The sequence below is a fragment of the Eptesicus fuscus genome, chromosome 8, assembly GCF_027574615.1.
Source record: "Eptesicus fuscus isolate TK198812 chromosome 8, DD_ASM_mEF_20220401, whole genome shotgun sequence".
Taxonomy (NCBI): Eukaryota; Metazoa; Chordata; class Mammalia; order Chiroptera; family Vespertilionidae; genus Eptesicus; species Eptesicus fuscus.
Genome location: NC_072480.1, coordinates 70,384,653 through 70,528,831, shown reverse-complemented (window position 1 = coordinate 70,528,831; position 144,179 = coordinate 70,384,653). Strand labels below are relative to the sequence as shown.

Here is a 144,179-nt window from a genome sequence, read left to right as displayed (position 1 = left end):
TCCAGGACTTGTAATCCTGGAGATAGAATATGACCAACACATGGCATGTGATATGTATATGTTTTAAAATGCTACTAATGATAAGGTGGAACTGTGTGGATTTAACCAAAGTCTCCACTGAGAGGTTTGTGAAAGGTGGTATAGACAAAAGTGGTTAGGTCCCCCCAAGTGGATGCAATAGCAACCTAAGTAGGAATGGTTATTATACAATTACAAGAAGAGTCGTGTGTTGCCTGCTTGAAGCCTCCAATTTTTAAAGGAATTTTGGATTTTTTTAGCCTCCAGAATAATCCTTTCCTTGGAAACTTCACACAAATTTGTGCAGGAGATGTGGCTGGAGGGTAGCCACCCTCCAAGACCTGGGTACTCTCCATCACTGGCAACTCTTGTGGGGGTCAATTAACAACTGCGTCTGTGTTATCTAAGATCATTCATTAAAACTGGTCATAACTGAGACCCTATAATGGCTCCCACACCTTCCCCATAACTAACTAACTTCATCCTGACCTCAAACCCACTCTCAATTCTTTGCCATCTCCTGTACCACTAAACTGCCCTGTGTTCCTTCTCACCATTTCTCCACCAGTGTTTGCTTACTACGATGTGATCAAGCCCTCTCTCCAGTTCCCAGCGATGCTGACCCAAGACAACCTTTGGTTTTGGGTGCAGTTGGTGACTGGTACTCAATGATGAAGGTACATTTTAGTTTAGATTTGAAAATTTGGTCTGATGGGTATGACAAAAGGGGAAATGATTTTTGTTATTTTTATTTTATTTTTTGTCCCATGAAAGACTAGGAACAAAATTTGGGAGGCAAAAATGCCAAGGCATTTCTAGCAAATCATTTGTCCAGAACACCACAGGAAGTAAGCTGGAAGCAAAGATCAGTACCACCCTGAATGCAAAGCTTAAAAAGTTTTGTTTTGTTCAACAGGCCAGAGAAGTTATTAAGATTTTGAGGTCAGTGTGGTTACATGATCAAAGTGATTCAGGAAAATTAATTAGATGGTGTTATGGGTTGGGGCTGAATGTGGGTGGAAAAAAAGTCCAAAAAAGAAAAATCAGTTAGGAGCTATTAGGGTGATGAGGAATGAGGTGATGAAGGCCTGAGCTTGGGTGGTAAGAGGATAGAAAAAAATATTAAATAACAATCAGCCACAAGCAGAACTGAACATGGTTCTTCACATATCTGGGCAGTGGGAAAGGGAAAATCAGAGGTGACCAGGAAGGCTTTGAGTCTTTATTCCATCACCTGCCTTGTCCAGAATGTGAGACGTCTCTGTTCTGCTTGCATCGCAGAAAATGGGACTGTATGGTGGTACCCAGTAACTAAGGAGAGGGTGTCTGAGGAGCTGATGCTTTTCTGATTCTCAACACCCTCCAACCCTGGCCTGAGGCTGCTCCTCTATGCAGCTCCTGTTGAGTCTGATCAAAATAAATGCAGCCTTTTAGAATTGATCTTCCCTCTGTGTTTTGTTTTGTTTTGTTTGTTTGTTTATTGATTTCAGAGAGGAAGGGAGAGGGAGAGAGAGATAGAAACATCAATGATGAGAGAGAATCATTGATCGGTTGCCTCCTGCACACCCCCTACTGGGGATTGAGCCCACAACCCAGGCATGTGCCCTTGGCCGGAATTGGATCTGGGACCCTTCAGCCCACATGCTGACACTCTATCCATTGAGCCAAACCAGCTAGGACTTCCCTCTGTTTTTGAAGCACACAGTCTTATTTTCTGCAGCAGTCCTAAGACACTATCCTTCCCCAACACTTTATTTTGAGCCTTTCATGCCAGCTTAATGGGCATGGTAAAAACCTGATTTTGTGGAGTCGGGTGGACCAAAACTGAATCCCAACCTTTTCACTTTCTGTTCAGATGATTTGGGACAAGTTATTTAAACTTGCTGAGCCTCAGCTTTCCCGTTTTAAAATGGGGCTGATAATAGCCATCAGGATGTTATAAAAATTAAGTAGCCTGTGAAAGCAACTGGCACACTGTAAAATGGTTAGACATTTGTTTATAAAGATAATAATTAAATGGAAGTTTTGTTGTTATTGTGTCACATACAGAACACTCTGAAGTAAATATTCTCAACTTGACTACAACTAAGGAGCCCTATAACCACAATTAAATCACCCTGCTTTTTAATCTATTCCATAAAGACCCAAACACATAGGGCTCAGTTAATTCAAGCATCACTCTCACTATTAAGGTCCCAAACTCCTCCAGTCATGAACATGCTCATGAAATTTAGAGGGGTTTTTTTTAAGTTAATTTATCCTAATACCAGTTTAATAAAAATGAATTTTAAAATGGCGATGTACCATAACTCTTTTTAAACAATTAAGCTAGTAAGTAAAATTTTTAAAAAATGAAAAATTTGAATTTACTATTTCAAAATAATGAAAGTTTGTTTTTGTTTTTAAATTAACTCCCTTCTTCACAAACCCTCGATTAACTTCTCCTTGCATGTGAGAGAGTCCTATATATCATTTTGCAGCACAACCAGCCCATTTACAAATGGGCCCATTTCTGAAAATAGGCCTTAACATAAACACAAATCCTTCCCAGAAATCAGAACTTAAATTAAAAAAAAAAAAAAAAAGTGTGTTTGGTAGAATTTCTTGGGCTACTCAGCTATTCCTTCTCCTTTCTGTTCATTTGAGGAAATGAGTTGACTAGAAGGAAACCACAATAGCCCAGTGTTCATTCACCAAGGAAAAATGAAGAAAACTCAAGGTGGTGACTTTTTATCATTTGTTTACATAAAAAGTGCAAGTGGGGGTGTGGGGAGAGAGGTATGTGTGTAATGTTCCTGATTGTTTTGTATATCCCTGGTAAACTGGATTTGTGCTCGCTCTATACTCGTAAAACCCCTTTCACACGCAGTCTTACTGGATCTCACTTTTTACCCTGGGTTAAACAGAAAGCTTTCTTCCTCATCAAAGTGTGAAGCTCTTGATCTCCTTAATCTCCTGCTTCTTCATAGTCTATGCATACACAAGTAAGTGATGTTCTCTTCAGTGTCTATTGAATCTCTTAAGACTCCGGGAAATGTGCTTTTTTATTTCATTCTCCAACCCTAAGGACCGCTGATAGTGATTGAATTCTGAAGAGACGAAGGTGATGTAGGCCATTCGTGCCCATTTTTATTACTGGTTAAGTTTTGAATTAGATTCAGCATTTCAGAAAAACAGCTTGATCTATTATCATCTGACCTGAATTCTTATGGTGTCATTTAACTGCTTTATACTCAGGAACTCAATTCACCTCTTCAAGCCCAGCCCAGCCTTGGCAACAAGCTTCCGAGGAACTTTCTTCAGCCCTGATCTTTGGAAATTTTTCGCCATGATTATTGGTAGTCAGTTCTGCAAAAAAAAAAAAAAAAAAAAAAAATGTTGTTGTGAGAGCAATCTTTTTTAAGTTATGTGTTGACTTGAATTAAATATCGATATTGAATATTAATCCATTTGATATGGTAGAAAAATTGGATAATGCATCATCCCACTTCTCACAAATAACTACTCTTAACATAGGAGCATAGTTTATTCTGGTCTTATTTGTCTGTGTTTTCTAAATGCTCGACATCATTCTTTTAATATGCAATTTTATGTCCTATTTTTGTTTTGCTTAAAAGTCATATTAGACACTGGGGGGAGGGGGGAAGGGTATGTGCTGGGGGATAGGGGAGGCAGGAGGAAGGTCAATGGGGGGAAAAAAGGAGACATATGTACTACTATTTGTAATACTTTAAACAATAAATAAAATTTTAAAATAATAATAATAAAATAAAAAATAAAATAAATCATATTAGGTAATCATTAAATATCCTTCAAGTATTTTAATGGTTACCTATGGATATACCTTACACTAATGATCCAAGGTGAACATTTGGGTGAATTTCCTACTTATATTAACACTGTCATAAATACCATTATTTATAACTCTCTGTCTGCACTTCTAAACATACCCCAGGATAGCAACCTAGAAACATAACTGCAGAATCAAAGGATCTTGGATTTTAAGAGTATTTCCCTCCACAGTTTAAAATCTGAATGACTTTTAAGTTTTGATAAAATATGGCATTTCCCAATTGTGAAGGAGACTATACAAACTGGGCAGTTTGATCAGGAAAACAGTTAGACTCCATTGCAAAATATTATTAAGTTCTTTCTAGGGAGTCTCAGGTCTCTCTGTGTATGTTTCTCTCTTACCTCACATTTCTGGAGGCTTATTAAATACCCACAGTAATTTTGTGTTACTTCCCTGTAAAAGCCAACAATTTATACTGAAAACGGATGACATAGAAGAAAAAGGAAAATGAGGGCAACTTATTCCTTTCAGTCCTTCCCCGCTCATCAGTGGCTGAAGGTGGAATGTGTTGGTAGAAAGTACACATATCAAGCAGTGAAATAAACATAGTTGGGTTGGTGTGTGTAGCATTTCTACTGCTCTGGCAGGAACAAAAATCAACATGGATGTACGAGCTGTGAAACACAGTGAGTCTCACTGGGTTAAAATCCAGGTGTTGGCTCGGCCGGGTTCCTTGCCGGACGCTGGCCTGGAATTGTTCTCTTGTCTTTTCCAGCATCCAGAGGCTGCTGCCATTCTTAGCTCATGGCATCTTTCTCATCTCCAAAGCCAGCAACGGCAGGGTAAATCCCTCTCATGCTTTAATTCACTCCTCCTCCCTGGTCTGTCTCATCTTGCTAACCCTGCTAAGAAAGTCTCTCCAACTTGAAGGATTCACGTGACCGGACTGAGCCAACCCAGATAGTTCAGGATAATCACGGCTTCCTGGTATCCACAGATCTGAACTCCCTTGGCAAGTCCACCTCCGGGTCTCACAGCAGGGCAGCCACTGGCTGTGCTTAGAGGGCAGGCGGAACCCTTGCAGCAGCAGGTTAAGGAACATGGTCTTTAGCTTTCCCGGCTGGGGCACATAGGAAGGCACAGCAGATGCCGAGTGAGACATGTAGACGTGTCTGCAACGGCCTGGTAGTTGGTGCAGGGAGAACTACACGTGATGCTGGTTCTGCAGCAACATCATGTAACGCAGCAGGAGCCTAGGTTGACAAGGCATGCCACACCATCACCATCGCCCTCACATCGATGTTAACAGCACTGGATTCGCACTCTCTCGCCACACTCTACATGGCGTAATTAACCTTCGTGTCTGACTTTCTCAATTTTCTGTTGTCAGATATATCTTTTTCTTTTGCTTTATTAAATAGCCACAACAATCATTTCAGAGAGAGATTAGGAAACTATAGAAAACAGGAAATTCACATATAGCTTTTGATTAAAGTCAAAATGGAATTTTAAAATCTGGCTATTATTTCCGGTGATATTAAATTTGGTGATTGTTTTCCATGCAGTTTAAATTGCGAAGAGGCATAAAACGACAACAACAAAAAACGATTTTAGTAACACCTAACAAGCAGGCATTGTGATTTAGGCTAAAAGCCTAAAACTTAATTAACTTTACTATAATCTAGCAAAGGCCATGCACCATGTGTTCAATGACTCAAAATGAAGGGGGTGGTGGTGGAATTTATGCCTACATCGATAGCAACAACACTTTTATACCGCTGATTTCCAAGTAAGCAAAGCATTAGTGTCAGAGAGTATATTCCTTTTTAATTTGCATATATTTTTGAAGAAAGAATATTTTCTGCTAGAGAAAAGCATGCAACGATTTAAAAAGAAAATGACTCTAAATGCATTCATACGAAACTCTAATTTTCACACAACCCAGATGGGCTACACACACTAGAAAAAGTTACAATAACAAAGCCTTTTATTAGGGAAGCTGGTGCAGAGAGAAAATTGGACAGCATGGTAAAATTGATTAGCAGACATGGGAAGTAAAATGTCAGGATTAAGAAAGAAAAGAATGGAAGATGGTCTCACAATACCCCTGGGCCACGGGGAATTCACGAAAGTGAGTTATTTTTACAGGTAAAGACAAATTCTGTCCTGGACTCCAATGAGGAAGTCAACATAAATCCTTGCATTAAGCTGAGGAGAGAATAAAGGTATTTTCTTATCCTGGTTTGGATGAAAGAACCTTGGTTGGGCTCTCAGCTTCTGATCGCCTGGAGCAGCCTCCTCCGGACAAGGTCAGTGTGTGAGGCTGGAGGAACTCGGACACAGCCATCAGTCTAGGCTGTTTGCAGCACCATAAGGTTTTCCCAGCTGAGCTTTGATCAGATGTTAAATTTTCAACTTACATAAAAGCTCTTGATTGCCAATGGCACCATTAGGACCAAAATTGTCATAGTAACAAGGCAGCTCCATGGGGATCCCGAAGAAGGGTCGAGAGATGATAGAAAAAAATGGGGTTCATGGAGGTCAATCATTTTCTCTTTGTGTATGCCATAGTGTTTTGATAGAGCACACACATGAGTGATATCCAGAAGTAACTACAGACTCTAGGTGCTCCCAACCAGAATGAATGCCTGCACAATCACAGTGTCCCCATGGGGCCCTGAGACCCCCCTTTACTTGGGATACTTTCTGATTTATTCCTTCTTTCAAAATTGACTTTGTTTACCACATTCTCTCAGAGACCTGCCCTCTGCTGTCCTTCCCAGGAAATGTGACGGCAATCCATGTAGAAGATGAGTGTCTAGAAAGCTGTCAGAGATGCGCCTGTAGCAGAATTCCAGGGCATTGGGGCAAACCAGAAACATATCATTTTCAACAGGTGGTCTTTTCAGAGCCCCCTCAAATTATACTGTCTAGTAATAATCATCATCATTTTTGTCTTCTGCTTTGCTGCTTACGATGCAATTATACACACACAATTTTGTTTGACTGGTTGTTAATCCAGCAGGTCTATATCAAGCAACTACGGGGGATGGGAGGAAACAGACACTATTCTCTCCTTTGTGGATCTGACTGTCCTGCAGGGGAAACAAATAGATGGTTGTGAATGAAAATATGCAGTTGTTGCTGAGGAAGCAATTATTTCAGACTGGGGCAAGTATAGGGGAGATAAGAGAAAGCCTGATGGGAAGAAAGCATGATGCCAACTGTGTTAATAGCTTAAGAAACTGCAGTAGCCAAGGAGTGGCGATGTCAGTCACATGGTGTATTTGAGGAAGGGCAAACAGCCCTTTGTGCCCACATCATAAATAGATCTGGCATCAAAGGTGACATGATAAAGGTGGTCTGGACCTTTCAAAGACTTGACTATGATAAAAAAAATAATGTGATTTGACCCACATAACAAATAACTTCTCTAACTGGGAGAGACCCTATCACTCCCTTTCATAGAAAAGGGACCTAATAGACCAAACCACACAGCTACTGAGCAACAGATGTGGTCCTCAAATCCAGGTTTCCTACCTCCTACAACTCCCCTCTTCACATGGCCTAGCTATGCCTGTGACCTTCTGTGCCTCTAACTCTCAGGGCTGGTAAACTCAATGCTGTACATGCCTGTTGTGGGGTGAACTGAGTCCCCCAAAAAACCTGTTGAAGTCCTAGGCCCTGGGTCCCTGTGAATGTGACCTTATTTGGTAATATAGATTTGCTGGTGTAATTAATATGAGGTCACACTGGATTAGGATGGGCCATTAATCCTATATGACTGGTGACCTTATAAGAAGAGAAAAGATACACAAACACAGAGAGAGCACCATGTGAGGCAGAGGGTGGGGTGATCAGCTGCAAGGCAAGGAACACTCAAGATTCCCAGCAACCACCAGAAGCTGGGACATATATATCTTCTCTATTTATTCCAGAGAAAGGAAGTGAGAGGGAGAGAAAGATAGAAACAAATGATGAGAGAGAATTATCCATTGGCTGCCTCCTGCATGCCCCCTACTGAGGATCGAGCCATAATCTGGGCATGTGCCCTGACCAGGAATCAACCCATGACCTCCCGGTTCATAGGTCGATGATCAACCACTGAGCAACACTGGCCAGGCTAGCACTGCTGTTTTTAAGCCATCCGGTGTGTGGTAGTTTGTTACAGCACCCCTAGGAAACAAATACCATGTCCAAAGCAGGTCTGAAGCACACAACAGCTCTCTGAGTGCCTGCTTTAGTTCAATCATAAAATTTATAGAGACTCTGTAAGGATGGATGGGCTTTTCACTTTCAGGCAATTCAACTCTGGATGTCACCTCACCTTCCAAAAGGGCCAGAGCTTAACACTCTCCCTTCACCCAGTCCAGTGACCTGGTCCCTGTTGGAAGAAGACAGAGTCGTCCTGCCCAGAGAGGGAAACAATGTGCTTTCCTTCCCCAGCTGTTCCCATCCAAAGTGGGGTAAAGGTAAGCTAAACATTCTCTAAAATGGTAAATTGGGCCGATCCCAGGCTCATATAATTTGTAAGAGCATTTGAAATGAGAGACGTTTGCCTCGAACATTTACAAAGAGACTAAAAGACGTTCACCCTCCTCTGCCCTCTCCCCTTCTCCAGGGAAACAGAGACTCGGTGATTAAACCTGCCTGGTGTTTACACACAAACTTTATCCCAGAAACACATTGTGAAGTTAGCACAACTATAAAGAGGGCAGGACAGAAAATTTAGACGCAGAAAGTCAAAAGAAAAGGGCTGACTTTTCTAAAAAATACAGAAACCAAGACCAAATAACAAAAATTGTTCTAGAATTCAAAACAGCTTGGGAGAAAGCTTCTTTGCCAACAGTGGAAAATGCAGTAACGAGACAGAACAGAAGCAAACTCTAACCAAATGAAGAAAAGAAGGAAGAATGGGAGGGAGAAAGGTATATGAATTACACATGTACTATGCCCAGCAACATCCAAGCTTATCTAAATGTGGTATCTGATTTCACTCTCAGGAGAAGCCCAGGAGATAAATATTATAAACTTCATTTAACAGATGAGAAAACAGAGACACAGGTGTTAGACTTATTTGTCCGAGTCACAGAGCTAATAGGTGGAAGAGCTGTATTTCAAGCTCCTGATTGAGAATCTCGTAGATTAGTTTTTGTTTTTTGTTTTTTATTGCCCAGCCGAGGCAAGAAGAGTGGATTTGATATCCTGATTGAAACATCAGTCCATGAGATGAAAACTTAAAAGAATTAAACTGAAGACTATATACATTGGTATTTCTTTAATATGGATGATGAAAAATGAGGGCTACCCAGGTACCAAAAAAAAAAATTAGTTTTGTTCAAATATCTTAGTTCTAAGGCAAGTGTGAATAAAACAGGCAATAATGCAAGAGGGGAAAATCTGAGGAGGAAAATGGCAATTTTTTATGTGCCTTTGAATCTTAAAATATTTGGCACAAACCTTGAGAATAGTTCAAAGATTTTTTTCTACCAGCTGTAAGTTAAATATTAGAAGTGAATGTCCTCATTTTGAATACAAACATAAATGCAAGAACATAAAACTGTCAGTTTCAAAGAAGATTATATTTCTTGTGCAGCTGGTATCTTACAAAGGAAGCATGAGCCCCCTTCCTCTCTTCATTCTCATATGTGACCCTTGTGTTGGGGTGCCCTTGGCCTAAAGCAAGATGATGTACTCTGGAAGGTTTTTAAACAGTTTGCTTAACTCAAAGCATGGGGGGAGGGCAGGACCTGAGCCGGCAGGTCATAAATACCAATATTTGAATCCTAAATCTGCCACCCTCTAAGGTAAGGTAGTCAACCTCTTTTTTAAGTATCCTTATCCATGAAATGAAGTTATTGCAGAGCTGTTGTAAAGACTAAATTAGATATTTTGTGTAAAATACTTGCTGTCCTGGATTGAATGGTAGCCCCCTCCTACCCCCAGAAAGATATGTCTACTTCTGAACTCCCAGGCTCTGTGAGTGGGACTGATTTGAAAAAGGATCTTTACAGATGTAATTAAGTTAAAGATCTTGAGATGAGATCATCCTAGATTACCTGGACAGGCCCTAAATCCAATGACAAATGTCCGTACAAGAGAGGTCAGAAGAGGAGAAGAAAGGGATGTGGGGAGGAGGTGGCATGTAAAGATGGAGGCAGAGATTGGGGTGATGCAATCACAAGGATCCCCTGGATGAGGCAAGGAATGGATTGTCCCCTGGAGCCTTCAGAGGAGCTGATGCCTTGATTTCAGACTTCTAGCCCCCAGAGCTATGAGAGCATAAATTTCTTTTGTTTTATGTCACCCTGTTTACATTAGTTTGTATGGCAACCCTAAGAAACTGATACACCTGGTAAATCCTCGAAAGAAGTTTACTCTCCCCCAGCCGGCATGGCTCAGTGGTTGAGCGTTGACTTTTGAACCAGGAGATTATGATTCCATTCCCATTCAGGGCACATGCCCGGGTCATGGGCTTGATCCCCAGTGTGAGACATGCAGGAGGCAGCCAATCAATGATTCTCTCTCATCATTGATATATCCATCGCACTCTCTCCCCCTCTCCCTTCCTCTCTAAAATAAATATATATATATTTAAAAAGGGGTTTATTCTCTTCTCCCCTTCTTCTCCTTACCCAGCTTGAGTGATGCTCCCAAAGGTGGGACTGGGGTACAGTACCCAGTGGACATCATGCCATGCTCCCCTCCTGTGAAAGGGGAGAAATGAAGAGTGCTCCCCATTGTACCATGGCATCACCACAGTGAGAAACACCATGGTGCCTTCGTATGTATTTCCACAGTGACGCGTGGTCCTGTGAGGGAGGAGAGGCAGGCTGTGATGCAAATAGGAGATCATCTGTGAAAACAGCCAACATGGGGAGAGCTCTCTATGCTGAGCACTATCTATATGCTCTCCATGCACCAATACATTTCATCATTGCAATGAGTTTATAAGGCACGTCGAGCCCCATCTTATGGAGAAGAAAATGGATGCACAGAGAAATTAAATAACAATTACGTGCTTATGGTCACAAAGCTAGTGAATGCCAAAGCTGGGGAATTCATGGCCAGCCATTCTAATTCCAGAAGTCATACTTTTAACCACTGTATTAGCTTCTTGTGGCTGCTGTAACAAATTAGGTGGATTACACAACAGAAATTTATTGCCTCACAGTCTAAAGACAGAAATGACAGTCTGAAATAGAGGTTTCAGCAGAGTTGGTTCCTTTTGAGGGCCGTGTCTCCCTGTATCTTCACATTGTCTTCCCTATGTGCATGTCTTTGTGTCCAAATGTCCCTCTTTGAAAGGACACCACTCATTTTGGATTAGAGCTCACCCTAATTACCTCATTGTACCGCATTTATCTCCATAAAGACCCTATCTCTAAATAAGATCATACCCTGAGGTATTAGAAGCTAGAACTGCAACATATGAGTTTTGGGGGAACATAATCCAATTCAAAACAGCCACTACACCATACTTGCTCTAATAAATGAAAAACGAATGAGAAGGTGAATGACTCTCTTTCCTGCCAGAAGTCACCAGCTGTGAAGCACACCTCCATTGCTAGTCCTACTCTTATTTCATTGCAACCTAAGCTATTGCATAACCAACAGATCTGTCAATAGCATTCCGTGGATGCAAATACAGACGTTTGGAATCAAATTCTGGCTCTGACATTTCTTAACTGTGTGACTTTGGGGAAATTTTCTACTTCTGAGTGGAGCCTCTGTTTTCTCTTCGGATGAGAAAATAATTTATAGTCCCCACCTAGAGGACAGTGGAAGAATGAAATGAGAGCACCCAAGTAAAGCAAAGAGTCCTATGGGCTTCATGAGGGCTAGCCTGCCCTCAGCCACTGCTGCCTTCCTCTTTTTTCCATGTTGAGTGCTCTTTTGCTGACCTCTTCCCTAGGTGGTGCTAGAGCCGGCTACCAGACAGGAGCCCTCCCAATATCTCACATCTTGATTTCCTACAGCATTTTCTGATCATCCTATTCTTTTCTTTCTTTCTTTCTTTTTTTTTTTTTTTTTTTTTTTTTTACCATAAATGGAATTAGGACTTTCCCAGAAACTGGTCTTGGTGGAGCAGGGTGACAGCAGGTCTGGGCATGGCCAGGGCTGAGCAACCGAAGGCTGGCTGTCAGGTTGCAAGTTATTCAAATTACAGGGTCCCAGAAAGGCGGAGAAAACTCAGGCTTGACTCAAGCCAGTGTCTGTACCAAAGGGATAAAATCCAGCTGAACTTTCTGGGCTCCTCACTTAATCCTCAAAAACCCTATGAGACTGACAAACTAGATGGTGTCTTTTATAACCTAGAGAGAATATATGAATGACTTGTTCTGAGCTGAACCAAATGTAATAGCCAAAGTCAATGACAGTACAAATGCCAGAGAAGTGGGGCGCCATTTAGCTCAGTTCAATTGGTTCCACAAACATTTACTAGGAATCAAGTGATCGTTAGACCCAGAGCCAAGAAACAAGGGCATGAAAGTAGAAACAGAGATGTGCCTTTCCCATCTCTCCAAACACTCACAGGCAGAAGGGAACGTGGGTGGATATTACAGGAGAGAAGTGAGCACATGGTTCAATGGAAGGCTTGTAAAGGGAGTGACCACCAAATCCAGAGCTTCAGAGGAAATTGCATGGAATAATTGGCAAGGTGGCAAAATGGAAGCGTTTCCAGGTAGAAAGTGAAAGAGGGAAATGGAGATAATGGTGTGGTCAGCCTTTGTAGGTAGAGAAAAAAGCCACAGAAACTTGGAAAGACGTGTGTGCAGGAAAACCATTCCTTTCTACTTATCGGAGGACAAATCTGGGCCAGGCGAGTGTGGCTTTAAAATCCAAGCTGTATATGGAGGCAGGGGCCAGGTGACAAAGGGCTTGGAACTGTTATATTGTGAGTCACAGTAAGGCTTTTAAGTGTTTAAAACAGAGAAGAGACAAAAAATCAGCATTGGATTTGAAGAACAACTCACAGCAGAGGGTGGACCAGAGCAGTGGTTCTCAATCTCTACTATTACCAGAATTACCTAGAGAACTTCTTCTAACACAGGCCCAATCCCAAAGTTTCTGATTCTGTAGGTTTGGTATGGGGCCCAAGAATTTGCATTTCTCACTAGTTTCCAGCTACTGCTCTTGGTCCACCAATCTGTTTTTTGAAAGTCACTGCATGAACGGTGGTCATTTTGAAGGTAGGAAGGCCAGGTGAGACTCCTGCCAGGTGAGACTCCTGCTAGAGATAGGGCACTAAGCTAAGGTAGGGTCTGTGGGGTGCAGAGGCAAGGCTGAGCAATCTCAAAAAGTAGAGTCTGGTGACCAGTAGAATATGATGGGACAGTGAAGGAGTGTGAGGTGCCTCCCAGGTTTCTGGCTTGTGCGATTGGGTAGATTGGGGCAAACACATGAGCCGGATGATGGTGGGTGGTGGGGGAGAAGGTTCTGAAAAGCCAAAAGGGTGAAACCATGGGAGACTCCAAATATCTTGAGCTAGAAATATCTTTCATAGAAATGGCGAAGCTCTCTCATTTGGAGCTCAAGGAAGGGGTCTGCACTGGAGAGTAGCTTCCTTTTATAACCATCTTAGTGATGCATTTTGTAGCATTTATTTGATCAGTCAGGCAACTGATGGAAAATTTCAATGTATGTTATTGTTTTAGAATCACATGCTAAAGTAACAATATCTTGTAGTGTGTGTTTAAATACCAACTGTTCATAAAGACTCCACAACAGTGCAAAATAAGATAGTCTAAATTTTGCATCAATTTGATAATTACCTTCTTAAAATACTATTTAATAATGAATTTTAAATACCTACAACGTGGTCTGTTCTATCCCTTCAGGCTTTATCTTAAGAGATAAACTAGATCATCTACGTTAAGCACCACAGTGGGAAATGTATAATTTGTATTTTATTGCTTTATTAATAATTTTTCTCTAATAAACTAATTAAAAAGGGATATCAGTAAGCATATTATGATTTCTGTTATGGATTGAATGTTTATGTCCTCCCAAATTTAAGATGTTGAAGCTCAAACTCCCAATATAATGGTATGTGGAGTATTCAGGTGAGGACTTTGGGTGGTAATTAAGTTTAGATGAGGTCATGAGGGTGGGCCCCCTGATGGGATTAGTGTCCTTGTGAAAAGAGGAAGAGACAATATATTCATCTCTCTCCCTTTTTTTCCCTTCTTTCTCCCCTACCTCACCCCTTCCTCCACTTGTACCAAAAATGGCTAAGGGAGGATATAACCAGGACAAGAGCTCTCACCAGACCCCAGCCATGCTGGCACCCTGATCTTGAACCTCCAGCCTCCAGAACTATGAGAAATAGATCTGTTGTTTAAGCCACCCGTCTATGGTTTTCCATTATAGCATCCCAAAGGGACTAAGACAGCTCCTCCTGAGTGGCCTCAAAATTCATCTCATCTTCACCATGGTCTGAAGCTCTTACTGCCCAGTCCTGCTTGCTCCCCTTTCCTGCACAGGCAACTGCAATCTAGAGGTTTCCCTGTCCAATACTGCGCAATAAACCTAACCATACTTCTCACACCACCCCTTAATACATCTCAGCAGTTTTCACTTGGGATGATGATCAAAGTCCTTAATGTGTGCCCTAAAGCATGGCAGGGTCTGGCATTCCTTCCCTTCCAGCCTCATTGCTCATCACACTGGCCCTTCCTCTCCCTTTGTCCCCATCTCTGTCTCTCTGCTCCAACCACACCAGCCCTTGGTGATGTTATATGCACCACTCAGTGTCTGCACAGGTGGCTCTCTCGCCTCAAACCCTCTGCTTCCTGTCATTCCCTGTTCACCAAGTGAACCTTCACTCTTCCTTCAGAGCTCAGCTTGAATTCTCCTCCCTGACTTCCCTAATAAAGCAATTTCTCCTGTTATTGACTCTTACAATACCATTCACTGCTTCTAAGAAACACCCCAGTTGTTACTTTTACACTTTTCATGACAATGAATTTTATTAATATGTGTCTCTTCCACTAAATCCTAAGCTCCGCAAGGGCCAGAGCCACGACTTCATGTTATTGTTATTGCCATTTTGCTTACTGTATTCTCTCCAACAGGAAGTGCAATACCTGGCACAAAGTAGACTCTCAAAAAGCATTTGTTGACTAAATGAATGAATAAACCTTTTTATGATAATAATGAAAAAAACCAAGGTTCTTCCATGCCAGGTTCTATGATTCAAAGATGAGAAAATGCTGGTTTCCTTGATTTGCTTTTTCCAAGTCTTCTTCCCAGTTTCTCCTCCTGGAATCAGTTAATACTAAAGCATATGAGAGCAGAACTCTGAGATCCAGCCCTAAACAAAGGGCAGTATTTGTAAACATTTAACCCAGGACACTCTGCCAAAAAGCCTGTGTTGGAGCAAATTGTAGCCATGTGGCATGGAGCTGTGGGGAGCTTCTTTGTGGGTTTTAATTGAATTGGGGGTTGTAGGTCCTTGCTGGGAGGCCCTCCTCCCCCAAAATAAAAATGTTTCTTAAACCTCTAGAAAGCTTCCATGTTTGAACCAACTCTCAACTTTCACCCCTTTTTCTACTGCAAAGTTCAAAAGTTGGAGTTCCTCTTGCTTCACTCCCAAAACTCAATTCCATTGTAAGCTGGGCTTTTCTTTCCAGTACGGTGGCTAAATATGTCAGCCATTGAGTTAAACTTCCAACCCCCAGTTCAGCACTGTTGAAACCATAAATCCTCAAGGAGCATTAGCAATACAGAAAGAATGAACAGTTTCAATAGGAATGCATTTCTTCCTTCCGTTGCAGCCAGGAATCAGAAACACCTAACATCAGCAAAGTTAGTGAGGCCCATGCAGCCTGTAACCTGCACATCTTTTCAACATATGAGAAGTGTGTGATGTGAAGAAAACGATAAAATTAAAAGAACTTCAGGGCTCTAAGCCCCTATTAATAAGCTCCATGCAGGCAGATATTTTTACCTGTGTCATCTATAGCTAAAACAGTTCACAGCACGTAACAAAACAGACATTTCTTGAATGAAGAATGAATGAGTGAGTGAATGAATTGAAAAGTTAGTAAGTTCCAGACAATTTTCTAGGTACTTCATATGTAACAATTCATTTCATCCTGACATCCACCTTATATGGTGGTAACTATCGTATGCCTGTTTTCAGATGAAGAAACTATAGAGAGATTAAATAACTTATGTACGGCCAACAAGCTTGACAGTCACCTTTCCGGGTAGTTTCATCCCCACTCTGCCCAGGCTCTCCCTGGGCAACAGCCCCATGAATACGTCAATGAGTGCCCACACTCAATGAAACGATGGCTTCAAGGAGGCCAATGGGGGGAAAAATGAGACATATGCACCACTATTTGTAATACTTCAAACAATAAAAAAATAAAATAAAATAAAATTTAAACTATCAAATTGAAAAAAAAAGAAAGAAAAAAATATAAAGTGGAGAAAAGAAGAGAGGTAATTATTTAATATACACCAGTGAATTTGTATTACTGTTATGTTTTCCTGACTCATGGCTAAAATTTTAGAATGAAAGATATAAGATCTTTGTATCTCTCTGTATATGTATGTACATATGCATGTATGTTATATATAAGTGATATTTTTCTACTTCTGGATGGTACCAAATTAATTTATAAAATCCCTTAAAGGAGTTCTATTCAAATTAGCTCACAGACAAATGAGCATGTATATAAATGAAGTATTCCTAAAACTCTCAGAAATATAGAAACTAATCTAATGTATTTTTTAAGTTCATTACTGGGAAAATATTTGGTTAAAAAAAAAAAAAAGCTTTTAAATTGTTGCTGAAATAAAAACAAGCATGTCTTCAGAGTCAAAAAAAGTATACATTGCCGCCAGAATTACCACTCAGCCCTATACATCTTCCCAGATTTCTAGGCTTGGAGTATACCAGCCTGGTACGTCCTGTGATCACCCCAACTAAATAAGATTTTTGTCTACTAATGTATTTTTAGCACTAACCTGAGTTACCCATCAGTGAAGAATATTTATTGAGTAGAGCAAGTCACTGGTAAAAGCAACAAGTCCTTGAGACTGAAGGAGAAGTTGTGCTTTGCTAATATGTTTTTTGTCTATATGGCTGGCTTCACTAGCTTCTGAATATGAAATGAGAGCACGCTTATTTTTAATACCAAAGTATTTATGGCAAAGCCCCTGGGTCTACATGCCCAAGTGGGTATGGTTTCTGCGTCTGACTTCTTCCTGCAGCCATGCGGTTGCCTCTGCTCTTTTGGATGTAGCATCTCCCAAAGATGACTGATAATCTGCTCCTTCTTGAATAAGGAGTTCTGCTCCCCTAATCTCCCTGCTCTCATTGTCTCCCTCAAATGACAGCAACTGTGACCTTTCACAAGAATGCATGGAGCAGAAAAACAGCATCTTATCACACAGACACTCCTAGAATAGGTACGCTTTAGCCTCCCCAGCCCAGGGCTCCCACCTGGGGGAAGCCGTATCTATCACCATCAGTGGGAATCCAGACTGACCTTTCTCCTAGTCCCAGAGACAGTTCCCTCTCCCCAGTCTCAGGCTCACCTCACTGAGAGTAGCCACAGCTATTTCCTTCAGGGTGGATCCCGGGACCCACCCTCTAAAATCTAACTCAGAAGGCATGAACCAAACAATGACAATAATTCATAGAGCAATACCCAAAGTCTGGCTTATTCAGTTTTAAATAACAGCATGTGTGGGAATCCAGCAACCCAATTCCCAAAACTCTGCCCCGAGCCGTTTCATTGTCTCCCATCCCACACGAAGAAAGAACACATCAGGCCTGCTTGTCCCTCGTGTCACGGTCCAGTTTTCAAACTTGCCATCTAAAGGCTTAGGCAAGAATTCACACACACACACCCTCTAGGAACAAGCAATTTTCAGACACTGAGACCTTAAATCATGATTCAAGAAAGAGAAAGAACATTGTAAAAGAACACAATCTTGGTAAAGCCTGCAATTTACATTACCAGTACTCAACAAAACACCGATCAACCGAGCATGACACATCTGCCTTTACATTATAGCCTGGTATTCCAGGCTGTCCAATGGCTCCCTTTGCCCTTCCAAGCCCACTCCCCCTCCCCACTCACCAGGTTCTCTGTTTGGAGTACAGTGGCCTCCCTTGCCCTCTGAATTCCAGTTAGGCTTGGCCAATAAGGAGACTGAGAAGAGAGTTAGAAACTTTATTCCTCCAGCTCCTTCCCTTTGGGGTCCCTCCATCCTCCAAAGGTGGTCCTCTCTACATGATTCTCTCAGGTCCCAGTAACTACCTCCTCCCCTTGTCCCTCTGGGTCCACAGGTGGTAACAGCTCTGTTTTATTAGCACTGGTTATTGCACGATTATTTGGGGTTTCCCAACAGCCTGCCCACACCGTTGTAAATAGTCCCTTTATTCACCCTCCGGAATCATCCTAACTTGAAATGCCAGCGGTTTCCTGGTGTGATGCTGATTGATACAAGGGCTTTGCAAGGAATACAGTTGTGTGACTGAAAGAGCTGGACAATACAGGCCCGTATTTGAACACAAGAAGGTCTTCTGAAACTAAGGAATGTTTTAAGTGACTATAGGGTAGAGTTCCTACGTCCAGTTCTTTCTTCTTCTATCTCACTCCAGCACTCCCTTCTTCACGCTGTAGGTGGGCTTTTGTTCCCAAACACAATTAAAAGAAGTGTCTGAAAGTGAACAGTACAAATCTTGGCACCTATAGGAAACATATATTATTATACTTGTTTTCCTAAGACCTGGACAAGAAACAGCATAAGAAGAATTTTATTATGAGCTGAACCCCTCCATGATGGCCTTCTTAGGCTAATGTTTAGAACTTTTTGCCTTCGAGTCTGTTTTATAAGGAACATTGGCTATGGGTGTGTTTTGTTTTGTTTTTCCTTTATAACCACTTGCTTTTTATATGTTATTAAGCATTCAACCCTAGACAGAAGCTCTATTGAATTTTTAAAATTTAACATTTGTCAAATAATTTGAAAGCTCCCACTTAGAGCAATGCAAACGGTATTCCATGAAATGCCTACCAATCCCTCAACAGACATTTGCTGCTGTTTGGTCTCAAATGAAAGGTTTAGAATAGAGCGCCCTGTGTGGACACCCACACAGTTTCAATGGCCAGTGGCAGGGCTCCTGGGGAGGGTTCCACTCTGTTCTCCAGCAAGCACCATGTTCAAAAAGGATGGAAATGTACTGGGCAAAACTACAATGGCCAAGAAGATGTAGGAGCCCTAAACAACAAAATAGGAAAAAAAAATAGATGAAGAATGGAGACAAATTGGCCTTAAGAAAACTCTAGGGAAAATTAGCAGGCACCTTCAGTAGTAATTATAATGACAATCTGTTACTGAGCAGCTACTATACACCAGGAACTGCCCTAAGTGCCTTATCCACATTTTCTCGAATCTTCATAACCACCCCGTAAGTCAGGTTTCATAATCACCATTTCACCGAAGGGGAGACCTCGGGTCAGAGAGAATAGGACCTTGTCTGCCTACAAATCTCTCTCCGTCTACCCACTGCCTGGCTTCTGAGAGCTGAATGGCTGCACGGAATGGAAAACAGGCCTGTTTCTTTCTGGGTCTGAGACATAGAACTAGGAACAATGGGTGGAAATTACAGGAAGACAGATTTCAGTTCGATAGCAGGAAGAACTCTGTAACACGGGTTGTTCACAGACAGAAGGCGCTGCCTTTGGAGACTAAATTTCCCATCGCTGGAAATATTTGAGCATTGTTTGGGGGAGGGTTGAAGAGGAGAATCGAGTAGCATTAGATGATTTTTTTAAGATTTGTTATTGATTTTTAGAGAGAGAGAAAGGGAGAGGGAGAGAGAAACATCAATGTGCAGCTGCCTCAAGCCCACATCCCAGGAATGTGCCCTGACCTTGAATTAAAGCAGCAATGTTTCAGTGCACGGGACAATGCCCAACCAAGCCACACTGGCCAGGCCTGCATTAGATGATTTTTAAGATTTCTTTCCACTCTCCTAAAACTTGTTCAGACTGTGAAACAATCCCTTCCCAGATTTGGAGGAGAGAGGGACACTTTTGCTTTCCCCTTTATATTCTCTTCTAAGACTGAGCAAAAACCTCTGTAATGTTTGAGTGGTCTAGAAAAGAGCTCCCCCCATGTCCACCTCCAGCTCATCCTGTAAAGACTCTTAGCTGAGGAATTTAGAAGAAACCCTGAAACCATTCCTAGTGTCTTTGCATATGTGTGATCTTAACTTGGAAGCATCATGAGTCCTCGCCCTCAAGTGTAGTACCACGTCCCAGGCTCTTTAATCCTTATAATCATGCATTTAGGAGTAGTTATTCAATATCTCACAAAACCTTAACAAAATGAAATGAAACAGAAAATGTAAAATAACACAACTTTCTTTCATACAAAGCTTTAAAGAGAAAGCCAGAAAACGTGTTTTAGACATCTCACAAAGTTCACATTGTATTGCGAAATTATTTTTAATGAAGCTGTTATTATGTTACAAGAATGCAATAAAACATCTGAAACCTGAAATTTCCTATTTTTATCACCTCCTGTAAATTTTTCAAAAAAGCCAAATGATTTGTTTCAAAATGTGTACAGGAATAATTGGATTGAGAGTTTTCATGCCAACTTTCCATTTGGAATGAAATCTAGAGATTGTTACTTCATAAACCACTGAAAATATGAGCACAAAATGAAAAGGGTAAAATATTATGGAATATAAGTGTAATCAAACAAAACAGACCCGGGGAAGGAACCGCTGATTTACCATCTCCCAGTGTGTGGTTCAGCACAGGGACCTCTTTTATATAACAAAGCATTCACAAATAATTGGTTTTACCTGAATCCCCTAATTACTTCTGGAAAGAGAAATGCAATATACATGAAATTCTGTATGTTGAACACATAATGCAAAAATGTGAATCCTACACTGGTTAGTTGTTAAGCACAATATTATTCTGGATTGTTCACAAAGATGACATAGCAGCTCCCTTAATTTTCTCTTTGCAACACAAATCTTAGTCATTCCTTGTTACAAACTCTGGCAAAACTCTAATCCTTGAGTGCTAAGCAAATGCATTTTTGCACACAAATCGAGTAGAAGAAGCTTATTTCATATTGTCGTTTGTTTTAACAGTCCTGCCAAACGACCAGAAATGAATCATGTGCCCAAACATGTAAGTACACAGGAAGATGTTACTTATCTCGTGATTTCAGATTTAATTTCAATTCACACCTTTCTTAAAGGTATTCTGGAAGCTCAGTCTCTTAGGAAACAGACAAACCCTCCTCAATTGCAAATCAAGTTTCTGTTTTCGGTGGAAGTCTTTTCCAAACCATTCATCTCTGTCAATGTACACAGAGCACGCTCTTTCATGAACAGTTTCCAGAATTAAGTAGAGCAATTCTGTCGACCATCTGGCTCTGTGAGCAAAGAGTTTTTTCTATGTGAAAATATAAAACTGACCTGCCCTGTAGTCTAGACTTATAATCTTTCCAGGGATATTGTCCATCTCCTCACCCATTCCAAATGAATGGAATTTTAGATGGGCCAGTAAACAGAGGCACAAGGACTGGAATCTTATTTCATATGTTTACTTAAGTTGCTCTTAAAGAACACAGAAAGTAGAATCACTTTTTTAAGAGTACCACCATCCCTGGGAATCAGCCCAAAATATACTTTTTATTATGTGACAATTGAGCACATTTTCAAAAAATAAAGTAGGAAATGCTACATAACAGAAGAGACATGGGTCTTATTTAGCTGTTGCAATGTCGGTGGTTAAAACTACCCAGCTTTCACTGGTTGATCTGAAATTAGATTTCCTATCCTTGTAATAATTCTAACCACACAAGTTTATGCTAACATATTAGATAAAATCACAGTTGGGGGTTAGGGGGATAGCAAAAACAATCACTATAAGAGTGAGTTTGGTCTCTCTTTAATTGCCCTTTTAATTCTATGAGTTGCCTGCATTTGCAATGTAAGTTTAGGTTTCAGTCATGGAATTGGGGTTTTTTTCTTCCACCTTTGGGCCCACTGGAACAATATTCTGTACACTGACAAATACGGTCAAGGCCACAGAGGATGAGTTCTCCAGCATCTGTAGCTATGAGCATTTTAAATGGATCATTTTTTTAAAACACTTAAACCACCATGACGAGATTTTCTTAAAGGAAACTTACTGTATTTGTTTTACAAAAAGCAATTAACAAAAATGGTGTCCTTTGTGGGGAAAAGAGTATTCTCATCTCCACCATGCAAACCCATAGACAATGAGGCCACCTGGATTCTGACCCATCAGTGCAAAATTCAGCTGAGAATCCAGAAGAATAAGATGTAATTCTGCATCCTAAATTAAGCGTCAGTACAAGACTATCCTCCTTCAGACATAGTAGCACTGATAATCAGTCAGTGTTATCTAAAAGATCTTGGTAGATCCACTGCAACAAATCATCTGGATTAATGTCCTACAATCCGAAAAGCTCACGATCTGGAACCCTAGCCAAACCCACCCTCTGTGGGCATGGGAGCCCCAGCTTGTGTGCCGACCAGATCAGGCTGGAATCTGCCCCTCCCTTACTTGCTAAGGGACTCTAGGCATGTCACTGAACTTCTCTGTGCCCAGTTTACCTGTAACAGCACCTACCTCATCATGTTGTTGGGAGGATTTAATGAGTTAACACTTAACAGGCAAAACAAAGGATGAACGTCTTTCTTTAAGCTTCTGACCTGCACCACTGACATTCTGGGGGGAGAAATTTTCATAAGGACTCATGAATCATCCACTTTATAAAGCTGTGCCTGAGGAGAGCTGAAGGTAGAGCTATGAGCTCTGTATTCACACTCCTTTTCCACCTCCTAAAATGCTCCCCCATCCTCTCCTTTCCTGCTTCTCATTCTGTTCTTTAACTTCCCCATGGCAGGAACAGCTCCTTACAGTACCATTTTCCCCCACCTCTTTCCAGTGCCTCAGAGTTAGGCTTTTCGAGGTTTAACCATGAAAAGAAGTAAGTGTTGATAAATAATTGATTTGAATGACATCTTCCTATCAATATGAACATTTGTCTTCAGCCCAAGATATCATGTCAGGCCATGTGACACAGTGTAAAATTTTTAGCTGCAGAAGGGTCTTCTTAGCCTTCTTCATATCATACAGATCAGCCCACCCTTCTTTTTTTTTAATATTTTTTTCATTGATTTCAGAGGGGAATGAATGAAGAGAGAGAATCATTGATCGGCTGCCACCAGCATGCCCCCCACTGGGAATCAAGCCATGACCTCCTAGTTCACAGGTCAATGCTCAACCACTGAGCCACACCGGCCAGGCCAGCTCACCCTTCTTAAAACTATTATCAACCTCAGAAACGCCGGCATGACCCTAGTGTTACACAGTTTTTTTTTCAGTAAAGCATATAGATTCCTCAAAAGATCAATCAAGGTGAATAATATCAACTTTACAGAACCAATTTCATTTACATTGCAATTCAGATATAAACATGCAGACAAAAACATTTTTATTTTTCATAAATTATACTTTACTGTATAATAGAAAAATACCTAAAAGGTTTGATTGTATAAGTTATAAAGTCTGATTTATACAGTTGTAATTTGGGGTGTGTATGTTGTAATCAAGTAATGAAAGATAAATATCTCATGATTTTTTATGGGACCATCTGTTGTGCTTAAAATAAAAGTTGAAACTCCCCGGAGTGATACATATTTGTCTTCTCTTGTTTTAACCTCATTTCAGTCTGCATTAGAGCAGGTAAGCTGGAGCTGTTGTAAGCCACACTCCTACGGGTAATTTGCCATACTTGCCGCTAGGGGGAAGTGAAGCTAAGATAGTGACTCAGGGCTGCAAAGAAGGGAGACACACGGAAACAAAATAATAAAGACAAAGCCCAAACAAAAGGGAAAAAGAGGTAGGGGGAGGGAGAAGAGCTCTGGCTGGGCACCAGGGGTATTTAGGGAATCAGTCATCAATATCTTCAGATTAAAGATTAGGTGCCCTGATAAGTTAGCAAAGGTAGGGCCTGCCAAAGTAAGATTGCCAGGAGCTTCCATTTGTGAGAGAAGGGGAGTGTCTGCTCCCCTTTTATCTGTGCAGGGAAATGAAGTCATGGTTCCTGATGAGAACCAGCACTTTTGAGGAATTATCAGCCATGACACGAAGCCCACTGATAACATGCTTGGTTCTGTTTTGCTTTTGTTTACTTTTCCTACTTAACACATGCTCCTTCCATAAGCTCAGTGAGGTAGATTGTAGAGCAGGAGATGGGCTAGAGCAGATAATGCTAGTGTGGGAGCTGCAAATCAAGGCCCAGTGACAAGCTCAGTAGCAATGAGCATTGTGCTACTCAGGTTTAAAAACAATATCTCCTCCCAAAAGCCATGTTCCATTCAGCAAGTCCAAAAATAATGGCAAAAGTCACCACTGAAATGGATTGTTAATTGTCTGGTTTCAGTCACTGACAAGAATAAACCTGCTGAGGCCAGCTGGTCTTTTGTCACTGTGGCTCATAACACTATTGTTCCAGCACTGGGGATCCTGAGAGGATAAGAGAAGGAAGAGAAGAAGGGGAAGGAGGTACCCAGGGCAGACGCCTGGCCCTCTGGGAAAAGCCTACCACCCAAATGACCAAACCCAGGGGCCAGAAGAATCCTTACCCGGTTCTCTCCAGGGGCCCAGAACTCATCCCCAGGGGAGCCTTTGTGCCAAGCTAGAGTCTATACTGTACCCAGAAGGCAATGGGAAGCTTTGAGAACCATTTCGTCGCTCTATCATATTATTCTAATTCTTGGCATAGTATTTATCACTATCTACTATTTATCCATTCACTCCTTCATGTATTCATTTCTTTATTGTAATTGCCTGTCTCTCTACACTAAAATGTAAGCTACATGAGAGCAGGGACTTTTCTGTATCATTTTCGATGGCATGTCCAGAAAATAATCCAGGCAGTCATGGCGCATATTCAATAACTATTATTGCATGGCTAAAGATTTGTATTTTAGAAAGTGTCCTCCAGCAGCAGGGTGGATGATGGACTGGGGTTTGGGGGTGGAAGGAGAGAGCAAATCGTGTGCCAAGACAATAAGCAGAAAATGTGCAGTAAGCTATCCATCCCATTTCCACTTCCATCCAGGCTGTGATAGCAGTGCTGAGGACAGGAGAACCAAGGCCCAAGTCTACAGTGTGTGTGGTAGCAAGGCATTCAAGACACAAGGATAGAAGCAGTATTTAGGGGGTGAATAAGATACTTGGGCAAGCAATGAAAAAGGTGGGCAGTCAAAAGGGTGAGGTACAAATAGAAGCATGAACCAGAGAGCAGAAAACCATGATGATCCAGGTGCAGGGCATAGTTAAAGCCATGGGAGAAGATATGATACATCCCTCCATGCCCCCATTCCCTCCCCCCAAAAAAAAAAAATGCATCAAAGAAAAAGCCTGAGAATGAAGCCTGGGTAGACTCAATCCTTACTGTGGTGCAGATGAGACAAGAGAGTTTAAAAAGGGACAGTAGTAGCTTCAGTGGTTCCCAGGACCCCTACCCCATCCCCCAGCTTCTGGGAGTGGTTGGTGGCTCCTGGCTGAATCCCTCTGTGAACTGCCCTCAGTGAAGAAAGCCGCCCTGCCCAAGTTCATGGCATCTCTGCAGAGGCAGCTCACATCCAGTGACTGGTGGATGAAAGGGGGATACAGAGGCCTGGCCCTTCCCTCATGGTCAGACAATTCTAAAAGGTCATCCTAGCCGAGACTCAAAGTGGGATTGGCTGAGCCCCTTCAAACTCAACAACAAACTTCAAATCTCCCTCTGCCCAGGGTTACTTCTGCTATTTCTTTATGGGCATAGATATCAAGGTCACTCCTCAATGAATTTGTTTCACACAGATCTTTCTCCCCAGGTCTGTTTCCCAGAGAACCTTACCTAAGACAGATGATGGCCGAAGTGATCCACGGAAATAGACTCTGAAATGGAGTCATTGAGAAGGATCATCCACATGCTGGCTAGAAATGAAAACCCAACAACCCTGATGGGAGGTGAGGGCCTGACAATCCCCAGCTTGATGGAAAAGTACAATTGTTCAAACTTTTATTGGTGATGAACTGGGATGGGATATGTGTGGAAGAGACTGCCTTGGTAGGTGCAATATCCAGGCTTTTGAGAGATTCCAAAAGGTACCTCTTCTGAGAACAATGGAAACTGGTGGCTCTTGCTGAGTCACTGATCACTAAAGAAAGACAATGGGAGGCTTAGAGCTATGATTCAGTAAGAAAGCCTCATTGGTGACATCTAAGACTTTCACCTCCTATGAATGGAGAGCAGAAAAAGCTAAGGCTAATGCCCAGGACTTCATTTATGAGAATAGCAGCACTTCAAACAATCTGACTCTTCATCCCTGGCAAATCTGCTATGACAATGTCAGTGGCTTCCTTGGTGTGATTGGGACCCTACCACCTGAATGGAGACATCAGAGTTAATGCTGGTGGTGGAAATGTTAAAACTCCACTCGGAGCCTGCCAAAGGGGCCCTCTCTAACCTGTTGAAGCTGTACATGTGCCTTGTTTGAACATGAAGCAGAAATCTCTGCATTGTAAGACAATACACAACCTATCCCTACTCTCACTCCCATCAGATCAATAACTAGAGTGTGGTGCAAACAGCGCAAGGCAGGGAAGTGCTGGGCCTGCTGAGGAGTAAAAGGAACTAAACCCCCAGGGGCCTGCAGGATCCAGCCCATGTGTACTGACCAAGACAGAGATTATTTATGGGACTGGAACTTAAAGATAATGGATCAGAGGCAGCAAAAGGTAAATTTGGATAAGGGTGAGTTGACTTATATGATTGTAGTCTATTGCAATATATGATTTGAATCCTGACAAGGACTCTGGGAGATCATTTCAAAATGCTGCTGGGATGACTCTTGGAACTTGGAACAAAATTATGGCCCACATTAAGCAAAACTGAAATGCCAGAACTGATGTCACAAATGAAAGATGTGATAAAACAAAATTCAATCCCTGAGCCAGTTTTCTGACCCAGGTGCCACTAAATAGAGACCAGTTCCTCAGGAGTCCCTATGGCAAGTGAATACAGTAAGGATTCCTAGTCCTTTGCCAAAGGGGATTTATAGTCATTTATGTAGGGAACCATACACTGGAAAAGTGGAATATTAAAGAATGGAAGTATAAGGAGGTTCATTTATATTTTCTCTACTTTGTATATATTTGAAGTTTTCCATAATACAAAGTTAAATAAAAATACAGAAAAGGAGTGTGTGTCAATGAATACTGTTTAGGTGGCGAGTATAGAAAACCAGGAAACCAAAACTCACCTTCCCCTCATCTCTCAGCAGCACTGTTCTAGGCACTGGGGATGCAGCAGTGAGCAAAACAGGTGAGAAGTCTTGCCTTTATAAAGGTAAGTTTCTAGTGGGGGGAGACAGACAATAAACAAAATAATTAAGACTAGGAAAGTGTGTGTGTGTGCAGACCCTGCTTTTTCTTCCCTTCCCTGAGGGTAGAGGATATAGCCTTGAGAGCACATGACTGGTTCAGGGATGAAGGCAGTGCCATGAAAATATTCTATGAAAGCACTAGGATCACAGATTACATATACAAGTTCTCCTTGGATCCTATTTTTATGGTATAAACTATATTTCTACCATAAAAGGACTTACAGCATGGTAAGAATCACCTATAGGGAACACAGAGTCAACTATGCCCTCCACGAGGTTGATTTTTACTATGGGCATCACGAGATGCAAAATGTCTATAGCAGATCTACACCCTACAACCTCTGTCATTCAAGTTGGCTGGGAAGACCAGAGTCTCTTTCCCAAGATATTAAGCAAAAGCTCCATTATGTGTCATTGGCTCTGATTGGGTCATGAACCCTAACCCAACCATTGTCACCCGATGAATGAACTGCATTGATTGACTTAGGACTGCGTCTCCTGCGCCTTTCCTGAGCTGAGGGCGGAGTCTTGCTCAAGGACTATTCACATATTACAAATGGCAGGATTTGTTTTGACAGTAGAGTCAACAGGACTTGATGATGAAGTTTAAAGAAATAATAGAGCAGTGATTTTCAATGGGGGTACCACCACTCAGAAGGAAGTTTTAAAAATTTATGGGAGTATTTCTGATTGTCACAATCAGTGAAGGGGAACTACTGATATTTAGTAGGCAGGAGCTAGAGACACCCCGAGGCTCAGCCAAGGAAGAAAATGTATACAGAGCAGTTTGCAAAGAGCAGATAGACCTCAGTCCTGCACCATTTCCACATATCTTATCTAAAATTAATGTCTGCTCTACAACGAGGTGGGCTACAAAGAGGAGATTTGTTTTCTATGATACTATCATCACCCCTGACCCATATCATAAAAAAGAAAATTATTTTGTCCCCATATTTACAAAGAATAAATAAAGAAGAGTTCATTTATGAGTACCATACTTCCTCCTTTCTTCTTCTTTTTTTACTTTAAGAGTCTCAGTCTGTAACTTGTCTGGACACATTATCAACTTACACACTTTAATTAAGGGTAGTTTCCTAGTCCTCTTATTTTATCTCCTTGGGGGAAAAGCACCATAGATTGTGAAGCCCTTCTGATTTTCCCGATGATCCTTAGGGAGGGAGGGGCCTCACACAATCAAATAGGGAAAATGGGACAGCCTGATGCTCAGCAGAGGAGGGAAAGTGCAGCTGTAGTCAAAACTTATTACACACGACACACAATACTGCGGGGGAAGGCCTGGAGAGGGGACGGGTGAGAGAGGGAGGAGGTCAAGGGGGAGGGGACATTTGTAATACTTTCAACAATGAAGTTTTAAAAAGAAAAAAACTTAGTACACACTTAAGTGGAAAAAGCTATTCAAAAGAATATTAATAATATGCATTTTTAAAACATTATAGCATTTGTCTAGGGAAACATTTGAATCCTATAAACCAATCACAGTGCTTGTCCAATAAGTAGAGACATCAATGATTCATTGTTGGTTAAGTTTTTTAACACAGAATACCTGGTATGAAGATTACTGGGCTATAGAGGGGCTGATTTTTTTTTTTTTCAACATTGGAGTAACTGTCGTTTTTCTAAAACTAATTTCTAATCCAACATTGGTTTTCAATCAGTGTCCACGTCCACTCAGATCTCTGCTCTTTTGTGTTCCTGACCTTTCTATTCAGAATGACTTCTGATCTTCTCTTAAATCCAAATGATTCCCAGAAGTGGACACAGGAATCTCATTACTTTATTGTGGATGGTTAGTTTCCACTGCTGAGTAACTCATCACCCTAAAATTTAGTGACTTAAAACAACACCATTCATTATCTCACAGTCTATCTGGGTCAGGAATCTAGGTACAGCTCAGCTGGTTCGTTTGGCTCAGGGTCTCTGATAAGGCTGCAACCAAGATATCATCTGGAGCTGTGCTCATGTGAAGGCTGAACTAGGGATGGTCCGCTTCTAAACTGGCTCATGCTGGTGTTCCAGGATTCAGTTCCATGCAGGCTTTTGAAGTGAGGGCCTCAGTTCTTCACTGACAATGGGGCAGAGGTTGTGCATAGTTTGTTTTAACATGAGCCTCTCTATATAGTAGCTTGCTTCATCAGAGGAAGCAAGAGTGAGAGCGGGCGGGAGTGGGGTTTCGGGTGGAGGGATGATGGAAGTCATAGTTTTTATCGAGAAATCTTGGAAGTGATTTCTCATTATATTGCTGTATTCTATTCTATTCATAAAGCCACTAGGTCCACCCGCACTCAAGGAGAAGGGATGACACAAAGGTATAATTTAACTAGGAGCCTTTTAAAAAGCTACTAACCATAAAGCCCAAGCATTTGCGTATTAAAATATATTATATATTTATACAATATTGTGGGAACCCCTTTCACATCCCGCGTGGTTCGAGGTTCCGGTTCAGGGTTCGGGTTCTGGAGAAGGCCGCACACAAATGAAAAGAGACTTGAAAAGTATTAATTTGGGAATATTGGAGGCCAGGCGGGAGCCCACCTCTAGTGGGAGGACTACTCCCGCTCTGGCTTTGCTATCCCTTTTATTAAGGTTATGGGATAGACTCATATCCTTTAGGCAGGAAATTCCAATAATAGCCAATCAGCAAGAATTTACATAATACTAACAGGTGGAAGCTGCTTTGGCTACCAATGTCTCAACTAAACAATGAGTGATTAGCTCCGACCTTTCAGAGCAATTAAGGTTGACCAGCCTTCCGGATTCCCTGTCCACATCTCTCTATTAGTGACCATGATCGGTTTCCGGCAAATATAAGCTGTGTTATAAGTTGCATTTCTTATTTCTCTATTTATTATGTTTAAGGCATTTTATTAATATTTTACTAGGTTTAAGTTATATTGTCAATGAACTTTATTTTAGAAGATAAAAGAGAGTACTGCAAAAAATTTGTTATAAAAAAAAGGACATTGAGTCTGACAGAGTGGGGGAATACTATGCCAGATTATGTACAGTTCTAATAGAAATGAAGCATTAGAGAGCTTGACATGGAACACAGAAAGGGAATAGAAGTTCTTGAGAAGCCAGTGAGATGGGAATCGGGGCACATTAGAGGGACGGAATTTCAATAAGGACAAAATAAGTATTAAAGAAACTCAGAGGAAACAGGATAATGATTTTCAAATATCTGAATGGCTATCTTGTGGAAGAGGAGTTATATTATATCCAATATTGCCCCAATCAGTAGAATTAGACCAATAACTGGTATTAGAAGTCATGATGATGCATGAATAGGAAAGAATAAATTTTTACCAATCAGAGCCACACAAAGATAAACAAGGCAGCAAGGAAATGGATTTAACAAACCTTATTGCATGCCTGTATAGGCTCCATGCCTATGCTGCCTCATCAAATGATGGAAGATTAGAACAGGAAGTGACTGGAATAAATACCATTAAGATCCCTCCTAACCACAATGTTCTCTAATATTACAAACTGACAAATGAACTCACATTTGCTCAGAAGCTGTTTTATGAATACATCTATGCTAGATTTTGTTTGTATTCTTGAGGAGCTTGTCTTCTAGGAGAATAACTTTGTCTTTTTAGTTTATGTCCTGCTTGTGTGGAAGAAGTCAGCATCTTCTCAAGGTTACAGATAGTAAAGGGCAAAAGATACAAACTAGAACAAGGATAACAGAGGCAAATTGATAAAGTCCATTAGAGGGTTACATTAAATAATCTCTTCATTTAAAAATATTTATTGAACAACCTCCATGTGCCAGCTCTGTGTTAATTATTGGGAACTGTGCTAGAGGCTAGTTACAACTTTAATAGCAAGATCTCCTGAGCTGAGTGAAAGTAGGACAGGGAGAGAGAAGGACTGAGCAGCACGTAACTACCTCTGAACATTTCAGACACATGATACACTGACAACTTGGTGGAGGTTAATTATGATAGCTAAGAACATTTCATATTTGACACAGATGTGGAAAGTTTTTCTCGGAACATCCAGCGATAAGGCAGAGAGGAACTGTCTATCATTGGGCTTCGAGAGGCAGAGCATGAGAGAGAATATTTGTTCAAGAGGTTTACTTAGAGAGTAATCTTAGGAGAAGAGGAGCACAGGAAGCAGGATAGAGCAGGAGGAAAAGCCAAGCAAGAATGTAATTTCAGTCTGATCCCACAGGGAGATTTGGAATGGTGATTGTGCACAGAGTTCATCCTACCTTCAGGCAAGGGGCGGCCATTTATACCCCTGTGTCATTCAGTTATTGGCCACAGTCCATGTGGATTTAGCAACATGAGTATGATTTATGACCTTAATGGAAGCAGGTCCAGTGGTGAAGTAGGGGCACAAACCTACTTAGTATACTCAAGAGAGAATGGAAAGGGAGAAATTGCAAACAGTGGGTATAGAGAGCTCTTTTGAGAAGTACTACTGCAAATGGGAGCAAAGAAATGGCATCATAACTGGATAGATACATGGGGTCAAGTGGTGAATTTTTAAATAGAAAAAATGATACTGTCCTATGGTGAGAGGAATATTTTAATAGAGTAGACAAAATTGATGTTGCCAAGAGAAAGGCGAGATTTAAAGGAGCAAATGGAATAGAAGCCAGTGAATAAGTGGAGGGTGTGGCCTTAATGAGGATAATTCATCTCTAGGAACACAAAAAAATATAGAGAGAGAGTATAAGGGAATATATTCATATAAATAGGAGGACAGTTATGGTGATGGGAGCATGTAGAAATTCTCTTCTGATTGGTTTCATTTTTCTCTGAAATAGAAAGCACAGTCATGAGTGAAAAGTGACCAAGACAGGGCACTGAAGAAGAGAAAAAATATAGGTTTGAGGAGAGAGGAGAAAGGGTGAAATAGTCACCTAGAAAGTGAGAAAGTAAATGGAGTAGGAAAAATTAAGGTTATAAATATCTTTACTAATACAAATATCTTTTGAGTTGATGTTTTGAGATCCTCTAAGCATACAGTCTGAAAATAATGGCAACTGATATTCTTTCTATGTCATAATATGTCCTTTATTTCTGTTTCCTTCTCATCATACTAGCCAAAACTTCAAAAACACAAAGTTCTGTTGATTTTTTTGTCTCAAGTATCTCATTCTACTCTTTTCTCCTAATCTCAACTATCACCACCTTAGGACACACTAACATCTTGCCTAAATACTAAGATAACCTCTTGTCTGGCCATCTTCCAATGCATTCTCTATTCCAAAGGCCAAGTAAGTTTTTCAGTACATAAATCTGATCCTGTCACCATCACTCTAAACCCTGCAATGATTCTCACTGCTTTTTGGCTAAAGACCCTAAACAACCTGCTCCTGTGTACATCTCTGCTTCATCACATACCTCTCCCTTCTTTGTAAGTACCAGCCACACAAGCCTTCTCTCAGCTTTTCTCAAGTAACTGCAAGCTTTCCCCTCTGAAATACTCTGACACCTTCCCAGCTTTGCTCAGTTAATGCCTATTGACCTTTCATTTCTTATAAAACATTAAAGAGATGTAAAGAAAAATGGAAGGTACACTGAGAAGATTAATATATATTTAATTGGAGTTTCAGAAGTAATGAAGAGAGAAAGAATGAAGAACAAGCAATATTTGGAGATGTATTTACTGAGACATCAAGATGCTGTCAGAAATTTACCATTGCCCTAAAATTTCCAAAAAGACATCAGAATGTATACTCAAGTACTTAGTAAATACCAACCATAATAAATAAAAGGAAATCCATACCTGTACACAGTACAGAGAAACTAAAGAACTATGGGATTAAAAATAGGAACCAGAACAAAACGAAAAACATACATATTACATTTAATGGAGTGGCAATTAGAATTTCAGATTATTTCTCAATAGCAACAACGGAGGACAGTAGGCAGAAGAATGTTGCTGTCAAAAATTTACCATTGCTCTAAAATTGTAGACCAGTAAAAATATCTTTTAAGAACAAAGGCAAAGTAAAAAAAAACATTTTCTGAGACTGAGAATTTTCCCCTGGCTGTAACTCACTACAGGAAAGCCTAAAGGAAATAGAAAGTGATCCAGATGGAACATCTGAGATGGAAGAAGAAATGAAGAGCAAAATGGTAGCAGATAAGTAAATAGGGAAAATGGCAATGTAGGACAATAATAGTGACAGTTAGAAGAGTTTAAAAAATGAATTCAGCCCTAGCTGGTGTTGCTCAGTGGATAGAGTGTCAGCCTGTGGACTGAAGGGTCCCGGGTTCAATTCTGATCAAGGGTACATGCCCAGGTTGCAGGCTCGATCCCCAGTAGGAGATGTGCAGAAGGCAGCCAATCAATGATTCTCTCTCATCACTGAAGCTTCTATCTCTCTCTCCCTCCACCTTCCCCTCTGAAATCAATAAAAAATATACATTTTTTAATGAATTCATCTTCTAAGTCCTTATATTTTTCTAGATGTAGGATAAGATGATAATTTTAGACTTTGACAATTTAAGCATATAATTGGACTTCTAAAATTCCAATCTTTTTATTTTAACTGGACCATTTGCCCCATTTGCATTTGATTGATAAATTAAAGCTTAGCTGTGAAAGGCAAAATTTCGAAACATTAAGAAAGTATGGAAGATGTTTATGACCTCAAGGTAAGCAAAGATGTTTAAAAACAAGACAGAAAGATCCTTTATTAACCTTTTGCACTCGGATGTTGAGTGTGACTTGACACAGTTAGCATCGGTAGCAGGAATCGAGAAAAAAGCAAGCGAGTGCAAAGGGTTAAAAGAGAGGACTGATACATTGGACTATATTTAAATTAAGAACATTTGTTCACCAAAAGATATCTTAAAGAAGGTACAAATACAAGACATAAAGTATCTGAAGGTTTTATAATACATACTAGAGGCCTGGTGCACGAAATTCGTGCATGGGAAGGGGGGTGTCCCTCAGCCCAACCTGCACCCTCTCCAATCTGGGACCCCTCGAGGGATGTTCCACTGCCCGTTTACAGGGATCGGGCCATGGGGGTGTGGCCAGCCTGGGTGAGGGGTTGAGGGCTGTTTGCAGGCTGGCCAAAACAAAAGAAGCCCCTTACCCAGGCTGGCCACACCTCCATGGGGTGGGGGTCCCCACTGGGGTGCCTGGCCAGCCTGGGTGAGGGCTGATGGCTGTTTGCAGGCTGGCCAAGCCCCCCAGCGGGGACCCTCACCCCATGGAGGTGTGGCCAGCCTGGGTAAGGGGCTTCTTTTCTTTTTCTTTTTTTTCAGTGCCTCCTTGAGCGGAGGCCAGGGCCGGCGGAAGCAGGTATCTGGGATTTATTTATCTTCTATAATTGAAACTTTGTAGCCTTGAACAGAGGTCAGGGCCAGCCAGAGCGGGTGGGAAGCTTGGCTTCCTCCATCGCCAAGGCAACCCAAGCCGCCTGCTCGCTCCAGCTCCTTGGTAGCTGCCAGCTTAGTTGTGTTAATTTGCATACTCACTCCTGATTGGCTGGTGAGTGTAGCGTAGTGATGGTTAATTTGCATGTTTCTCTTTTATAAGTGTAGATAATATTGTGAGTACCATGGGAAATAAAGAGCTCCTGTTACTCAATAAGAAAAAACATATAATGGAAAAGATATAAACAGGAATTTTACAAAAGAGGCAACTCAAACGGTCAATAAACATTTGAAGAAATGATTAACCTTATTAGCAATATGGGAAATGCAAATTAGAACTTCAAATAACCAGCATTTTCATATCCAACAGCTGAAAAATTAAGAAGTCCAATGATACTAAGGTTATCAAGGGTATAGAATGATGGAAACTGGAATGCTTAGGGCAGTGTAAATTTGTATAACTACCTTCAAGAAAAATTGGCAATCTAGTTATTCTGAAAATGTACAATTTTATTACTTGTCAATTCAATTTCTTGAGAATTTCTTGCATGTAGCTACATAAAATAATATTCATAGAGCATTATTTGTATTAGCAAATAAAAAGGGAAAATGGGAACAATATAAATAGCCTTCAACTGTAGAAAAGAGAAAGAATCTTAACATATTCATATAATACCATACTACATTGAACATAATTCAGCTACCCACATATAACAATAAAAATTCAATAATATTATGTAAAGCAAAGACAAAAAAGCAAAAATTAGTCTCAGAAACAATAATATGGTTTATATAACAGAAAGACTACAAAAATGTGTAGTTTATGGAGACATCAAAATGGTGAACTATAAAGAAAGGTAATTATCACAAAGTTCAGGAAAGTGGTTACTTCTGTGAGGGGCAAAATATGTGATTCAGGAACATCACACAGGGGACTTGTAAGTTGCTGCTGATGTTCTATTTTAGACACAGAGATTTCTAAATATATCTTCTATTTATATAAATAACAAATTAATATATGAAAACAAATACACTTATGGTTTATACACTCTTGAGTGCATGCCATATTTCACAATTTATCTCACATTTAAAAAAATAACCTTTTGCACTTGGATGTCGAGTGTGACTCGACATGGTTAGCATTAGAATAAAGGAATCGAGAAAAAAGCAAGCGAGTGCAAAGGGTTAAAAATAAATAGTAATTGAGAAAGCTAGACAATAAATGTAAACAACTTTTTCAAGTTTTTCTGTGATACAGAGTAAAGAAATGGTCCTGTAGGCAGAGAAGTATGACAGGTCAGTGAAAGATACTTTTAAAGATGGAAAGTAAAAGTGCCCATGAGAACAAGCTAGTAGAAAAGGAGAAATAGACAAAGCAGAGAGAGAGAAAGAGAAACTTCAGAAATAAAAGCCAGGAGCAGGATCGTGAGGGAGAATGGCATAAGTCAGATGGGAAGGAGTTTGCTTTTAAAAAACAGCAGAGGTGTCTCACTCTTATAACAGAATGTAGGGGCAGGTATGTGTAGCTTTGGTGAGGAAAAATGAGGGATTTCCTATCTGCTGCTTGGAAGTTGAGTTGACAGCTAACAGAGAGGGATGTGGAGAGGAGGGGATATATCAGTTTCAAAAAGAGTAGAAAATATTTTAAAGAACACAGCAGAATGAAGAGGGAATCCTGAGAGTTCACATGGGCTTTGTGGTCATTAATTTTCATTGAAACTCTTCAACCTAGTATACAATTTTCCCAGGTAACTTGTAACTTCCAACAGGTAAAGTTACAGAAGAGCTAGAGTTGGGTCTGTGGATTAACCAGGCTTGGAGAAGGCTGTAATCGGAGCCAGAGTTTATAAATTACTAGAGGCCTGGTGCACCAAATTCATGCACTTGGGGAGGGGGTCCCTCAGTAGTCCAGGAGCCCTCAGGGGATGTCCGACTGCCACGGAGGTAGGAGAGGCTCCCGCCACCGCCGCTGTGCTTACCAGCCATGAGCCCAGCTTCTGGCTGAGTGGCACTCCCCCTGTGGAAACGCACTGACCGCCAGGGGGCAGCTCCTGCATTGAGCATCTGTCCCCTGGTGGTCAATGCACATCATAGCAACCAGACGTTCCAACATTCAGTTGATTTGCATATTAGCCTTTTATTATATAGGATAATATAGGGGAAAGAATCAAGAGGTTGATAATGTTACCAAGAGAGGAAGAAATTAAAAAGAGTGATGTTTCCAGAGTCACAGAGTGATAAGGGAGTGTTCAAATCAAACAAATGCAGTTTGTGTGTGGTTCAAAAATTGTTGGAGTAAGTGAGCTTGAAGAAGTGGCCATGAGATGACAATGAATGAATGAACTCATTGTAAACTGTTGCCTAGTTTGTACATTGCTAAGGCAAAGACCAACAGTAGTTAACATATAAATGCGAGAAAAGTCCGCTAAAGGCTAGTGGACTTTGATATTCAGCAAGGCTGAAAATCAGCATTATATTACCCTGCTGTTGGCAAGATAGCTGAAGGCAATCCCCTAACCTGATAATCCTTTTATTATTTACAAAACTTTACCATTGATATGCCTGTTTGAATTCCTAAAGGGCAAATGTGTGTTCAAGTAAATAAAAGCTGATGGGTCTGGGGTTTCAGAGAGCTTCTCCGCTAGAGGGAAGTTATCCGCCTGGCTCCCCCATGCCTTCTAAATTTATATTTCTTGTCTAGTGTATTCAGTTGTGTGTCAGCCCCTTTTCCAGATCCTGAATCCTTGCTGCAAAAGGTTGCGGGAGCTAAGTGGATGTCAAGAAGCCTCAAGACTACCAGGTAAAGATCATTTTTAGGGATTATGTATCTAAACAGCTCCTGGGAGGCCAAGGAGGTTCCGCAGGAGAGCTCCAGATGGGCTAAGTCAGACAGATAGACAGCGGAGTTATCTGGGGCTCTGAGAAGCAGAGAGAGTCAAAGAGTAAATACAGAGTCTACTGAGGTTCAGGGCAGTGATAATGCCTAGGATGGGGAATGGAAGAGGAGATGAAGCCACAAGGGCAGGAGCTGAGTACACAAAGAAAGAAGCAGACACTCTGAGGGAAGACGGCAACAGAACAAGAAATCAGTGTAAGGTTCGAGGAGCAGGAAACGGGAGTCGGAGAACAAGACATATTAAAGGGGAGGTTTATTCCGCAGTAACGAGCAAGATTCATTATGGAGGAGGTAGAGAAACCAGGAAAACCGGAGGGGGAGGAGAAGAAGGGAGGGACCCAACCTGACTGCCTCCTGCAGACTGGAAGAGACAGTAACACGTGCATGGGTGGAGACTTCTTTTAAGGGAAGGAACAGGAAGGGGTTGGGCCCAGGGCGGAAGGAGAAGGGGTGGGCCCCAGAGCACTCGGCACGCGCTGATTGGTGGTTCAATGTCTCCGGGATGTCTTGGTGGCAGACACCGGTAACGTCATAACTCCGCCCACCAGTTGGGGGGAGGGAGGACCTATCAATCAGAAACTTTTCACAAAAGTTGTCAAACACCTCTTACTGTAAATGTCATCCTAGGTTCAAGGCACAGGGTCAGCATGAGAGCTCCTTCCCACAAAGCAATCATTATTGAATTTTGAAGAGACTAAGAAGCAACCTGGAAAACTAGGTTTGGAAAAGAAAAACTGTAGTTCCAACACGGCCGGAGGGAACAATTCACATGAGCTGCTTCAGGAAGGTCAGAGAGAATGTATGGCAAAGAAGAAAATAAGTCCTAAGTTTTTCTTTTTATTTTTCAGATTAATAAAAAAATAAAGGAAGTTAATATTTAAAATGTTGTAAAGTTTTAAAGCAATGAAACCCTTTTTTTTTTTTTTTTGGCACTGAAATGGATCTACACGCGCCAAATCTAATGGAGTAAGTCAAGCAAGAAGCCAATTTAAGTGTCATTTATGCTTCAAGGCGGATTTATTTACCTTCTTGTTCACCTTCTAATGTATGAGATTTGAAGGTTTCAAAGGCTAAGTGACTCCCTTGCCTGTCTTCTTCCACTCTGCGCTTACTGTTCATCTCCTCAACCCTCTGCCCCTCCACTCCATAGCTATCGCTTGCTGGTGACCTCGAAAACTTTGATCTTTGCTAATACCTGTGTGCTAATGATTCTTAACTCCTGCCTCCAACCCCAAACTCACTCCTCAATTCCAGTCTCCTGTGTATTAAACTGCCCACTGAAAATCTCCATTTGAATGTCCATGCATACCCAAAAGAGGTTCTTCATTATGAATGTCTCCCAAAGTCTCCTCATGCAGTTTTCTATTACTGTTCCTTGAAATCACAACTACCAGAGCCCTGAATGTTCCCAAACCCCTGAAGGTCATCCCATGCTGCTTTCCACACTGAACATCCTATCACTCACCAAAGCTTAAGAATCTCACTCATTTGACATCTGATATTCAATCATTGAACATTAAAAAAAGTGTTCACTAATCAGAAAATACAAATCAAAAGAAAAGGGGGAAAATTTGTCAACCAGATGAAAACATCCTATCTAATAAAAGAGTAATATGCAAATTGACCATCACTCCAAGACACAAGATGGCTGCCCCCATGTGGACACAAGATGGCCACCACAAGAGAGGGAAGTTGTGGGCAGTTAGGGGTGACCAGGCCAGCAGAGGAAGGTAGTTGGGGGTGACCAGGCCAGCAGAGGAGGGCAGTTGGGGCAGACCAGGCCAGCAAGAGAGGGCAGTTGGGGGGGACCCAGGCTTGCAGAAGAGGGCAGTTGGGAGGAACCAGGCCAGCAGGGGAGGGCAGTTGTGGGCGATCAGGCCAGCAGGGAGGGCAGTTAGGGGTGACTGGGCCAGCAGAGGAGGGCAGTTGGGAGTGACCAGGCCAGCAGGGGAGGGCAGTTGGGGGTGGGGGGACCAGGCCTGCAGGGGAGGGCAGTTAAGAGTGACCAGGCCTGCAGGGGAGGGCAGTTAGGGGCGACCAGACTGGCAGGGGAGGGAAGTCATGGGTGACCAGGCCAACAGGGGAAGGCAGTTAGGGCAATTTGGCCGCCTCGGAGAGCAGTTAGGCGTCGATCAGGCTGGCAGGGGAGTGGTTAGGGGGTGATCAGGCTGGCAGGCAGAAGCGGTTAGGGGCAATCAGGCAAAGGCAGGTGAGCGGTTTGGAGCCAGCAGTCCTGGATTGTGAGAGAGATGTCCAACCGCCAATTTAGGCCCGATCCCACTGGGCAGTTGGACATTCCTCAAGGGGTTCCAGATTAGAGAGGGTGCAGGCTGGGATGAGGGACAATCCCACCCCCCCCCCCCCAATGCCCGAATTTCATGCACTGGGCCTCTAGTCCTATATAATAAAGAGGTAATATGCAAAATGACTGCCACCCTCACAAGATGGCTGCCTACGACCAGGTTGGCAGGGGGGTTAGTGAGGGACGACCAAATGACTGAACAAACAGGCTGCGTGGGGCGACCAGGCTGGCAGGGGGGTTAGTGAGGGATGATCAAATGAGTGAACAGCATGCTGTGTGGGGCAACCAGGCTGGCGGGGGGGCCGTGAGGGGTGACTAGGTCAGCAGGGGTGGTATATAGTTAGGGGTGACCAGGCTGGCAGGGGGGGCAGTAAGGGGTGACCAGGCTGGCGGGGGGTGGGCAGTTAGGAGCAACCAGGTTGGCAGGGAGGGGGCAGTTGGGGGTGACCAGGCTGGCAGGGGGAGAAGTTAGGGGTGACCAGGCTGGCAGGGGGAGAAGTTAGGGGTGATCAGTCTAGCACATAGAGGCAGTGAGGAGCGATCAGGCTGGCAGGGGGGAGGCAGTTAGGGGTGACCAGGCAGGCAGGCAGGTCAGTGATTAGGAGCCAGCGGTCCAGGATTGTGAGAGGGATCAGGCCTAAACCGGCAGTCGGACATCCCCCGAGGGGGTCCCAGATTAGAGAGGGTACAGGCTGGGCTGAGGGGACCCTCCACCCTGTGCATGAATTTCATGCACTGGGCCTCTAGTGAAAAAGATAATACTGAATGCTGGAATCAAATGAAAGAAAGCTTTCAGTGTGCAGTTGATAGGAGGGCAAAATCTTTGCAGGCCAATCTTGTAGTGAGCATCAGAAGTCTTTATAAATGCATTTCCTTTAACTCAGTCACTTCATATCTAGAAATCTATACCAAGAAAATAAACCAGGAAATACATAAGTATTTAAGTACATGTAACCTCACTATACTTTTTTTAAAATAGTAAAAAGTTATAAATTGCATAAGTGCATAAACAGCCTAAGTAAAGGATTTGTTAAATTATGGTACATTTTGTCATTTCTATGAAGACTTAAGAATGATTATGTAGCCCTAGTAGGTTTGGCTCAGTGGATAGAGCATTGGCCTGCAGACTGAAGGGTCCCAGCTTTGATTTCAGTCAAGGGCACATGCTCAGGTTGCGGGCTCAGTCCCCAGTGAGAGGCATGCAGGAGGCAGCTGATTAGTGGTTCTCTTTCTCATAGATGTTTCTCTTTCTCTCTCTCTCCCTCTCCCTTCCTCTCTGAAATCAATAAAAACAAAAAATAAAAAAAGAATGATTATATAGGTATGTATTTATTAACACAAATGATATCCACACATATTTTAATTTTAATTTTTAAATAAATTATTTGAGAGAGAGAGAGAGAGAGAAACATTGATTTGTTGTTCCACTTATTTATGCATTCATTTGTTGCTTCTTGTTAGTGTCCTGACAGGATTGAAGCTACAACCTTGTTGTATCGGGAAGACACTCTAACCAGTTGAGCTACCTGGTCAGGGCCTTCCATATATTTTTAGACATAAAGAACAATTTCAAAGCAATATATCTTGTTTCCATTTTTAGTTAAAAATGTATTTATGTATGTATCTAAACAGAAAAGATGTTTTAGGTACTACTACCTATATAATCCTTTTTTAAATATAACATTTTTTCAAAATAAAACAACTAAAGGAAAAACACTGAAACGCTAGTTGAGGATTTCTGTTTGCTAAAAAAAGCATATGAACTTCATTAAGTTAAATCTTAGATCAGCACATAAATATGTGGGAGTAAACTTTGAGACCATAAAAGGTAGGATGAATGTAAAACTGCAATACCTATGATCTGAGGTTAGGGACTGCCTACTAAAAAACAGAGGAAACTGCCTTCTGCTCTCTTTCTGCAGCCAAGTTGTTACTAAACCAGGTAAAATAAATGTCTCACATTTTTAAATAGAAATAAGATAAAACAAAAATTTAAAGTAAGTCACAAGTTCTAGTTGGACAGAAAATACATTTACTTAAAGTAAAACAACACCCTGAGGCAACATATGATAAGTACCAGAGAAATACAGGCTAAAGGTGTGGAAGACAAAGGACTTATAAAGTCAAACAGGACTTTAAGAAGAGGGCAGGCTTGAGCCTGACTTAAAAAACAGGTAGCATAGTTCATGTGAAGCATCCATTTTATATAAAAACTGCTGTTTGAAATTTTAACCATGCTATTTGGCTTCTGTAAATGCTTGCTTGCTTAAATAATAAGGAAAATAAAACTACTCCCACTTTAGAGAGGCCATTAAACCTTCCCCAGATGAAGTTATCAGTGCTGACACCAAGCCAGGTCTTTGGTTGAGGTCTCTAAGGCCCCAGCACATAGGGGCTCTTTAAGAACTTGCAAAGGGGGCCGGAAACACCCCATATTTGGGAGACAAAGAAGGTAAAAACATATAAATAGGGAAAGTTCCTCCATGTTGGAGTCCAGAATTTGAGAGACATTTTCCTCTGTGCCCACACGTAATAATAATGATAAATGTAACTCCATCTCTCTAAGCGTTGCTTGGTTCTTCTCCGGTTTTCTGTAACACATGGACATGGGCAACAGGGTAGTGAAGACCTGGGATGTGGGGAGGGGCTAGAATGAGGGGAATAACAGGGGGTGGAGGGAATGGGAGATATCTGTAATCCTATCAACAATAAAAAATATTTTTAAAAATATTTTTTAAATATGAGAAAGAAAAATGAAAAATTCATTTCAATTAAGATACATATTAAGGAAATGAAATTGTGGATAATGTGTTTAGGAAAAAATAGAGGACAAACTGAAATGAAAAGAATTCTCTTGTAGTAGAGCTGTGAGAGATAAAGGTAGCAAGAATTAGATGCTGTACACAACACACACACACTCCACACTCAACATATACAACACACATACACAATATACACAGCACACACTCACAGACATACACAACACACAGCCATACCCAACATATACAATACACACAAACCCATACAAACTTGCACACCCCATACCCACAACATATATAAGACATATCTCACACAACATGCACACACCACACACAGCATATGCAATCACACAAACACTACACACACACACACACAAACACAATATGCATCTAAATAAACCACAATACACAGATACAAAAAAAAAACACAGCACATACAAAACACATACACATACAATACATACACTACACAGAAAATACACAATACACACACATATACCACACATAACACACCACAACACACCCAATATACACATAAACATACCACAACACACACATACACCCTCCACATCCTCACACACAATACACACACACACACCACAGCACACACCACACATACATAAAACCCAAAAATCACAAACCACACACACAACAAACATCCGCCACACACAACACACAGCAAACACAAAACACACATCACAGATCATGTGCATAAAATGAGAATAAACATCTAATGCCTTGATCTAAAGTAAGTTGTATTATGGACAAAATTACATTTGGTTATAATATAACTGAATTTATTAATATTTTTTGCCATAAAATATCTGTCTCCACCTGTCAAGTTCCCACTCTCCATCTCCCTCCCTGGCTTTGTCTCCTGCAGACATATGGGGAACTGGTCACCTGGTGGTGGATGGGAAGCAGCGACCAGAAATGTGACTGTTCTATATTCAGGTTTTCAATCATTCCTCCTTCCCCCCAGGCCTGTCCCCTCTCTGCTTCCACACCTGCTGCTTCCATTGGCTCAGTTCTTCTTGATACCGCCTTCCAGAATGTTTAGATTCTGCCTTCTGCTCCTCTCCTAACTCAGCTAGTTATCATTTTGCTTCCACTTTCCAACTTGTAAAAATACTCTGAATTCATCTGATAGTGTCTCTTCTCCTGTTCTTTTTGTGTTTATGTTGATTGTTTATACCTTTGTATTACAATGATTTTTCTGTAATTCTGTTGGGGTTTGGGGAGGTTATACAGATTGTTAATTACATGTGCTCACTCTGTGGTTTAAACAAAAGTCATATTAAGTCCTAATTGTGGAAATGAAAAAGGGGTCTGGATAATAGCAATGGTTAAACCTATCCCCTCTCATTTGAGATAAAGTTTTTCTTGAACCCAATCTCTAAGTTTTTCAAAACAAATGCACACAAAAGCACATGCATGCATATCCACCCCCACATACTGCAGAGCATCTGAGACCAACCAAGGATCATCACATTTAAAATAAAATGATCTCAGACTCTTGGCAGTAGGAGTGCCAGCATGATATACAGCCATTTTAAGCAAAAATAATAATAATGTTCCCCACAGATATAAATTGACTCTAAGCATGCATGACTTTGCATTTTAATCCTGTCACTATCAGGTGGAACCAACTTTTATGAAACAAACTTAAACAATGGAAAGAAAAATTAGTTATTTAAAAATGAGCTGGAGTCCCTTACTCATCCAGACAACTAAGAAAATCATAAACTTAAATTTCTGGATAGTGTCTAGTTTGGCTCCAGCCTTCAGATATCATGCAGATGAATCTTCAAAACAGTATTTATTTATTTGTTTCATTCACTTTACTCATTCAGCCAATCTTTATTGAGCAAATATTAAGCACTTTTTTAAACACGGGGGATGTAGCACTGAATGAGTGGATAAGATTTCTCTTTTATAGCTTTTGTTCACGTAATAGGCAGGAACAATGAACACACTGTGATAAGAAGGAAGAAGAGAAACAATGCAAAGTAAAGCAGGCGGATGATAGTGTGGAGAGGAGTATGGAAGAACCCTATTAGTAAAAGTGGTCAGAGTAGGCCTGCCTCTTTGAGGAATGGTACTTGAGCAGACATATGAAAGAAGCAAAAGGAAGATGAATAATGCAAGGGAGTCCCAAATGTAGTGAAGAAATAAACTTCGAAAGCCTGGGGTAGAGAAACAGCTAAGTGCAAAGACCCTGGGGGAGGGATAAGTTTGGTATTTGTGGGGAAGACCAAAAAGGTCAAAGTAGCTGAGCCGAAATAAATAAGCAGAAGTTCAGAGATTTAGATAGTGCTCTTTGTAGGCCACCTAAAAAACATCTGAAGATTGTTCTAGCAAGGGAGTGTATGTGGTCTGATTTACATTGCTTAAATGAGCACATCGGTATCTTTGCTTCCAGAATACTGACAGTGAAACAGAACCAGGACTAGGGAGGTCAGTTAAGGAGAACTTGGAGTCATTTAAGAGAGACTAAAGTGGGCGAGAAGATGGTGAGAAGAGATCATACTCAAGCTATGTACCTAAGTTGGAGCTTACAGGACTTGGTGATTTATTGGGCATAGGGTAAGGATGGAATTTGGAGAAGGCCTGAAGAACTGAGTGGCAAAAACTTGGGATGCAGAAAGTTTCAGTAAGGAACAATAAAAGTTTTGTTTTAAAAATGTTAAGGTTAAAATTCTTACTGCCCATTCAAGCAGTGATAATACGTGAGTGGGTGGATATACAAGTCTGGACCTCAGGTTAAAGGACAGGGCTGGAAATACAAGTTCGGGAGGGTCATTAGCATTCAGGTGAGGTGCAGGGCCTGGAGGATTCCCTGGGGAGGGAGTGTAAATCAGGTGATCAGAGGGCCCAGGGGAAGAGAAAGAGAATGCAGAGGACTGACCGGTGAAGGAGGGAAGGGTATGATGCCCTGAGACCAAGAAAGAAGTGTTTTAAGAAGGAAGAAAGGATCTTCTCTAAGCTGCTGAGGGGTAAGCAAGATCAGGACTGCAAATGGACCACTGCTGAGCGGGAGGTCACTGGCAACAAGGACAAGAGCTGTGGTCATAGAGGAGTAGGGATCCCAACTGAAGAGAGTAGCGGGTAAGGAGAAGAGTGGTGAAGACATAGAAACAGTAAACACAGAAATAGGTGTTTGGAGAACTGATTGAAGAAGTGTACAATCAGGGACTTTTTTTTTTTTTTTTTTTTTACATGGGAGTTAATTAAGCATGTTTGCAAATTGATGAACTAACTCAAGAGAAAGAAAAAAAAAATTAACCATGCAGATGAGAGGAGAACAAGCAGGAATGGGATCTGGACCTAATTCAAGGGTTGAACTTTGGGACAAGGATAGTTCATCCATTTCTATTCTCACCCATTCATCTATGACTCTATCCTTGGCCTAAATACACTTATATCTAGAAATCTATCAAACTTAATGTCTGATAAAGCAAGGGACCTCTTGCTGACATTATTTTTCATCTTATTTTAAAAATTCATCATGAGTATTTCAGCATATATGTATTTCCAGCTGACCTAAGTTTTGTTTCAAGTTCATTTCATTTAAAGTACTCGTACTTTCATATAGTTTGAAATTAAAAAGTTACAAAAAGCATACAATAAAAAAATCTCCCTTTTGCTAGTAGCTCTCAAACATGCATTCTCCCACCTGGGGTCCAACAATGTCACCATGTCAGAAATATTTTATGCATATACAGACATTTCTATTTCTTCTTTCTTTTATACTGTTAGCGACTCTGTTGCTTTATTCACTTAAACTATATGAGATATTATTTGACATCAATAACCAAGGAACACCGTCATTCTTTTAAAAAAAAAATCTAATTAAAAAAAGTACTTATTAAGGCCCCATAAGAGAAATATGAGAACATAAGTAAGAAATGTCAAAACAAAACAAAAAGAAAAGAAAAAATCATATAGAAATGAAGATAAATTGGAAGTCAAATAAGGGATAAGAGATACTATTGAAGGCATAGTAATAAAAAAAAAATAGAAGCTAGGGATAAGAGAAGTGAACAATGTAAATTAAAAATTTAACAGTATTAAAAGGAAGATGGAAGCTGCCAAGAACTGCAAAGAAAAACAATGTATACATGATTAGAATCCCCTCACCTATAATAATAGTAATAGTAATAGCAATGATATAAAGCATATTTAAATGCATATTTAAAAATAAATTTTCCAAACATAAAAGCAAACATGTTTCTAAATAAGAAGAGCATGCACTATGTTTGAGAAACTGTATTAGTATCATCAATACAAATACATATGCTAGGAAAGTTATCCAACCTTAAAGAAAGACTCCTCTGAGGGGGTAGACAAAAAGATCAGTTTGGCTTCTGATTTCCTCAGAGAAATGGTCCACACCAGAAGACAACAGAACAGTCACTCTAAGATGTAAAACAAACAAACAGCAACAAAAACAAGCAAACCCATGACTCAAGGATTTTATATCAAACTAGAAGCCCGGTGCACGAAATTCGTGCACGGCGGGGGGTTGTCCCTCAGCCCAGCCTGTACCCTCTCCAATCTGGGACTCCTGGAGGGATGTCCGACTGCCCGTTTAGGCCCGATCCTGGTGGGATCGGGCCTAAACGGGCAGTCGGACATCCCTCTCACAATCCAGGACTGCTGGCTCCCAACTGCTTGCCTGCCTGCCTTCCTGATTGCCCCTAACCGCTTCTGCCTGCCAGCCTGATCACCCCCTAACCACTCCGCTGCCAGCCTGGTTGATGCTTAACTGCTCCCCTGCCAGCCTGTTTGCCCCCAACTTCCCTCCTCTGCCAGCCTGGTCACCCCTAACTGCCCTCTCCTGCAGGGTTGATCACCTCCAACTGCCCTCCCTTGCAAGCCTGGTCCCTCACAACTGCCCTCCCTTGCAGGCCGGGTGCCTCCCAACTGCCCTCTCCTGTTGGCCATCTTGTGGTGGCCATCTTGTGTCCACATGGGGGCAGGATCTTTGACCACATGGGGGCAGCCATATTGTGTGTTGCAGTGATGATCAATCTGTATATTACTCTTTTATTAGATAGGATAGAGGCCTGGTGCACGGGTGGGGGCCAGCTGGTTTGCCCTGAAGGGTGTCCCGGATCAGGTGGGGTTTCCCTTGGGGTGTGGGGCGGCCTGAGCGAGGGGCCTGTGGTGGTCCTGGTATCTGGAATTTATTTTCCTTCTACAATTGAAACTTTGTAGCCTTAAGTGGGTGAGCCCAGCCAGGGTGTGCGGAAAGCTTTGCTTCCCCTGTTGCCGCCGGCAACCCTGGCCTGCTCTCTCAAACTCCATTCTGCCGCCATTTGTTTGAATTTGTTTACCTTCTATAATTGAAACTTTGTAGCTTGAATGGAGGCTTAGGCCTGCAACAGCTATGGAAAGCTTGGCTTGCTCTGTTACCTGGGAAACCTTGCTCTCTGTGGCTGTAGCCATCTTGGATTGGGGTTAATTTGCATACTCACCCTGATTGGCTGGTGGGCGTGGCTTGGCTGGTGGGCGTGGCTTGTGTAGCGGAGTGATGGTTAATTTGCATATTACCATTTTATTAGAGAGGATGAAGGTATCCTTCAAATACAAAAGGGGACAGAGTTTTGAAGTTGCACGAACTCAGTGAGCACGACTCCCATTAGACATTCTTGAGGAATTCTCAGAGAATGAATTTAAGTCAACCAAAACCATCACAGAAGGGCTGGCTCCAAAGGTACTGCGGTGATGAAGGGGAAGGAGAAGAATGCATATGCCATGGTGCTGATGAGGTAGAGATGACACAATTAACAAACAGAAGCAGGGGAAGAGAATGGAAGATAGTCAATCTGCTGAGCGCTGAGAGTGGGAGGATGTGATTCAAAGCTGACACCAGGCAAGAGAAGTATAAGCAGATCACACTGTTCAAATGTAAATCCTAAGAAATATATTATTATTAATTAGAATCAAGTTAAGAAAAAGAGGAATGGGGATGATTCTAATGCTGTCTAAAAAAAATAAGTGAGTAAAAAGTATGTGTAATATCCTATATAATAAAAGGCCAATATGCAAACAGACCAAATGGCAGAACAACCGGTTGCTATGATGTGTGCTGACCACTAGGGGGCATGTGCAGAACATGGCAGGTGTCGGCCATGGAGGGATGGTGGAGCAGGTGAGCGGGGGTGCCAGACCAAGGCAGGGCACCTGTTGCTGTCATTGGAGAGAGCCTCTGGCGGTTACTGAAAATTCTTTGCTCCTGCGCACAGTGGTCACGCCGGTGCTCGCACCCACTGCCGGCGCTGGAGTCGCCGCTTGCATACGCTGTTGGCGCCCAGCGCCGGTCCCGATTGCTCAGCACTGTCAGCAGGTGCAAGTGGTGGCTGGCAGCCCTGATCACCCCAGGGCTTCTCCACCTCCCCCTGCTCCTGAGGGGCGATTGGGGCCGGCAGCTGCCTCTTGCACCCACCGCCGGGGATGGCCCCGCTTGCACCCACAGCCGTTGCTGGAGCTGCCGCTCACACTGGCTACCGGCACCCGGCGCTGGTCCCGATTGCTCAGTGTTGTCATCAGGTGCGAGCAGCAGCTGCTGGTCCTGATTGCCCCTAAGGGCTTCTCTACCTCCCCCTGCTCCTGAGGGGAGATTGGGGCAGCAGCCACCGCTCACACTGGCTGACAGCGCCGGCCCCGCTCACACCCGCTGCTGGTGCTGGCCCCAATAGCTCTGTGCCATCAGCGGGTGTGAGCGGGGCTGGCGCCATCAGCACATGGGAGTGGCGGCAGTGGGAGCAGGGCTTCAGGCAGAGAGGGGACCAGGGCCCAAGCAGGAGGGGCCGGGCAGCGGCACGGAGGATGGGCTAAAACCCACCCCTGTGCCCACTGCAGCCTCACGGCCCACAGTTCCTTTCAAGGTTCATGAATTTGTTCACTGGGTCCCTAGTTATGTATATAAAAGTAGTCAATAAAATGAGAATACATAGCTTTAATATAAGAACTCTGTACACAAAGCAAACAGATTATATCGTAAAAGACTTTTTAAAAATACCCTAAATACTGACATACAACATAAAATAATGTGACAGAGCTAATACAAAACATATCTGTTAATCATTAAATGAAAACAGGATTAAGTCACCTATTAAAAGAGAAGGATCTTTAGATTTTATCACAAAGTAAAATCCAACACTATGTCATGCACAAGAGATATGCCCTATAAAAGTGATTCAGTTCAGATGAAAATAAAAAGATGGGTAAATTACAACTAAGTGAATACAAACAAAAAGAAAGCTTTGGTCCTGATACTAAAATCAGACAGAGTAGAATTCTGGCCCCAAATCATTACAAGTGACATGAAGAGAACACTTTGTAATGCACTAACTACCCACAAACAAACTAGGATACACAAGGAGAAATAGACACAGCCCGCTCATGGGAAGAGATTTTAATTCTCCTATAAGCATATGACAAATCCATAAGCCAAAAATAAACAAATATCAATAGTGAAAAGACATGATAATATTAATAAACTGGGGAACAATATTTTCAGTCATATTCAAGACAAAGAACCTTCCTGATATAAAAGAGTTCCTAGAAATTGAGAGGGAAAATAACTTACTGGGGGGAAAAAAAGGAAGAAAACATATACAAAGAACATAAACTATTCACAGAAAAGCCAATGTAAGCCTTAAATGTATGAAAAAATACTCAATGTCCAACCATAATAAGAAAAATAGTTATAGCCCTGGCCAGTTGCTCAGTGGTTAGAGCATCAGCCTGTAGAACAAAGGGTCGCAGGTTCGATTCCCTGCAATCAATGTGTCTCTCTCATGTACATGCTTCTCTCTCTCTTTCTCTTCCCCTCCTTCCTCCCTTCTACTCTCTAAAAAATCAATGGAGCCCTAGCTGGTTTGGCTCAGTGGATAGAGCGTCAGCTTGTGGACTGAAGGGTCCTGGGTTTGATTCCGGTCAAGGGCACATGTCTGGGTTGTGGGCTCAATCCCCAGTGGAGGGGGCATGCAGGAGGCAGCCAACCAATGATTCTCTCTCTTCATTGATGTTTCTATCTCTCTCTCCCTCTTCCTTCCTCTCTGAAATCAACAAAAATGTATTTAAAAAAATAAAAATCAATAGAAAAAAATCCTCCGCTGAGGATAAAAAGAAAAATAGTGATTGAAACTATACTGGCAGGTGTAATAAGTAAGGGAACTTCTATATCAGGCTTATCACGGGTGCATAAGACAAGTAGATCTCCACACCCACCTGCTGGAATTTTATAATTTATATAGAGGCTAGAGGCCTTAACCAGGGTTCACTGACATGTTCAGTTCAGGTGATCTTAGAAACACATTACTATTTCAAGGCTGCATCACTGAAATGACTGCTAGTGTGAGAAGAGTGGGCACAACATATATTTTAAGGACAAAGGAGGGGGTGGGGGCCTCTGATTGCACTGGGTTCAATTTGAGGGTCATTGGTAGCGCATCCTCTATGACCTCTTCATATAGAGGGATTCTCTTATCTCAAAGTGCTGTACAGGCAAGAGCCCACCTTGGCAAATCTGAAGGGTTTGGAGGTTGTCCTTGAAATATATAATCAGCAGGTCTCAGTAATTTACAGGGTGCAGCAAGAATTTTCTTGACAAAAAGAAAAATGGGAAGAATATGTTGTTAATGTTGTGAGATTTAGCAAATAAAAATACAGGTCACCCAGTTAAATTTCAGATAAATAACGCATTTGGGGTATAAGTATGGCCCATGCAATAAGTATGTTCAATGTGATATACTACCAACACATCTTGTTAGAGTATGGTGGCAATATACTTCACATAAAATTTCAGTTGTTCAGTTCAGACATTCCACTCCTACCCCTACCCCTCCTACCTCCTGACCATTTTCTATTTTGATAACCACATCAACTTTGCTTTTGAAGCTCAACAGCCTTGACTCTGGGCTATTCTAATGGAAGCTGAGAAGAGATCTCCACATGAGGGAGTGGGCCTGAGCAGATCCCTCAAAAAGGTATCTAAAGAAATACCAAGATTAGGGTTGCTATGAGGATGGAGAGAAAATAAAGGCAAAGGAGGCAAAGAAACAGCACCTAGCACTTGCAATAGATGGATGCTATGTTTACCAGTAATTACAATGGGAAGAACTAGAATTGAAGGGTGCGGATATGTGTTTCTGTTTCATTCTGCCCTAGAATGGCATGCTGCTCTCAGTGGCATCATAGCTTCCTCTCAGATAAAGGTCAGATATGAAATTCAAACTAGACCCTCTAAGGTTTTGATTATAGGAAGAGCCATAAAATCATAGCTCTGCAAAGAGCTGTGGAGCCCACCTAGTGCAGACCTTCATCTTGTAGTTGAGGAAAGTGAGGGCTAGAGAGATACAATACCTTACTCAAATCAAACAGGAACTGGACATCTTCCAACTAGAATGCATTACCATTTTCATTACATGTTAAGTGAAACATTGACTTGTAAAGGGTATTGTGATGATTTTCTTTTTTTTTGGACACAGTTGCACATTCTTTGAACTCTCAAGAGGTGGTATGTAAGCATTCTCCACTTAAATTTGGGCCAACCTTAGTATCTTACTTATAACCAATTGAATGTAGCAGAAATGAGCCACACAGCTTCTGAAATAACATGAGAAAAGGCTAGATAGCTTCTGTCTCACTTGTTCTCTTAAGTCACTCACATCTGGAGCTGCCACAGGCCACCATGTTGTGAGGAAGCCCAGGCCACATGAAGAGACCACATGAAGAGGCCACATATAGGTGATATAGCTGATAGTCTCTGCTAAGGTTCCAGACAATGGCTAGCATCACCTGTCATGTGAGTGCATGTGGCCCCAGGTTATTGTGTCACGCTCCCGCTTCTGCCCTCTGCCTTAGAGTCTTCCTTCCCAGCTGAGCCCCGAAACTGTGGAGCAAAGACAAGCCTGAAGTACTATGTCTGAATTCCTGACCCACAGAATCTTGGACCATTAATGAAATGGTTTGTTTTATGCCACTGAGTTTGGGGGTGGTTAGTTATGCAGCAGTTGAAATATAAACACTATTTTTTTCCCTTCTAATGGGGCTTTTAAATGGGGAATGAAGAGAAAAAATTCATTCCTAGTCTATTTTATTTCACTTGAGGCTAACTAAAGCCAAAATACTGTATTCGATTTGAGGAGAAAAATGAATTAAAACCTAGTTTTAAAGTTTAACTTTTTGTAGCACAGATTCTTTGAGGAACAAATATAAAGCAATCCCAAGAGGTTTTTCTTTTTTAAATGTCACAAGATTTTCAGATGATAAACAATTGCTTAGCTGTGTAGTTCCCAAGCAAGTATCTAGGCAATTAATCACATATATATAATACTGTTTCCTGTGGAAAAAAATTTTTTTGTTGAAAAATACAGCTTCACTTTTAAAAGTATTTTAAAACAGCAAATGAGGGGCTTCTCTGCTGTTTTAAAATACAGCTCTATAATACAGCTCTAAAGTACTGTACTATATTGCTGATTTACTTTATAATGTAAACTAGAGGCCCAGTGCACAAATTCGTGCACAGGTGGGGTCCAGACAGATTGGGGCCAAGCCTGTCAGGGGGAGGAGGAGACAGCAGGAGGTTGGCCGGCGGCCTGCCCCAATTGGCCCCCGATCAGGGCCAGGCCAGCTGGGGGGAGGGGCTGAGGGCCGATTCAGGTGGTGGGGGCTGATCGGGGGTGGGGCCAATTGTGGGGAGGGGCTGTGGGTGGTGGGCCAGCTGGCCCCACCCCTAAATGGGGTGGGGGGGGCGATTGGGGGCCAGCAGCCTGGGAGAGGGGCCATGAGTGGTTGGCCGACCACCTCTGCCCCTGATCGGGGTGGTGGGGGCCCATCTGGGGTGGGGCCGGCTGGGGGGAGGGGCTGCAGGAAGTTGGGCAGCCAGCCCCAACCCCTATTGGGGTGGGAGGGATGATCAGGGGTGGAGCCAGCTGGGGGAGGGGCTAGGGGGCCGATCAGGGTGAGGCAGGCCCATCGGGGGTGGGGATGGCCAGGGGGAGGGGCCTCGGGAGGTTGGCTGGCCAGCACCACCCCAGATCGGGCTGGTTCGCTGGCCGCAGTGGGAGTCATAGCGACTAGTCGTTCTGGTTGCTGGCTTTTTATATATATATAGATGTTTTTCTAATTTTGTTTTACTTTCTAGCCTTGTTTACTTTCTTTCTTTCTTTCTTTCTTTCTTTCTTTCTTTCTTTCTTTCTTTCTTTCTTTTTTTTTTAAGATACTTTGAAGCTCTTTGAGTCTGTAAGGGAGGAATAATTTTCTGTGTGTAGCTGCCTATGTTATTGCAGATGTGTAAATGTGTAGTATTTTAAGTACATATTTGTAAATTGTTCAATTATTTAAATTGGCTTTTTCTTATAAGATCCGTGAATTTGATAACGAAACCATTTCATATGCACAGTTTATTACTTTAAGACTACAGTAAAAAAACAACAACAAATAAAAATAAATTTAAAAAAAGAAAACCCCTTTTTGCCTAACTCTGGAGACGCTTACAGATCTTATTGTCAGGCCATTCTCCCTATTTCCATAGGTTTCCCTCTCCCTTTGTGATAGTCTTCCAACCCCCACCCTAGCTCTTTCAATAATCCTTTTGAATAAAGTCTCTCCTTACTAAGTCAGGATTTGTTTCTTATTTGACACTAAATTTGGCCTCTCACTTTGGACTGGCTCCATGTCAGGGCCTGCCAAGTTCACACTCCCATCTCAGAGATCAGCTCTAGTCACCAGCCAGTCCCAACAAGTTCCCAGAAGGGCTTCCTTTGCCTTTTTGCTGCCTTGCTCTTCAGGCATCTGAGCAGAAAAGATAGAGATCTCTGCATTTGTTGCTGCTAGGACTATTTGTATGTGTTTTTCTCCATCTGAAAAAATTTTTTTCCTGCTTTCTGAGTAAAGCATTTCCTTTCTGTTCCTTAGGCAAACTTGGCTTTTGTCCCTTCCTTAATATTTGCATAGGTGAATACATACAATTTTACAATTAACCTTGCCTAGCATAGGGCCTCCTGACAATAGTTTTAGATGAAGAATAAGAGTAACATTTGTTTTAGGGGTGTGTGTGTGTGGGTGGGGGGGGGGGGAGCAGTATGTTTTACACAGAACCAAACATTCTGAATTGAATCAAAAGACAGCTTTTTGAAAACCAGAGTTTTACTGATTTTTATTGCCAAAGCTGTGATGGCAATCAGTTTTTCTATGTTCAAACTATGTAATATTCTGTAATCTTGAATTGTCTAAAGCAGTTTTAAAAGAAGCAATGTTTTAAGGTTTCTAAGGGAAAACAGGTAACTCATTCCATGTTTACCATTTCAAATTATGTTTTGTTGAATGCTTCCCATGTGCAAAGTTCTGGATTCAAAATGGAAATACAAGTAACAAATCAGACATGGTCCCTCCCCTTCCCTTGAGAAGCTCACTTTTTCATAAGAGAGATGAATGTTAAATAACTAATTAACATTTTCTAAAAATTACAACTATGAAAAGTGCTGCCAAGGAGAACTAACCTGCCAAGGGGCAAGGGACTGAGTCGGGTAGGGAAGGATGGAAATAAATGGGGTTTCAAATAGCTTAGGGAAATTTAGGAAGATGATCTAAGAAACAGCAAAGACTGATCAGTTGATAAGCGAGCTACCCAGAGTCTGGTACTTGGTGCCAAGGGCTCTGCCTATTTCTTAAGCATAGGTATAAATCTATTAACAACTAGCACAATATTTTGCACGAACTAGGTACTTAGTATTTATGACCTGAATAAATGAAGCTTCATTAACACATTACAAGATACATCGGCCTCCCCACCCCACTTGGGGGCGGGGCCAGCTGGCCCACTGCCCACAGCCCCTCCCCACGATCGACCCCACCCCTGATCACATTCTGAAAAGTTGACAAAAGGTGTTGAGAATTAGTAAAGAATAAGGGGGAAAAATAAATACAGGCATCTCCTTGGTAATTTCTTCATTAGAAGATTATTCTTTAGAAATATCTGTTTTTGAATAACATGGTACTTATATTTGGTTATAATTATTCAAAGATGAACGGAGGAAACATTTTTAATAGGAGGGAATGGGGGAGAGGAGGCAACAGGAAATTTAAAGAGAGTCTAAAAACAAAACAATAGAAATAGGACCATTGTCAGTGGAAGTGGAGTTCTTGCAATGTCATGAGGGAAAGAATTCCCTGAGATTTGCATGGGAGGATGGGTAATAATTCGAGTGGAACTAAACTCCTGGGTTTCCAATGTCCTTCTCGCCATGGAAACAGTCCAACCATGTCTTCAGCAGGGACAGAATAAGGGCCACTGCCCATAGTGTCTGCTCCATATTAAAGTGCAGTCCAGTTCAGCACCCTGCATGTGGAGTCCCCACAGCCAGGCACCATGTGGCTGCCAAGGCAAATGCTATGGCGAGGGAGCTGGCAAACCCACAGGTGAGTGAGTGCTGGTCAGGGAGAAAGAAAGAGAAAGTTCCTTTGTTTCCTGGGATTATAACCAGGAATTTCACCAATTAACTTTCCAAAATTTCATGTTGCTCCACCCCCTAGCCAATTATCTTTTTCCTGGGTTCGATTGATGGGCAAGCACCTCCCCTGAGCCATTTTCACTTTACTGAGTGTGTGTGTGTGTGTGTGTGTGTGTGTGTGTGTGTCTGCCTCCCCCTTTGTTCTATCCCTTCACCCCCATAAACTCTGGTACTGACTTCCCTTAGCTCTCTTCCCTTTATTAATATAAATAACTAGCTAATTATGATGATAACAGGACCAAACACATATGCAAAGTAAAAGTCACTCAACTACTATTCATTCAACATGTATTCAGCATACATTTTTCAGGTTAGCATTCTAACCCCATGGGTTTCAATGAACACAAAACTTTTTCTTCTTTAACATTTGTATTTTCAATGGTCTGCCATTCAAACAATGCTGAGATAAATATTCTTATATATTGTTAGGTCATAGATAGTGCTGTTATACCTTTGGGACAAATTCTTGAAAGTGAAAAGACTGAATCGTGGAGTATAAAAACTTAAAATGCTGATAGACATGTCCAAATTATACCCTAAAAAGGTTGTAATAAACTCCTACTAACAGCTGTATTTTCTCTGTAATGGCTTGTTTACATCCTTTGTTCATTTTTCTGTGGAGTTATATTTCTCTTATTGATTATTAGAAACTCTTTATATACTAATGATATTAATATCTTGCTTGCTAAATATTGCAAATATTTTCTCCCAAAGTTGTCTTTTATCTATGTAGATAAATATATTAACCTATTCATTTATACCAGTATTTCTCAAACTATGGTTGGTGGAATGCCTACAAGAGAATTATGTGGAGTGTTTCTTTAAAAATTGAGATTCGGGGACTCAAGCACTATATGAGAATCTCTGGGAATAGGGTTTTGTATTTTAAAAAATCTCCAAGTTGTAGAACCATTGCTTCATATTTTTATGTTTTACATGATTGTATTTAAAAATATTTTAAGCTTTTGAATAAATTTAGATTTCAATCCATCTTATATTAGTTTTTGTTCCTGTTATGATACAAAAATCTAAATTAATTGTATCTTATTTTTAATATCTTTATTTTAATTATGACAACATTTATTAATAAATCACTTTTTCACTAAATTAAAGCATTATCCTTATCATATATTAGATTGTGACATTCTCACATTCCTGTACTACTTAAAAGAAACATCTATTCTTTTAATAAAATATCATACACTTATTATAAAGAATTCATGACATGCAAAAAAATACAAAGAAAAAAGCTTTTTAAAATTCAACTATTGCCTGGCTGGTGTGGCTTAGTGGTTGTGCATCCACCTAGGAACCTAGAGGTCATGGTTCCATTCCTGGCAGGGGTACATGCCTAGGTTTCATGCTTGATCCCAGTAGGGGGCATGCAGGAGGCAGCAGATCAATGATGTTTCTCTCTCATTGATAATTCTATCTTTCTATCCCTCTCCCTTCCCTCTATCTATCTTCCTTCCTCTCTCTCTAAAAATCAATATATTAAACAAAATTTTCAACTATTCCCTGGCCAGTGTGGCTCAGTAGCACATACTTGGATTGTAGGTTTAATCCCAGGTCCTGATTCGATTGTGTGTGGAAGGCAATCAATATGTCTCACATTGATGTTTCTTTCTCTCTCTCTTCCTCTCCCTTCCTCCCTTCCTCCCTTCCTCCCTTCCTCCCTTCCACTCTCCCTAAAAAATCAATGGAAAACTTATCCTCTGGAGAGGATTAAATACACACACACACACACACACACACACACACACACACACACACACTAGAGGCCCATTGCACAATATTCGTGCAAGAATAGGCCTTCCTTCCCCTGGCTTCACTCCCGGCCTCCCGGGAGCCTGCAAGTCCTTGCTCCCGGCCAGAGCATGGCTCCTGTAGCTCCCTCCCATTCCACACCTGTATATGCAAATTAACCTGCCATCTTTGTTGGGTTAATTTGCATACTCACTCCTGATTGGCTGTGGGCGTATCAGAGGTACAGTCAATTTACATGTTTGTCTATTATTAGGTAAGATATATAGTAGCAGATTGAATAGTATGTCCCCCCAAAATTCGTGTGACCTGATTTGGAAATGGAATCTTTGCAGATGTAGTTAACATGAGGTCATAATGGATTACAATGTGTCCTAACTTGGTAATTTGCATTCTTGTAAGAAGAGGACACACAGTAAATAACATGTGAAGACAGAGACTAAAACGGAATGCCAAGGTTTGTCAGCAACCACCAGAAGCAAAGAGAGAGGCGTTGATTAGATTCTCTCTCAGAGCTTCCTAAAGAACCAGTCTTGCTGACATCCTGATTTTGGACTTCTGGACCCCAGAACTGTAAGTGAAAAAGTTTCTGTTATTTTATACCATCAGTTTGCAGTGCTCTAGGAAATCAATATACCAACTAATTGGAAAAACTGTCTTTAACATTTGATGGGCATCATTCCAAATGTATGTGTATGTATGTGTGTGCATATGTATAATATAGATAATAGATTGGTATAAATATATCCAGTATAATGGGTTAATTCTATACATTCTAAATTATTAAATGTTATTTTACTTAAATGTATCTGAAGAAAAAGAATTAGATTATCCTTCTATTAAACTGATTATTTTCCTATTTCTGTGCTAATACTTTTGTGTTTAATTTTTTTATAGGGCAAACCCTTACTACTCTTTTCTTTCAAGGTTTTCTTTATAATTCATGACTGTGTTATCTTCCATATAACATTTAAAATTATTTAGTTAGTTGTAATTCATCCTCAAGAGAATTTGACTCACTGATGGAAATTGTGCTAATTTTGTCATTTGACTTGGGAAGAACTGGCATATTTTTGATACTGATTTTTCACTCAAAAAAGGGGCATATTTTTTATTTACTCAGGTTTTGTTTCTGACTTTCAACAAAGGTTTAGGGATTTCATCATCAGGATCTTTTAACTTGTTAAATTTGATTCCAAAGTATTTTATAGTTTTTGTTGCCATTGTGGAGAAAATGTTTTTATTTCACTTTTCATAGGTTATTGCTTGTTTAAAAGGACAGTAGCAGTTTGTTGTACTATGTAGGATTACAGCTTTCCTGGCTAGGGCTTGGTGGTGTTACTGGTTATGTGCAAGGATTTCGCACACTCCTGCTCTGCCACCTGCTCGCTGTGTGACCTGGACGTCAGCGTACCCATCCCTAAAATGAGAATTAAACACCTGTTAATAAATGCAAAGCATTTAAAACAATGGCACATGGAGGCCTATATTAAGCATAGGCTCCCACTTATCAAAGCCTATTTTATCTCCCGTAAGCCTCACAACCACCTCAGAAAGTGTGGTTATCTCCACTGTACAAATGAGGAAGCCAAGCTCAGAGAGGCAAGTGATCTGCTAAGGGTCACTCTGATGTAACTTAGGGCGGCCTGACAAAACCAGATCCTAGAAAAATAAAGCAGTCAGTTCATGCCAAGACATGATTTCGTTCGCACCACAACGTATTAGGTTCATTCTTAAAAGGCGTTGGCATCTTACCAGAAAGCAAAAGTGTACTATTAGCTGAAGCCAGGGACTTCGGCTCTTGCGCTTTGGGAGGGGCGCGGGGGCTGGCGGAAGGAGCCGAGCGCACTCGGAAACGCTCGTCTCGCCTTCGGCAACAATCGCCCGGGGGCGGGGCTCGCGCGACAGCGCGTTCCGCGCGGGGCATTGTGGGAAGGGCGGCCGGTGCAGCATCGGCTGCCATCTTAGTAACTCCTGGTGTTGCGGCCTTGTCTTTGGAGGTGGCCTTCGTGGCGGCCGTGCACCTGAGGGAGTGACGGAAAGTCAGCTGGCTGACAGTCTTCCTTCCCCCGGCTTCAACGAGGCGGCCAGCCTGCGTCCGGAGGCCCAGGCGAGAGCGTCCAGGCGCGTGCGGGGCTGAGGCCAGCGGTTAGGCACAGCGCCGCCCGGAAGGATGGGCCGGTCTCGGAGCCGCAGCTCGTCCCGCTCCAAACACACCAAGAGCAGCAAACACAACAAGAAGCGGAGCCGGTCCCGGTCGCGGTCCCGAGACAAGGAGCGCGTGCGGAAGCGCTCCAAGTCCCGGGAGAGTAAACGGAACCGGCGGCGGGAGTCGCGGTCCCGCTCTCGCTCCACCAACACGGCGGTGTCCCGGCGCGAGCGGGACCGGGAGCGCGCCTCGTCCCCGCCCGACCGCATCGACATCTTCGGGCGCACGGTGAGCAAGCGCAGCAGCCTGGACGAGAAGCAGAAGCGAGAGGAGGAGGAGAAGAAAGCCGAGTTCGAGCGGCAGCGAAAAATGTGAGCGCCCGCGGGGGAGGGGCGGGGGGGGGTGGGGAATGGGGGATGAAGGCCGCGCCGGGGGGCTGCGGAGGGAGGCGGAGGGTCGCGAGGACCCTCCGGAGAGCCTGGGGCAGGACCTACCCAGGAGTGGGATGGGGAGGAAACTAGTGGGACTTGAGCAGGATAGGCGTAGAGGGGAGCACGCGATTTTGGCGCGAGAGGGTGGAGAGTGCAGGAAGCAGGGGGTGGAGTTCCGCGTGGGGCTGGAGAGCTGCTTGGCCGCGAGGGCTAGCAATGAACCAGCCTGGAGACGTGTTGGGGGAGCTTTTGCAGACCCGCAGGAGGAGAGCAGGAAGGAATTCACCCGTGGGATGCAGATCGCAGCTGCCCAGAGCATTGTTGCATTGCCGCTTACATTTGGGACTGGGCTTCTCCGAAATAAGATACTTTTTAGGTCTAGGTCCAACAGTACCCCCTCACCCCCAAATCCATTCTATTTTAATGTATTCCTAGTAGTTTCAGATGTCGCGGCTGCTTTTCCGTTTTTGATTTTGTTATTTGAGGTGTAAAAATAAACTGTACCCACCTTAAGTGTGCGGTACAGTGAGTTTTGACGCTTGCATTCATCTGAGTAACACCATCCCAGTCAGTCTACTCTTAACTACTAACTGCTTTTTATTAGCTTTGAATTACATGCTTCTGTAGCAAACTTCGGTACAGTTTTGACATTCGTTTCCCCTTGTAGTGTACTTGATGTTTTAGACTTTGCTCACATGCAGAAAGTCTTGTTGGGTAAAATGTATTTCTCAAGTATCTTTTGATTCAAGGGTAGGTGTAAATAATACCAAACTAAGGAACTTTTGTGTTTAAAATGTAGCATTTAGTTTTGGTACTCTGCTCTGGATATTCCTTTCCCACAGTTAGGTTGAAAGGTAGAGTTGGATATGTTCACTTCCGCTATTTAACTAGCTGTCTTCCTCCGTTCTTCAGTGCATGTTTAAAAATGCTCGTGAGGCAGGAACTTTAAAATTTTCCTGAGACAATTTTCCTTTAGTTGATGTGCACTAAATTGTCTTTTTTTTTTTTCATTTTTGTGCATTTAGGTTTGTGTTAATGTAGATTTTTCAGCAAAACTTGTTTCTAAGAGCAAAGTTATTAAGAGGTAGGGGACTGGAACACTAATATTACAGAGAATACAGTACCTGGAGAGGTATTTTGCTGCATTCTTTTAAAATGTAGCAATGCTTTCATCTTTCCTTTATTTTTCAGAACTTTCAGTGATATATATGAAAACCAAGTACAAGTAATTGTTTCACAACAAACCTTGTTATATAGAACCCAGGTTTTTGGTCTGGAACAAGATTAACTCTAAAGATGTAGCTCTCAAATAACTATCAACAGATGGATATTTTTTAAAATTGCCTAAGATATTGCATACGTTTTTCATGTAAAAGCAAAGGAGACCTCCAAAGACACTTTCCATTCGCTAGAAAGCTAAGACTTGTAGGACAAGTGAAAGGAAATGTGGTATGCTAAGAATAGTTAGAATCATTTAGCAGTGAGCAACACATAAATAGCAGAGAAGTCCAGGGATGAAAATCGGAAAATAGAGCAGTTATGTAGTTCCAAGTTGATAGGAAAAGCAAACTACCTTTAGCATTTATAAAGGAAGGAATGGGCAGAGCTAGCAACCACCTGTACACTGAATTCGTGTGTCATGCTGTGGGCACTACTTAATATGGTCTATTGCCTTTGAAATAATGCAAAGGAAATAAGGGAAAGACCCAGGTTTTGAAGCCATGAGAATGGGCAGAACTCTCCTGTCTGCAAATCCCTATTGGTTAGTTCATTCAACTACCCAACTTATGGAGCATTTACTGTGCCAGGCAGAGTGCTAGGTGCTGTTAATATAAAGATTGACCCCTCTCCAAGATCTTGATCTAACTGGAAGACATAGGTACCAATTCAGTGATAGTGACGTGACTGTAGAAAGGAAGAAGTATCTTGGATGGGTCAACACTTTAGTTCTCCTAAGGAATGAGTGGTGGATAAAAATAGAGTTTGTCAGGGTAGGCCTAGAAGGATACTTGTGGAGTAAAAAGGTGAATGTTAATTGGAACATGAAGTTCTATAAATACTAAAGTCATGGAGTAACTGTAAAGGTCAAGTAGAAGCTGGGAATCATGGGAAGGGTCTTGTATGCCATATTAGGGAGCTTGGATTTCACCCTAGAAACAGAAAAGGTTTTAAGCAGATAAATGACATGAGGCCTTTTATAAAAAAACAACAACAAACAGATCCCTGATTGCTGTATAGGGTAGAAACTAGTTATAGTAAGTCCACACAGGAGTAGTGGGGGAGCAGTTGTGGGAATGCTAAAGAGAGATTTAAACATTTAGAACAAATAAAATTGGATATGAAACATAGGGAAAGAAAGCAGTAATAATGTTGGTTCATGTTTATATTGTGGCTATTACATCTCAGCCACCAAATGTTTAACTACTGTGTCTCAGACGCTGGTTAAAATGTCAGAAACCAGTGAAGAGAAATGAGGGAAAAATCAAAGGGAGTTTCTATTTCACACTTTCACTGTGGGCACTAATTTTTGGATATAGTTGGTTTACACAAGGTTCATATAGGGACAAACCTGGGGGAACCTTGAGAGTGGAATGACCCCTGGAGAGGGTGGAAAAGAGCAGTTAGTTCCAGGGACTGAAAGAACCTTAGGGAATGTTTGTATTTACAATTGGGTTGGGTAAGGGGAAGCTGAGAAAAGGTACCAGAAGAACGCCTAGTGTCAAGTGTACCTTCAAGAGGTCCAGTGTGCGATGGAGAGACAGCAAAATTAGAATCTTTTTGTTGGGCTTAACTAATTAGAAAGTTTGTGGTAAGGATGGAAACCAGATTGCCTTGCCATTTTAACAATTCTGAGGCCTTGAATAAATCACCTACCTGTAAGTTTGATTTCTTATCTGAAACAAAGATACTTGTCTTGCTTATTGTGAAGATTAGAAATTGTGCATTTAAATTATCAAAACAATGCTTGGCATATAATGGGCCTCAATAAGTAATGTTGTTTAATATAATTTATGTAAATGCAGCCATATTGAGCCTGGTGAATTTAAGAAGTGATCTTACAAGTTACAATCTTAATGCAATAAAAGATTTTAAAAGATTTTTTTCCCCCTTGTTTTTGCATAGCTAATTCACCTGGTTCAAAATTCGGTTCAAAAGTTCAGCCTCTCCTCCCCAAGTCCCAGCCATTTAGTGTGGTTCCCTTTCTGCCCTCCCCTGCACCCTTATTATCATTTTCATATGTTATCTTTGAGATGCTGTATGCATGTTGTATTAACTGATGAAAAGTGGGCAGCTGAAAATGACTTGCAACAAATCAGGAAAATGGTAATTGGCGATATCTAGATTCCAGTAGGCTTAGTGTTTAACTGCATAACCAATCGGGAGCCTGCTAAGTTAGAATATCTAAACGGAACATGGGATCTGTATGAGTGCTTATTTGAAGAGAATACTTGAATTTGTTGTGAGAGCAGCATTTGTAAGCAAATTTAGTAGATGGAACTATGCATTTGGGGGAGGTGAGGGCATCAGGGCATACAATCTAGCTGGTATTGATAAGATTTTTATGAATTTTTAAAATAATCATTTTGGTATTTAGATCGTTGTGTATGCCTTTGTCTCTCACTTTGGTCCTGGAGAAACAATGAAGGGTAGTATAGGGCTTAAGATCATTAGCTTTGGAGTCTACCCAGGTTGAGAATCATCTTTTAGCTTGTGCAATGAGGTATAGCCCAGTTAGTAAACTGTTTAGCCTCAGGAACCATCAAAGATGTATGTAGATGATGACATCCTATATAATAAAAGGCTAATAAGCAAATTGTCCCCTCCTCTGACTGGGAGTTCAACCTGGAGTTCAACCAGGGGGCAGGGTCGGCTCGCCCCCGGTTGGCCTCCCCCACCCTGATCGGGGCAGGCTGGCTGGACCCCACTTGTGCAGGAATTCGTGCACCAGGCCTCTAGTGGTATATAAAGCTGTTGGCAGAGTATTTGGTACCTAGTCAATACTTAGTAAATGTTGTTTGGTAATATTATGAAGCAATTCCGAGAATTAAGCTCCTAGGGTTGAGTTCATACATTTTAAAGACATTTTAAAATAATGTTTCAGGCTGCTCTGTACAAATTCATGATCTCCTTTAGCTGCTGTTTCTCTGGGCTCTTGATATTTTAATAGTTGCCATTTTAAAATCGATTGTGACTAGTGTTTTTAAGTCACCTGAGATCATGGAGAAAAAGGAGACCTAATGTTATGCCATTTCCATTGAAAAACTTGAAAATTTTGATCATCTCTTTCATCAGTGCCCCAAATCTAGGCAAGGAAATGGACTCTGCAGAAGAGCTTGAGGAAAAGATTAGAGAGATAAAAGAACATCAAGAGACTGACAATTCCTATGTCAAAAGTTTTAGGGAGTGGATAGGCAATGATATTAGATGATACATCTTTTATAAGGTAACAAAAGTGCTTATTTGTTTTAAGAAAGTTTCAGTGCCTCTTATGAGTTAGTGTAATAGCTGTTTTATCATTGATTATGGTAAATTTGTCATCAATAAAGATTAACTCATGCTTAATTCAGTTGTACAAGTGCCCTTTGGTTTTCTGAATTCAGTGTTATGTATGGTGAGGAGAATTAAAGCAATATTAGATTTTAGCTCTTTCAGCACTAGATCTAAAAATTGATTTAAAATTTTTTTTTCTAATTTACTGGAGTAGCAATTTTAACCTTACCAAGAATAACAGCAACAACCAAGATTATGTTCTTGATACTACTTGTGGGGGAACAGTTCTGTTGTAGGGCTGTAACCTTCCTAGCCTGTCTCCCAGTTTGACACAGCAGCAAGGCTTAATTATAGTCATGGTGGGCTGCTCTGTGGCTCCTCCAGGAACAAAGGGAGATAAGCAGCCTTGTGAGAAATTCTATGAGGCCATTTCTCATCCTCCCTGTATTAGTTGAGCTTGGGACTTTCCACTTGCCCTCCCCTTCAGGCTATAAAACTGCTGAGCTGTAGTTAGAATTTACTTCTTAGCAGCAGAGCAACCCACCACCTGTGCTTGTGGTACCTGCCACCCAGCCCCTGTGGTTTGGTATCCATCAGTGGGAGCAGAGACATGGAGGAGCTAATACCATGCTGATCTGGCTTTTGCTGTAAGTGATAAACTGAATTTATTTAGGCTCCTTTTCTCCTTATTGCTTGCTTACATACTTATCTATGGAAATGAGGCCCTATTAGCCCTTGTGCTATTGCTATTACTTACAAACTGGTTGACAAAAACCCTGAATCTGTATCAGGTCTTTTTACCTTTACCAAATTTCTAAGTTAATTTGGCAACTTTTCTATTGATAAGCTAACCAAAGCTTTTTCCTGTTCTTTTCCTTCTTTTTTACTTTATATGGAAAATTTTAATTGGAACTTTTTACATTGTCCTTCCTTTAAGAGTTGAATTGTACCATTATAAAGTTTCTTCTTAGGTTTCTCTACATTTACTAATTGCATAAGAACCAACTAACAAAATATGTATATATGGGTGTGTATACTTTTAAAACTTTGTGTTATGAAAACTTTCCAACTTAATGCAAAAGTAGAGAGAATATTATAAAGCTTAATACACCCGTCATCCAGATTTAGCAGCTGTCAGTCTTACTTGTTTTATCTTTTATTTATTTTTTTTCTGGATGAAGTAGATAAACAAAATTTTCTATTTGAAATGTAGTTTAATTTCCATTGAAATTGCTGCCTGATTTCCTTTAGACATTCCTAGCTATTTTTAATGTTGGGGTAGCTATCTATTCTCTTACTGAGCTGCTATAATGTTTATATCCTAATGCTGTGTTTTATTGGATATTAAAAAGGAGTTAAAGAAAATTTTAGTTAGAGCATGTTAGGCTTTTGTGCCTTTTTAAAATAAAAATCACTAATGTAGTGGTGGGGAGTAGTTATTAAGAAAAAAAAAAAAGCAACACAGCAGTGTGGTGATGGCCGGAGGGAAGGAAGGGCGGGGGCTGGGGAGAGGTGGGCAAAGTGGGGGGAAATGGGGGCATCTGTAATAGTGTCAGTAATAAAAAGAAAGTTAAAAAACGAAATAATCTCCAAAATAGATTTTTTAAAATTCCTAGAAATTATGCGTTTTCAAGTAGCTACTATCTTGACAGAAAAAAAAAGTAGAGATTTTAAATGCAAAAATATCTTTCACATGAATCAGAATGTGAAAGGTAAATCAGTATTAGGATGGTATCACTGTGAGTAAGTAACAGGAATTAAGAATGAAGGCGCTAGAGTGGAAATTGAATCACCCCCCAAAATATAGTTGAAGTGGATTTGCGTGTTTAATGCTCACTTTATTAAACAAAGAAACCAGTGAAATTAATTTTAATATATTTCCAGTCTATCTCAAAATATTGTCATTTGATGTAATCAAATCAAGATATGAGGTCTTTTTTGTGTTTTGATTTTCAATTCAACCTAGATATGTGTGAGGCAATCATTGGACACCAGTGGTATAAACAAGGTTTCCACTATACTGACTTGATAAATGACAGTACTTTCAGTGCAGAATTTTAAGTAAGTTGATTCATAATATCAAAATGGAGTTAAAATAAATCAGTATTATGGTTCATTGGGCTTTTTAATAGAACTGATGATACATTTTTTATCCACTTTCCATCACTAGAAGAACTTTTAATTGAAAACCAATTAAATAAAGAAAAGATACAGTAAAGTTCAGAATCTGAGTAAGGTATATTTTCACTAAAAAGTTATACAACTATTGCCTTGGCATTCTGAAACTCTTTGAGTCTGTATTCTGACTTTGCCTGGAGGGAGAAGAGGGTAATGAGTTTTGCTGGTCTGAATTACTAGTATTTGCTACATAATGATTGTTCCTGACTTCTTTGCAGCTCAACCCTTAAACTGGGTGGATTGGCAAATGAGTAAATCCATATACTCGTATTTACAGTTTGTCTTTTCATTGTAAAGTTGATAACAAAAGTGGATTTCCTGTTTCACATTTGCTCTACATTTCTAAATAAAAACTGGTGAATTAAGCTCTTGTATATACTGTCTTTAATTTCAGAAAGTGATGGAAAAAAACATGCTTTTATGTTTAATTTCTGTATCACTTAACATCATGGTTTCTATTATATCCTTGAATGTTGCATGAAAATGAATTGTAAAATCATAGAAACCTATAATCAGGCTCAATGTTTTACAGATTTACAGATAGTTTTAATTTTTAGGTTTATTTCTTATATTATCTAAATCATTTTTTCCATTTTGTTTGCTAGCCGGCAGCAGGAAATAGAAGAAAAACTCATCGAGGAAGAAACAGCACGAAGAGTGGAAGAATTGGTAGCAAAAAGGGTAGAGGAAGAATTGGAGAAAAGGAAGGATGAAATTGAGCGAGAAGTTCTCCGAAGGGTGGAGGAAGCCAAGCGCATCATGGAAAAGCAGTTGCTCGAAGAACTCGAGCGACAGAGACAAGCTGAGCTTGCAGCACAAAAAGCCAGAGAGGTAACGCTCGGTCGTTTGGAAAGTAGAGACAGTCCATGGCAAAACTTTCAGTTTTGGGTGTGCCTCCTGCTCAGTTCAGAAAGAGATGGAATACAGACTAATTCCTTTCTCATCTAAACTTAACATTGCTGCGAAAGTTAATTTTTTAGCTATTCAGAAGTGCTGACTGATATTTAAAAGTTATTTTCATAAAACATATTCAAGGAAACTTTTTGATTTAATGGAACTGGCTTACATATTTGAGAAGTGTTTGAAACTTTTGCCATGGCTGCAGGACTTACATTCTTTTTTGGGAGGATGGGGGGACACAGGGAGTTGTAAAGGGAAAAGGTTAAAAATCCACCTGTGGTTATGTATTCTTTTCTGTTTATCGTTCTTATTACCTAGACTGTGAGAGGCTTTTTGCCTTCAGTCAGATTGAGAAGAGCAGGGCCTAACATTGAGTGATGAGAGCACCTGCTTTTGATAAATAGGTTTTCTTGCTCCTTTTTTTCCCTTCTTTTATCCCTCATCTCCTGCCCCAAATTCTGCTTCAACACAGTGGACTAATTCTAGTGTTTTGATCATAAGGCCCTCCATTTTCCTAATGTGTTTCAAAGAATCTTTTTAGGAAAAATGTCCATATTATTCATCCACTTTTTAGTATCTACTAACAACTCCTTTTTTTCTCTAGAGAGTTATGAAGGAACAGGTTGTCCTTGTCTGGAGTCAAGCTAAACACATGATTTGTTTTATCAGCAGCTGGAGCAGAAGTTGAAAATGTCTTTCTGTGAGACAGTAATTTGCTACTGAAGCTTTATAGCTTATTTGCACTGATTACTCCAGGATCCTAAAACTTGTTGAAAGTCTCTGAAACACACTCAAAGCAAATTACTTTACAGCACTGAGTGTCCCTCAACATAGTTTCCATAGTGAATATAAATTTAATTGGTATATGCCACTGGAAATCCTATAGTTATATTTTCTTGAATTTAAATATTTGACTCAAAATCTATGCTTCATTGTCATTTTTAGTCCTGGCATTATTGTGGACAAATTGACATTAATTTCTGTTTTCAGTAAGCTTAGCTTTTCAAATGTATTTTCCCTTGTGCTGTCTTTGACTACATATACATGTCTGTATTTGGTGGATATCACAGACTTGATGCAATTGAATGTATGAAATTTTTGTATCATGGCTTTTAATTATGAAGATACTTTTGGAGTAATGGTGCTGTGTTGTAGCGAGTTATTAATCATAGGAAGATTTTTTTCTCTTCATGTGCTTTTTGTTTCATATTAACAATATTTTTTTTTACACGGACACTACCCTCTGCCAGTCTTTCCAAATATTAAAATCATTTGAGTATGTATGCTGTGATCTTAACACTGCCCAAACCATTGAGCAATCTTCATATAGTTTGCATTATAAAAATCTCATTAAATTCTCCAAGAAAATATAAACTACAGAATTTTATTTCCTGACTATGCACCCCATGGATTCCTGAATTTCAGTTCAGACTGTAGATGACAAGATAAGCTGCCTTTAGAAATTGTCAACATCTGAATGTTAAGTCCATTTTCCCCATGGAAGAAGCCCTTAGTTCCATGAAGTATGGATTACCATTTGTATTTTTCACTAACAGTAAATGTATTTTTCTTATTAATTGTTTGCCTTAGGAATGATGAATTACATTTTTTGTTCCTTCTTACCATAAACATCTGCATTCCTCAGCTCAGCCTTCCTTGTATGTTGTTTATAAATGGTTGAGCTGCTGATGCAGGTATTGCCAAGCTAACAGTACAAATCATTTTAAAGAGGAAGCTGGCGTGTATGGCAGCCGAGGAGCACACTCTGCAGGACACTGGACAAGACAGTAAATATTCAACTTTTAATGCTGATTAAAGGAGTATAGGTAAAGAATACGTAGGTATACATAATTGGTGAGACAAATATTCACTTTATTTATATTTTATATTATTTTTTTTTTAATTTGGTAAATACTATTCCAGTTTTGTTAGTTGTCCTTGTTGATTTGTGTGATATTAAAGTACTAGTAATAATTGCCAGGAAACTATCAATTAGGGAGGGTTTAGTCGGTTGCTGTTTGGACTGGGAGGGATGATTGAAATTTAGGGTTAGAAACAAATTTTAGTGGCTGCACAGTTTATCATTTGTCAGACAGAAGGTAGCTTTATATAAAGCTACCCTGTAAATCAGATCAAAAAAGTTCAGAGGAAGATTAGTAAATATTTATCAATAAAATTAAACATTTTGTTTTTCTAACATCTTAACATGTCCTCCCCTTTAGGAGGAAGAACGTGCAAAACGTGAGGAGCTAGAGCGAATACTGGAAGAGAATAACCGAAAAATTGCTGAAGCACAAGCCAAACTGGTATGTATAAAGCATACCTGAATAATATTTTTTTAATAAGTTTGATTTTTTTAAAATATATTTTTATTGATTTCAGAGAGGAAGGAAGAGGGAGAGAGAGAGAGAGAGAGAGAGAGAGAGAGAAACATCCATGATGAGAGAAAATCATGGATCTGTTGTCTCCTGCAAGTCCCCCACTGGGGATCAAGCCCACAACCCAGGCATGTGCCCTTGACCAGAATCGAACCTGGGACCTTTCAGTTCGCAGGCCGACGCTCTATCCACTGAGCCAAACCAGCTAGGGCTGAATAATATTTCTTTGTTTTTTTTCTGAATTTTGTTGAATAACTTCTTGCTCTATGATTATTAGTTCTCAGGGTCATTTTAAGGTATTTGAGGCAAGAGTGGAATAGTTGACTAGAATTTAGCTACTGTGTTCCAAAGTAATCTATTTGGGGACAGTCCAGATATTCTAATTAATCTGAAGAAAACTCCGAAATTTGCAGTTGTTTAAAACCGGTTTCCTGGAGAAAATTGTACTACCTTCATTCCCAATTTTTTTAATTCTAACTTCATTTACACTTCTGTGCCTGAAAAAATGAAAACAGTCTTAAAGGTATTTAAACCAACTATTTCAATAAGCAACATTTCACTTTGCATTAGTTGCCTTGTTACCAATTGCTAGACAGAATAGATAGATCATATGTATATATATATGATAAGTGCACCAGATTAGTAAATTCTTTTTCTTATTCCAAGTTTATAATCTAACAAGTATGGAGAATCAGTTAATTATAACATGATATAGAGATGGAAAAGGTGACAAAGCAATTTTTAAATTTTCAAGAAGCCAATGTAAGGATATTGAGGTAACTTTTTTCCACTTATTTATGCATTCATTGGTTGATTCTTCTGTGTGTCCTGACTGGGGATCAAACCGCCAACCTTTACATATCGGGACAACGGTCTAGCCAACTGAGCTACCTGGCGAGGATGAAATAATTTTTTAAAATTATAAAAGACTGATGAAAGAGAATGCTAGAATTAAAAGTCTATGGACATAAATAATCCAAAAAATGAAGGATAATCAGACATTTCTTTATAGGGGAAAAAATCCTTTTCATCATGAATGTGGCATATGGGTGATTCTACTTCAAAGTAAAAATATAAGTCAGAGATGGAAGGGATTTTACTTTAGGATGAATGAGGGATTAGTGATATTTAGTACCCAGAATGAAGACATGTCTCAGAAGGGACTCTTGGTTCTAGATGTCTAAAAAAGTTTTGTCTATTTAGAAATGTGTTGAAAATCATACAGCCATAGGAAGACATTTGCAGCTAAGTCATACTGATGACTGGAGGGGGAAAAGCAAGTTGCAAGCTCTAGTTAAGTAGTTTAGAAAAAACAAAATTCTGTGACTGTATTTATAAGGGCACTGAAAAAGATCTGGGATGGTATTAGTAATTAACAGTGGATCTCATTGAAGGTGGAAGTGAAAGAGAACCATAGATAATGTATCCATAGTTGATAAGAATATAGAAAAGTTTGAATCATGGAGGTAGTTGGTTCTAGAGCAGGGGTGGGGAACATCCAGCCCACAGGCCATATAAGGCCTGCAAAATCATTTGGTCTGGCCCTGCCAAGGCATTAGGGGTAAGTTAATTAAATGTTTGGCCAAATATAGCAGGCTAGTTTTAAGTTGATAATTTTGTATGGCCCGTGAATGATGTTATAGATACCCAGATGGCCCTTGGCAGAGAAAAGGTCCCCCACTCTTGTTTTGGAGCATGACTTTTTAAAAAAGATATTGTGCCCCCCCCACCCCCCATATAAGAGCCAATGCTGGACATATCTTAAGCAACTTAGCACAGAATAATGAATTCTTAGTTAATATTGCTGTCCTGGTTTTTTTGAAGGCCAGAATGGAAGGAGAAGACTTAATTCTGCTTTTTCAGTGAAAAGACCTTAAAATCTGCTTAAGTAGAAAAAGCAATACAAATGGAATGGAGAAGGAATCACTATAAGATATATTGCTACTTATCAATAAGTATCGGGTGGGGCAAAAGTAGGTTGTTAGTTCATGTAAAAATACAATAATAATACAAGAATAAACTTGTGTTTTGTGTACTCACAACTATAAACCTACTTTAAAAATGTTTTATTGTTTAAAGTATTTTTCCTGGTTGACTGCCCCCCCTGCCACTCCCACCCCTGAGGGCAAGCCTCCACCATCCCAGTGTCTGTGTCCATTGGTTATGCTAATACGCATGCATACAAGTCCTTTGGTTGATCTCTGACCACTTTCCCCGCCTTCTCTCTGAGGTTGGACAGTCTGTTCAGTGCTACCTTGTCTCTGGATCTATTTTTGTTCATCAGTTTATGTTGATCATTATATCCCACATATGAGTTAGATCATGTGGTATTTATCTTTCTGTGACTGGCTTATTTCACTTAGCATAATGCTCTCCAGTACCATCCATGCTGTTGCAAATGGTAAAAGTTCTTTCTTTTTTTATAGCAGCGTAGTATTCCATTGTGTAGATGTACCACAGGTTTTTAATCCACTCATCTGCTGATGGGCACTTAGGCTGTTTCCAAATCTTAGCTATGGTAAATTGTACTGCTATGAACATAGGGGTGCATATATCCTTTCTGATTGGTGTTTCTGATTTCTTAGGATATAATCCTAGAAGTGGGATCACTGGGTCAAATGGGAGTTCCATTTTTAGTTTTTTGAGGAAACTCCATACTGTTCTCCACAGTGGCTGCACCAGTCTGCATTCCCACCAGCAGTGCACGAGGGTTCTTTTTTCTCCACATCCTCGCCAGCACTTGTCGTTGATTTGTTGAAGATAGCCATTTTGACACGTGTGAGGTGGTACCTCATTGTCGTTTTGATTTGCATCTCTCAGATGATTAGTGACTTCGAGCATGTTTTCATATGTCTTTCAGCCTTCTATATGTCCTCTTTCGAAAAGTGTCTATTTAGGTCCTTTGCCCATTTTTTGATTGGATTGTTTATCTTCCTTTTGTTAAGCTGTATGAGTTCCCTGTAAATTTTGGAGATTAAGCTCTTATCTGAAATAGCATTGGCAAATATATTCTCCCATGCAGTGAGCTTTCTTGTTGTTTTGTTGATGGTTTCTTTTGCTGTGCAGAAGTTTTTTATTTTTATGTAGTCCCATTTGTTTGTTTTCTCCTTAGTTTCCATTGTCCTAGGAGAAGTATCGGTAAAGATATTGCTACAGCATATGTATGATATTTTGCTGCCTATGGAGTCTTCTTAGATTCTTATGGTTTCCCTTCTTACATTTAAATCCTTTAACCATTTTGAGTTTGTTTTTGTGTATGGTGTAAGTTGGTGATCTAGTTTTTTTTGCATGTATCCGACCAGATTTCCCAGCACCGTTTATTGAAGAGACTGTATTGACTTCATTGTATGCTCTTGCCTCCTTTGTCAAATATTAATTGAGCATAATGGCTTGGGTTAAATCTACTTTTGTACCACCCTGTATATGATAATGCTTCTTGGTGATTACATGTTAAGGAGAAAATCTCAGTGCAGTTAGGAGGAAGTAAGAAAGTGTGCATCTTAATTTGAGCTTTGAAGGTTGAGCTTTGAAAAGTAAATACAGTATGGTTTGTAAGGCATGGATATTTCTAGAAGAGAGGGGCCCTATAATTGGTATTTAAAACATTGAAACAGAATTTCCAAGCAAATAGGATAGAATTTCTCTTAGGACATAAGAGATTGGATAGTGTAGTGAGTTCACTTTATGGGTGGCCTGGAATGCCAGATTGTGACTTCTAGAACAAAGCTTGTTAACTTAGTATGCCCTGCCAAGATTTTGATTCCTTGTAACTCTGGGTTGGGTGTCTGGGTGCCTCGGTGTCTAGGGACAGTTTGTCCTCTTTGGTTTCATCTAGTAGCCTTTTTGTTTACCTTCATGAACCTTAATTTTCTGTGTGTCTGGGAAAAGATGAGCAAGTATATTACAGAGCAGTATTGTTCAAGTGGTGGTAATTGTTCAGTTTTTGTTTTATAATTTCATTTAGAGTCCTACTTTTGCATAATACTGTTAAGACAAATAATAGAAAAATAATTGTTTTTAAAGCTTCTAAAACACTTTTAGACCTGTGGATCTATTAGTTTGCAGACTGTCACTGGTCCATGGGCCTTTAGACTAGCACTAGTGGTTCTAGAATATTTGTGTTTGACCTGATAGACTGTGGTAACACTATTCTGACTTCATGTTATCAATAAAACTTCAGTGAAAAGTTATCTTTTGGAAAAAGAATTTTGGATTTGAGAAATTTGGTAAGAATTTGGACATAATTAACTAATTTACTTCTTGTGTTCAGTAAAGTTGGAAGCATAAGAAATTGTTGATGTTGGAGAAACTTTTTATTTGGTTCTATATGCTTTCAAGGAAAGTAGAATATCCTTTGTGTAGGAGGACACTCAAAAAATGTTATTGTAGCCGGGCTGGTGTGGCTCAAATGAACCAGGTCACTGTTCCTCACTGTCCATTTCCTGGGTCAGAGTACATGCTGAGCTAGACCCCCGGTGGGGGTGTACAGGGGACAGCCAATTGGTGATTCTTGCTCATCATTGATGTTTCTATCTCTCCCTCTCCCTTCCTCTCTGAAATCAATAAAAATGTATTTTTTTAAATGTTATTGTATAAAGATTCAAGGCACATATTGAGGTTTCTATTTTTGTTGCCCTTTCATCTTCCTATTGAAAGCCCCATTAAAATCCTATCTAATAAAGAGGGAATATGCTGATTGACCACCACTCCATCACAAAGATGGCTGCACCCACAGCTGAGGCCAAGTTCCCTTAAGGAGCCTTAACGAGCAATCAGCAGGGACCTGAGGCTATGCCCTCCCCCCGCCCCTGTGGGGCTTGACCGGGGACTTCAGGCTGCTCCCCCCGCCCCAGTGCCAGGCTGGGGGACCTCAGGCTGTGCCCCCCACCAGGTGGGGCTTGACAGGGGACCTCAGGCTGCACCCCCCTGCCTGGTGGGGCTTGACAGGGGACCTCAGGCTGTGCTCCCCACCCAGTGGGGCTTGATGGGGGACCTCAAGGTGCACCCCAGTGCTGGGTTGGGGGAACTCAGGCCGCGTCCCCAACCCAGCAGGGCTTGAGGCTGCGCCCCCCCTGCCAGTAGAGCTTCATGGGGGACCTAAGACTGCACCCCCATCCCAGTGCCAGGCCAGGGTACCTGAGGCTGTGCCCCCCCCGCCTGGCGGGGCTTGACAGGGGACCTCAGGCCATGCCCCCCACCCAGCGGGCGCTTGACAGGGATCTCAGGCCATGTCCCCCACCTGACGGGGCTGGACGGGGGACCTCAAGGCATGCCCCCCGCCCCATCTGGGGGACCTCAGGCCATGCTCCACCCCCGTCCTGGCACCGGGCCTGGGGAACTGAGGCTATGCCCCCTGCCTGGCGGGGCTTGACAAGGGTGGGACTGGCCAGGTCTGGATCTATCCCAATGGGGGAGGGGGGCGCCCGGTTTTGGGTCTCACGTGATTTTGAGGCGCATGTGGGTGGGCGGGGAATTGACTCTGAGTCCCGCTTTTAATGTGCACGAATTTTGTGCACCAGGCCACTAGTAATAAATATTTAAGAAAGGAAGGGGAATATGATAGTGTTGTAGGCAGCATGGGACTTTAGGTCAGTAGTGCTAGTTTATCTTGTTGAACCAACAGTTTTGAGTTATTTCTTAGTGGCATGATTCCTAATTATAATATTTTTTCCCATCATTCTTATAACTTATATAAAATATTTCTATCTGTATTTTTAAAATTTAATACATGTTTCAGGTAGAGAGTAGTAGATTTCCGTATTCTTATTTGTTAAGAGACTGCCTTGATCTAAAACTAGACAGTGTAAGAAGAACGCTTATGATAATTTTTTAGATGGTAGTAAGACCTTTAGGTAAAGGAAGTTGAGGCAGAAGGACAGAAGATACTGAGAGGGATAAATAGGCCCTTCTATAACGGTATGTTTTGCTTTTGTGTATTTCATCTCGCCATTTTTTGGAGTGAGGTGTAGGATTGAAAGCCATCTTTGTGAGACATAACAGGGCCCTGGGTGTAATGACTCTAGTATTATGGGTGCTAGCTTTCTCTTTGGCCTCCGTGATGCCTACCACGTAATTCTTATAGGAGAACTAAGTATTGTTCGTACTTACACACATGCACATACCTTCCTCCCTCCCCCATTGAGAATAATGCCTTTTGCATAAATTTGAAACAAGAGGGGAAAGAACAGTGTATATTCTCTAGCAAATGGAGTCATCAGGAACGATACAGCAAGTCAGGCAGTTACTGAAGAGAGGGTAAGGTTTATAAGAGTACCAAACAAATAAGATATAGGATCAGACCATACAGATGGATGGGCAGGAAACCAGTTTTTCATCACTTGAGAGCCACTGTCTTAAGATGAGAGATGGCTTTGGTTTTTACTAGACAAGTTTACTTTTCCTTTCTTTCTTGTTGTTTGTTTGTTTTTGCCAAGGTGTGATTGAATAACGTTTGTGCTTAATTTAAAGGTATAATAGAACAAAATACAAATATTTAATGTAAAAACAGGATAGTCACCTGTTTAATCCTATCTAATAAAGAGGGAATATGCTAATTGACCATCACACCCTCACAAAAGATGGCGGTGCCCACAGCCAATAAGGAGGGAATATGCTAATTGACTGCCACGCCCTCAATGATGGCGGCGTCCAGTCCCTTCAGCCCCCCAGCCTCCCAGGGCCGGCCTGAGGCGCAGGAGAGCCTCGGATGGCGGCTCCTCAGTTACCCAGGGTTGCCCGGGGCTCAGGTAACCAGGGCCGGCCTAGGTTTGCACTGCTGGCAGTGGCAGCAGCAGAGGTGCGATGGGGGTGTCGCCTTCCCCTGATTGCCGGGTCGCCTCCCGCCCTTGAGGGCTCCCGGACTGTGAGAGGGGGCGGGCCGGGCTGAGGGACCCCCTTCTCCCCCCTCCAGTGCATGAATTTTCATGCACCGGGCCTCTAGTTTATTTATAAAAGTTAATTCTATTATCAAGTACTTATAAGACACTAGGGGTACCACTGTTACCTGTGGTATTACAGCTGCTGTACACACATACATACTTTTATCTTTTATACACTTGAGTGGCCAGATTATTATGATCTCTGAACGCATAGTAATCTGGCCACTCAGTGTATATCATCATCATCATCATCTCTAGTAAAAGAGTAATATGCAAATTAACCATCACTCCGCCACGCCCACAAGCCAATCAGGAATGAATATGCAAATAAACCCAACCAAGATGGCTACCGCTACAGAGAGCAGGAGGGAGGCTTGGGTTTCCCTGGCAATGGAGGAAGCCAAGCTTTCCGCCTGCCCTTGCCGGCCTAGGCCTCCACTCAAGGCTACAAAGTTTCAATGATAGAAGATACATAAATCCAAACAGAAATGGCGGCAGCCACGGAACTGGAAAGAGCAGGAGGCTAGGGTTGCCCTTGGCAATGGAGGAAGCCAAGCTTTCCTCACACCCTGGCTGGCCCAGGCCTCTGCTTAAGGCTACAAAGTTTCAATTATAGAAGATACATAAGTCCCAACAGAAATGGCTGCTGCCACGGAGCAAGCAGAAGGCTTGGCTCCGCTCCAGGCTACAAAGTTTCAATTGTAGAAGATAAATAAACCCCAGATACCAGGGCCTCCACTTGGGTCTCAGGGGGCGTGGCCGGCCTGCAAACCACCACAGGCCCCTTGCTCAGGGCAAACCAGCTGGCCTCCACCCGTGTACCAGGCCTCTATCCTACCTAATAAAAAGAGTAATATGCAGATTGACCATCACTCCCACACACAATATGGCTGCCCCCATGTGGACACAAGATGGCCAGCAGGGGAGGGCAGTTGGGAGGGGCCAGGCCGGCATAGGAGGGAAGTTGGGGGTGACTGGGCCTGCAGGGAAGGGCAGATGGGGGGACCCAGGCCTGCAGTGGAGAGCAGTTGGGGAGGACCAGGCCTGCAGGGGAGGGCAGTTAGGGGTCACCAGGCCTGCAGAGGATGGCAGTTAGGGGTGACCAGGCCTACAAGGGACGGCAGTTAGGGGCAATCAGGCTGGCAGGGGAGCAGTTACGCATCAATCAGGCTGGCAGGGGAGTGCTTAGGGGGTGATCAGGCTGGCAGGCAGAAGCAGTTAGGGGCAATCAGGAAGGCAGGCAGGCGAGCAGTTGGGAGCCAGCAGTCCTGGATTGTGAGAAGGATGTCTGACTGCCCGTTTAGGCCCGATCCCCGGGAGATCGGGCCTAAACAGGCAGTTGGACATTCCTCGAGGGGTCCCAGATTGGAGAGGGTGCAAGCTGGGCTGAGGGACACTCCCCCCGCCCCATGCACGAATTTCGTGCACCGGGCCTCTAGTCCTATATAATGAAAGGCTAATATGCAAATTGTCCCTTCGACCAGGAGCTTGGCCAGCTGCCCATGTTCCCTCCCCCTGGCCAGGCTGGACCCCACCCATGCATGAATTCATGCACTGGGCCTCTAATACACACACACACACACACACACACACTCTCTCTCTCTCTCTCTCTCTCTCTCTCTCACTCTCTCACTCTCTCTCTCTCACTCTCTCACTGAGTGGCCAGATTATTATACATTCAGAGATCATAATAATCAGGCCACTCAGGGTATTTGTGAAACTGAAACTTTTTCTTTATCCAATCTAAAAGTAATTTCAGTGCAGTATAATTAGTATTGTTTGTCTATAAAAGAAGTAACTTTACTTTTAAAATCTTGTTTGTTTTTAATTTTTTGATTAGGTAATGTGATGGCATGATTTAAAAATTTCTTATAGAAAAATAAGCAGTGAAATCTTTTACCTTTTTCCCCTGTCCACCCACTTTCCATTCCCATTTCCAAAAGGTATATTCAATTATGTTTTTATTTGTTTTTCCAGAGTTTATAATGCATTTTTAGGCAGATACAAATACATACATTTTTATTTTCCCCTTTTTGTACAAAAGTAACATATGATACATAGTATTTGGTACTTTGCTTTTCTTAATAGTATAACTTGGAGATTTTTTCTATTTTAGTATATAAGGGACTCCTTTTTTAAAAAAAACAGCTTCACAATGTTTTGTTTTATAGATCTGTAATTTATTGATAGTTCCATATTGGTGAATATTTGGGTTTTTCAGTCTTTTACAAACTATGTTTGCAATAAATAATTTTGTATAATTTTGTAAGTGTGCAAGTTCACTTATAGAATAAATTCCAGAAAATTACATAGCTGAGTAAAAGTATTATGAAGATGCAATTTTAGTAGATTACTGCCAATATACTCTTCATAAGCTAGCATTTGATATTATACTTTTGAATTCTATCAATATGATAGGGTAAAAAATGCTATTTGTAAATAGATTTCTCTTATGTCTTGAGGTTGTGATGTTCAAACCCTTCACTCCCCAAGGTTCTAATCTACTTTCCTCAGGGCTGAATTAGAACCTTAGGGAAAAGTGAGTCTGGGTGTTGGTGAGGGTTTCCCAAGGATATGCACACTCACTAAGAATCTTTACTTCGATTCAATTGCACATGCCAGCTCTTACCCCCAAATGTGTGATGATTTATTAAAACTGTGGGTAAAGTAATTGGCATATGATTTCACCGAAGATGGTCAGAAGCAGATAATTTTTTATTGTAATTACCAGTGAAAGTCTAAGCAAGAGAGAGGTGATTTGAAGTGGATTTTGGTGTGCAGACTGGATTTCAGTAGGAGGAAAAGTGGCATGAGCAAAGGAGGAGGAGGGGAAGCAAGATAGAAAGGACAATTTAAAAGAGAATAGTAGAAACAGTTGGGGCCATATAAAAGGAAGTCCTAGGTAGTATGCTACCGTATTTTCCGGCGTATAAGACGACTTTTTAACCCAGGAAAATCTCAAAAGTCAGGGGTCGTCTTATACGCCAGGTGTCATCTTATAGGGCGGGTATATCCCAAACTATATTTTTAACTGGAAAAGTTGGGGGTCGTCTTATACACCCAGTCATCTTATACGCCGGAAAATACGGTAACTTAGGAAATTAGCCATATTCTGTGCACATTGAAAATCATTGGAAGCTTGAGGGCAGGAGAGAGCAATGCTTAAGAAGGGTGAGACTTGCAGCATTGTGTAGGGTGGATCAAAGGGCAGGGACTGGAAACAGAAACCATTTTAAGTTTGTAAGAGATCTGCCCTGAACAGTTATGGTAACAATTGGAAATGGAAAAAAAAAAAAAAAAAAAACGCTTAGGTGAGAGAACATAACTTGATGACTATTTGATGTTGTCAGGGAAAGAGGAAGGAGACAGAAAACTATAGTATGTGGATGGCAGTAGGGAACGTAGAAAGGGCTGGTGTATTACGATTAGGCTACTGGAATTTAAATCTTGAACATGCTGAAAGTTGAAGGTACCTAGAGTTTTCCCAGGTGTGTGTTCATTAGCCAGCTGAAAATGTAGCTTAGGAAAAAGATCTTAGAGGAAGAAGATATATTTCAGTTCTGTGTTGGATTTTTCACCTTATGAGACTACGAAGACCTAGAAATACATGAAAATCTACTTTTCCATCTTGCCTACCCACCAGATTTCCACTATTATAATTCTGATCTTCCTCATCTTTGACCTTATTTGATCACAGTGGATTTGCCCCCCACTGTCTTATCTTCCACCTTTTAGCCTGTCACCACCACCACCCTCATCTGAAAGCAAAAAGTAAAATAAACCTCTTTGTGTTAATCATGTATTTTAAAAAATGGGCTTTTTCTTACCCACAAGATAAAATTTCAACATTTTATCTTGCATTCTGAGTCCATTACCTATCAGTGGAGATAAACAGGAGACTCAAGTTCAAGGGCAGGAGAATGACTGAAGAGAAAGGGCAGGCACTAAACTTATAGTTAGCTTTTGACCATGTAAAAAATAATTTCAGTAGAATTAATGGAGATGGAAGTAATGACATTTTAATATTTGAGTTTTCAAATAGGTAGGCATTCAAAGGATGCAATGAATGTTTTACGATCAAGGTCAGATACGGAAAAAAGGACAACTCATTGATCATTGAGATTAAAAATCCAAGGGTTAGAAAATGTTTTCTCAACTTTGGCACTATTAACATTTGGGGTTAGATAAGTCTTTGTTGTGGAGGGCTGTCCCATGCATTACTGTAGGATGTCTAACAGCATGCCTGTCCTCTATCTGCTAGATGCCAGGAGCCATTTCCCCCATTGTGACAACCAAAATCACCACCACACATTTGCCTGATGTCCCCTGAGAGAAAGGAGTAAAGTTGCACCTGGTTGTAAATTAATAAGGGAGAAGGCATGGTACCTTTGGGGCTCAAGGAGAGACTTGTTGAGGAAGAAGGTCATGTGAATGGCCTGTATTTTCTTGGTAAAGAGGGGAAATCTATAGTGAATGCTTAAAGGAAGTTGGTTGCTTGAGACTGAAGGAGTTGAACACACTGCAGGAGTTAATTATACAAGTATCCATTTGAAATTGACAGCATTTTATAGTCAGCCAGGTCAAAAAAGTTTTAACTTTTCTCTCTCCAAAAAAAGAGGCCTTTACTATTTCTTGGTTGTATATTGAAAATGTAATGTAGTCCCAGTGAGGATTTCTCCTATAATTTTTTGTATGGCTTGCTAATTATGTATTTAGCTATCATAGTTGGTAGGTAAAATATTCTGAATAAATCCATACCTTGGTTTGCAATTGACAATCTGTCATTTTATCTAATGGTACTGAAGGTATCTATAAAAATCTATAATAGGACTAAAAGTATACTGACCTCAAGCATGGCTTGTAGAAATTTTCATTTTCAAAATGTATAAATGCTTTTCTATAATTTCTTTGTTTTTTCTTTAAAAATTAGAAAATGTAGGAGTAATTAATAAATTATCTAATTTTCAATATTTTTCTTCTCACTGTTTGTGTGATGTTAGGCCAAGTTTTATTAAACATACTGTTGTTTGCTTCTATTGATTATAAATTCTCACCTAATTTCCCAAATACCACGAGACAAGCCATGAAATTCACAGAATTTTCTACTTTTTTACTTCTAACTTTCAGGCTGAAGAACAGTTGAGAATTGTTGAAGAACAAAGAAAGATTCATGAGGAAAGGATGAAACTAGAACAAGAGCGACAACGTCAACAAAAAGAAGAACAAAAAATTATCCTGGGCAAGGGGAAGTCCAGGCCCAAACTGTCCTTCTCCTTAAAAACCCAGGATTAAATTGCAAACTCTGAACTTTTTACAAAGAAAAATGGAAAAACTTTGTATTGTAGCTTCATGTTGAAGTGTTTTTTTTTTTTTTGTTTCATTTTGTTTTTGTTTTTTTAATTTGGAAAATCTGGAAAGTTAGCTTGTTCTAATAGGGGCTATGCTCTGCAGTTCCTTTTCTTCCCCCTTAACTTCTATTAAGTGAAATCCTTATCAGATCATTGTTGTCTTCTAAAAAGTGATATATTTTTCACCTGTTTGGATTCTGTATTAGTGATCTGAAGAAGAGCAGATCACTTTATAAATTGTGGATGGTCTGATAAGGTTTTTACTGACCCACAGACTTCGGAGTTATACTCTGTTTACTACATCATAATGCTGGTTTTGCTGACTTTTTGTTTTTTTATATATTTATAAAAAAAGAAAAAGTTGGTAATTGCATTGGAAGCTCCCGGGGTGTTGTTGGACCTATATGGTGTATTGTTAAATCAGTGTCCTCATGATACTGTTGCTCTTGATGTTCCTGATACAGGTAAGGAAACAGTTGGTCAGCTCTAACACAAAATATATACAGTTCAGTATTGTCTCTGTTCAAATTGTTTTTATTTCACTGACAAAATCAAACCAGCATTCCCCATTGTGTAAATAAATGATTTTGCTGAATAAAGTCGTCTTAAATTCATATGTTGAAGCAATTTTTTTTAAAGTTGAGTTCTGTTAAGTCTTAAAGAGGGTGGTTTACTTTTTGATGGTCAGCAATTTAGAAATCATAGAACTATGCTATATTTCCTTTCATACTTTTAACATAGGATTTATATGTATATTAAATATACTCATGGATTAGTATTTAATGGCTATTTTTACAAATATTTATGCTGATACAGCAATTATGACATCAGTATTACCTTTAAGAAGTACTAAGCACCCAGAAAAAGATTTAAAATTCTCAATCCTGTACCTCTATTTTAGGATATAAATATCATCTCAATAAATTATACTTAATGAAAACTACAGAAAAATGCTTCTCAAATTTATAGAATCTTAGATTATTTTCAAAGTGGGCCATCAGAAAGAACTTAGCTTTGTACTTTCACAAAAGGCTAAGGGAGTCAAATCATCTTCAATGTAGGGTACTTGCACGTTTATTTTGGGGACAAACACATTTAAACTTCAAGTTTTTATTTTGTTTTTGCATGTGATGTGGATGACTTACAGAGTAGAATCTGCCTCATTTATCTTTACATATGTTCTTTTAAGTGTACTGGTATTAAAACATTTATTAAAGAAAAGGATATGAATATAAAGATGTTACCTGAGATGCATAAAAATGTCATCAAAGTAGAGGAAATGTTCTCCAATATTTTGAGACAGTTTGATCAGTCCTTAAAAGTGAAAACATAAGTTAATGAAATGACTAAGTGGTAGATTACTTTGTGTGTGCATGCTAAGAAAAATGCTGTTGCTTTAGTTTGAGCTCTATAAGCCTAATTGTGGTACAGAACAATAAAATCAGTTTACACATCTTTAAAGATAGAATTTTAAATAGGCATGAACTGTAGTGAGAACTGACTTCATAAACATGATACTATTCTGAAACATTCACTTTATTTAAAGTATATAGGTTGCTTACAAGTTATTTTTCAACTTCTAAATATAGGTCAACTAATTTCATGATTCTTACTCTGTTTTTATTTTTTTTTGTACAGATCCATTGCTCCTAAGTTGTGTATTCAAGTTTTGGGAAATGTTTATTGAAAAATTGTTTTGCTATACAAGTGTTTTAAACATTGTATCTAAGTAACCCAGACTTAAAATATTTGATATTAGCTTACACGTGCCTTTAATTTTTAAAAAATATCTTACTGCCACATATGGTGTGAAATCACAGTAAGTTGGTAGTAACATATTGCAGTATCTGCTTGCTGTTGGAGACTCACATCAGATATTGAAATTGTTCCTGTGCCAGGCTATAGGAAAGAGGATGTAATTGTTAATAAAATACACCCGATTTTTTCTGTGCTGCAACAATGTGTAGTAATTTGTTTTCTTCATTTGTTTTCACTGCCTTTGTGTATATATTATAAAAGTTCATATTCTCAGTCTATTAGTAGTTTGGATGTTCCCTAATTTATTAAATATGCCTTTATTACAATTTTGTTTTTTAGGTTATTTCTTAGTGCATTATAGAATTAACATGACTTTTTATTACAGTATTTTAAATGGTTATTGCCATTTATATTGTGAAGTTTGCAGAATTAAATCATTTTATAAACTAAACCTTTAAATTAGTTTGGTGTGAGGACTGGTTAATGTTTGCAAAGAGGGGGAAGGGTTTATATTTAAAGATTTACTGCTCCAGTTTTCCTTATAAAGATGTAACCATTTAGGCCGTTTCTGTCCTCAGTTTAATATTGAGTCATTTACTTGTGCTAATATGTGCATGGCCACCAGCAACTTAAGAATTTCATTGGCTTTGTACGTTTTTATTTTGTGAAGTAAAATAGCATAGGATCTTGGCTAGTTGAACTCCATATATCATTTGAAATGCTTCATTTTATATTAAGGATCCTCCATTTGTTACTTAAAATTTCTCCAAAGCTTTACTATTAATGAGAGCTTCTGTTTTCAGTTCTTAATTTTCTGTTTGTTTATACCCAGAACCATTTGTCTGTTTTATATTACTGGCCGTGAGAAATTTTGAAGATGGGCTATCTTAATTTTTGAGACCTGTCACTCACTCCAGTATTCTCTATATATTTTTTATTAGTGACTTCAGAGAGGCAGGGAGACAGAGAGAGACAGAGAGAAAGAAATCAATGATGAGAGAGAATCACCGATTGGCTGCCTCCTGCAGGCCCCACACTGGGGATCTAGCCCACAACTCAGGCATGTGCCCTTGACTGGAATCGAACCTGGAACCCTTCAGTCCACAGGCCAACACTCAACCATTAAGCAAAACCAGCTAGAGCCCTCCAGTATTCTTATGAACACTCAATTATCAGAGTGTTAATTAGTGAAAGGACCTAAGAGGACTACTGAAGGTAAAAGAATTAAGGGCCTCAACTTTGGAATCAGGAATATTTGTTGAAAGCCCAAACAGTAGACCTAACTTTCATTTGTTGAATTGCCGTTAATGGTGGTCTTGATTCCTTTGCTATTACCTTCGTTATTCATGTTGTTTACTCATGTTTTAAAAAAAACAAACTGAAATTGTCCATAATCTTGGAGTAGCTATTACACTGCACTATACATTTTGTAGCAGATTTGCCATTGATTTTCAGATTATTAGATTGCATTGCCTGATTTTACATATTTAGTATCTGCAGTTACTAGAATAACTGATTTGCAGCTGGGAAACACTGGAATAGGATACAGATGACCCACTATCAAAATTGTGTGTGTGATTGAACATCATTGGAAATCTTGAAGGTTGTTCTTTTCCTGGGTCTTCAATGGTTGATTAGGCAGAGGTCGCCAACCATTCGGACCTCATGGACGACCGCTGGATTAGAGGATGTTCAAATGGTTGTATTTTTTAAATACATATTTTAGTCTTTCTATGCCTGAAAGCCAGTAAGTTGAAAATTAGAACTTCACTGACACAGCAGTTTCACTATCATTCAGGCAAGAGTGAGCCTGTGTGTTTAATAGTGTCAGTATATTTTCTACTGTTACTGCCTAAACATGACTTTAATAACAGAATAAAATGGGTTTGTACTTTGTATACATTTGGATAATGATTGCTTCCTTCACTTTAAAGGTTTTCACTATGGATCAAATAAATGACAACAAAGGAATATATAATTGCAGCTGTTTCTAAATGTCTTACTATAAAGTGGGTTAAAGAGAGGGAGCAAGACCTTTTATCAAATCACTGCCGTCGGTAATATCCCTTATATGTTTAGAGCGGAATTTAATAATCTGCAGTATATATCAGATCAGTCCATAAAGTGGGAATGCTACTTAGAGAATTTAAATTACAATTGAGTGACAAAATCAGAACTGCACAGCTAGTTATCTGTATCTTCACCAAACTACCAATTCCACTTGGAATGGTGACTGGAGCTTGGTTGTTCCTCTTAACCTGTTCTTCATTTGCAAATAAGGAAATGAGGTTTCTTTCATGCCAGGTGCCCAAGATAGTTGGAGCCATAACTATATTCTTTCCACTTGTGCTGCCTTTTTTGCATTAATGTAAAAGCAATGGTAGATTGAGCTAGAGATTTAGATGACTACTATAGTGGAAAATGGTATTTTGGTTTCATAAGAAATATGTTGTATGGTCTATAATGTATGATTTGTCACTAAATTTCCAAAAGGGAAAATTTTTCTTTTGACCAAGAACCCACTGTAATTAATACTTTCCTACCAAACTCATAAGTAGATTTAAGAAGCTTTAACGTGTGATCTGAATTTTAGGAGCTTTATTGATGGGGCAGGAGTGTATGACAAAGTTGATCTAAGAAAGGGTTTTATTTTCTACTTGTTTCAAAGTTTTCCCCAGTAAATTAAGCATTTGCAGAAGAGTTCTAAAAACTTAAGTGACTAGTATGAAATAAATTGCAAGCTATGCCAGGAAACAAAGGTACAGTTTAGTAGAAATATAGAGCTACATAGAAAGTTCATGGCTTGGACAACATTTAATCAAGTACATAAAGTTTCAGTAATTTTTTAAGTAATGTTAAATTTAGATAAGGCTTTTGTTCTTTGTTTTTACAGAAGTTATGTTAAAGATGTCTTTTGAAGTACTTATTAGAATTGATAGGTTACCATGCAAGGAATTTATAAGAAACTTCAGTTCTAAAGATAAGCGCATGCTTGGGAATTCAAAGGGGCAGAAACATAACTAGTAAGGAGAATTTACTTGGGCAAAATTGATTGCCCTCTTGTTTTTTTAAACTTGCATTAAGCATTTGCCACCTCATTTGATATTCAAATTTATATCTATTTTTGTAATTGACTAAATTCCAAATTTTTAAAATTTGACTTTTAGAAATTTCTTCCTTAACTCTAGAAATAGTTTAAAGTAACTTTTTGTGCTAAAATAAAATTTATTTTTGATGGGTTAATAATGTGCTGGTAAATTATAGATTTTCAAAAAAAATCATGTTTCTCCAACAATTTAATTGTAAAATGAAGTCCTTTAAATGCGAAGAAGTATTAAATAACTGATGTGATTGGTTCTTCTTGGGTTCCCATACTTAAAAAGTCAGCTTTGTCTTTTGTACATACGACTTTTTTTTTTTTTTGGCCTTGCATGATATATGATTTGAGGCGATGCTTTTAATTGCTGAAATTACTATCTAAGCAGCAGTGAAACATTAGCATGTTGAAGTTACTGCTGCTGATGCTTTTCACGTAGTATATATAGCTAATTATTCACATTTACTGAAAGTTGATACATGTTCACACATTCCAAAGTTATACAACAGGAATCTTGTGTAGGATTTTAATTTTTGGTCAAATAAAAGTAGGAAGTGAGTTTATACATACATTTATATTTTTCTCAAGGTAAAATGCTGTGGATGTGAGAATATCTGATTTACTAAAAATGGAAGCTATGGCTATTTTCAGACAATGCAAAATTCCTTTATTTCCTCTAGTTAACTTGAAGAGAGGATGTAGGAGCTAAGAGGTCACAACTTAAACTTCACAATGTAAGTTTGCTAAATAAAAAGGTACTAACATATTCACTTTTAATTCTTTTAAAAGATCTTTAAGCTAGTAGCTTTCAAATAAAATTTTAAGAAATTTAAGAACATTTTAGAAATATTTAAGAAACAAATTTATTGAATGCTTTAAGCTTATTAACGACTTATTTTTACCCTTGTGAGTTTATGAATAATACTGCCTGTCCTTTCCTGTGTTTTTTAGCCCTCCTGGAAATCTGCTGTTGTCCTGGAATCGGTTTTTACCGCCTTTGAGTTTTAAAATTATTTCCTTGAGTTGGAGGCTTATTTAAAACTAGCAGTTGAGGAATATAAAGTTTTCTCGAGTAAAGATCAACTTGGAATAATATGTTTTCACAACCTCGCGTATCCTAAATAACGTTTTCGATCTTAAACTAGCCTTTACTATTTTTTTTACACACCCAGTTAAAATATACATTAATTTATGGCTTAGATCTCACAAAACTAATACTTAATGCATTATCAAATCTTCAAATGTTAAAAACAAGGGTGAAAGCAAACTAGTATCTAAACACGATGTTTCTAACATACATTTTCTGTTTTAAATTCAGCTTAGCGGATAAGTTGGGTAAAGAAATACTGCCCAGTTCTTTGCATCTGAAACAAACTGGAGGAAACGGGTTGGGGTTTTTGAAAGCATGTTGTGGATATACGGCATACATTTTTCCCCCAAACTGAACTGTACATTTGTACTGTGCCTAATTTCCTCCGTGTTTGTCTGCTCTTGGTCGTTTAAGAAAGGTCCTCTTTTGGACTTGTTCTGCGCGATTAGATGGAGGGGAAAAGTGGGGGTGGGGGATGCTGTGCTGGGTCTGGTGGGTAGACAGACCATTGTGCTCTCGCACGCAGAGATGTCAAGCTGGCCGCTAGTGGGCGCTGTGGGTCCGTGGAAGTAGTCGTCAGGGCGGCGCTTGTCCAAGTGGTTCTTTGGCAAAGCACTTCTCCAAGAACCCAAGTGAATTCCTGCCACCTCTCCATTTGGGCGCTATTTGATAACCGTCACCCCTAAATTCCCAGCCACCTTAGGGAGGCGTGTGTCCCGGAGGCTAATTAAGGAAAAGTCCCGCGGCCGGCGACACTTCCAAGAAGTGCTGCCTTCGATGCTAAGCAAGGCGCGGAGGATTCAGGGCCAGGACGTCCACGCCCTCAATGTCTGCTGCCCCACCGGCGCCCGGTCCCTGGGGATCACTTGGCAACTCTAGGCCCCGTTGACTTAGGTTGGGCCCCTGCTGACGTTGGTCCTCGAACTCCAAGTAAGTGGCATCTCCCCCCATTAGCCCTCAGGTCTGAAAAGCATCCCTGAGAGGCCTGGTAGAGGAAGGGATGCGCGTGCGGGGTGGGAGTCAGACCATACAGAGGGTTCCCACTTTATATTTAAAGAAGGAAGACGCATGGGGAAATGCACTGCCTTCGACTCTGTCGGTAAAGTTTCGCCCTCTACGTTGTCCCTCTTTCAAAGTTAGGACACTTGCCAGGCAATGAAGTCGCGACCTGGGAACTGGGACAGGTGACCTGGGAACTGGGGCAGGGGACAGTCCCCGCTTCCCACTCGCCCGTCCCCGTCCGCGTCCCTGCCCCGCCGCTCAGGCGCTGCGCGGCGAGCAGGCGGCCTCCTCTCCTTCGCAGACTTCCCTGCGCTCAGCTCGCGTCGCCGCCGGGGGACGGAGGGCGGGGCTCACCTGTCAGCCGGCGCCCCGCCTTGCGGGGCCCAATGTCGGACGGGGGCGGATGACCGACGGGCCAGCAGCCCAACCAACAGGCGCTGCGTGCGGAGGACCAATGGGCTGCGCTATGTGGGGCGGGGCCCCGCGTTTATAGTGCTCTGACAGCGCGCCGGCCGCGCTGACTCTCCTCGGCAGGGACAGCGGCGCTGCCCGGATCTGGTAGCTGCGCGCAGAGCGGGTCCCAGCGCCCTCCCCGCACACAAAGGCCCGCGCGCGTCCGGCGCCCGCGGCTGGGACCGAGCCCCTCCTGCTTGCTCTGCAGGCTGAGAGCCGCGAGGAGTGGGGAGGCTCCCGCGCTCTGGAGACATTCCTCGCTGCTCCGCGCTCCGGGACATGGAATCGCGTCGTCGCGGCGCCCGCGCGCTCGGGCCACTGCCCATCCTCCTGGATCTATAGTGCGCGGCAGCCCCGCTCGGGACGCAGCGCCCGCCGCCCGCGCCCGGTCGTTTCTCCGCCTTTGTGTCCCGGCCGCGCGCCCTCCCTGCCGTCCCGCGCCCGACACCCTGGAGTCGCACGGGAGCCGGCGGTTCGAGCTGGGTCCGGCGCGGCGACCCGGAGCCCCGAGCCCGCCGCGCCGCCGCGCCCCGTGTGTGCGCTCCAGCCTCTCGCCGTGAGGGCCCCGAGGGGAGCGCTCCTGGCGTCGGTGACCGCTGGAGCTGCTCAGCGCGCCCCAGATCTGCCTGCGGTCTCCCCTCTTCTGTCTGGAGAATTAGGGCTTCCGGCCCGCACCCCATACCTCCGCCGTCCCGAGTGCGCGGAGCTGGGAGCGGCTTGGCCATGGCCGTGAGGAGGGACTCCGTGTGGAAGTACTGCTGGGGAGTTTTGATGGTTTTATGCAGAAGTGCGATTTCCAGATCGATAGTTTTAGAGCCCATCTATTGGAATTCCTCGAACTCCAAGTAAGTGGCATCCGCGATCACCCTCGCCACCCCGGGTCTGCCGCGCCGCGCGGTCCGTACGAGAGAAAGGTCGGGCCGCGGAGCCTCAGAGCCCGTTTCTGGAACCTCGGTCTCCCCCCATTAGCCCCCCAGATTCCCGTCTCCCATCCATGCCACATTACACTTGGTAGAGTCTCCTCGCTCGGCTTTCCAGTCGGAGCGCCAGGGCTAAGATGCTCCCTCCCCGCCTTCCTTCCCCCTGGAGCTCCCGGGTGTTAAAAAGCTCCTGGCGGCTCTGTGCCACGTCCGCAAAGGTGTCCGATGGCAATTGGACCCCTTCTTTTCGAGGATGGAGAACAGGGCCACAAACCGGGCTGGCAGGCGCACTGGGGCTGGCGAGCTCTGGAGAGAGGCGGGGATGCTGCGCCCCCGACGAGCGCCCGAGCACGGTGAGGGCCCCGAGGGCGGGCCCCTGGCAGTGGGGCGCACCCCGGAGAAGGGAGCCTGTGGGTCCCTGGGCCGCCCGCCCCGGAGTGCAGGGAGAGCTCGCCGGCTCCGCGGGAGAACTCCAGGGGCGAGCTCCCCGCTCCCCGTCCCAGAGAGGGGCCTTGGGGTTTTCCTGGAGATCCCTGCACGCCGGCCGCTCTCTTCCTTTCTAAACCTGTGGCCGCGAACTCAGTGTGGTCCGATAGCTGACTAGATTTTAAGGACGCTCTTTCCAAAAGCTTAATTCAGGCCCTGCCCAGTCGACCTAGCCGAAGCCTTCACGCCCGGGGAGCCTGGGCTGGAAGGCGATCCTTAGACCCGACTTGCTTTTTATCAAACCGTGCGGCCAGGAGAAAGCCAGGCCTTGTGGAGATTAACTTTTCAGTGTGAGCTGCCAGAGTACATTTAGAATTTAGAAAAGGCGATCCGTCGCTAACTATCTCGCACTTACTCCTCTGTGCGCTCAGTATTGCATATTACCTCATTCTCGGGATGCATTCTGAATCTCAGCCAAAAATATTGTACAGAAGCACGGAATTTTAGCCTTGAGAAAACTTGGGAAAACTATGGAGGCATTGGCTGGTTCCTGGAGTAAGCGTTTGAGACCAGAAGCAAAATCAATGGCCTAATTGAAGTTGAGCAAGTTGGCCATGGAATTTAGGAGTAAAGAGAAGGGGGATTGATTTAGAAATCACATCTTAATTAAAGAAGTATATCCTCGCCTTTAGAAGTGGTCCATTTCAAACCCACCAGTACGCCAACCCAGAATTCCCAAGGACAAGGGCGAGAAACGTCACAGCACTAAAGCGGATCAAACAAATTCATGCACGATGCTAGAGGGCACGTCACAACACTGCTCACATTTAAAAGTTACTTAATGCAGCCTCCTTCCATTTAGCCTCACCTTACACGGGCGTCTTTTGGTTGTTGTTCCTTAATGTAAGATACCGTATTTGCTGAGAAATTAGTGGCAGTGACATCTTGACGCTGATACAGAAGGGTGAGGCACCAGGTGGTGCCAGAAAGCGCCGGGCTCAGACCTGCTCACAGCAGCGGGTGTCCGGCCAGGCGGGCGGGGAGCCCGGAGGAGGCCAGCCAGTGCTCGCTTTGTGCCTACAGAGGTCACTCTTCCATGCGCAATGCTCGCGGCGCCAGCCCTTACCTCTTCCCCCAGGCGGCCTGCGCCGCTCCACTTGGCACTTTCACTGATGTACAATCTTTGGGGGTTGATTCTCTCCCCCCCCCCCTCATTGGGATTTAATATTTGTACTTAAATCTAGTTTCAAGAAATCCCCATTAACTCCTCCAGCGTTCAGCTCTTTATACATATATATATCTTTGCACGATTAGCTACTAGTTTGTGTGTATCTGGGAGGAGCATTAGAAATACCTACTTGGAAAAAAACGCAGAGCAATAATTATTCCAATGTAAGGTTTAGACATTAATATTTCTTTTCCTAACGTGTGTGGGGGCGACTGCTATTTACCCACCGTCCTGATGATTATTTAGCATTAGTCTGCTTTTCCTAGCTGTGGTCACAGATTTAGAGACCTACCGGAGGCCTGCGTTTTAGAGAAAGAAGCTCGCCTCCTTGCACTGCTGATGTTGCTGTTGGCTTGCTTGCTCCGGTCCTCAAGAGTAGAATCTCTTTTATCGTTCTCACGATAATGGCTAGCCTGGAGGACTGGGTCATTTGTCCCTGGAAAAGGTCTACTTAAAGTATGTAGCTCAATGCTAGCGTGAAAGATCAGAAGGATTTCTTCCTGGAGGAATGAATAAAAACCCCTCATGTCACGGGCTCATTTTAGTTGGGGAAGTTGCATATTTATTTCCAGAGAAAAGTTGGTCGGTCAGTGTGATGTGGCAAGAAGGTAATCAAATGCATTGAAGTTTCACATCAGTTCATCTGAACTGGGGAACAACTCATTTGTAATGAAGCAACCATCAGTAATTAGATTTGTTTCATTCAGGGGTCAGCTTTTTTAGCAGGTGGTGGACAGAGGGAGCATGCAGCAGCTGTTTGGATACAGAGTCCAGAAAATCCTTTGTAAATTCACTGTCTCCATAACTACTTGAATCACACTGTCTGCTGCTCCCATCCCTGAGAGTGTATGCAGTAATTGAAAGAAGTTCTACATACTGGAACACTAGCCCTGATGATTATTAACATTGCATCCATGTGCTCTGCTTGAGTTGGATCAGCTGTAGACATTTAGGTTGTTTAAGCAGTGTGTGTGTGTGTGTGTGTGTGTGTGTGTGTGTGTGTTAACCTTGGGAGAGAATAGCAAAACCTGGCTTTTTCATTCATTTCTAGTAGGACAATTTTTTCCAAACATGATGTTCTTGCCAAAATAAAATAGTTGTTTCTTTCTTTCTTTCTTTTTTTTTTTTTTAAATATTGATTTCACTTGAGAGGAAGCAAGTCTGTATTGGTATGGTGAATTCTAGAATGAATTACACCGACTTTGTTGAAAATTTCAGTTGAGCATTAATTTCTTATGTCTAGGGGTGCTATTTCCTACGCACCACATACTAGTTAGTTAACAAAGCATTTTGCTTTTCCCATGTCATTTTTTTCTTACATAATACTAAATTCCTGATACTGATTGACTTGATAGAAAAGAATGGCCGGATAATATCCAGATAACCTATAATACATGGGCTCCATCACAGTCAGGCTCCGAATAAATACGGACCTGTCAGAGATTGATAAAATAAACTACAATGGATAGTGCTGTTTAAACAGCCCATTCAATACCATATATAAGCCAGCCTGCCTTCCATTGTGCCTGAAATTCTTATTTTTGTAGATAAACAAATGCACATTCAGCACTGATTGAATAGCCCCTTGAACTATGCTCCACAGTTTGCGTTTGGGTTAATCTTGTCGGTTTTAATATAGAGAGAAAAAAGCACAAAGCGCCAGGGGTGGAATTGTTAGTGCTTTCACATCCACATTCCTCACGTTTTGTCAGGATGATAAACTGTAGGTAATGGACTGTCGTCGTTCCACCGGACAACTGAGCCAGAGAGAGCACAAAGACAGAGCTAAAGCGATATCTCACAACATGCTTGGTAGCCTTCTTTCAGACGAGGAGAGAATTTATTTGGGAATCGTGTGTCTAGGGACTGCACTTTCTAACCTCAGCAATTACAGCTTCAAGCCTCAGAAATGGGAGCTGGGGGTTAAGATGATTTGTTAAGCACTTGGTCCTAAATCTTCCACAAAGCATAGCTGTTGACACTTGTCCAACCGATGCAAAGAAATGCAAATGACTTCCACATCCCTAAATGTTTCTGACTCCTAGGCTGAAGGATGAGGACAGGTGAATTAGACATCTTTCCCAGGTCAGCTAAAAAGTAAAAATAAAAATAAAAAAGAAAATAAAAAATAAAAATAAATAAAAAAAAATACTACAGATTGGTATGGCTTCTCCACATGGAGTCAGCTGAAGAATAATAATAATGGGTGTATTTCAATTAATTCCCATAAAACCTCTTCTCTGTAAATTTACTGAGATAAATCCTTTAGTTGGTGGATCACCACCATAATTTCCTTCAAATGGAGCCACTAAATCTTTGCTACCTTGCCTTCCGCTGAAATGCGCCAGGTAGCTCCTGGGAGGCTGATTCTGAACATCTACCTGAGAGCAGCATTTCCCAGTGTGTGCTCCTAAGAGGAAAGGATTTGAGACCCCAACCTGACTGCATTGATGCGTCATAGGAATGGGAGTGGCGGGGGAGGGAAATACTCTAGACCCGCACCAAAAGAGAAAAAATTCCTTAAAGAGGGATATTTCCTTAGCACTTTATGAAAACTTTATTCTTAAACTCTCCCCTTGCAAATTAGACAAAAAAAGAAGCGCTCTTCTTTAAGAAATAATGATTAAAATGGTATCCTGCCTGCCTAATCTCTGCCTTCATTTGCTGCTGACATAAAGAGCCTGTTTTTCAGGTCACTTATCATACATCTACATAGATTTGCTTATGAGCTCACCCTTTGTGTGGAGGAGTAGAGCCTTAAATAGGAGTGTTCGACTGTTTAAAATATTTTGATTAAAATATGCAGAACCCATAGAACGATAAGCTTCTAGTTAGGAGTTGGGTCTTTCAGGGAAGAGCCCCCCCCTCCATCTTTTTTTTTTTTTTTTTTTTTTTAAGGGGAGGAATTAGAATGGGGCTGGGAGAGGAATCTAAGAAAAGCAAAGAAGGAAGGATAGCGAATGGGACAGTGTTCCGAACAGCTTGGAAAAACTCCTGTGGCTTCATTGTCTCTCTAAAGCCAAATAATACAAAGACATCAGCAATTCAGCCCTTCTCCCATGATGGAAAATGTAAACCGTTGACATGGCTCCCCTGTTTAACTTGTTTAATTCTCATTTTAAATTCAGTACTATACTAGCCGTGTGAACTCTGAAGATTTCTTTAGTAATCCATTTTGTAGTTCCGAATCAAAAACAAAGTGAAAGGGTCTGACACAATTTGCTTTTATTTTTAGGCAAATCAACCCTGGTCATAGTTAATAAGGGGATTACAACCCAGACTAGGTCTTTACAGATGTAATGTAAATCAAGGGCAGAGTATAAAGAAACTGATCCCTTTTGATTGAAGTATGGTAAAAAGGCATAGAGAAACTAGCAGCAGTAATCTGATTGTATGGCAATAAAACCACCATTTTCTGTCTTTCAGATAAAAATAATGTGGTAAATCCATGCAGTTCATAAGATGTAAAGGCAGATAAAGGGTGAAGCCATGGCAACATATAGATTAGCTTGATGTTGGAAATGACACGTCTCTGAAAAGGGTGTAGAGACGGAGGCCCTTGCTCCAGGCTGTTGCCTATTATGTGAGAACCACACAGACTTGGAAACTCGGATTAGAAAGTATGAAAGCCCTACTTGTGGCCTGGGATGGTGAAAGCAGGAAAGAAAAGCTGCTCAGTTCTTGCTCATTGGTGGCAGATAATATGGCAAAGGTAGATTTCATTGACTGCCTTTTTCAGAGATTGAGATTGGGGCTGATTAAAACTTCAGATCACTGCAGTTGTTAAGGCCTGCAAGATTTTCCTTTTTAACTCCTGGCCTAACAGCGGCAGCCATTCTGTAGGATTAACTGCACTTGGCGGTCCCTGCCTTAATCTATTTGGGCTTCAGGCAGGGACATGCTGGCAGGGAACAGAGACCAGAGGGGAGAGGTAGGGCTGGAGTTATCGCAAAAGAAAACAGAGACCTTTTGATTTCAACCTTCTCCCAGACCCTGAGCCATCAAGCGCAGAGCGGGAGAAGAAAAGGTAAACATGTGTTATTGTCCCTCTCCCTTAGCCAGAGAACTCTTCTCTGAGTTTTGTCCTTCCCACCCTAGGAAAAAAAAAATAAAAATAAATATATATATATGTATAATAAAATCAATAAAAGGGGGAATTTAGTTTTCATTCCCGTCAGTAGTAATCCAACGGGCTCTCTCTAGATGATATTTTACTCATAAATGTGAGTTTTAACCTTTGAGTCCAATGGGCTAGGCACCCTTCATGTAAATAAAAGGCTTGTAAAAATGTTAGCGCTGCCCAGCTTTAACGTCAAATACAATAACAACAAAATCGTCATGCTGCTGCATCTTAATTGCCCCCTGTACCGAGCAACCTTGTAAATAAGCTGTACTTTTGTTTTTGCCTTCCACACTTTCCATTTTAGTCATTAAACAAAATAAGCCATTGAAGCCGTGATTGGGTTACATGCAGAGTGACATCTGCAATTGGGTCAAGCCAGAAAGGAAATACTTGCTTTATTGCCTCCTCTTTGGCCTTGGAGAAAAGTTTCAGCAGTTCCTTAGGAGAGTCTGAACTCTTAAGACATTGACAATACTGAACGCTACAAACACCCCCAGTGCCTTTCCTGATGGAGTGGCTGGCTCAAGGGGAATCGGCGCTGTTTTGCTTACACTACATGGGGCCTTTGTAGACGAACACATTCTGTGAGTGTCTGAAGATCTTCATTAATCCCAAATATTCTATTTCAGACCCATTTCATTGATTCTATTCCTAATTCTCAGGCAGCTGACTTGACCATCTGTTTTGGGCTGTAGATTTATTGCATACGTTGCCTGTTTTTCTGTTCGTTATTATGTGCCTGTCATAGATTAAAACCATTTTTTAAATGATTGCACATAGACCTGCCAAAGCCAATGCCGACTGCTTTACCTTCCTCTCTAACTTAATTCAGTAATCCATATCCAAAGATCCATTGCGTTTGTCTGGATTCATCACACTGAAGGGACACCCCCTAATTTACAAGCTGGTCACATCCAAGCACCTTGCATTCTGCATTTGACAATGATTGCTAATGGCCCATTCAGCTAAAGTATTTGCTTGTTAACAGGGAACAGAGCATGATAAATGTCCAGCAAGCTTGCGGCCTCCTTCAGCTTTTCAGTTGCAGACTGGTGCATATTTATGGCAGGCAGATGACAAAAGAAGAAGCTGAATTGCCCTGGCCTCCAGCTTTCTATGAGGACCAGGGTTAAAGTGATTAGAGAAAGGATGCAGGAAAAAGCCCTGCCACTTGTTTACTAGCCATCATCCTGCTCTGACCATATTTCAGAAGTGTTACACGTAAGGATGGTTGAATCTGGCTCACCAGTAAAAAGTGTAGGTGATCAATTATGAAATGTTTTCCGTGCCCACTGAATGCCAGGTAAACCTACTTCTGTTGCTCCCGCAGCAAATCAGCAGTGGCGCTTCATTTTCCTTTTCACGTATAAATTCAAACATGTAATTCTAGTCCAAAGCATTTTGTGACAGGTGAGTGCATGCTTGCTGATTTCAAATAAATAACATAGTAGGAGAGTGCTCCATTAAAGAAAAACAAGTTGTTTCTGCCCTTAGTAACTCTCTAAAGAAAACATAGGGAAACGTGGCAGTAGTGAAGTATTAATAGTTCGCTCTTTTCTTTCTCTAAAGCATGGTGAGATAAACGTTCTGACCGTACCCAGTAGTGGGCAGACATTCTGAAGGCTGGGACTGGAACGCTGGTGCTCTGCCTTGCTCTGAAAACTTTGCAGGCGCTGGAGATTCTTCATGCTTTCTATATAACACTATTAAACAGTCCGGCTCATTTTCTCCATTTAAGTTTGGTTGCATCTGATTTTGACTACAGGCCTTGTGTCATTCATCCAATACTTGCCAGTTAAGCACCTATAGCGTCTGAGGCATTACTCTGTGTTTTTTTTTATGGATGCATTACTCCTGTGTCACCCCAGAATAGGTACGAGTGCTACCCACGTTTTTTGAAACCGGTGTTGTCAGTGTGTGTTTGTGTTGGACAAAAACACGTGACTATAGACAGTCCTGGGCGTCTGCTTGTTTGGTAGGGGTGTGCATTGGGGTGAGGGGGGTGCAACTCCCTGCCTTCTGCCTATTCTACTGTAGCTCCGCAGTCTGCACTCCCTGCAGGATACTAAGCTCGATGCATCTCAGAATCGCTGACCTACAGAGCCAGAGAGTCTGAAATGTCTCCTCCAGCTTCTCGTTGGCCTCTCGTGTTCCAGCCTGGGAACCTGAGGCCCGGCGTGGTTTCACCACCGGATGGAATGCTTCTGAATCTGGCCTGAACACATTTGCCCTGAATACGAACTGCCATAATAGTGAGTGAGGCTGGGCCAATTATGTCCAAGGCCAGCTCAGAATGTTTATCAACCTGCAGAAGAGATAGAACATGTTAGTTTTCAGTTTACTACAAGAAGTACATTTGGGGTACATATTGGATAAAAACGAACATTCCCAAACCCCCCTTTGCCTGTGAGAAAATGGATCTTTATTATAATAGACTGCCCCATAAAGTTCACAGTTTCCCCTCTTTATGATGTAGCAGATCAAACATCATTTCTTTAAGTATTTTTCTCTGTAATCCCACAGCAATTTAGTTAAATACCCAGGGCATAGGAAGATCGTTATACACTGCACTGTCATGATTCACATGCAAGTCTTAATCCCCTTCATTGCCACCCTCCCCATCCCTACAAGGCAGGGACAGGAATGATTTCATTTCAGCATTTTCTACTAGCTAGCATTGACATCCAGTAAGTATTGGTTGAATGAACGGACACAACCCAAATGTATGTTTACGGCTGCCTACTTTGTATTAACATATCACCTGCTACTGGAGCTCTATCTTTAGATCAGGAGCTCTAGAACGTTGAGGCTTCAGAATCACCTGGAGGGCTTGTTAAAAGGGGACTCCTGGCCCCGCCCCTAGGATTCCGGATTCCTGAGGTCTGGGTGGGACTTGAAACTTACATTTCTAACTAGCTCTCAGTTGATGCTGATGCTGGTCTGAGACCACACCTTGAGAACCTTTGCCTTTGAGCAAACTTTTTGGAAAACTGTACAACATTAGGTCATCGTACTCATAAAGGCTGTTCTGGGATCTCTGAAGAAATCTGTGGCCCTGCCTCACTGCTGTGTGCCCCCATTCTTGCCTCTTTGGAGGCCATCAGGGATCATCTAGATCAGGGGTAGGGAACCATTTTTCTAGCAAGGGGCCATTTGGGTATTTATAACATCATTCGAGGGCCATACAAAATGATCAACTTAAAAATTAGCCTGCTATATTTGGTCAAACATTTCATGAACTCACCCCTAATACTTTAGCAGGGCCAGACCAAACGAGCTAGAATCTAGATAAGTGACGGTGGATAATTCCTTTATTTATTCAACAAGTATTTAGGAACTGTGAGGTCTATTACTAGACCCTGAGAATACAAAGAACAATCTCTACCCTCCAAAGATTTACATCCTAAGGGGAGTGGAGGGAATCCTGGTGGGAGCAAAGGCATTTCGTGATGTGGTGCATAGGGCTGTGTGCTTTGGGGACACAGAGAAAGGCAGTGGTGTTCATTCTGGAGGGGTGTCCAGAAAAGCAGCCCCAGGGAAGGGAAACTGAGTCTAGAGAGAAAGCAGGCATCTGAAAGCAAAATACACAGTAGATGTCTGCAGTAAGCAACTCGAAGTAATAACATTTCAGCTAAGGGAGCTGTGTCTCTATAAAGTGTACATCTGCAAACACCTACATTATTTTATCAGAGCATAACTCAAAGACAGAACCCACAAACGAAACATATCGACCATGTGGGATAGTGAACCCAATGGCTTTTCAGCTACCTTATTAATAGGAGAATTAGCAGTATCCTATGTCAAAAGGCTTGTGTTGATCATGGAAAGGTCAGGCAATTGGATTTAGGGAAGACAACCCGGTAAGTGATCTTTTAGTTTAGATCAAAGTACGTGCTTTTGGAATCTGGCTGTCTGAGCCCAATCCCAGTTTAGTTCATTTTTAGCTGTGAAACTTTGGAAGCAGTATCCCCTGTGTGTCTCTCAGTTGTCCTGTCTCTAAAATGGGAACAATTATCTAATAGTACTGAATAAAAGAGTAATAAAATTGTGGTCAGGACTTAAAGAGTGTATTTAGCTTTGTGCTTGCCACAATGAGCCAATATATGTCAGCTATTGTTAATTAAAATTAATTGAATATCTACTGGTTCAATTTGCCTTTCACATACAAACGCAGAATAAATAAAAGTAAAGTGTTAATAAAATTTTTCACATGGCACTTTCACCTTTTATAGGCTGTGATGTTCCATTGTGGCTTTTTAGCTGCCAGACTTTTAAACATTCTTTAAGACTTTTCTGCTCTATGAAGCACCTTTTAATTCCCCTTCTACTACCAAAATTGGGTACTCTCTTTTGTGCTTTCTACCCCTGATGCTTTGTTGTGACATTCATAGCCCTGGACTCACTCCTTCAACTTCACCAGAGAGGGAGGAGTATCTGGGCAGAATTCACTTTGTGTGTTTTACTGCATGTACAGTAAGAGATTGGGTTGTTGAATAAAAACACGAATTCGGCCTGTAGGGAGGGCAGTGTAGCATTTTTTGCATTAATATTAAATGGTATTTCTTATTTAGAAACCTACTTCCCTGGTGGGCATAGTATATTTTATTGAACAAGGTTGCATATAGCTTACTATGTGCCAGCTGCTGTTCTCATTGCTTGACCAATGCATTCAGCCGTCATAGTCACCATCGGAGTGGTACTTTTATGATTCCCATAGTACCAATGGGGAAACTGAGGCACAGATTGGTTAATTATCTTGCCCAAAGTCCTATAGCTAATAAGTGCTACAGTGTGCACTGGAACCTGATTACTCTGGTTCCAGAACCCCTCCTAATTCCCTGCCTCTCTTTCTTATGCTGTGGCATGGAATAAGTAGAAATTGTGTACTAAATTATGTGTTTGCTCAAAGCAGTACACACAAGGTACAGAAAAAGAAAGTTTTGGGTACAACTCTTTCCTTGTCCATCTTGACGTATAGTCTTTTTCTCTGATGGGCATGCAATTCTAAATCGATCCTTTAAGTCTTTGACATAACAAGGTTGTACCCAGTGGGGACTAGTTATGAAAGTGTGTAATATTAATGCACTTAGTGGGTATCACTCCTTTAATATCTGCTTGTTTGTTTGCTGGGAGAAAAAGTCAGATTTCCGAGGAGAGCTGCATTTGGTTCTACGCGGAGTGTGTGTCAAGCTAAGGAGATAGTATGACATCTTTTTTAGAGTCTAGTCACAATTAAATGCCATTTTATTTTGGATTTTGGGAGCCGTGCCAGCTTCCAGCTTGTCAGAGCTGAGAAGACTCAAATCAAGTCCAGGCCTATTTCTACAGCAAACTGGGATTCTGGCGCCTTGCCTGTGGATTCATTCAGTATAGCCCATCTGGCTTTTGATGTTCGGCAAGTTTGGAGCAGTTTGTCTCAGGAAGCCAGGCGGCAAGTATTGGTGGGCCTGGGGTTCTCTTGACTCCGGACTGAGCCTCTCCGGATGGCATTTCCCCGGGACTTATCATCTGCTTCTACCTGTGCACCAAGCAGCCAGCGGGAGGGCCAAATCACCAGATCTTTATTTCTCTTAGAGGGCCCCAGGGCATCCTCTTATCTCCTCCTGTCCAATTGCCTTCCTTTTAGTTCAGGAGCAGCTGAATACCTTAGCTCTATTTACCTTTGGGGGTGTTTTGTTTTTTTGGTCAAGGTAAGGCCAGGCTGCTCTCGGTGACTGAGCAGGAAATATATTGTCCCACAGGGTTACAATGGCACACCATTCTCATGTTTCTAAGATACACAATTTTGGGGTAATCTTTAGGGAAGCCAGTAGCAACCCAATTGGTTTTACTCTTTTCACAAATTAGCAGTGCAGACCTGGCTGTTGTGCAACCTGTCTGGTTTCTCTTCCCTCTCTCCCACTCTCTGGGCTGTCACCAGGCTGTAGAAGGTGCAGGAAAATGTCTCCTGTCATATGCCCACCTCCCACCTATCCCTCACCCTGCTCTGGAGCCGGGAAGGAGGAAGTATTCAGGAGGCGGCTATAAAGCGATTATGCACAGCCTTATAAATTGTGTTGCTAGCCTTATTATGCTTGGCTGGCAAGAAGAATCTCATCTTACATCAAGAGAGAACGAAAAGAATGTTGTCTCTTCTCAAACCTTACTTATCAAAGTATTCATCCTTTATTTACACTGACACCTATTGACCTCCCATTCTATACAAGGCGCGGGGAGGACAGGGCGCTGAGGTCCAAGGGTAAATGCAACAGGCTGAGTCCTAGAGGCACACTTCAGCTCGGAGAGCAAGCACTGGACGCCTTTGGTGTGTCCACCCTTCCTTTCAGAGCCGTTTGCCCCACCAAAGTTTCATTCCCCCATAAACCATGGGTGAATTGTTTTTCGAAATAGGCAAGATTCTTTAAAATAAAAAAAAATAAAAAAGTGATGATGGGAATGAAAGGCATGGGGAGGGGTTGATAGAAAAGATACACCCAAATTCTAGGCTGTGATATTGCTATGTGCTAAGACCTTAATTCCATTTCTTTGAGCTGTTAAAATGCCAACGCATTCCCGGTATGATTTACGCGTGCCTTTCATCTCTGTGATTTTCCCACTCGGGTAGATGATCACATAGATCTCCACGCTTCTATCTAAAACAACAGAGAACCGGCTGGAAATGCCCTTTAACTTTCCTTCTCTGTGAAAGGCATTTTTCTTTCTGGGGCCTCACCTATAAATAACGAGAGTCCCACCTTCCTTTATAGACTCTGGCTAAAAGCATGGTTTGGAACAAGACCGTGCAGGTGCCAACAGCTTACAGCTGGGAAAGAGGCCCGCACTGTCTCCTGCCTCCCAGGGTTGTGAAACACTCGTTTCAGTAATGGAGCCAGCGTGGTCAAGCCAGCATGACAAAGGTTGGCCTCAGTGATTCACTCTCTGGTTCGTTTTCCCACTGCACAGCGTTGCATCCCAGGCTTACTGTTCAAGTCCCTCAGTGTTGCTCTACCTGACATTCAGTGCAGCATTCGTTCAGTATAGAATGTATTGCAGATTTTCTTTCTCGGAAAGTTTTGAAGGAGGGGCTGTTTTAGAGCCACGGGTCCCTGTGAACTGTGAAAAGAAAACAAGGATATCTGTGTATCACACACACTTAAAGTTTGACTTACAGGTGAAGGTACCTTTTTTAACCTCAGCTTGCGATAGGCTGTCCTATCATGAATGGCAGGTTTTTATAGACAGTGAAAATCATGGTATGGATAAAAGTGAAGTAATGACTCGGGTTATTTTCCTGCAAGAAAATGTAAGCTCTGAGAATATTACCTTTGAGGATTTAAAAATAAAATGTATTCTAGCCACCAGTGTTTTGAGCATTATATCACAAATAAAAGACAAGATTAACATCAGAGGGAGTCAGTTTTCATTCAGTTGTGCAGCATTGTAGGCTGTGAAATTTAATCTTATTTTGACTTGTATGGTAATTGCAGAATGACAGAGGGAAATGGATTAAGTTTAAATAAAAGTATACACATCAGCACGCACAGACTGTTAAATGCAAGTGGAGGTCACTGGGCCAAGAATGTATTGCAGATTAGAATTTTATAAATAAAACTTTCCTGTGGACTAGTTTAATGCTTTTTTTTTTTTGAGTATGTGCACAGATGAAGAGGCACAAATACTGTAGCACCTCACCTTGAAGAGTTGCTAAACTGGTTTACAGGCCTATAGGCTCACAGTGCACTTGAATTCCTGTGCTTCTCATCTTTCCCTTTCTTGAAAAGATTTTGCTTGTCATTGGTGTGAAGTTTGAAATGCACACCCCTCCTCTTAGTTCTCGGATTTATAACACGTTAATGGCCCCAAATTGTATAGCCTGCTTTTATTTCCCTTTTCTTTTCCTTGAATACATCAGGTTCATGTTGCAGATAATATTTGTTTCAGAAAAGTGTAAAAGAAGGGGCACCTGTGAAAACAGACAATTGTTCCAGCGCACATACACATTCGAATTAAAGCAGAAAATGTCAGTTACAGCCTCCAGTTACTACCTTGTTTCTTGGAGGTTTAAAGCCACTAGTGCAGGAGGTAGTGGCACACTCTCTGGAAGTTTTAAGCTAATTATTTGTTACTCCAAGCAGTGGGATCTGGTAACCTAATTCCGCATAAACCTGACACCCAATAGCTACACCGCACTATCTCTCTGGTTTCAGAATATGTTTGTAAAGAAAATTGTTCTGATGTTAAAGTGCAAAAGGGGGCAGTAAAGTGCTATGCACAAAAAAGGAAAAATGTTTCCCCAAGTATTTCTTATGGCCGATATTGCCTAAGTCTTTTTTTTTTTTTTTGGGGGGGGGGGGCCCTGTTTTTACTTACTTATTTATTTATATATTTTATAACAAACTCTCCTGCTTGGGGCTTTTAGAAAATATCTTATTAAGCAGTAGCAGCAATCTAGCATTTACTGAACGTAATGCAAAAGTGAGTATCCTGCCTGTTTATGAAATGTGCCATCAAATCCACACACTCATGAACGTGTCCTTCTTCCGCAGTGTTTACACTCCCCAAGTGCATAGAGCATTTCCGAAAGGAATCTTGGGCTTCTGTGTTCATCCTATTCTGTCTCCCTAGAGACTGCAAGGCCCAAGTGCACGGTGAAGTTACGGGTCAAGGGCTTGGGCAGCGTGCATCTTTTGTCAGCAGGTAACCGGACAGGCCAGCCAGTTACAGCAGAGCAGCAGGGAGCTTTTCCTCCTTCGGAATCTCAGACTCACCCAGTTGATGAACTGACAGCTCTCCTTCCCTGCAGCCTTTGGCATTTAAGTAAAATGAACTGGAAGCATTTTATGGGAAAAGGGCGTGTTTTCTAAAATGTGGTAAAAAGACAGAACTTTGACTTGTGAACAAGTCTACGTCGTGATACGCTGTGATTTTTGGTACGCCACCTGCTAAGGTAAACCCGTCCCTAAAGTTCCTGAAGCTGGCATTCCGCGTCCCTACACTGTTAGCCAGCTCCCAGATGGGTGCAGTTCAGTGATGAAGCATAAATTCTGTCTATCCCATATGTTTTTTTTTTTTGTGTTTGAATGAACTAGTACATTGCATAGTAGCTGTTACAACAGCTTTTGTGGACTCAAAAACGGATTTGTTAAATAGATCCCAATTCAGATTATAACTGTTTTAAAAATCTGATTTTAGAGAGGGAGGAAAGGAGAGAGGGAGAAAGAGAAACATCAATGTGAGAAATAACATCCACCAGTTGCTTCCTGGCGGGGACTTGAACCTGCAACCTTCCAGTGCACAGGATGATACTTCAGCCAACTGCCAAGTCTATAATAACTTTTTTTTTTTTAGTTAAGCTTTCTAAGGAATTGCATCAAAAAAGTTGAAAAGTCTACAGGCTTTAAATATGTTTAATGCTTATTTTAAAAGCCAGAGTTATGAAAGCTTGCTCAAGAAATGATAGAGTCTGTTCTTTGAAACGGTACAAAAATAATGTTCCAATCTGATCCCAAAAATCATGTAGTGTTTATTGCAGAAACTTCTGAAAAAACCCAGACAGCTAAAAATTAGAGTATAAAGCATATATTCTGATGATATAATTTTGAAATGAAAGGAAACATAAAAGCAATGCTCCATGAAAAAAATAATTATTTACTTATGAATCCAATTCTGCTTGGCAGTTTGCTCCAGAGACAGATCATCCCAAGTAGAACTCCTATCCCCACAGTGTGCACACTGGCAGGACTGGCCTTGGTCCTGTGGCATGAGTACCATCGTTCTATTTTCAGGTGGACAGTACCTGCCATAAGTGTGCAGAATATTAGGAAAAAATTTTCCCCAAGTATTTCTTATGGCCGATATTGCCTAAGTCTTTTTTTTTTTTGGGGGGGAGGGAGCCCTGTTTTTACTTATTTATTTATATATTTTATAACAAACTCTCCTGTTTGGGGCTTTTAGAAAATATCTTATTAAGCAGTAGCAGCAATCTAGCATTAAATGAAAGGTACTTAATATTAGGAACTTAAGTAGATTGTTCTGTGCATAATGGTAAATTTGAAATGGCTCTGGGTAGGAGTTGACACTTTTTAAATCAGAAACACCATTGTCACGTCTGGTTGGAGGGGCTTTGCCTGATCCAATCATTTGTTTGGCCACAGAAACTGGTCATTCTGGTCAATATGTCTTCATTTTCGCCTCTTTTATTCTGCATCAGCTTCATATTTTTGCATTTGTTACAACATTTTGAGTTGCCCTTGCTCATATGGTAGTTTGGCATATTTATTGCTTTCTTTAAGAAGACCCAGCTCTTTCATATTTCATGTATATTTTCACAGGCTTATTATCAGGATCAAAGGGGCCATTCAGTCATTTGGCTGTTCTCCTAGGTGAACCTCGAGGAAAAGTGGAAGAAGTCTTTGGATGGTTGTCCTGAGGTGAATGTGTTATGGTCAGAGGCCAGGCAGGAGAGGGTAGGAGAGGAAAGAGAAAGGGAAAAGGGGGCACCCGCAGGGGGCTGGAAAGTGCACTTGTGGTTCCACTACAGAGCTATCCCCAAGCATCTCAGCTCCTGGCTTCCCGGGCATCCCCTCGTTCCACCCAGCCAGGTTCAGAAGTCAATTGGGCAATCATGGCCTCCATCTGATTTATCCCGCGAGACCTGATAATGCAATACTGGTCAATAGAAGAATCCAGGCTTGAGATCACAACTTGTGATGTTCTGCTCTATCGAAGAAAATTGCGTGTCACGATCCCTAAACTCCTAAGTGGCTGGTTTGTGCTGTAAATGCATTGTGCTAGCTTTTTAAACAAGCATGGGTTCCTAGAGTGGATTTAAACTTTAAAGAATACCATGTCACACAATGTCTGTATTGTAAAAATAATTTCTCCAAAGATGAACATGAAGTTGAAATGTGTAATTTAGATTATTAGAGATCTAATTTAGATTATTAAATATTAATGTCTAATTTAGGTTATTAGATTGATTCAAAGTATTCCCCAGGGAAGAATTACAGTCTGGTTTTCAGAGTAACTTTTAAAAACTTGGATTAAGTTCAATAGGGAATCGGAAGATAAAAACATACATCGAATCATTTCATTTCGGGCAGGTTACATGTGGAACCCTACTTCGGGTGTCCATTTTATTCTGTCTCTGTACTATATTTGATTCAAAGTCATCACATTTATTGTCTTGCTTGGGAATGATTCATTGCGGGGCGGGGGTGGGGGATGGGGAGGACACAGGAGTTGCCTCTTTCTGCTCAGCCCGCCCCACTCTCGTAGCATCCCATGGAAGCCCTTCCATGAGAAGCCACAGCACCAATGTCCGGGAAACAGTGCTGAGCCCCAGTTCTCCTGATGGGGAGGCAAATCCGGCTTCCCCCTCTCAGGAAGGCAGCGAGGTGACGGCTCTGCCCTTAAGTAGCCTGGCTCAGGAAGAAACTGGCCTGACAGTGTTCTCTCTCCTACGTAGGACATGAAGCACGATTGATCTTCTTTGTCTTTTGGTTTTGTATTAAACACCAACAGACTTGATTAAATGATGCCTCTAACCACTTTTTACTTGGGATCTAGTTTAATAAAAACAACCTCACCTGTGTGATATGTAGTATAATTATGGGGCTTTTCCTCCGTGCGCCTTCTGGTTACACGATGAACATTATTTCATCACACAAAAAGAAATCTATATGTGACATCCACTCTGGATGGCCAGTTTAGTCATTTAAAATCGGCCAGTTGTCACCATCATAGTTGTTTTTTTGACACATCCTAGTCAACAGAAGTGTAGTATTGAATATTGCAAAATATTTGGGGAAGTTTCTTTTGGTTCTTGGTCACCTTTTGGCTGGTGGCCTCCTAGGGGAAGGCAGGGATATCAGATTGCTGCTCTCATGAGCCGTGGCCTCTGGTTCTCTTACCTCAGAAGCAGCCTCGGCTTTGGGCACAACCACGGTGATTGGCCTGGAGCTAGACGGAGGTGCTCGAAAGCTTGTGTGCAGACTGATTTTCTCTTGATTTCCTTTAACTTTATGGCTTGGCTGTGAAAAGCTCAACTTAAGAAAAAAATTCATTTCACAAACCAGATTTATGCTGTAATGTAATGCAGTCAGAACTGAAAAGTGTGCAGAGAAAGGGGGCTTTTCCTGTTGTGCCTGGTGTTTGGCACAGGTGTATCCTCACCTGTTTTGCGTGTTGGGTACGTGCGCAGTGATTACATGAAGAGAATGTGATGTAAGGTGCTTTGATCAGTGCTTAGCACAGGGTAAGTGCTCAAAAGCAGCAGTGTTTTTGTTATTAGTGTTTCTGGAGGTGTTTAATTGCCTTGCAGTTTTAATAGAAAGCGACTGTAGAAGACTGCTGATACCCATAAATCCTTCCAGAGAGAACAGCTCCGAAACTCCATCTGCACGGCTCCTTGTTCTGCAGAAACACCATCATGCCTAGGATGCTGTCTTCTGGAAATCTCATCTCTGCTCTCAGCACACCCTTGTCCCAACGCTAGGTGGTCCGAACTCGGGCATTCCTTCCATGCCTGTAATTGCAAATAGTTTGTGGCACCTAATTTGACTTAACTTTATTTGTGTATATTTTGGCTCCCATTTGTTCTTCCATATTTTTTTTTTCAGCGAATACATTACTTATTGAGCATTTACCATATGTCAGCCCTTGGGCATTCGCTATTGAATCAGACACACCTGGGACCTCTGGCCCTCAGGGAGATAGATTGTAAATTCCTGATGATCTGGATCTTCTACTTTTTTTTTGTCGCTCAGAGTCTGGCATGAAATCCGGTGCTTTAGTTGTTATACTCACATTACTCCTGTTTGTTCCCCTGTTGCCTTAGAAACAGTGAGGGTTCCTGGGAGGGAAGGAAGAGGCTGCAGGGGCTCGAAGGCACATAGTGGTGACATGTACAAGAAATCTGTGATTCAGGCTCAAACGCAGCCTCGCCCTTTGTCTATGGGGAAACCATAACCTCATCAATTAAAGCCACTGCTATGCTGACCAGTTTATATACACTGAGTGGCCAGATTATTATGATCTCTGAACACATAATAATCTGGCCACTCAGTATATATCCTATATAATAAAAGGCTAATATGCAAATTGTCCCATCGACCAGGAGTTCGACCAGCAGGCAGGCCGGTCAAGCGCCCATGTCCCCTCCCTCTGGCCAGGGGGCCGGGCCTCTAATATATATATATACACCGAGTGGCCAGATTATTATGCGTTCAGAGATCATAATAATGTGGCCACTCAGTGTATATGCATGCTTACAACGTAAACCTCTGTGTATTTGCATAAAGAAGCAGTAATATTTTTAAGGAACTCTTGAAACAATTACTTTTTCAGGGGAAAGGGATAACATTCTTCCCTTACTTTTTGCCACAATATATTCTGCAAAGTGAACTGACTCGTTTCAAGGATTAGAAATAGTGAGTTTTATTGAGATTTACTTTCCATGAGCATATTAAGTATGCTTATTGAAACTTGAGGTTCTTCCCCTTCCCTTTATGGGTTATGGCTCCCCCATCACTGACTGTTACCGCTTTTCATGGGATTTGTGCCTTCTGAAAATATGGTCTAGAACGTGGAGATCTTTGTTGGCACATCAGCCCATGTGTCACGTCTTCTTGGCCTCACCCATCAGCACCAGCAAAAGCTGTAACTCCGAGTTGGTGAGTGAAGAGAGAGTCATGAGGAGTTACTTACATGGGTGGGAGGACATCTCTGATGAGTCCTTGGTTAAGCAGGAAGAAAATGTATCTCATAAAGGAAACAAGGTCTTGGGAGCATTTTGAATGAAGAAAGAGCTCAGTGAGCCAAACTTTAGACATAGGGTGTGATGTGGGAGAGTTCTAAGATATGCAGAGATGATATACAGCTTGCAGGGGTGGGGGAGCTGATGCATATTTTGAAAAGAATTTACTGGATGGACAAGAAAATGGGTCCATCTAGCTGATAAGGATGCTGATGTCTGAGGCACGGGCAAGCCCCTGGGGCACTGGCCCATGGTGAAAGTTGATGGGTGTGAAGATCAGGGCTTTGAGAGGAGGCAGGTACAGGCATCCTGGCTGCAGGCCTTGGCTGTGATTTATGAATACTAGTACTTCTAACAACAGCTTACATGTGGTGGGTGCTCTGTGTCAGCTACTAAAAGAGAAGATTTAGGGTAGAACATATTTGAAGTGAGGTGGGAACCCCAGGCAGGAATCGGCCTCTGGTTCTTGGATGCAGTGAAGGTTTCCTAAGAAGGTTAAGGAATAAAACTGAGAAAAGGGATGTGTCAGGCAGGTGAGTGAGATAAGGCTCACACGATTTCATTGGTATTGATTGCCAGCAACATATCAGAAGCCCTGTAAGGGGCAAGGGTAAAGACTAAAAAGCCTCTTCCGCAGACATTCTGATTCCATCCCTCCACCAGAATCTAGAGTCTTTGTTTTCTTATTCACAAAGATGGACTTGCCTAGAGAGTCTACACTGGCACTCAGGAGGTTGGGGGAATACCCAGGAGTCCTTCAGTCCTTTGGAGTTGAATTTCCAAAGCATCTCCCCAGGAAACTGGGAAAGTGGTCAAGAAGATCAAAGAGAGACTCTTACTAACTGGTAATTTTCATTTGTCCAAAGTTCTAGAGAATTCTTCAAGTATGCACACATGTTGGTATGAAATTCGTCATTGTGATAAAAAATACTCATTTTGATATTATGTTAGGTGATTTTTGCTTTCCTTCCCTTCCTCCCTTCCTTTCATTCTTTCTTTTTCTTTTTGTTAATGAATAAATGTCATATGTCCTGGCTAAAAAAGCTTAATAACAAAAATAAAGTGGGGGGACTCCTCTCTCTTCAGGATTGTGAAGTAGAGTTCCTAAGGAAAATGACAAACCACTGTCAGCAACATGCATTTTTCCTGCCATAAAGAGTATTGGTTTTTAATATAAATCTATAATGTAATTTCTGTTATGTTCTGTGATGCTTCATAACCACCCTCATGCAATTTTCAGAAAATTAATACCATTCATTAGCATAAATCATAACCTGTTTCCTCAGTACGGATTTGACATTGAGGGTGCCCCGCCATCCTGGCTTTCTCTCTCGGTGAATTACAACCCATTAATTGTTATGGCTGGTGGGCTTCCCTGGTTAAATAAAGGGTCGGATTGGCAGGATTCAGACATGATGCTTTGTTCTTGGGCTTTAATATTTTAATGAGCCTGAAGGCTTGGCTGCGTACAGAGGAAAGAGCTGGGATTTCTAAGTGTGTTGTTGGTGTTAGCACTTGTAGAAGGATGTTCATTAGGAAGCTCTTGTTTCAGTTTCTCAGAGAAACTCCCCATTAAGAACGATCTTTCAGCAGCATGGCTAGCAAGAAAGAGGTAGGGGAGGGGGGAAGCTTTTAGCTGTAAGCATTAAGGGGGATATTGTATCAGTTGTCTTAGTTCTAAAGATTTGCTTCTAAGAATTAATTGGAGCAAATACATCTCCAGGGAAGGGAAGAAAGGGTTGGTGGAGCAAGGACAGTAGCTGCTGTCCTTGCAAGTCAGGGACTCTTCATCTTGCAGCTGAATCAATACTACAACTAATTATTTCTAGTTATCTTTTATGGGTTTGTAAGACATTTCTTTTGTTCACTGTAATAAAAAACCCATTGTTTGATCAGTGACTGACTAATTATGATAAGTAATTTGAAACATTCTTGATGAAACTTGTCTGTTAATTAACGTCAACAGCCAATGGAAACTAACAAGACAACGAAGTATTAGGGCACCCACTGTTCCCTGGCGCTGATGCCATCTTTCTGTGGCATGCCCAATAAACGAAAGCTGCCAATGGTTAAAAAATAACAAACAGGTGGGGAGGGCTGACTCATCAAGCAGGAAAAGTTATTGTAAAGTTACACAAAGGAATACTGAACTATTAAAGTGAGGGGGTAGGAAAGAAACGTCAGTGGGCTGATTGGTCCCATTGCGCAGGGCAGCGATTTTCAACCAGTGTGTCGCAAGAGGCACACTGATGTGCCACAAGAATTTAAAAAAACATGCAGTACCTGACTATTTAGTCAGAGGCACTGACTCTTTTCCCTTGGATTATCAGGTGAAAAATGACAACAGCCAACACAACAATAGCCATCAGGTGTGAATGAATCAAAATTATGCCTTTTTTGGGGTCAGATTGGCAAAAAATATACTTTTTTGGTGTGCCACAGAATTTTAGTAATTAGTTTGTGCGTGCCATGATATGAAAAAGGTTGAAAATCGCTGGTGTTGAGTAAGGAGAGTGGTTCTTTCTTTTCTTTAAAGTTTAATTCCTAAATACATTCATCCCAGGCTGATCTGAACTAAGATACTTTTGGTAAATAAAAGTTTGGATTTATAAAATTGTAGTTTGGAGTTATTGGCGTCGTCTGGCTATTTTGTGATAATTATTAATACTGTTAACTTTTGTCAACTCAATGTTTTTTTTTTTTATGCTTTTAGATTTCTACCTGGACAAGGACTGGTACTATACCCACAGATAGGAGACAAATTGGATATTATTTGCCCCAAAATGGACTCTAAAACTATTGGCCAGTATGAATATTATAAAGTTTATATGGTTGATAAAGACCAAGCAGACAGATGCACTATTAAAAAGGAAAATACCCCTCTCCTCAACTGTGCCAGACCAGACCAAGATGTAAAATTCACTATCAAGTTTCAAGAATTCAGCCCTAACCTTTGGGGTCTAGAATTTAAGAAGAACAAAGATTATTACATTATATGTAAGTATAATTCTATTTATTTATTTTATAGAAATTAGGATAAGCTAAATAGGTTTGTATCAAGTTTTGCTATCTTAAAAGTATTATTGTGGCAAATATTTGGTGATAATCCATTTTTGGGAAAGAAACCTTAATTGAATGTGGGACCCTATACTAATAGTACTCATTAAATATAAATACCTAAAGAGAAAAAATCCTCCTAGAGTTTTTATAGCATTGAAATAAATGAATATATATATGAATATACTCAGCATCTCTACTAACAAAAGCATTTTTAAGGACCATTGGTGAGATTTTGCTGGGTAACTCTTGTGCTGTGACATTTCTCTTCATCCATTCATCCATCTATCCATTCACTCATTCATTTATATTTCCTCTGTGCCAGAAACTGTGCCTAAGTACTAGGGATTCAACAGTAATAAGGGTATAATGGTACCCTTTCCTCATGAAGGCATCAGTGAGATGGAGCATATAGGTTCGAAGGATGGGTGTTACAGACAAATCACAGTTGTACATGGGCACGTCAAAAGCAGATTTAGAAGAATAAGACAAAAGTGGGGGTTGCTCAACCAATTACTTTTTAAAAATCTATCTAGCAATTTGATACATTGCATCAGGAACAGATATTATGTACCCTTTGAGTCGTATCTGAACCGCTGTCCACTCGTGAGGCTGTGAAGTCACATGGTGCACCCCCTGGAGCACATGCCTACTCAGGCAAATCCCATCCTAGCACAAAGCCAGGGTCGTTCTAGGGCCAGGGCTTTGTCAGTGCAGTCTGGGTGACAGAGACAGCTCTTCACGTCACTCAAGCAATGAAATATTTTTTTTCTTAATTTCTTTGGTTTAAAATTTTGCTCACTTATCTATTACCATAGTCTTCAGTTCCTTAGGGAACACTTAACTGCTGTCCATTGGCTGCACCCTCCCATCTCTTGGTGACCAGGTTAAAACTCTGGTTTCTCAACCTATTAGCTGTTCTTTTTTAAAGCTCAGGATCAATAATTCACTGAATAGTGACTTAGTGCTCAATAATGTATTATTTTTACTACATTAGCAATTAAAACAAAAGTGGTCATAGCCATCCAATTCTCTTGTTGTCCTTTGCTGTAAACCTTAAATGCCACAGAGACTGAAAACCTAATTGTAGGTGAACCTGATACACAGAGAGTGGCTGAGCAAGAATAAGTAACAACAACAACAAAAACACACAAAAAGGAAAAGTGGTGAATTATATATTTAAAGAAATAATTATTGTAAAATGAAAATAAAAGCATTCTAAGGGATGAAACAAGTAGATTGGGTGGCAAAGTGTACGAAATAATAGAGACATCTTTGAGAATCTGAAATAGTTATTAGGCAAAATAAATGGAAACCTTAAGCTTTTGGAAGCCTAGTGGCTTTTTTTTTAAGACAATGTAAGTAAGACTTTACCAAGGACACTAATGTTCGGCATACCATTTAGAGGGACCTGAAAGTGACTTTAGATGAATTCGTTAAGAAGGGTAATTCCCCTCGGTAGGGTGGAAGAAAGAAAGAATATGGAAGTGGTGGGGGGATACCTGAAGAGCAGATGCTGTAGAGTATCCGATGTTCCTGTGGTGTTAGATGTATGTCATTAGAGCTGTACCTGCAGCCCAAGCCCACAGATTGGCTCTTCCAGGCAGACCAGTCAACAGACCCAGATTCTCTCCTCCATGCACTTTAGTTTATGACTTCATGAAGACGGCTTTTCATTTCTAAGTTCCCAGTGAGTGAAAGTGGGATTTCAGCAAACATGGGGCTAGCCTTGAGTCTGAATATGCAGGAAATAAATACAAATACTAAACAAGCAACATCTTTTTGTTTAATGTAGTGAGCATTTAATAATAAATGACTTATCAACACATGACAGGTTTGTATTTAGAACCACGGTTTACTTTGTAATTATGATACTAATCTACACAATGATGACATTTCTTGTTTTTCTTTCTCTAAAAACTCATTATTAGATTCATTGCAGGTAGCTGAGCTCTGCTGGCCCCCAGAACTCTCCGTAGAGTTCTGATTTATAGTGCAAAAGCCTGGGATAAAGGAATTGTTCTTAAAATAGAGTTGAGTAGTTCAAGATTGAAACAATGAGCGGCGGTTTGAATGCTGCTGGTTGGGTGATTGTCACAGGGCTGGGTGAGGGGCCCAGAGCTCAGAAGAGTGCCGGGAAGTCCACGCAGACTCTCCACAGAGAGTTGAAAGGCTTCTGCCACGTCACAGACATAGGAAGACCTTTCAGAAGTTGGGAAAGTGCAGAAACTGATTTGTCACCCAGCCTACAGCAAAGCTCACTGATACACAGCTTTCCCTGGGAAAGAAACTAATGATGAGAAGAACACATTCTAAAATAGTTTAAAAAGTTAATGTTAACATTTTTGCTTCTTCAAGAATCCAAAGGCAGCAAAACAATTAAGAGATTTTAAAAAGTGACTACTTTCCACATCAAACAATCTTATAAAAATATACATATATATTTATTGATTTCAGAGAGGAGGGGAGAGGGAGAGATAGAAACATTAATGATGAGAGAGCGTCATTCATTGGCTGCCTCCTGCATGACCCCACTGGGGATGGAGCCAGCAACCCAGGAATGTGCCCCAACCACCGGGAATCGAACCTTGACCTGATTCATAGGTCAGTGCTCAACCACTGAGCCATGCCAGTTGGGCACACATCAAACAATCTTAATATCTCTCTCTCTCTCTCTCTCTCTCTCTCTCTCATAGTCACATTCTACTTAAAATAGTACTATACTAGGTAGCATGAGAAAAAAACCTAAAATTTACAAGTATATGCTTAATACTTCAAATCATCAATTTATTTTGAGATAGTCAATAAATAATACTGGTGTTTTTGAGTTGCTACAATATATGCTGCGTGTGCTTAATTTAAGATCTTAGTGTTTACTTAGCATCTTCATAACTAAGAGAATCATCAATATGATTTTCATCATCAGTATGAAAATCATCAATATTATGTGCTGCTTTCTTTCCATGGCGAGAAAGAAGAGAATTGATAGTTACGAGTAGTACTTCATTACCCTGCAGGGGAACAGTCCAAATTGCTAATGGACTGATTGGTGCCCTAGATCTCCTGATTCCAGGAGCACTGGGCCCAGGGATATGGGTTCTAGTCCTGCTGCCTGAGCTTTATAAGACATAGCTTTATTTCTTTGAATTTTAATTTCTTCTCTAGAAACTGCTGTTGTTGTTGTAGTTTTGGTTAGTGATGGAAGTCTCCAGTTCCCAACTATGATTGGACATACACATCCAATATAGGATCTCTTCTTAGTGTAGCTTTTCTCCCATTGAGATAGACAGGATCTGCTGTAAATTCTTTAAATATGTTTAATTTGATGTGTAGTATAACCAGATTTAAAATACAGGCATCATACTTTTGAGTTTCAGAAGTAAATATTAATTTTTAATTGGAAGTATATTTTAAGCCTAATATACTCATCACATGACAAAATGCTATGAATCCTCATTAATTCTCCTCATAGCTGGTTATTTGCTTTGTCATGTGGCAAATGATATATGCAGGTTTTCTGAATGTTTAGAATTAACTTTTTCAAGTGACCTATTTCTGTAATTAGCCTCAGGCCTAATTTGCATAATAAAATCTCTTAATCTTAAATGATCCAAAGGTAGGGATGTTAAGGTCATTTGGTCTGAAAAAGCCCCATTTTATACTGCATTCAGATTCTTAATTACCTTAAAAGCATAGTAAGCATTTTACATACCCTATAGTTACTTTTATTATGTCCTTAAAGTTTAAAAAAAGTTATGAAATAACTATCTCTGAATTTGCCTGTTGTCAAGGGCAGTTCTGTCTTAGTAAACCCTTCAGTTAATACTAGGAAAGCATTTCTAACTGTTCTGAGCCTTCATCCATATTTGTGTCTTAAAGTTTTCTTGTAGACACTCTTGGTGCTTGGTTTGCAATTTCTTTTTAGAGGTGATAAGAGGCGAATGAGTCAACAGTTTTGGTGTGTTGGCCCTTTCCAACATCCAACCTTATGAAGGTTCTGTGGGTTAGTTAACCAGCCTTCGCATAAAATCTTGCAAAATAGCTACGAAGAGGTTTTCATTACACTACAAAATTATGTGAGAAAGAAAATAGACAAAAATGAGTGTCATTGGATGAATACTGTGTCAGGAAACAGTGGCCAGGACAGAGTTGTTAGAAAAAGAGCACTACATGCTCAGAGCACCTCCCAGTTTAACTTATGTGGCTTTTATGTTATTTTACTTCAAATCGTAGCCAAGACATGGATTTGTGGGAAATTGTCTGATTGTTTCCATTAAAAGTTGTTCTCGAAGGTACACCCTGCCATGTTCACAGTCATCCTTCCGAAAACCATCCCTCACTTTCTGTGCCTTGGGAAATTCTTCCCTAAGAAATACTGGATGAGTTAGAATGAGTCACCATTCTTCGGCCCTTCATTGGCTTAGTTCTCCAAAGCATTTTTTTTTTTTTATCAGAGAATATAAAATGGGAAGTCTCCACAGTCAGCTTTGCTATTTTTAGGCATAAACTCCACTGCTGAGCAAAATTGCAAAATAAATTAAAACACTTCCACACAAATATCATGAAACACTATTTTTAAAGAATCAAAACAGAAGAACAGATTTCATTTCTGTATTTTTGTTGGATGTGTCTATATATTTGTTTTTTTTTTTTTTTTTTTTTAATTTACTTGTATTTGGGGAGTAGGTGGGGCAAATGGCACTAAAATATACTGAATGTACTGTATTTTCCCCAGGAAAATAGTTAAAATAGTTGTGGGAGCTTTCAAATATTCCTTTTTTTAAAAAAAATTTTCTTTATATCCTTTTATACCTAGCTTTTTTGAAGAATATATAAGAACTAGAGGCCCGGTGCACACAATTTGGACACTGGGGGAAAGGGGATCCCTCAGCCTGGCCTGCACCCTCTCGCAGTCCGGGAGCCCTCGGGGCATGTCCAACTGATGGCTTAGGCCTGTTCCCTGGGCCTAGTCCTAAGCCACATCCTTAGCACTGCCGCAGAGGCAGGAGAGGCTCTCGCCACTGCCGCTGTGCTTGCCTGCCCTGAGCCTGGCTTTTGGCTGAGCAGCGCTCCCACTGACCACCAGGGGGCAGCTCCTGAATTGAGCATCTGCCCCCTGGTGGTCATTGCGCATCCTAGCGACCAGTTGTTCCCCTGTTCGGTCAATTTGCGTATTAGCCTTTTGTTATATGGGATGTGTGGTGTTTGTGAAATGATTATATGCTTTCGTTGGTTAATTATTTCTATGATAAATGTAACAAAAGCTACATTTCCATCAAGTTTAGTGATATGGATACATCAGCCTGTCACTTATGTCCTCTGACTTTGGGGTGAGGATTTATGTTTGATGCCTTGCATATAATTGCTGAATTCAAGCATTTTAACACCTTTTTATTTTTAACCTATAACTATCATCTTTGTGATAGGATGTTCATCAGAATCTTGGTGTTTGGGGGAATCACATACACATGATTAACATAGCAGTTGAGAGTCTGGAGGTGGACAGACCTGACTTCTTGAATGCCCCTCAAAAAGTAACTTATCCAGTCTCTGCCTCAACTCTTCATCTGTAAATTGGGGATAACAGTACCTGCCTTCTCAAGATGATGTGTGTTTAAATAGGGGGTCATATGTGTAAAGTGCTTACCTCCGTGGTTGGCACCAAATGCGGATGGCTAAGGGTCTCTTTGGAGTGGGGGAGGATGTATGAGACAGAAGACCAGACAAACCTATGCTTTTCTGCAAGCTAAGGGCAGGGAAGATGCGCTCAGAAAGTATCATTTATTTGAAAGCCATCCATAAAATGAAACTCCAGAAAGTTTACAAGTTTCAGGAATGCTGCAGAGCTTAATTATAAGATCTTCCCTCTTTGCCTTCCTAGAGTGTTATAAAAGTTCTTTTGTCCTTGGGCTTCCCTTGCCAGGAAACATACATTTATGTATGTTTTAGTTGGTGGAATGGCCCAGGCTTGGGAGCATATCCTCTGTAAGACCCAAAGGAGATGCACCGGGAGGAGTCTTCCAGTTGCCTAATCATTTCCCCCACTTGCCTTTAACCATTTGCCAGGCGTTTTCTCGGTTCCCTGTTCCACAAAGGCAATGCTGTGTTTTTATTGATAATTTTAGTAGCATCCTAATGTAGTAGAAAGGTTCTCCTAGAAAAGAAATGTGTCAGAGTTGCCTTGTCACCGAGTCTAGCTGGGAAAGTACATCATTTCATTAGTCTGATAATTAGAAGCGTTGTTTCTATTATTTTTTTTTAACATAATGTGAAATCCTTTTCTGACTACAATGAAGGCTCTCCCAGAGTATCTCAGTAAGACTCCTTGGTGAATTTAATATGAATAGAGCCTCAGTTCTTTGCACTTAGGGAGTGAAGCCTTGGATTCTGCTTAACTGGAGACTGTGCTGAGAGACTTGTGGCGCATGGGTCTGATGGAGTCATGGCCACTGGGATAGTCATCCCAGCTCACTCAGGGTTTAGGCGGAGAAGGCTGTTGTAGAGTGAGGCTGTTCATGGCCCATGGCCTCACCAGGCAGTAGTGACAGCTTATCTCACTTAGAGGTAGGCAGAGAGAGTCCTGTGAGCACTATTTCTAATTCCCAAATAGCCAACGAAAGAATAAGGTGACCCTGATTCTCAAAGCGATGGGAGAAACCAATGCCTCATGCAGAATAAGAGCAAAGCAAGAGCAGGTGAGAAATGAAGGAGATTACTTAGGGGGGGAAAAAGAAATTATTTAGGAATTGCTCAGAATAAAACCGCCTTTACTATTTCATAAAATACATCTTATTATCTGTAGCACCTGTATTTATAGCTTTTTAAAGATTCACTTAGACTTTTAAATAATTGAACAATACCAGAGACTTAGTACAAGCATGAGAGGGAACAAGTTTCTTTCCTAATAGCCTTTAAATATTCATCACGATGATCAAAATTTAAAGCAAAATAAAGCACTTTAGGAAATAGCCAAGAGGCATAGACAGACACACAAAAAAGATTACTTTGAAAAACCTTATTTATATTGTCTTTAAGAGTCACACATTTGTTCCTAACATTCTGAAGTCTCAGGCTGGGTGTTTGCTCACTCCAGGGGAGGTGTTGTAGCCTCACATCTTCTGTGTCCCTTTGAAGTCTTGAAACACAGGTGACGGAGAAATTTTTATCACTGAGAGAAAACCGAAACTTCGAAAGTGTGAGTTGTTTGGAACAGTTCACACAGCCGTGAAATGTCAGAGCCAGAACTCAAACCAGGGCTGTCAGACCCTTAGATCAATGTCATTTATGTGACACTTCCCTGTGTCACTAAGCATATGAATGTATACACAGCGAGGGGGAAGATAGTATTTGTATATATCACATCACAAATACAGTGCAGGAAAGAGCACTAGTATATGTCTATACACTCATAACACATCCGTAGCAATAGCAAAGACCCTTGTGTGATATGGATACCTAATGAACTCTATGCTTCTATCAAACATGTTGGGCCCGATGCCCTGCCCTACGCTGTGGAACTAACTTCAGTCATAACTAATTTCAATCATATGCCCCAAAGTTGAATGAAGAACAGAGCAGTAGGAAGAAAACAGGGCCATTGGGTCAAGGTGGTTGTAATAGCAATTTGTCAGATCTTCTGAATTTTCTTTTCTTTTTAGATCTACTACCTGTTAAGTTTCTTCAATAAGACTATGCTATTTTTTGTTGTTGTTGTTAATGTGACCAAGAACTTTAAGGCCCTCAATAGAAAGTTGCTAAATAGTGAAATTATACAAATAAAAATCAAAGTAGAGGGATTAAGAGACTAGGTACAGGTGCTGCAGTTGGATGGATGGGTGGGTGGATGGATGGATGGATGGATGGATGGATGGATGGATGGATGGATTGGCAGAACCTCTGTCAGTTGCATAATTGATCACTGCGCAGAGGAGCCCGGCTGAGTGTTGCTAAAAGACAACTGTGCTTAGCAAGTGGTTCTTTGCATTAGTGAGGTAGCCTTGTTTCATTGTCCCTGATATTAAACCAGGAGATGAAGGTATTCCTTTATTGAAGCAAACGTGTGGAAAATTGCTCTGGATTCTTAGAGGACAGAGCATGTCGCCCTGAACAAAACAAAGTTCACGTGTAGGGCAGGTTCAGACAGGGCCCTTTATTGGGGTTACCACTGGTGTCTAGATGGTCAATGCAAATAAAATCATGTCCATCTAAACTACTATGCCATGAGAGTGGCACATTTTTCTCATCTGCAGTGTTGTATTCTCAACTGTCAGCAAACATTAATTCAGTCACTGGTGACGTCCCAGCACCCAGCGCTGTGCTCGGCCTCAGATGGATGTTTTCCACTTCAGTGCTGGGGTCTGGCGATTACGGGGTCATTAATATCATTGCACGCAATTAGTGACCGTAGAATGAGCAAGAGGTTTGCGGGATGTGCACCCCTCCCCACCAGGAACTGTTTTACTCTGGCCCTTTGCTATCTAGACATTTCCATAGCTCCACAAAGATAGGTTAGTGATTAAGACTGTTAAATACTCAGGAGTGAGCAAGGGAGTGTGTACTAGAAAGAATCACTCACTCAAACACATGCTTCTTCATGTGTCAGAATATTGGATAGTATCAGTATCTTTTGACCGGAAAGTCTCATTTTTAAAAATCTGAATACTTAAATTAAACTAATATAGACAATAGGGAATTATGTTTTATCTTTAGAACTCTTACATCATTCTCTTTTTTAAAATGTGAGTGTGGTTATTATATTGAAGTGGTCATCTGGGCACCTATTTTTAAAACACAATTTCTCTTTTTTAGTAGGTTTTGGCCCATGGTAAGGTTCACTTTCATGTATAAAAGTAATTATTCTTTTATTGTTGATTATCACATTCTCATGATGTTAATTTTGTCTGAATCACTGTGATGATAAGACAAACTCCCTTACAGCATGTTAGATGAAAAGCTTTTTTTTTTTAATGGACTCATGTTGATTTTTTTTTTTTTTTATCTAATGAGAGATTCCACCTGCAAAAAATCATTATCATTTTTAGCAATAAAATCTTAGACTTAGCAAGTGATGTTTTTTTTCCTCAGCGGAATTCATTAAAAATCAAGACAACATTTATTGCAAGCAATATTTTAAGGGGAAATAAAGTAAACCACTCAGAAATGATCTCATGTATTTAATCAGGCCTCTTGTAGAAAAGGGGGAGGAGAAGTAATTTATTGCCAGGACTATTTGATCTTTCTCACCAAACTGTTAATACTTGGTGGGTATTTTTTTCAGTGATCTATACCCCCGAGGTGTGCATACACTTACATTCACACACATACACATACGTACACATTCACTACTTCTCGTCCTTTCTTTTTCACTTGGATGGTATGTAATCAGTGACTTTTCAGGACTATTTATCGAAGATAACTGTGGGTCTTCGCATCTTCAATGACCATCACTTGATCTTTGTATACAGTTTTTAATAGTGAAAAGATTGTATGAGTATCCTGGACAGTGTGGCTCAGTTGGTTGGAGCATCATCCCATACACCTAAGGGTCCCAGGTTTAATTCCCCGTCAGGGAATATACCCAGGTTGTGGGTTTGGTCCTGACTGGGACACATACAAGAGGCAACCAATCAATGTTTCTCCCTCACATTGATGTCTCTCTTTCTCTCTCTTTCTCCCTTCCACTCTCTAAAATCAATAAACATATCTTTGATGAGGATAAGAAAATTTTATGAGCAAGCTATGACAGAATTTCTTAATGTTCTAAATGTGGTATTTATTACTTTATATTGTTACTATTCTCTTAATAGGTTGACCCTCAATGTCCAAGTCTCATCTGATGTATGAGAGATGAGCTATAATAATATATATCGTTTTGGCACCTTTGGACTTACCATTGGTGTCTAGATTGTCAAAGCAAATAAAATCACGTCTATCTAAACTATTACGCCACGAGAGTGGCACATTTTCCCATCTACAATGTCTTGTCTCCTGTCTTCCCAAAAAAGTAATGTAAAATGGCAAAGTAATATATGTCATTAAATCTTTCAGTGAACACAAAAAGACAGTTTACGAAGCTGTTTTAAGGCTGTTACATTTTTTAAAAACTCTTTTTTTCTGAGCTGTCAATATAACATCCTAATCCTATCATTCATGATGAACATTTGAAATTGTGGAAATAAAATTATACCATTTTATTAAGACCATCCACTTATACTCAATACCTGGTATCTTTATTCATATTTTAATGCTAGAATCCAAGAGGGAAGGTCTAAATTGTGACTTCATTTTTAAATTCATTTTTTCCAAATCGTTCTGTCTAGTGGAGAAACATAAGTAATTGTGTTGTATGGAAGTCACTGGTGCTGAGACAGTTATTACTTCTTAATGCCTGATTTACTGCTTTAAAATTTCCAAGCACAACCATAGCGATGTGGTTTCAGCTTAAATAATTCTTCCTCTCACACTGGAACATGGTTTCCTTGGGTGAGAAACCCACACAGCCTACATCACTAGTAGCTTATCCAGTGTTTTAACTGGAAACTATTCCCCACACACTAAAATCAGGTAATCAAATGCCACTTGAGAGCTATCTCATTAAGTGGAGAATTTAAAAAGAAAAAAAAAAAAAGCTTTTGTGGATATACAGTTTCTTTTGAAAATATGTGCCTTTGTATTTTTCTTCTGTGAGGCCATTTAAGAAGTATTCATAAAACTTTTACCCTAAGAGCAGGCATTATGGGATAAACTGCCATGTTATTTGAAAGAATGTGGAGCTTTTTTTTTTTTTTTAATAATATGCCAGGCAAAAATAACAGGGCTGTTGGAAAGTCCTGGTGGTGTATACCTCGTTTCTTTCACAGTAAATCCAACAAAGAAAAACACAAAAAGGGGGCTAAGTTAGAAAAAGTGAATCTTTCTTCTTCCTTTTGGCACATGATACAGATATTTCTATATATTAATTTTATTAATTTCTTTAAAGTATTGACCTTTGGGCACTCAGTGAACATTATCGTTTCCAGGTGAGATTGGTTTCCCCCCTTTAATTTGGTATCAGAAAGGAGAACCATGGTACCCAAGGCATTAAACTGCCTTCATTTGAACTATAGAAATGGGATCTCTGTTTCTTTAGTACATATTTTGAGTTTGCATCACACATTTGAATTTGAACTGATGTCGGGGTGTTAAGTAGACAGAGCTTAGCTTCCTGGGTTGTATGTTGGCATTAAGTAATTATAGTTTTATCAGCCTCCTTGTTTTTCAACTTACATATCTCATTTCCATTTTTTTTCTCCTTTAGATGCCTTGGTAGAGGAAAACAGTAGCCTAGTCTCTGTGCCATGTTTATTTTAATGTCTTGGCTTTACTTTCCATCTTCCTCACTTGATTCTGCTTCTTTTAGTTCCTACGTTTGCCAGGTAATAGGCTTCTGGTTTTCAGAAGACTGTGTTGAGCTTAAAGAGACTAGTGTGTAGGAAGGCTGGTCTAAGAAATCAAAATTAGCAGGGCCAGCATCTGATGGATGACATGTTAGAAAAGATAGTAAGGACAAAGAGGGTGATATTGAGAATGCTCATAAAATGCTGTTTGTTTCATATTCAAATAAGAGAGACTATGTCATGCGTAAGCTTTATAGAAAGATAAGGTTTTCATTCTTGGTAGAAAACTGAACTCAGATTTTCCTGACCCTGTTATACATATTATCTCTCTCTCTTTGGTGGACTTCTTTGGTGAAATTAATAAAAATATTTGCTTTTGAGTGTCCACCCATCTCCCCAACCCACCCAGCCCCATCGCAATAAGCTACATTTTAGAGTAGTTTGAAATACTCTCCAAAGCATTAGTATATGTTGATGATTCATTCTTTCCATTATAATCTAAGAATTTTCCTTCATAGTGAAGCTATGATTCTGTAGGATTTTTTTGTGCTGCCCTCATTTCTACCCTTTTTGTGAATGCGACCCATATATCAGCACCAATCCAGCAGTAGAATTCTCTGTCTGATTAACACAACGTTACTGATACGATGGACTGAAAAACAGCCAAGATCCAGTGCAGCAGCTTAGCCTCCTGGGTGCAGAGCAATAACAGTCTAATGAAGACATGTTTTAAGTGCAATATTACTTCCTCTCCCTGGTCACAGACTAAAAAACACAGCCAGAAATATTCTTGCCCTTTCAGTCTGCTTTACTCACTGGTGCTCTGTTTTTCTACTCAGATAACCAGTATACTATTCCCAGTGAGCAGGAACTGCAGATAAGTTCATGTGCAAATTAATGGGAAACCACAGACGTTGGCTGTGTAGTTTTAAAATATGAAGAAGACTTTTAGGCAGTGTGAACTCAGGGTACTTTTTTGCTGAGCAATGATCTCCACCCACTGAAAACCAGGCCCTGGGGGAACAATATAGTGCTTTCAGTATACTCAGTACATGCAATTAGATCGCTGAAGCAAAAGCTTTTAAAAGCAGGCTATAAAATGCCCATGTGTTTTTATTAAACCGATTTGCTAACTGCATGGAGAAACTTTTCTAGTAATTTTTAATTTTATAAAGTCTTTTTTTCCCCCTGGACCAAGGAAAAAAATGTCTGGGCCCTAAAAAGCTTAGGTATAACAATGTTATTTTTCTGTCTCTAAATGATTCAGTGCAATTTTATCCATTTAGTACTTCTGATTATGGTGGGATTAGATAATGCTTGTAGAGAGATACAAAGAAAAACAATGTAGAATGAGGTAACAATTTATTTTTACTTTCTTTATGTTAAAAATCCCCCCAATACATTCCAATCAATAATAAAAATAATTGCAATAAAAATAATTCCATTTCCTCTGAAATGGAAATAGATTTTATTCCCACGCATAAGCAATTTCTTGTTGTTTTTCAAAGTCAGCCACTCAACCTTTGAAAGCTTCTTGGTAACTGGCTGTTGCAGGAGAAAGCAGGCTATGAGGCTTGTGGCTTTATTTCAGCATTCTCTGCCAGCCAAGGGACACAATCAGGGCAGGCCACTTGGCTCTGCAATTTCTCAAGGTGGGGGCAGGGAGACCCCTTGAATGAGAACCACACCCTCTACACTCCCCCATGAGGAAGTAGTAGAGAGGAGATAGGTCAATTTTGACTGTGGGATCCAACATAAAATAAGTTGAGGTTAGTCTGAATTATTTTATGCTTGCTATAAAGTTTACCTGCTGAAATTTCAGTTGGTAGTAACATCTTAAAGCAGGGTTTTCTGTGACAATTTAGGTCATTCCTAACTTAGGGCAAAAATATTTTCATGGCGGGATATCTAACTGTATTTTAAAAGTTAGCCCTGTTTTAAATAGCCAAGTGTTCCCATGCTGTTTTAACATTAGTAAGGAATTTTTCAATGTCTTCTAGTAACCTTTGCAACGTCCAAGTTGACTTGAAAGTGGAATGAAGCGGAATGTAGGAGAAAAACTGTCCTCACTCACAATGTTTGCCTCTTGGCCAGCTCTCCCCTTTGGCCCCACCCTCCCCTCTTACCCCCACCTTCCTCCATCAGCAGTAGCTTCAATTGTGTAAGACCTCTGCCAGGGTAGCATCCATGGGTTCCCCTCTATGCAACACCAGGGCGTAGAGGCTTCTTTCTCCCCAAGGAATACACAAAATGCCAATTGTTCAGGATGCAATGCAGTTTCATTCTCACAATGTTCTTCCTACCATCTCATAGTCTGTGGATGCTAAATCATAGATCAAAATTGAATTTTGAATACTTTTAGCGTTCTTTATGTTTGGGGGTTATCTGGACATCATTTTGGGTAGACCCAAGGGAGCTCTGCACAAAGTCTTTGGTATTGAGGAGAGGCATTGAGCTACAAATAAAATCTAAAGAAAAGGTCACTCCAATTATGGGCATCTCTTGTGCTTCCAGGGTGACAGAGTAGGAGTAGTCAGTGGTTGCTACCTCTGCAGATGTTGTTTTTAATTGTATTTGCCAGTGACTCTTCTGTGCCCTGCCTTGTCTCACTCTTTCTGCTGTTCATTTATTTTTTTTCTTTGAGACCTACATCTTTGACCTTTCCTTCTCAAGATTAAAATAAATCTATATTTTTTATATATTTTTTTCTGTACAGCACCCTTCCGATCCTATTTTTATCACTTGCCAACTTAGTGTTAAATAAGAAAATGTCATTTATCTTTGAGTTGGGTAAATTTGCCTATGGGTGCATTTATGTGTGTATGAATTTGAAAACAGAGATTTCACTTGAACTAAGTAAACCCAGCAGCCAGAAAAAAAGACATTAGTTTTCTAGTTTCTTTCTGTATGAAAACATATTTTAATTTATGAGAAAGATCTAAATAATTAAGAAAAAATCTATAACACTGCTCTATATTTATCCAGAAATAGTGCCTGCTCATAGATATCCATACTGTTCTAGTTCTTTAAGCACAGATTTGAAGAAGGGAAAGGGAAAAGAGAAAAATGAAGAAATGGGGTGGGGGGAGATGATTTCTTTAGATTCAAAATTTTTAATTTTTAGTATTTATTTTAGCTTTGTTGCCACACATTTTCTTAACAATCTGCAAAGAGGCTACTGTCTACTTCCTACCCCCTAAAATTATTATGGCAACTTTTGCCCAGTTTCCCAGGAGAAACTCAGAATCAGCAATAGCAGAAGCGTGAGATATGATTGTGAGACTGAGAACTTCAAGGAAACACTCAGATAAGCAAAGAGATATTTATACATACAAGAGGTAGCCATTGTTTTTAAGGAAAACCATGAAAGTAAAAGTCGATAACTCAAGAATACAGAGACAAGTAAATTAAGTGTCTTATTTTCCAGTTCATGTAATTATCCACGACATGCATATTTCTATACACGGACCCAGAATTTGTTTGCTGGCCCACCCACCATTTGGAAAACAAACAGCCCATTTAAAAAATGTCTTTTGGGTTTATTTTTATCAGGAAGTCTGTCCCTTTTTCTGTGCCTTTAAATGTATACTGTTGGTAAAGAAGACTTTGATAATCAAAGTAGAGAATGATTTACATTGCAGAAGTGTATTATGAAACACTTCTGTTCCTTGCCCCTTGAACTGTGGAGGAATGAAAATGTCTAGCACTCCCCACCTTCTTTTCTCTTCTGGAACTTGACCTGTAATTTAAATCCTGTTCCTCAGCAAAGTACCTGGCAGCCTATCCTTTTACAGCTTTAGTTACAAAGCAATTCAGAGAACTCACCGTCCTAAGAGGACAGAACAAGAATGTGTCCGAGTGGAATAGAGCATAGATTGTTTAAAAAGAAATTCTGAAAGTGGTCAGATGTTCTTGTCCCTCCTCCTTCTGTTCCTCTTGAAATAGAAAGGGAACGAGATGAGTGGCTGCTAGAACCCTCGGCTTATATCCTGGTTTTGCCACAGTACCAAACAGAGCCGTGGAATGTGTGGGTCCCCCTCTCTCCATCCAGAGTTGTTCCAAAACAGGGAGCGTGGTTGAATCTTTGACCAAGGTTGGCATCGGTAATAACAACACACTCGTTCTTTGTAGTTGACTTACAAAATGAGGGGGACAAACCTCAGAATACGAAAAGCTGAATTCTAGTACGTATACAGTACTTTTTAAGCTCGAGGAAGGCTGTGGAAAGAAAAAGGGGGTGTGGGAATCTTTTCGTGTTTACAGAACTTGGATGCTTGACAAACAGGGCGCATCAAGCTAATTGTTCTTGAAGCAGGAAATCTGTAGTAGAGGAAGCAGGTGTTGTGTGATGATTACCACGTTTTGAAATTACCGTAGTAACTACTTTGCTCTTTTGAGTCTGACCCCGAAATAGTCAGTAAGCTTTTTGGAAGATGCTGTGCCTTTTATCTGTGTACTCTTAACTAAACCACTGGATCATGGAGGAAGGAGAAAGTGCTTAAGTAAATCTGAAACCAGATAGCATACAATGCAGCAGTGTTGACAGTATCCATTTTTCTTTCTTTCTTTTTTATTTTTATTTTCGACCTTCAGCATCCCATACTTTCAGAAAACTTATGACTAAGAGTGAATTCTTATTTTTCAAATTGTTTTCAGACATTTCATGTTCATGTAAAGTTGGCTTATTGATTTCCTGATTTTTCTTTATTTTTTTGTTTTGTCCATTTTATTTTCAATCAGCTACATCAAATGGGTCTTTGGAGGGCCTGGATAACCAGGAGGGAGGGGTGTGCCAGACAAGAGCCATGAAGATCCTCATGAAAGTTGGACAAGGTAAAGACCATCTGCTGCTTCATGAAGCCACTGTAATCTGGTTGAGTCCCCCAGCTAGCGTGGCACCAGTATTGCTAACGCTCGCCTTCAGTCACTCTTCCATTTAGTTTTGAAAGCAAAACTTTCTCTGTACCTTGAGCCACTGAGATTTCCTCAAGTCACTGTAACAGATTTCTTTTATTGGAGATAAAAGCTAAGGTCAGCCAGGTAGAATGTTCTATTGCCATATACGTGTATGTATATTTTTCTTCTCAAAAGCAAAACACCTCTATGGTTCAAAATTAAAATATCCAGAAAGAAAACTAAGTCTTTGCAGTTTTGCCCATTTCTGCATCTTGACTACAGAAGACTATTGTTTCTTGAGCCTTTTCACATATAGATAACCTATTGTGCAGAAAGAATTACTCTTCTAATTAGAAATTGGTATAGTAGTCAATCAACTTGCTCAGTTAAATTGAAATGTCATCTGCAATGCTCTGCCTGCCAAATGCAAGAATCCCTATAGTTTCCACAGATGGCCTCACAATCTAAACCTCCGAAATAACTAGTATAACCGTTTTGTTTTCAAAGGAACATTATATTCTTGTATCTCGTAGTCCTTTGCATAAAGAATCTTATGTTCATTGCTATTCATGCCTCTTGAGATATATATCCAGATCCTAAAGCTAGATCTTATCAGATGTCTGTGCGGTAAGTAATCATTTGTTTTTCATATAGATGCCAGTTCTGCTGGGTCAACCAGGCATAATGATCCAACAAGACGTCCAGAACTAGAAGCTGGTACAAATGGAAGAAGCTCAACAACAAGTCCCTTTGTCAAACCAAATCCAGGTACGGCAGCATGACTGTGTGTGTAGTCTGTGTGCACCATACACTTCGTATCTCAAGAGGTAGAACAGAGTCGAAGTACTTCTACACCAGTAGGACTAACTCGTAGTTACTGACGTCAGTAATCTTTGCTCTCAGTTAGCTGTTGTTAATTGCTCAGTAAGAACAAAATAATTCATTCCTGCAAAAGTCCTCCAATCGGAAGAGTGGAATTCATCAGATGTAAGTGCCAATTATTAGCACTATTTTCTCAGAACAAAGTTATTTTCATTGGCCGACACTTTGTTGTGCTGGTTGCAACACTAGCTTAAAGCCGATGCTAATGTATATATAATTAATGTTCTAATCCCTCACCTAATTATATCTAATCCACAAAGAGCCTGAATGATCCTCTTCTACATTTTAGATGGTAACATCTTAAAATATTACATAATGCTGTGTTTTTCAGGTGGTTATCATAAAAAAAACACTTTTTTTTTTTTTTTACCTAGTCAGTGTAATATAAAATATTAAACAGATCCCTGGCAAAAATTTACAATACCAGATAAAATTGGCTGTCATTTAATTTCATTTTCTTAACAGTCTGAACAAACAGCTATGTATTTGTTACCATGCTAATGAGTTTTTTTTTTAATATGGAAGTTGTTGAGCAGACCTCAGCAGTTTTGTATTAGGGATCCGTACGCCTGGTTGGTAGTCGTGTGAATTTAGCATCTGTAGCAATATTCCATCTCTTTCCAAGCGTCAAGGAGGGAAGTTGTTATTTCTAACTTCCAGTGACAAGATGTGTCAAATTCTTGTGACAAACTGATAAATGGGTAATATAATGATGCCAGGCAATTTTTTAGTGCTTAACATTTGGGTTGGCAGTCTGTTCAGCATGAGAGTTTCTGCTGCCTTCCAAATATATTTTAAGTGTAAATCAAATAATACAAACGAGTGAGGAGTTGAACATTTTCCCAGGCCCCATCACTGCCGCTCTGCCAGTAGGCAGGGCTTGTCTGGAGGAGGCAGGCTGCTGGCTTCCCGGCTTGGATTCCCAGGAAACCCACCCACCTTTCCTAGAGGAAAGCAGACAGGGCAGCGTGGGCAGCAGACACGGACAGCCTAGCGCCTCGGCCACTTCCTTTGCTCCCCCTGCTGTGGCCGCGGGCTGGCTGACATGGGGTTCAGGCGCGAAGCAAGATCAAGGGCATGGCTGTCAGGTCCCATCCAAGGCGGCGGATGGATGACGATGTATGAAAAGGAAGCGATGTGATTTGAGAGCAGCACGAAAACCCGGCCTCGAGTCACATCTCCTTTTCACCTCGATTGCTGACTTCTGCCTTTCCCGCTTAGCTATTAACCGAGGTGATTGGTTTGTCAGAGTCCCGCCGCCCTTGAACGCTCCGGCCCTGCTTCACGCCCACGCTGCCCAGGGTCCTCCCAGCCCAGCAGCCGCCGCCGCTGACGGCTGTGCTCTCTCCACCTTTGCAGGTTCCAGCACCGACGGCAACAGCGCCGGGCATTCCGGGAACAATATCCTCGGTTCCGAAGTGGCCTTATTCGCGGGGATTGCTTCAGGATGCATCATCTTCATCGTCATCATCATCACGCTGGTGGTCCTGCTGCTCAAGTACCGGCGGAGACACCGGAAGCACTCGCCGCAGCACACGGCCACGCTGTCGCTCAGCACGCTGGCCACCCCCAAGCGCGGCGGCAACAACAACGGCTCGGAGCCCAGTGACATTATCATCCCGCTGAGGACTGCGGACAGTGTCTTCTGCCCCCACTACGAGAAGGTCAGCGGGGACTACGGGCACCCCGTGTACATAGTCCAGGAGATGCCCCCCCAGAGCCCCGCGAACATTTACTACAAGGTCTGAGACGTGGCGGTGCCTTCGCTTTCCCGGAGGAAACTGACTGTCCCGCTGCCGCCCGCCCGCCCGCCCGCCCGCCCGCGGGGGCGCGGCTGGACCCCTTGTGTCTCGAGCGGACTGAAGCACAGCGGGGGTGGTGGAGGGGGGACACTCCTTCTCCGAGGGGCCCCGTTGAGCTGGACAGCTTACCTAGTCTTGTAGCGTTCCGGCCCGTGGTGAATCCAGATGCTCACCGACAGCTGGAAGACTTGTGTAGAAGGTGCCCGCGGGGGACCGGCGCTCGCCTCCCCCCTGCCCCTCCTCGAAGCCATGTGCCGCGGTCCCTCGGGCCTGCACCGCAGCAGCCGAGGGAAGACCGTGGCGGGTGGACGCGAGAGAGCCCTTGAGCGTCCTAGGTGTGTAGATGCCCTGGGATGCCGCGCCTGGAAACGCCGTCTTCTGCCTCGGGTGTGCCCCCCCCCCCCCCTCGACGTGTCGCATAGACCTCTGGCTCGGTGGGGCTTGCAGAGAGCGCTAGCTTTTAGGCCTCACGGTTGCACACTCCCGTTATCCAGGGCTCTGCCGTACTTCCCATGTGATTTCCCCTCCCGCCACGTTCTGCATCACGAATGGAACATTAATTAACGTTTGGGGGGGGGGGGAGGGGTGGTCTCCTACTCCATCCATTTGCAACAAACAGCTACCGTCGAATGGATAATAATAATACGATACATTTCTAGAAATGGTGTTTGCTAAGAAGGAGCCTTCCAGCCAGACGCTAGGCTGCCAGCGAGGAAGACTAGGAGTCGGTGGAAGGGGGTGGAAGGGGGAAAGGGCTGTCTGCGAACACAGTTCAATGCTACTGCCTCTGAAACAGAAAGTTGGGAAAGGTTGGGGAGGGGGGGGGGGGCGCCCAATTAGGTAGCACAGCACTTTGGTTTCACTAAGATTTTAAGAGGCAAGTAGGAGACACAACAACACACGCACACAGTGGATTAGGGTGCATTGGAAGGAATTCACTCTTATCAAATCGCAACTTGCAGGAAAAGAAGAGTCCCTCTTCGCTGGGTGAAACAAAGGGTCATTGTTGGTAGAGGAACAGGCCTGGAGAGGGAAGGGAGAGGCGGGGCGAGGCGCGATCCCGCAGGGCTGTTGTGGTACTGGCAATAAGATGTACAGCTCCGGGGCTGTAGGAAAGTCCGTCTGCTTTGGATGATGTTTAAAGCAGATTCAGCTGCTATACTTATCACATTTTATTAAACACAGGGAAAGCATTTAGAAGAAGAGCAGAGAGCCAAATCTGACCTAGAAGTTGAAAAGCCAAAGGTCAAACAGGCTGTAATTCCATCATCATTAACATTATTAAAGAATTCTCATGTAAAAGGTAGTCAGATCCCCCTGTCCCCCCCATGCCCCTTCCCCGCCCCTCCTCCCCGATCGAGCCTTATAACACTTTGGTTTATGGCGGTGCTGTCCGGGCTGCGGGGACCGCGGCGTAGGTACTGAGCAAGGCCGAGTGCAGGTGCTCTGGGTCAAGGTGAAGCACATATGGCAAACCTCTTAGAGTCCTTAAGACGGAAATAAATTATGATATCGAGGGGGAGAAGGAGGATAGGATGTATTTATAATAGGTGTATAGAACACAAGGGATATAAAGTGAAAGATTTTTACTAATATATATTTTAAGATTGCACACAATGTACACCAGAAGATGTGAAATTCACTTGTGGCAATTAAGTGGTCCCAATGCTCAGTGCTTTACAAAAGAAAAAAAAAAAAATTGGACAGCTACTTCTGGGAAAAACAACATCACTCCAAAAATAACAATAATGAGAGCAAATACAAAAATAACCAAGTCCTCTGAAGGCGTCTCACGTAACTGTAGACTAGGAAATGCAAGCCCCAAATACCAGGAAATCGATGTTACTGCATCATATATTTAACAATGACAAGATGTTCCGGCATTTATTTTCTGTGTTGTATTTTCCCTTGCCTTATGGCTGAAGTGTTCACTAGAATCCACCAGGTCACATCCAGGGGGGAGGTTTCAGCCGAAAGTTTGGCTTTAGCTCCCTCCTCCCTCCTCCTACCCCCCACCCCTCCCTTTTGGGAAACAAAACGAGTAAACAGGAAACCTACTTTTTATGTGCTATGCAAAATAGACATCTTTAACATAGTCCTGTTTCTATGGTAACACTTTGCTTTCTGAATTGGGAGGGAAAAAAAAGTAGCAACAGCATTTTAAGGTTCTCGAACCTCCAGTGAATACCTGCAAAAATGAGTTGCAACAGAAATTATTCTTCTCTATTTCCTGAACCTGAAAATGATGTTGGTCCAAAGTGCGTGTGTGTATGTATGAGTGGGTGTGTGGTATACATGTGTACATATATGTATAATATATATCTGCAATATATATTATATATATCTATATCATATTTCTGTGGAAGGTTACCATGGTGACCAGCCACAGTACATATGTAATTCTTTCCATCACCCCAACCTTCTCCTTTATGTGCATTCATACAAGAATTTCTTGTAAGCCATCAAAAATTACCTTTAGTATGGGGGAGAGGGGCAAGAAGGGGGAAAATGGGAAATAGTCTGATTGTAATGAAATCAAATGTGTGTATCATCAGTTGGCTACATTTTGGTTATATGCTAAACTGTGAAAAATCAGATGAATTGATGAAGAGTTACCTGCGACCAATTGAAAAGTGTTCTGTGCGTCTGTTTTGTGTCTGGTGCAGAATATGACAATCTACCAACTGTCCCTTTATTTGAAGTTGGTTCAGCTTTGGAAAGTTACTGTAAATGCCTTGCTTGTATTATCATCCGTAGTCACCCGACTTTGGAATTTGCACCATAATGTTTAAGTGAAGATGCTGTATATAGGTCCAGATTTTACTGTATATGGATTTGGGGTGTTACAGTAGCCTTATTCACCTTTTTAATAAAAAATACACATGCAAACAAGACAGAAATGGCTTTTCTTACCCAGATTGTGTACATAGAGCAATGTTGGTTTTTTATAAAGTCTAAGCAAGATGTTTTGTATAAAATCTGAATTTTGCAATGTATTTAGCTACAGCTTGTTAAACGGCAGTGTCATTCCCCTTTGCACTGTAATGAGGAAAAAAAATGGTATAAAAGGTTGCCAAATTGCTGCATATTTGTGCCGTAATTATGTACCATGAATATTTATTTAAAATTTCGTTGTCCAATTTGTAAGTAACACAGTATTATGCTTGAGTTATAAATATTTTTTTCTTTCTTTGTTTTATTTTCATAGCCTGTCCTAGGTTTTCAGTCCGCTTTAGTTCCACATTGCAGTTAGCCCCCAGACAATGAAATCCGTGAGTCACGTTCCACGTCTGTTTCAAACCGAATTTGTTCTTAAAAAAATAAAATATTTTTTTCCTATGGAAAAAGCGCTTTCAACGTATTTTCCTTTTCTTCTTTTCATTTTTCTTTCTTTTTGCTTGCTTGTTTGTTTGTTTGTTATTTTAATTTACCTTCTGCCCTTTCTCTACGATGGCAGTTATCTGGGGCCTTCTGCCCGTGGCATTTCCGTTGCCCGTTTTTAAAGCCGGCCATGCACGCAACGGGAGTGCTAATCTTGCAAAGAGCCAGGAGCCCATTGGTTTCCCCATCAAACGATTGAACGCACACTTTACAAGCATTGCTTTGCCACGAAGTTTTATAAAGTCCTGGTCATCCCAAACAGAAAATAGCTCGAGTTTCACCTGGGTGGCACCGCCTGCCCAGTGACCTACAAAGGGAGCTGTGAGAGGACAAGGAGGGAAACACTCTTGTTATCTCAACGTTGAATCCGCATTGATCTAGTTTCCATTCAAGCAAAGCAGTTTGCTATCGGCAGCTTCATTTTTCTTCAGGGACTAATCCCAGAGGAAGGAAAACGTCAAACGTTCTTTGTGAAATTGTGATGTTGATAAAAGCATGTTTTGTGATCCTGGGTTGAGGCAAGCCAGAGGCCAGCGGTGAAGTTCACCTCATTTCAAGGCTGGCCTTCCTGGGGAAGGTGACCGAGGTGACGGGGCACTCTGACAATTTGGAGGTTCTCTTTGTGGGCTCGGAGGTGCAAAGACTGGTCACCAGGCTTCCCTCCCTCAGGGGACATCTCCATCACCTGCAGGCAGCGACTAGTTGGGGAAAAATGCTCAGATCTCTATACTATTTCAGGTTAATCCTTCCCTCAAGGAGTGAGGTGTTTTAGGCAGCGGGGGGGATGAGAAAGTAAATTGAAATGAGGAAATGATCCAGAAGATTCTCCAGGCACAATTGTCTTGCCCAAGATCGTAGTGCTAGTATGTGAATATTTATGTTTCAAAAGCTCCCCGGCCGAGACCAAACCAGAGGGAGTCGGACCTGCATTACCACCATTTGTCCACCATCCAGAGCTGAGGGGTCAGTGCCGACATGTACACATAAGGAACTGGTGGACATTGAAATTGGGTCTCAAAAGAACTGTTGGTCCAGAAAGAAACTCAGTACAGACGGATTCATTTGCCTGTCAGCATAACTATTATTGCTAGTCTCACATTCAGTTCTTATAAGTATATCTCTAGTGACACATGATCTCGCTCATCTAGGGGAAATGATGAACAACATAGACTGATGAACGAGAACAGAGCCGGAAACAAGGAGGCATCGATCGGACTATCGGGCCTCAGAGGGAGGATAGGGGAGGGTGGGGGGAGGGGGGAGAGATCAACCAAAGGACTTGTGTGCATGCATATGAGCCTAACCAATGGTTAAGTTCAACAGGGGGTTGGGGCATCCGTGGGGAGGGGTGTGGGATGGGAATGGGGGGATGAGGACAAATATGTGACACCTTAATCAATAAAGAAATTTAAAAAAAAGAAAAAAAAAGCTCCCCGGGAGATTCTCCTGAAAGGCTAGTTTTAGAAGCAGGGATCTTGCCGCGTCTGCCTAGTACAGTACTTGTACCAAAGAAATGCTTATCAAGTGCTCTCCTTGCCAAAAAAACAAACAAAACCTCCAGAGGACCCTAGCCCGTTTGGCTCAGTGGATAGAGCGAAACATCTCATCATTGATGTTTCTGTATCTCCCTCTCCTTTCCTCTCTGAAATTAATAATAAAATAAAATAATAAAATAAAATAAAATAAAATAAAATAACTCCAGAGGACCACCTTTTAGTTGATGCTCGAATAGTAGTTTCATCTTAGCATTTTATTCTGCTACATCTAACTGCCTTCCATTGCAATTTATAGCCAAGTCACTAAGTTAAATGCTGTACTCTGTATACCAAGATCACTAATGATTAGTTTGGTTAAAAAAAAAAAAAAAAGAAGAAGAAGAAGCAGCCCTAGCCGGTTTGGCTCAGCAGATAGAGGAGCGTCAGCCTGTAGACTGAAGGGTCCTGGGTTTGATTCCGGTCAAGGGCACATGCCTGGGTTGCCAGCTTGATCCCCAGTAGGGGACATGCAGGAGGCAGCGGATCAGTGATTCTCTTTCATTGATCTTTATGTTTCTAACTCTCCCTCTTCCTCTCTGAAGTCAATAAAAATATATATTGAAAAAAAAAAAAGAACAGATGTACTGCATTTTCAAATGTACTTTGGGACCTCTCTTACTATTTAAATGACCAGATACAGCAGGTTGTTGTTTCCACTTTGTTTTTGAAACCACATTTTTCAAATTGAGTAAGTCAAACTCAGTGAAGAGAGGACGGAATGGGGCCAGTTGTTTTTCCTTTTAACTGGCGAGGAGTCTCACACACAGAAACTTCTCGCAGAGGTTGTATAACCAGATTCCCTGGGTGCTTCTGAGAGGTGAGCCCGCTGTGGCAACAGCACTGCACTGCATCACCCTGTGTTGTCCTGGCCAGCTGGCCGTGCTTCAGAACAGCTCCCGCTGTTGTCAATTCCCTTTTTGGGAAAACAGTTGCCCATTCAAACGCTGTGATAAAGGTTCACAATGGAAATGAGAAAAAAACAATCTATAAAATCTCAGTCCCTGGACTGTGCGGCTTACTGTCAGTCTCTACACCTAGCCCAGAGAACAATCAGCGAAAGCCACAAAGTAAAATCCAGAGGAGTAAAACTCAGTTTCCTGATGCGTGTAGAAAAGCATGATTAGCCCACTCTTTGGTTGTAACAAGTAGGCCTTCAGGTGGCTCAGGAGGAGACAGAATTGCTACGGCAGTGCAAAGGACACTAACCTGGCTTCTGCTTTTGTTTTTGTTTTCAGTGGATTTGATACTACGTTTGCTATGTTTACAGTACAGACATACTTGAAGGCAAATTTTCAGTGTTGCAATGGAAAAGAATATTTCCTACCCTCATGTCAGTACAGAAGCATTGATTGGGGAATATTAAAGTACTATACTTAATTGTAATGAAGTATAGCATACCAGGTAGATGAAACGATTTTTAGTCATTAAACTGTGCACCAAAAGCTAAAGATATCCCTTAGTGGGTAGCTCAGTTGGTTGGAGCATCATCCCATACCCCAAAAGTTTGTGGGTTCGATTGCCAGTCAGGGCATGTACCTAGGTTGAGGGTTCGATCCCTGGTTATGGTGCATATTGGAGGCAAACGATCAATGTTTCTCTCTCACATCGATGTTTCTCTTTCTCCCTTCCTCTCTCTCAAATTAATTTTAAAAAAGAAAAAAAATGCTAAGGATACATTCATTCATCTCAAGATTTTTATACTGTGCTAAATTGATTAATAGAATCCCCTAAAATATTAATATGAAGTTAATTATATTAAAAAAAACCCCACACAACTAACCCCCTCAAAAAAACCTCCATATATATATAACTACAAAGCATTAGTTGATAAAATGTGTTAAATGAATGGGAGGTGAGACCTGGCTTCTAGCTCTATTTCTGCTACTGATTGCCCCATGGCCTTTTAGCAAATCCCTTCATGTTTGGTGCCATTCAGTCTCACCTGGGAAGTAGAAGGTGGGACTCTAACACATTAAGGTCACTTTTAACTTTGTCCAGGATTTGAAGCAAAGCCATCAGCATTTTCAGCTGTACAAAAGCATTTGGATGCAAGCTTCAATTTATGCTGCCATCCCACAGGCAAAGCTCTGAAGACCACTGGAGTGGCTCGTAATTAACATGCCACCCTCCCCACACTGTTGACTGCACTTGACCATTCACCTACTACTACCTCCATCACAAGCCCGCAACAGGGCTCAGAGTTCTGCTGTTGGTTCTCTATTCTTTCTAGCATCAAAATTCAAAAAATCCAATAACAATGTATATATTTCTTAAATTGGAAGCCATACTCTTGTGTTTTCAGCCTTCTATGCATCATTATTAAATAGATCTTTTTTCTTTATTTAAAAGCATTTTCAAGTCTGTGCAAACAGGCCTCCGTCTTCTATTTAAATATTTCATAAGGGCTCACCATGGACCAGGACACCTGTTAGGTGTTGGTGGTTGTCTCTGCCACCAGTTAACTTAGCTCAACTTCACGTTGTCGTCCTTGTAGACTTGAGCTTAATTTACTTACTTGATAATTTTTTTCACGCTGGTATCTGGAACACATCCCTATTATTTATACCTCCTTTATTATTTATACCTCTGATTCTGTATTCTGGGGCAAGGAACTGTATGACTAAAAAACATCTTTTAGTTGATAATAGTGCTATTATTTCCTAAGTGCCATTCGTGCTTAATGAAAAGATTAGAGTTGGTGTGTGTGTGTGTGTGTGTTTTGTTTTTAGAGCTATGGTGACTATCTTAAAAAGTCCGAGAACAGTAGGGGAGATAAAAGTCATCAAAGAAAAATTCTTATCATCAATTGGAGCCAAACACTGCAAGATTCTTCTTCAGTTATATCATTTTTGTTAAGTGGCTTCATTAACACAACATTAAAAGACCAAAAAAAAAAAAAAGTGGTACAAATAAATGTCAAACTCTAGGGTCCATCAAGTGAAGAAAGAAAATAAAAAAGACAGCTATAGGGATTGCTCAAGGCTCATCTTTCATTCAGATCTGTAAGTATTTGGTCTCTTAGTTCTTTATCACCTGGGTAATTTGCATATCACTCAAGATAAACATAACTCTAAATGTCCTTGTTTTATACGTGTCATTTAGTGTAGTTTAGATTCCTGTCCATCCTTGTGATGACGTGTCAGTTGACTCAGAGAAAAAGCATACGACTCTCAGCACCTGGTGCACCTCTGTCTGGAACTTCTGGCTTCTTCTGTGACCCCAGGCAAACTGCATAGCTGCTCCTCCACCGAGGCCAGCCATGCAACTGTGGGCTCTTAGGGCTATTCATGGAGATTTCCGGAGGTTTAACTTGACTCCACGCATCTCATTCTGAAGTGTTGCTTATAAAACATGACAGATCCACAAATATTGTCTCTGAAAGTGTAGATTACTAGCAGTGAACACTTCCAGGTTAGTAGAGAGCAGTGATGTAGAGGCAGAAACACTGGTTTCAGCCGTTCCCACCTAGAGCCCTTTCATTAGACGGGTCCACAAAGCTCACAACCAGCCCACCCACACAGACTCATGCTTATCTACAAGTCTAGAAGCTTCTGTACGGTGAACATACACGCATTAATTTGTTCACTTAACCGATGTGCATCTATTTAGTGCTTAACATGCGCCAGGCAGTGTAGCGTACTAAGCATCAGAGATGCCATGAAAGACAGAATTCCTCCTATTAGGGAGCTCACAGTTCAGTCAGCAACTTACAAACTTTCATGAATAACAACCAGGCAACTGAGATGCATGTATGAGAAGTAGTAACAGCATTATAACCACTCTGTTTTATTCCTGGAGTAGCTTTTTTTTTTTTTTAGCATTTGTTTATTAGGAGCCTTGTTTTCTCATCCATTTACATCTTCTGTTCCTGTGGGTTGAATTTTTTCCCTTTTAAATCTTTCATTACATATATGCCAACTGCTGGTTAGATGCTAAATTTAGTCCGACTGCTCTTCAGAACATCCTAGGACTTCGCCTTAAGTGCCTGCCTCTGGCCTTAAAGGGCAAATCAAAATGTTTCCAATTGGTTTCCAGCCCACATTACAATGGTATGTGTGTTTGAAAGGCTGTTTCTTGGCTATAATTGGTAGTTTTCCTGTAGCTGGTTCTGAGGGAAGAATTGCAGAGAGCTCTATGTCTGCTAACAGTAGTCAGCCCCGAGCTCACAGACAGCAGGGGGAAAGGAGGCTGAGCCTCTGGACCTTTGCCAGAGCGCCCTGCACGTTACAGGCATTTCAGACGCAGGGCAGACGCGGGCTCCTCCTGCAGAAACGCCTTTTAACCCTCCTCCTTGTAAAAGGGGAGAGAGGAGATAAGGGCCTCCTACCAACTCCCTTAAATATTTCCGATAAAAATAATGACGGTGCTAATCTCACTGTAACTTGCATTTCTGTCTCCATACCGTTGGCCGCCTGTCAGGCAGACGGGGCCACACCACTTTCCAGGAGCGGGAGTGTCCAAAGTTCAGACTGCATGGAGCAGTCACATACATGTTTGTAAAAAAAAAAATAAAAAAAATGTCTCCTGGACGCGGCAGAAGCACAATTGCCCTTTTCCAAAGAGGAAGCGAGGGTTTACTTTGTCAAATGATGAAAAATACACCTGGGATGGTTCCTTCTCTCGGGCTCCCTCGCCACACGCTGTGGGGACAGGGCTGTGGCTGCAGAGAATTAATTGCCGAAAGTGGGAAAGGTCGGAGTTTGTGTGTCTCGCAATAAACCTCCCTGTGCAGTGACCCTGAAAGACACAGGGAGAGGCAGGCGTCCGCTGGGCTGGCAGCATAACTCGCCCCCTGAAGAACGACCTGGAGGGACGTACTTTCTTCTGCAGTCACCGCCACCTCAAGGACCCGGAGAGAGTGCATTGAAGTCACCTGGCTTTTCACCCCCCTGCGCGTTGTTTGTGAGAGTCTCTCGCTTATGCTAACTGGAAGAACAGATTCCAGAAAAGCGTTTGAAATTCGCTACAGAGTTTTTTTAAACGGCATTACCAGTCAAGCAGGCACTGTGATTACAACAGTGATTAAGCAGTTTAAATAGCCTGGTTACGCTTAATAGGGTTGCCCTCGCCTTTTATAGGCCGGGACAGAAATGCTTTCAGAGAACGTGTTCCACCGCAGACCAGCAGCACCACTGCTTTCTCTGGTGTGTCTTGAATTCAGATGTTGATGTCTGTTTCAGACGTTTCCATGTGGCTACTCCTGAGCTCTAGCCACATCAACCCTGACGTGGAAAGACGGGAGATCTGTGAAGCTCTTTGTTTTATGGTGGGATGCTTTTGATCATTTAGTTTCATCTGATTTTCCTTAGCTTTTTACTTTGAAAATTTTCAGGTATACAGAAAAGGTGACGGACCAGGACAATGAACTCCCATGCATCTACAATGTGGATTCAACAGTCAACATTTTGTACATACATGCATGCTCTGTGTTTGTACACACACACACACACCACTTCTTTAGTGGAAGCATTTGAAAGTAGTTGTAGACCTCATGAGACTTTCTTCCCACATTTTAGCATCTAAAAGAAGGAATCCCCCGCAAATAAGCATACTATCATTGCTGATCTTGAGAAAATTAATGAGAATGTCATGATATATCAACTGGTCTGTTAAATTTAGCTTTTTATCTTTTAAAATGTTGGATAAAAATAGTACTGTGGCTGCATTGGTAGAAAAGTATGTTTCTTTTCCCACCCTCTCCTCCATCCCTCAAAATAACCATCATAAATAGAATCGTGTCCAGTGGTTCAGAAAAAAATATTGTGTGCATATATTTGCATGTGAATGCACGCTTCTTTAAAAATGATCTTTATAGATACCACTCTGAGATACATCGTTCCATGTCATGCTTCTTTTGGTAAATAATATGTCTTGGAAATCTTTCCTTATTGGTGCATTCAGATCTACTTTTTTTTTTTAAAAAAAAAGCAACAACCACATAATATACCACAGTTTATTTAAATCAACCCCCACTAGCAAAATTCGATTTTTCAGCTTCTACACACAATACCTCATGAGCATCTCATGGTTAGCGGCAGAGACAGTGGGGCTCCTCAGATAATTTATAATTTACTCCCCCGGTGCTCCCAGCATCACTTGCAATTAAGTTAAGGGCAATGGGCCAGTACCAGGATGATGTGTGAAGGATAAAAGAGAAGGTATAGGCTCCTCATGCTCCGCTCCTCTCCCGCTGTTGTGACTGAGGATGTCACAAGTTCCAAAGGGTGTAGCTCAAAGATGGTGGAGGCTTGGTCAGCCTGGGTCCGTGAGTGACTGTGTGGAGCAGAGCCTTCGGCCGGCAGACCTGTGTTACTTTGAAAAATCAAATTTACATGTTAAGCCACCTCTCTTATCACATACATGATTAACTTCCGGAGCTCCTTTTCCAAGTAACATCCTTAAGGTGAATTCCTAGTGGTGGAATTACTGTACTAAAGGGAATGCAGATTTGGAATTTTTATAGATACTGCCCGATTGCCTTCCAATTTCCTCCTTTTTCTTTTTCTGGTGTAAATATGCAACTTCGGCTCCACTCCATTGCCTCCACTCTCCAGTGTGTTTACATTTTTACTCTTTGAGAGACTGTAAAACCTACAAGAGGCAAATGGGTGAAAAAAGATTAATACTAACAGGAGCTTTTGGTTGGTGTGTGTGTTGTACTTAAAGTACCACCACTGTATGGAGCAGCTGTTAAGCCATCATGCATCACTTTGATATCAAGTTCTGGGAAGGAATAAGTCACGTACATAAATATGTATGAATGTTCATTTT

The 144,179-nt window shown here is 41.2% G+C and overlaps 2 protein-coding genes and 1 non-coding gene across 4 annotated transcripts; 2 read left to right on the top strand and 1 right to left on the bottom strand.

Moving 5' to 3' along the window:
• Nucleotides 1-60,067: 60,067 nt before the first annotated feature.
• Nucleotides 60,068-83,262, top strand: ARGLU1 (arginine and glutamate rich 1). The gene is made up of 4 exons (XM_008143950.3): nucleotides 60,068-60,415; nucleotides 67,750-67,975; nucleotides 70,267-70,350; nucleotides 82,428-83,262. The coding sequence occupies exons 1-4, from the start codon at nucleotides 60,069-60,071 to the stop codon at nucleotides 82,590-82,592; spliced, it is 822 nt and encodes a 273-aa protein (XP_008142172.1). The 5' UTR covers nucleotide 60,068; the 3' UTR covers nucleotides 82,593-83,262.
• MIR9334 (microRNA mir-9334) lies at nucleotides 60,218-60,300 on the bottom strand. Its single transcript, NR_129155.2, has one exon. It is a non-coding gene; the product is annotated as a microRNA mir-9334 (primary transcript).
• Nucleotides 83,263-89,476: 6,214 nt separating the features above from the next.
• On the top strand, nucleotides 89,477-133,297 carry EFNB2 (ephrin B2). Of its 2 annotated transcripts, none has more exons than XM_054719958.1 (5): nucleotides 89,477-89,523; nucleotides 113,194-113,477; nucleotides 129,653-129,745; nucleotides 130,463-130,576; nucleotides 132,050-133,297. In XM_054719958.1, the coding sequence occupies exons 2-5, from the start codon at nucleotides 113,264-113,266 to the stop codon at nucleotides 132,436-132,438; spliced, it is 810 nt and encodes a 269-aa protein (XP_054575933.1). In that variant the 5' UTR covers nucleotides 89,477-89,523; nucleotides 113,194-113,263; the 3' UTR covers nucleotides 132,439-133,297. The 2 variants fall into 2 exon arrangements, with proteins under 2 accessions (XP_054575933.1, XP_008142173.1); XM_008143951.3 differs by lacking the exon at nucleotides 89,477-89,523 and adding an exon at nucleotides 90,392-90,893.
• Nucleotides 133,298-144,179: the final 10,882 nt, after the last annotated feature.

What these genes read in the sequence shown, in the direction of transcription:
- ARGLU1 (XM_008143950.3), top strand. Translation starts at nt 60,069, where the DNA reads ATGGGCCGGTCTCGGAGCCGCAGCTCGTCCCGCTCCAAACACACCAAG. An exon ending in TTCGAGCGGCAGCGAAAAAT is followed by an intron (nt 60,416 to 67,749) that starts GTGAGCGCCCGC and finishes TTTGTTTGCTAG; the next exon opens with CCGGCAGCAGGAAATAGAAG. An exon ending in CAGCACAAAAAGCCAGAGAG is followed by an intron (nt 67,976 to 70,266) that starts GTAACGCTCGGT and finishes CCTCCCCTTTAG; the next exon opens with GAGGAAGAACGTGCAAAACG.
- EFNB2 (XM_008143951.3), top strand. Translation starts at nt 90,772, where the DNA reads ATGGCCGTGAGGAGGGACTCCGTGTGGAAGTACTGCTGGGGAGTTTTG. An exon ending in CAAAGATTATTACATTATAT is followed by an intron (nt 113,478 to 129,652) that starts GTAAGTATAATT and finishes ATTTTCAATCAG; the next exon opens with CTACATCAAATGGGTCTTTG. An exon ending in CCTCATGAAAGTTGGACAAG is followed by an intron (nt 129,746 to 130,462) that starts GTAAAGACCATC and finishes TTTTTCATATAG; the next exon opens with ATGCCAGTTCTGCTGGGTCA.